The sequence below is a fragment of the Cyclopterus lumpus genome, chromosome 9, assembly GCF_009769545.1.
Source record: "Cyclopterus lumpus isolate fCycLum1 chromosome 9, fCycLum1.pri, whole genome shotgun sequence".
Classification (NCBI taxonomy): domain Eukaryota; kingdom Metazoa; phylum Chordata; class Actinopteri; order Perciformes; family Cyclopteridae; genus Cyclopterus; species Cyclopterus lumpus.
The window spans coordinates 21,030,961-21,142,304 of NC_046974.1; the positions used below are offsets into that span (position 1 = coordinate 21,030,961).

The following is a 111,344-nucleotide window of genomic DNA, read 5'->3' on the forward strand; positions in this document are numbered from 1 at the left end:
CTTTGATTTTCCATGAAGACACAGTCTCATTTAAATATGACTGTCTCTCTAGAACCTTCAGTTCATTCATGCTGCTGTCACGCACCCCTCCACCTCCCCATCTCCGCCCAGTCTTCATGGATCCATCAGCTTCATCAACTCATCATTCCATCAGCTCATCACCACCAGGTCTGGACTCCACGGGGGGATCTATCTCGTTGCTGATCGGGGGAGTCGGCCCTCAATTTTAAATCTCCCCGCAGAGTCCAAGCGCCAACGACTCTGAGACTTCATCATTTCATATCATCTGTTAACAATAAACATGCATCCTTTCTTTATCTAACCGGTCTCTCCCTGATTGAAATGATTCTGGATGCAGGAAAAATCGTGAAAAGGCAGGTTGGACACAGCATGCTAAAGTCTTTACCGTGAGGGCAAACAAAGATAGTTCAGAAGTCTAAAAGAGGTTTCAGTAATCCGACTCCTCAGCAGTTTGCCACCTCCTCTGTAAGCTCACCTACTTTCTTAACTAGCTCACTATTGTTGCGCATCGGGGTCACCACATGCAAAGTCTGCTCCATATCCTCTCACAGATTCAACAGTCAAAGGCTTCTCTGTTATAAGTTCATTACAGGTTTTTAGAAAGGTGTTAATGGTCTAACTGACTTTTTTTGCCACCTGCATTAGTGTCAAATTTCGAGGCAAATCAGACATACAAGATATGAGCCCGGTTTTTAGTTGAGCTCATGCTGTCAGGGAGTGTTTATGTAACTTCAGGCGAGAGATAAGCTTGTGACTGCGTACCAAAAGTTACTGGCAGCATACCGAGTGCTGAGGGTCTGACTTTGCTGCAAAGTGAGCAGTGCAAAAGCCTTCTGGCCATTCAGGATAATAATAATAAGGTTTGCTGCTTTGGACAGTTAGAGGGGACAATAAGAGTGATTTGCTCAGAGATACAGTGGGGGGGGGGGGGAGAGCAGTGTCAGAGACAGATATATAGTGAGAAAAAACATCCACACTGATTTTAACAAAAAGCACAGTGTAAGAAACAGATGACTGACACACACACACACACACATACGTGTGGCAGTGACACAAAATGGTTAAAAGCCTGAACCAGAATAGTCAAGTAGACCCAAGTAGCAAGTAATTGAGAGCAGTTTGAGGCACACAGCAACACATAAGAAACTCCACCCGGCTCCTCCACTCCAGGCTTGCCGACATAAGGGAAGCATGGCTTTCACAGCACACTAAGCCAACTGCTAGAAGCGACAGTCTGACGAAGCGGTCTGGCAGCACTTCAAAAACTATTATTGATCTGTCTCGTTGTAACAAGAAAGGTAAAAGCTTGACTAGTGAACTCTACATATGGCTACACTTATGTTACGACTATCCTCCCTTATTACTTGTGACGTAAGAGATCCAAAAAACAGTTGAGTCCTAAGACTGTATTCAGGCAGGGTTAAACAACCCCACAGGATATAAAGTCATTAAAATGAGCAAAGCCTCAAACATTAAGAGCTGTAAAAGGCATTAAATGCTTTTGAAAAGTAATAGTTTACATATCACTAGTTACCGTCTTAAAAATGTAATGAGTAATGCGACTATTTTAATTACACAGTCAAAGTAATGTAACTTAATACATGACATTTCTAACAAATGTTTTTAACTGGTCGACGAAGCTGCAAAGTCCTAGAAACAATGTCAAACTTCTAATAAATATTCCTCATTGTAAATTAGACTACATTTGGATTGTAACAGAGGAACAGATGTATGTTATATTTCACGGATAAACTTTTGGCCAAAAATCATATAATTATATTCACCAAAAATGTACTTTGTTATAGTCCACCAATGCCGATAGTCTTGTAACAAGGGTCTATATCCCCTCTTTAGATGAAAACAAAGTGGTAAAAATGAGTTATTAATAGCTAACATATACCGGTAGGTCCATTTCTATTCATGTACTGTGTTGTTTAATCCCACCCAAACCAAATAAATCATAATTTATAAACGCACAAATTTGATATTCAATCAATATTTGACCAGCTGAAACTGGCACGTGTCATTTTTACTTGTTAATTACATAAACATGTATCTTTAATACTTTAATAATATAGTGCATTTGTTTTAGCACCAGACCTTTTGGACAACACATAAAAAACAGTAATTTTAAAGCCAACTGAGGATCCGTCGTCAGCAGCATGAACACACGTACTGTGTATTTCTTGATCTCTTTGGACTTCAAAGCTCTGATAATCAGAAGCGTGTTTACTGACCTTCCTTCATATCAATTACAGCAAGTTTCAAATTGCTGTATTCTACATCCAGTGTGTGTGTGTGTGTGTGTGTGTGTGTGTGTGCGCGCTACTCAGCCAATCATAACCTCACCAACGCTAAATGAGTGAGTCCAGAAAGTGCACAGGGTCTCCCTCAGGGGTAAACAGTCAAAGCCTCCATCCCACACACACACACACACACACACACACACACGCACACACACACAATATAACAGAATTGATTGTCTAAACACTTCCCTCCTTTATGGTTACTGCCAAAAGAAAGCTCACGCAACTCGGTTGGAGGCTAATGTCAAATGAGGTAAAGTTGGATCCGTACACAACCTCTTAAATCACTCAAATGTTACAGCTGGATCCGTTTTCCTTGAGACACTTTAGTCTTTTCATTGTTGTAAGTTCTACTTCCACTCTTTTGATTGTACTCATATTTTTCTTGAGATTTGTACAGTGAAATCTACCTAGCCTGGGAGGCGGAGCCAGGCTGGGAGGCGGAGCCAGGCTGGGAGGCGCTCATAAACTCACTGCTCTGTTATTCCACTGCTCAGAACCCATCATTGTTTGTCTCTGCTTCAATGCGTCCCAGACATATTACAGACACACCCTATTTTATAATGAAAAGTCTGGTGATCAATAATTAAATAACAATCTGGAGCAAATGTTTTCATACATTTTATTTGTATTAAATATTAACAATAAGGAGACAGTGGACAAAAATACTCTGAAATGTCTTATGTGAACAACAACTGTGAGCGTGACAACACAGGGAAACTGAAGAGCAATACTTGTTGGGTAAACACACACTGCCAGGTTCTTTAGACCAGAGATAAGCCCATCAAACAGTTCTCGACAAATAGATACAATTTCTAAACCGTTTAGAAAGACCATGGAAAGTTAAAACGGACTCTGTGAAGAAGGATTTCTTTTATTTTCCTCCACGTTTTGGGCGGATTATCCCGAATGAATATATGGGCATACTGGTCAGAGGCTCACAGTATGAGTCCACCCAACAGTTTTATAAACTTAGAAACAGAAAGAGACCGAACAGCCACTTTTCTGACACAGTTAGCTTCCTTTTGAAAGTTACTTTAGCCTAACGCAGAAATAGTCTCAGTGCAAATGCTGGATTTCACCTATGAGTGAGTCAAAACGAGCATAGGGTCTAACTTTAACATGGACTTCCTTAAGTGTGTCAGAAACGTCTGTGTTCAACAGTTAATTATTATATGTACAAGTATACAGCTACATTTCATTATCACGTTAATTTGTAAGGAAAAGAAAAGCATAATTACAGTGAGCATAATAAAAAGCTAGGACAGTGTAATCTCTGTGATTCATTAAAGTTATCATAAAAACATCATGATTATTAAAGTTGCCATTTCATGACCACTATCTTCATTTATTAGTGCCAAGATGCTTTTAGGAAACAGATTATATGGCAATAAATAAGGCAGAAATACAATAAATAACTTCCCAACAAATGAAATCTCTTAAATGCACACAACATGTTGCGAAAATGAAGAATTGAGGTTTGTGACATGTGCCCACCTCGTGATTGACCCTTATTTCCCAGCAATGAAATTCAACATCCGTTCATTCTTCCAATTAAACAGGCTAAATATATATGTTTCTAAGAACCTCAATTCCACATTTAAACTACCAGCTTTTTCCTTTCATATGTCTCACATTCAGGAGCCCGCCTTGGTGGTTTCTCCATCCGAACACAAACACTCAGCACAGCTGTTTGAAAACACTGCGCAAAAGGAAAATGTATACGATATCCGACAGGGCAGTGCAAACACAGCCACATCCTCCCTTATGACATTTCGATTATTGCCATTATGATGCCCGCCCCCCCCCCCCCCCCCCTGGAGCCAGATTACCGCTGGCCCTCTCTACACTACCAGGTAGTTCATTGCATTCACCGGTTGTAAAATGAGTCCCTGATTAGACAGCTGGAATGGAAATCAGACCCCAATGCCCAGGACTGAGAGCCACTGCAAGAGAGTCTGTTATAGAGACGCTGTGTGACAATCCAAGCTCTGGGTGAGAAGCGCTAAGCAGGGTATAGAGGCAAGGAGGGCAGGAGAGACCCGGAACACGATAGTGGGGGGGGGGGGAGGAAGATAACCGACTGAAGAGGAGCACGGGAACAAAAGGAGCTACTTAGTTTGCATGCAGTAGAAAGGGATGCTGGGGGATAGAGGGGCGGGGGACGTGTAGGGAGAGATTAAGGGGGGAGTAAGGAATGAAAACAGAAAATAGGGTAGAGAAAGTGAAAAAGAATGAGGATCAAGAGAGAGGAAATAATGTGCAAGTGAAGCAGACCGGAGGGAAAACTGTAGTTTTCCACCAGTGGGAGCAGCGCTGTATTCCTCCAGGCTTTTCTTCACCTCTGGCAGGTCCTTTTTCTCATGAGGGGAACATTACAACAAACACAATTTATACAACCTCCCAACCTCCAGGTTCCGTTTAGAGACAGACAAGGTCAACAACTTCTCCAAGATCTAAAACATTCTCTGTAGACGCCGGGAGCGGTGAACTCCATGGCCTGTGCTTAGCAGCAGCGCAGGCTCCCGCGTCCCGGTCGACAGTGTACTATTTCTTTACCTGAAAATCCTGTTCGACAGTTCAACGGAGCAAATATATTCAACAGTGGCGGATTGAAGAGGCTGTCATGCAGTCCAGGCGTTTACAGGCCTTAAAAAGATGTTTTTTTAAAACTTATCACAATGTGAATAATGACTCAGAAGGTCCTGGCAGTGATGGCGTGTGTGAATCTATCAAAAGGTTCGAGTCCTACAGTCCAAACACAACATGGTCGTACGGTACCAATGCCATCTCGTTGGAAGGCGATCAAGGACTCGGGATCATAATCAGTGCTGATAAAATGGGTCGGTTATGGTTCTTTATTTCATCAAGTAAACAACTGTGTGTGCAGTATTACGTTCCCTCGACCAGAACCAGTCCACTGCAATGACATTATTTCAAACAGCGTTCCCTTTGAATCACAAAACTGGTTATTGGTTTTGTCATTTAGCAAAGCACAACGAGTTCCCTGATCGATACCCAGCCCTAAAGGAGATTTGAAGGGCTTCGTTCCAAAACCTGATACTTTGATCCTCAATAAATACATCGTGCAGGTTGTGCCAAATCCTAAAACTTGTGTGGTTGGTCTCATTTTCGGGTGTTTTGATAAAGTTCGCTCATAAAGCTTTAGTGGAGTCCACATATCTTATTTTAGAATGAAACTCTTCATGTCTGTACTGTAACTCATCTAATATTGCAGATACACATTGATTCTTGTGTATAATGCATCATTGTAGTTCTATGAAAACCAGTGGTCCAGTAATAAGCCAAACGTTATTGTAATGTCTTATTCATGTGAGCATAAGCACTCAAAAACAATCAAGAGGCTTCTTCGAGGTTTTGGCATGTTCGATTCCCTTCTTGAAACACTGAGATGAGGGTTGATACTGAAAACTTATTAAAAGACTGTAAAAGTTGCCCAGATCCCTATTGTGTCACCTGTGTTCTCCTTAATTTCTAAAAAGCATGCAGTAAAAGGTTCATGATTGTGGACGTTCATCTAAACATTTGTCTTTTCATCTGGACTTCTGTTAGTGGACATCAAGGAATGAGGAGATGATCTGATTGAAGGATTTTGGCAATGTGAAGATATTTCCTGAACGACGCAAATGATTCCCATATTTCATTAAGCAGCACATATTTCAACTTTTAAAAGATGATCAAATAAATATATATATATATTTTTAAAACATCACAAAACAAACCTCATCTCTGCGTTACCGTACTGTTTTTTGTGCAGACTGTGAGGCAGATATATCACAGGTGATGTCTCTGTGTGAGAGCGTGTGTGTGTGTGTGTGTGTGTGACTAGATCTGTGTATGTGTGCATGGATATGAGGCTGTGAGTCTCTGTGCACTGTGTGTGTCTGTGGGCGTAAGCACATCTAAACTGTCAGTGTGACACTACGTGGGAGTTCTGATCGACCGGTGAGTGCCTTTTTCATACTCAAAGACAGGTGAGTGTGTGTGTGTGTGTGTAACCTGGCATGTGAGTGTGTCAAAATGAGCAAAACTATGAATAATATGTCAGCAAACGGTTGGTCCGGATTGTAAAGAGGGACGAGCGTGATTGTAAGCGCGTGTGGTTGATGATTCGGGAGGAATCGGAGCAGCAGTTTAAATATAAAGTCACACTTTTTGTCGCTCAAGTCAATACGGATGGCGTGAATGTTTGTGGGCCCTCAGCTGTCTCTCTGCGTCAGCGCTTGCAGTTCGGCAGTCTGTAGGGAATGCTGGAGGAAGACATTTTTACGACTGTAGCTATGCAGAGACAGAGGGCCTCGAGGTGGTTGACCCAAACGACCTGTAAACGTGGAGGAAGAGGAGGAGGAGGAAGAGGACGCCGGGGAAGGAGTTGGAGGCGGAGGGGAGGTTTGGACGGGCGATGAGATGCTCGGGGAGGGGCTCTCTCTGCTTGCAAGACTGTGGAGGCTTGATGAGGCGCTGGCCCCGACTACACGAGGGATATGGCTCGGGGGATGGTGCTCTACTCCTCCTCCTCCTCTCCTCGCCCCACCTGATAGACTCACTCCACCTCCTGCCCCTGGAGTTAAGGACTCAGAAGAGGAGGACACCCCTTCAGGCCACCTGGAGGACAGAGATGGTATTGCGTTGTGTTTAGCGCCCGCCGAACCGGAGCCTGGGCATTGATTTGGACTGTGGCCCAGGTGTGAAACTGGAAGCTGGGCTGGAGTAGCGAGTGAGGTTTGGGCTGACGCGGCAGAAGTGGCACAGGACAAGTTGGAGGGGGCCGGAGCCAAATTGGGAGCCGGGTTACGGGCCGTGGAATGTGCCAAGACGCCCTGGCAGTGGCGCTCCTCCCTGGCAGCGTGTCGTTCAGAGGCTGGTGGGCGGCCGTGCAGAGATGGATAGTGGTGGGGGAGGTGCTGGTTACAGAGGTCCCCTCCGAGTGCTGCCCCCACTCCACGCACTACCCTTCGGTCCCTTGAAGCCAGGATGCTGCTGCCTAGTCCTGACCACCGGCCTGGATGACTGGTCTGAGGGAGAAGAAGAGAGACAGAAACAGGAAGAAACACATGTTAAAGAGACTGTACCATTTACCCTGCCTTCTGTCTGAGGAAAAGGGAAGTGTGTGTGCGACAGAGAGAGAGAGAGAGAGAGAGAGAGAGAGAGAGAGAGAGAGAGAGAGACAGGCGGCATGAGAGGAGAGCACTGTTGAGTGTTCACTATAGATTGTTAATTTGCTTGACATTTGGAGAACGATCTCTCTGGGCTCCTGCAGCTTGTTCTAATTGTTTCCAAACCAACCGGAACCCTGCTCACTAAAGAACAGACACACACACACATGCAGAAACAAACACACACACACACACACACAAAGGGGAAGATGGCACATGAAGCTAGATGGCAGAAACGGGAGCCACCTGTTCTCTTTCACACTCCACTGCACCCCCTTATGCAACATATCTCACCACTGTCCCCCTTCTCTCTCTCCCTCTCTCGCCCTCCCCCCTACCACACACACACGCACCCAAAATCACAACGGGACCAAGTGTGCAATGTTCAATAAAGTAGCACAATCTCATCCGACACCGAACCTCATGGAAGAGTGAGCTGAGTTGACGTTTGCCGACACGTTGGCTGTGTGTGTCTCCTTGCGTGTGCGCTGTGCCAACGTGTGAGCGCAGATGTATATCTGCACATACTGTGTGTGTGCACCATGGGTGTCAATATGCACACACACTTTCATGTGTATGAATGTGATCACGTTTCCATGTGCCTATGCATTAACATTTATTTAAAAAAAAAAGTCTTTTTAAATGTAATTACTGTGTCAAGGCTGCGAGAGGTAGAAATGTAATGAGCCAGAACACACAGATAACTTGAATAAGAACAGTAAAACAGTAGCAATGCTACGTTTTCTATTCATAAGACTTTCAACCTGGAATCACATGAGTGTGACAAAGAAACTGGAACACAGACTTCGTTACAAATGATGCTCACTGGACACAGAACAAATGAGGAGTTATTTGATTTAGCTCCAGACACATTATTGCTGATCCTTCATCCTCAACTCCTGTAATTGGACTCCTCCTTCCATCTGTACATGATGCAACGCTGCTCATATGTGTTGCACTTCATGAACCCTTTTGTGTTTTGTTTCATACTGGTGATTTTACTCATTAATCTCTATTAAAGGACAAATTAAGGTATCAGCTGTAATTTCAGGACGTGTTGGATCCAAACCCTTTTTGGACACACCTTTATTGAGTAATTGGACAGATATTATATTTAACTAGAACATTTCGCAATAAATTTAGATGGAGTGGCTACTAGTGTTTATATACATATATATATATATATTATATGTCACAGAAAACCATAACTCTGATCTCAAAAGTGTCGACGTTAGGAGAGGCTCAAGGCTTTTGTGAACGTTTACGTTTTAGGAAAGGAAAGGAAAGGGAAGGAAGGAAGGGAAGGACACTTTTGAGATCAGAGTTAGGTTTTTCTGTGAAATTCCACATTTTGACAGGTTCTTTTTCATGAAGTACCGAGCTTAGTCAGGGACACACAGCTGCTTCAAATGACCTAATCAGGGCAGCTTTACCAACACATGCCCTCTCACCATGGCAACCAGTGATACACATAGAGGCAGTGTGTGGCTCTGTCGCCCGTTCCCCTGCACTCTCTATGTCTCACACACACACACACACGCACACACACACACACACAGGCACGAGCAAACTGAACGAAGGAAGGAAGGAAGGCAAGGAGGCAAGGAAGGAAGGAAGCCAGTCAAGGAGGCAAGGAAGGAAGGAATGGAAACAAGGAAAGGAAGGAAGTAAGCCAGCAAAGGAGGCAATGAAGAAGGAAGGAAGAAAGGAAAGGAAATAAGGAAATAAGGAAAGGAAGGAAAGAAGGAAGCCAGGCAAGGAAGGAAGGAAGGCAGGACAACCTGTGCTCCCCTGGCAGGAGCAGACTGACCTCATTAACACATCTTACTCCCGGTAATGTAATATGTAATATATACATATACATACATATAAACATAAACACCTCTCGGTAGTAGCCACATCATCTAAATTTCTTGCGAAATTTTCTAGTATATTATGTGGTTGGAAAAAGTGAAAGTTTCCAGCCCCTGAACACCGCCAGACTTTTAATATCTTTTTTTTCCTGCATTTCAAAGTCTGAAAGGATTCTATGAGGATTTAGCTGCGACTGTGCTGGGCTCTAATTTAGTCTGAGGCGGTATGGAGTACAGGTTGGGCTAAATATGATAAGTAAACAACATTCCAAGAACAGCAGAAAAAAACAACAAGTGAACAAGATAAACCTCGCTTTGAACCATTCGGAAAAAAATGATGTATTGTTTTACTTTAAAGATACAGTCGAGGGAACGTCTTGTAGTTTATTTCAATTATTTATTTATTTTAATCTCTAATGGCATACACAATCGTGATAGCCAGTTCAAATGCTGACGACAAAAGACGGCTACATTTGTTTATTCAAATCTGTCCATCTCTGACGCTTGTATTTCCCCACCAACAATACACAGAAACAGTTCCTGCTCATTTCATTATTAAAAGAAAAATCTGAATTACAGCCAAACAATCTGCACTTTAAAAGCTCCGTCTCTCTGTCATTTTATGTCCAAAAAAAAAAAAAAAGAACGAACCACCACAGCGTTCTGCCAAAACATCAAACAGTGTGTCGTTGTCTATGCGGCTTACTTAAAGAGCTCGGGGAGTGTGTCTCTGCTTTCTAATGGGCACTAATGGGTGCATAAACACTACAAGACTTCCCGCAGATTGCTTGATCTAATTAAGAGGAGTGAGAATTTCCATTGCAGCCAAATTTCCTACATAGGGGCGCTGTGAAAAAAACACAAGGATATTGCCACGGCGTTGAATATCCACTGTGGTGGTGTAGGTTTATGTGGGACGGCTTAATTAGGGCTAAAGCTCTTCTGTAGTGTTTTTCCACCCTCAGACATTTGAGAAAACAACAGAAGGTAAGGCGAGAGCAGTAAGACACAAATTGGCAGACAACTTTGAAAGAAATAATTACCGGGCACAGTATAAAGAGTTGGTTGTAGAAACATATGCTCTGTATCAAAGGGCCATTGCTGATCCAAGTTTGGAGGGAGGAGATCAAAAAACGTAAAACAATCATCAAATGAATCAAGTGAAGGGGGGGGTGATGCAGAGGGGACATGGGAGACAGGGGAATGCCACTCGACTCACAGACGCAACAATGCCTCCGGCAAAGACGGGGCCGCGTGTAATCTCAAAAGCAACGTTTGCAATCTTCCGTAAAAAAAAAGAAAAAAAAAGCGGAAAACAAGCAGCGCTGTTGAGCCTCCACGTCGACAGTGCAGAAGTCCTGGGGGAGGACCGCAGTACACACGAGTTAACGCAAGAGCGGAACTCTAGTCTGTCAACTGCGACTGCACCCATCTGTCACTCAAACGCCCTTAATTATGCATAACTTAAAGCCTTAATATAATTTAAACGGTACATTTCAATATAATATCATAAGAATATTTCAATATCAGCGCCCGTCTTGTGAACGGGGATATTAGCTATAAAGACCAAAACTATTTCTATAATAGTAGATAATAACTTAATACACAGCAGACTTTAGGGCAGGTAGAATATTATTATTATTACTTTATCATCATCAAATCATGACTTTTATCCTCGTAATATCATGACTTCTTCTATGATTGTGACTTTATTAACCCCCCAGGGGCCCCCTAAACATACTTCTTGACTCAAATGCAAATGCAAAAAACTGACGCGGCATATAATATGTAAAGGGTGAGAAGACTGTGAAAAAAGAAGCTGGTGAGAATATGATTACATACAAAGAAACATTGTGTACATGTGTACAACATTAGAACAGACAACAAGCAGGTCTGATTTACAAACTCAGGTGTCCTTTCTCAAGTACACACTCTGCGGCAAGCAGGCTGCCTCTTCTCCAGTCACAGAACAGCCAGTGTGTGTGTGTGTGTGTGTGTGTGTGTGTGTGTGTGCAAACACTCTTTCTTCTCTCTCTCTCTCACACACACACACCTGGGTAACTCAGAGAGGTTTAAGAGTGCTTCTCCTGCAAACGTATTTGTTATTGGGCAGTGAAGAACACAGCAATGTGTTAATGGCTAAGTTTGCATAACAGAGCTCTGTAAAAAAACCTAAAACATCCCTCTACATAGATTGCTTTTGCCTGCCAATGAGAGAGGGTGGAGGATTTATTTCCAGATTTGTCCTCCCTAAAACAAACTACAACTAACTAATTAGAGAAAACGTAAAAACTGCATCAAGGTGTAAGACAGGCCCAAAGGTTTCTTCAGGGAGATTAGAGAGGTAATGGTTTGTAAATGTGGATTCTTTATTTTCTTTGACACCCACATACTTTGTGAACAAAGTAATCCTGTGGTTTCTTTAAACGTGTGAAGCACCGGGGTATTCACAGAGGATACAATAATAGCGCAATACGGCCACACAGTACTCTAAAATGCTATTGAGGCTGTAACCAGATACATTTCCCAATCGTGTGAGCCCAAACCAACTCATCCTGTCTACCTTTATCTTAACAGACAGCCATTCATATTAGTTTGCCCCCTGTATGTCCAGTGGCACAGAAGGGTAGAGTTGGCAAAGTGCAACAACTCAGGAAACCCAACAAATCGTTTTAAGTGAAAACGCAGCAGACTGTACCTCAAGCTCATTTTGAGAAACCTTGAAACTAAAAAAATGTGAATGTGCTTCAAGTGCCGTACATGGGTTTGCATTGGAATGATAGAAAGAGGCAAAACAAGCCCATAACGTCCACACTCAGGAATCCCACAAAGCTTCAACTATCGTTTCCTTTAGCCCTCGGCCCAATACGTATCATTAAATATTCACACACACGGTTTGTACAGCAGAGTCTCCCACATCAACTGAAGGCAATTTACGGGATACACCTGCAACAAACGAGGGGTAAAAGTCTGCAGTCTCAAGGACAAAGCATACCTTTACTTTGAACTGGAAGATTTTCATCAATACACAAACCCCTTAGGAAGGGAGTCTTTTGCACAGCCGGTAGCAGCAGCCCTCCCTCTTTCCATCTTGACTTTGTTGCAGTCTTCCATCTTTAGCTCCTTTCTATTACCTGCCTCTCGCCACTATTTCCCCAAACGGCTCTCCCACCTTTCTGACTGCTGTCTCACTGCCCACCTCACCAGCCTCTCTGATGTGGAACAGGAGAGCGCATTACAATTCAGGAAATACAGTCGCAATAAATCTGCTACCGACCGGGATAGTAATTTCACCAATTTAGGGAAAGGGGAGGACAGGACAAAACAAGTAAATAAATGAATGGTGTAAATTAATAGACTGGGCAGGAAGTGCAGGAAAGGAAACAAAAAAACAAGGCTGAGACAAAAGAGCATTGCATATTGGTATGCTTATTGTCATAATGGTCAACTACTTTGTAAGTAACATTGTCTCTCAGGTAAGCACAACGTGTTTGTGTACATTTGATAGGTGTTCTTTTTTTCTTTTCAGTGAATGCTGATAGGAAATTGCTTTTAACTGTGTGGATCTTTTAATTTTGCAGGTTGCCTATGTTAACAATACGCAGGTTGATCTCTTTTAGCCTAATCGGGAGCCTCGTCAAAACAATGCTGAATATGTGGGTTCAGAAAGTCCAGCAGGCACAGGACTGGTCTCACTCTCACTTTGTCCCCCTGACCTCCCTTCTCCTCCTTTCTCTCACCTTCTACAACACTCTGTCCCCATCTTCACTCATTCTTCGTTATGTAACTTGGTGCTTAAGGATGCCAGCGGCAGCACACACACACACACACACACACACACACACACACACACACACACACTGACAGCTGGAGGATTGATGGTCTGGAAGCCATATAGACCCAAAGAGAAAGAGGGGGAGGAACGGGAAGTGAAGTTTTCTTTCCTTAGATTTTTTGGTGGTGACAGTTGGGGTGGGGTTGAAGCTGAGCCGAGCTGATGAAAGATGACGGAGCGGACCAAAGTTGAGCTTACGTCACTCCAGTTGTCAATCCAGCCCACACTGCAGCAAACTCCCAAGCAGCTGGCTGGATGTCACATCCTGGACCTTCCTGCTGGAGGCACACACTGAGAGGCGGGACACTAATGTGATGCACTGCACAGCTAATGGGCTCACAAAGCTCCCAATCTTCAATCCTGTCACTGCACTACTGCAAAATTATCCACATTAGGCTGATAATATATTGAATAACTGCAGCCAAACACAATAACCTGCTGCAACCTACGAGGATCAAACAGGGTTGTGCGTGTCTTTAACTCAATAAATATTTAGACTTACAATACCTCAGACGGGGCATCTCCACTGCATATCAATGTGGCTGAAGGCCTGAATATATAACAATATCTGAGACTCTCATCTCTTGCCTATTTCACTACAAAGACATTCGGAAAGAAAACAAACTTATTTACAGCAGTAGCCTGGGGGCAGAGTTTCAAATATTATAAACATACACAACGTACATAAACCATCCCATGCACTCCCACATGTTTACACACACACACACTTGGGAGAGGAAAGAAGACTCTCATCTGGTGAAGGTCACTGTAAGATCTTGAGGGGCATTGTAATCATTGCGGCCTCTGTGATATTTAAGATCTCCCCACAGCTTTGAGACGATGTTGGTGCAAACAAACTATTTTGTGTAGCTGTCTGGTCCAAAGATTTTAGATTCAAACCCCTTATACACACACAGCACAGCCCCGTTCTCTGCTAAGCACCTGGGGGGAGCAGGACCGCTGTGGCAAATACTGTATAATCATAATGCAAATTAGTCCACCATGTCCTCTGATGACTTTTAATGACTTTTAGAGCAGCAAGTCATAACAGTCGCTGTTAAAACAACTAAACACTGAAATTACGCTTGAATGGACAAGAAGCATGGAACCACCTGGGGTCATGAGCTCACTTTTGGAGAACTAAACAAAGAAGAAAAGCCAAGTAGCTCTTGCTGGAGGTACTTGATGCCAACACAGACCGCTTAAAGCAACGCGACTAATGGGGCATTTGAAATTCCAGCTACATAGTGTTTGTTTGTAATAACTATTTTTGATTGCCTTCATGTAGCTGCTGTTGATAGTTACTGTGTGTATCTTGCTGGCACACAACTGATTGACAGATGATTACAAGTTGCCGAGCAACAGCAAGATGCCTCTGATTGATAAAACTCCTCAATAATAAAAGTCCTTAATGCCGCCCGCATCCGCTTCAAAACATTGGTACTTGCGTACCGTGCTGCGAACAGATCGGGTCCGGTCTACATCCAGGACATGGTCAAACCGTACACCCCACCTCGTTCACTTGGCTCGGCCAATTGGCTTGTAGCTCCTTCACTTCGAGCTAAACACTCAACAAAGTCACAACTGTTTGCTGTGCTGGCTCCTCATTGGTGGAACGAGCTCCCCTTTGACATCAAGACAGCAGAAAGTCTCTACATCTTTACCGACTATACTTTGAATAAAGAAAGTAGCGCTTTAGTAGCCCTTAGACGGCACTTACTTATAGCACTTTCTTGAAGAAATTGTTCTTTCTTGATTCTTGTTGTTCTGAGTTTGTACTCATCTGGTTGAATGCACTTATTGTAAGTCGCTTTGGATAAAAGCGTCAGCGAAATGACATGTAATGTAATGTAATGCAACCTGGACCACAGCTGCATGGTTCGGTAGCATCGCAGTTCACCTTAGTTTCAAGGCGTCCAATGTGATCGCCGCCCAAGACTGGAGTGGCTGAACTTGGGCCTCATCAGTGATTCTGAGTCACTACTTGTGATTGTCGATGTTGAGAAGTGTGTGGTCCCTGGACTTCCAATTGGCTGGCACGTATTAGACACTATGCCATGCTGTGGCCAGGAGGCCTAATGAGGTTTCTTGAGCAGCTCTGATGGCCATAGATGCTGGGAGTCTGGCATTGCTCATCAACCACCATCCCCAACAGGTCTACATGTGTGCCTGTGTGTGCGTGTGTGTAATCATGGCAAAATTCATCGACCACCGGCCTGTGCCAATATGCTTGGTGAACATTGCCCAGAACCACAAGCAAGAAAAGCGCGGTGAGAAAAAGAAGGCGAGTGAACGAGTAAAGATGAGGGAAGGTAATGAGAGAGGATGGAGGGAGGGAGGTGGAGATGGGAGACAGAGAGTGAAGTAAAAGAGAAGAGAGGAGGGTAGGGGGGAGGACACATATGTGAGAGGAGGAAAAGGTCAAAGAAAGTGGGATGAAAAAATACAAATAACATAACAAGGAGAAAAGAGTAGGCCAAAGAAATAAAAGGGAGGGGGTGACACATAGGTAATAGTGAGGTAAAAAGAGGAGGATGGGTGAGAGTAACAACGGGGGACAAAGTGAGAGTAAAAGGTGACAGCACAGACCCAACGTTACAGAAGATGAAAGAGAGAAATAATTAGAAAGCTAGAGTCGGGGATGAAGAAAAGTAAGAGACCTAGCATCAGTGAAGGGAAAGAAAGAGACTGTTAGAGTCCTTTTGATGGAAAGCTGCACGGTGCAGAGGCACAAGTCCTCTGGGTTGTAATGTATGCGTGTCAACAGCGTACACTTCAAGGGCCCCATTGGTATCCAAAGAAAGACACGGCTTTCTTTACCGGTAATAAAATCCTGTTACAAAAGCAGTCACAACTTGAAACATTGACCCCTACCAGAAAGTGTGGGATGTGTACGCCAACCTCTTTGTAGGTTTAACACAGGTTTTGTGTACCAACAGCACAACTCCTATTTTAAAGGATTGCTGGGAATTAAATGGCTGTCACGTGTCTACTGCTCATTCTGGCTCAATGGGATTGTCTGCCTGATTTAATGCCCAATTTAAGTAATAAAAAAACGCAATTATCCACAACACAATTACCCATTAAGCTTCTAACATCTATGTATCCATGTCACCCTGAACATAAAGAACACCTATTGCGATCCAGTATTTGTCTTTGCTGTTGAATCCCCGTGAATAAAATCCCTAATAGCCATGCTTGGATCTTTTATATACGTCTACTTATACCATATTTGCCTTTCTCCCCCATTTCTTTGTTTCATTCTGATTGTAGCTTTTTTTCCCCTTCTGATTCCTATCCAAAGACATGCAGGTCGGGTCAATTGGAAACTCTACATGGTCTGTAGGTGTGAATGTGTCTGTCCATGTGTGTTAGTCCTGTGATACCATGTGAGACCTACCTCTAACCCCATGTGTGCAGGGAGACTAGCCATACTGCCACATTGAGGAGGTTGGTGGTTTAATTCATGATTAGAGGGATGTTTTACCCGTTAAACCGCAAACAGAAACACCATCATGACTTTTGCTTCACACAAGCACACCAGGCTGACTTTCCCCTCCTTGTGCCCTTCAACTGTAACTGGATTGATTGCTGCACCTTGCTGCTCCCCCAGGTGTCGACATGGTCCCCACTGGTGCTGTCTAATTATTGCAGAACCTGTGATCTATGCTCAGCATTACTCGCGGCCAAATAAGTTCCTGTAAGCTGTCACTACTGCTCACCATGCGCATACAACCAGTAAGCAATTTGTTAACTTTTAACAGAGTGGACGGTTCACCCCCCCTCCTCTTGCTACTTCAGCAACACGGACAGCACAGTAGATTTATCAGTACATAGCGGCACAATTAAGAGAAATACTTTGTGATGTGCTTCGTTGTATCTGGTGGATTCACAAGCATTGTCTAGAGTGGCCATCAGCTCAAGGGGCCGCCTTGCTGGAACTCGTGAAAACCTCAGTCGGATAAATAATCAACAAGTGAGGTAGCCTAGACTAACATAAGTAATGACACTCTCTCTGATAGTAGAGGATAACATATATGGCAGGTTACCAAGGGGGAGACATTTTGGTCATTTTGCTAACAGGGGGGTTGGCATCCCACGTTGTATTGCCGACTGCATCAAAGTGACAAAGCAGACACATTGCTTGCAGTAGTCCAGCTTCCGCATTCTCTTCTCCTCTCTCGCAAACACAATCACAGCAAGCGGCGTGTCACTCAGCCCGGTCACTCAGCCCGGTCACTCAGCCCGGTCACTCAGCCCGGTCACTCAGCCCGACAACTGTGCTACTATAATGCGTAAAGTTTGTGGGTCGGGTTTGAGTGGCTGTTTAATGCATGTTTTTGAGGGATGGGCAGTGTGGCTATTACACCCTGACCGGCGCATCCCTTATGTAGTGCTCCATCAGTGCTTTCCTTCCACTCCTCTACCACATTTCAGAAATGTCCCCAACGTGCATTGGATACCCTTCACTATAACTTCTATCTAAACTTCCATTGGGTTGACAGTAGGGCTGGGAAGTATATTGATATATTAAATATGATTTTGTAATATTTTAATATGGCATAAGTGTTGACTTTTCTTTGTTTTAAAGGCTACATTACAGGTAAGTTTCTGAATTTACCAGACTTTTCTAGCTATTACTTGACTTTACCCACCTAATCATTATTACTGATAATTATCTATCAAAAATAGAATTTTCTAAATATTTTGTCAATGCACCAATGGTCAACCCTACAATACCGTCGCAATATTAATATTGAGGTATTTGGTCAAGAATACGGTAATATTTGCTTTCCTCCATATCGTCCAGCCCTAGTTGACTGTATTGGTTATGAGGGTTGTCCTCATAACAACCTTCCCTTGGCTTTACATTCATGGTCCAGCAGAGACCTGGCAGTATACCTGGGATTATTCCACCTTAATCAGGCTACCACTGTTGGCTGGCTGCCCCTCCCACCAGTCTCACCCTGCAGGCTGCGGGGGTGGGAAAGCTGTTCTGTCCCGCTCTATGCCCAAGGCTTCCACTGGAGCCCTTAAATTGCCAGCATGCATGCCCATTAATCCCTGACTTCTGCCCGTCCAAACACTTTATTGCACTTCTCTTAACTTTTAAACTCTCTGGTTATTCCATGTCTCTCCATCTGTTTCAAAACTGTGGTCATAAGTCTTGTTTGGGCTCACTGTCGATCCATGACAGAAAAATAACTAAAAATGTTATTTTGTTTAGACTTCCTGTCACCATCCAGCCATGCAGAATCTTTCCAGTTCCACATACTAATCATCTCAAGGACTGCAAGTTTCTACTCTCAAAATGTCTTCTGGCTGGAAGACTGCAAGTGTATATTCTCATGACTTCTGGCACATCTCACAAAGAAACGTCCAACTCGTCCAAAACTCAAGAATTTTTCATTTCTGTCTTTTTCCCTGTTCACAGCACCCATCCTCCTAAAACGTCTAGGATTTAAGGAGTTCTCTGCTTCTGCTTCTCACAAACCTCCTGCATGAAGTGCAGCTCTGTACTTCTGTCTTCCATGACTCCACCCTACTCAATGCTCTACCTCCTTTCTACCACCACAACCTACAAATCTGTCAGTTGGCCTTCATCCACCATGCAACACAATCCACAATTATACCCATTAAATAGTAATTGAATTGGAAGACTGCAATATCTATAATGCAGCTGAATTACATATGCTACCAAACTATTTTGCGAGGTCGTCACTCAGTTTTAGATTTATGAGAGGGACAGTTTTCTGACTCAGAGGCTGTGAGTTCGTGGAGTCCTCTCAGTGTGTCACATTTGAGCTATATAATATAGTTTTATTGGGATTAGCAGTGACATTTTGTGGACAAACAAATATGAGTCTTTAAGACAACAATAGAGTGAAGGGGCTTGACAGCTTGAGTTTGATAGGATAGACTGACGGTAAGGAATACAATGTCGATTGTGGTTACGACAGTGTGGTAAGGACTGTCAAGAGTGATACATCACGTGGGAGAGCTCAGGAAAAGTGGCGGTAGTGGTGCTTGTAAACATCTTCACACAGACACGTACATCTACATATACCGGCTGTGTGTGTTAATGTGTGTGTGTGGGTGTGTGTGTGACAGAGCAGTGGGGTCCCAAAGTATTTTTCTCTGTCTGTCTGTATCAAAGTCTCCCCCCAGACGCAGCAGCAGCACACACGCATGCAGCAACTGATTACCAATACTCATACAGACACCCATGCAATGATGTGCTCATAATGCAGCAAGTACACACAGAAGTGTGCATTGAAACCTCAGCGCCAACCCTTACAGTCTCATTAACACACAACTACCCTCCTGTCAGTTGGCCCAGCTGATAAGCCGCTTTCACGTTTTCTCATCTTGTTGTGTGTGACAGCCCAGGAGGGCTGAAACAATGCAGGACATATGAGATGTAGGGGGAAAAATGAAGGATAAAAAGGAAAGTAGAAGTGAAGAGAATGAAATAAGTAGATTTTCCCTCCGATATCTTGGAGGCCTGATATTAAAGTTGCCGACGCCAGCCAAGTGTGTCATCACACTGAAAACAACTGACTGCCCAGCTGCACCCACATTCCACTCAACAAGACGGAGAGAAGACCAGAGAGACATTGTTCACCCATGATGTATTTAAGCAGGATGTTTAACACCAGCTCTGGTGGATCCACCTGGTGACCAGGAGCACATGGTGATACTTCTGAAAATGTGTTTGATTGTAGGGGATCCCAACATTTCCTTTTCTTCTTTCCTCTTTGGGCTGAATGGTGAAGGTATTTATGATTTACCTGCAGTTAATACAACCACCAATCAAAACCTTGTAGCTATACAGTAGCATTAGTTTTTATATCTTTGTTACATACAAGTAAACAGGTTGTTTTTGGTCCCATTTGCAAGCAGCTATCTGTGGTGCTGAATTATTGAATCAACATACTAGAAGGCTATAAGTTACATTGAGTAGCCATAAATTGCCAAATTTAAATAAACAGTAGCCTCAATATAAGACTATGAGACACAATTTGAACATTTTGACCTCATGCTCCTGTTTGTTGTTCAGATGATCATTCACACCTGAGTCAATGGCTCTAAGAGCAACTGCCTTATCTTTAACTTGACCTCGTGCCTAAGGTAACCTCGCACTGGCAAACTGGTTCTTTCTTTGGTGAGGAAACCAACGTTTCTAAACGAAACGTTGGTTTCCTCTTGGGTGATGTTGGCCTGGATTCACCTCTCCAATGATGCATCCGTCAGTGTACCATGACAGGGAACACAATGCTTTTAACGAAAATAAGATTAGCTGATTGGCTATGACTGTAGCCAACTCCTAACACACCGACAATTAATTCTGTCCAATTCCACCATTTCACATCCACACCTCTGATGCATTAGCACCTTGGGTCATGACATTACAAAGTACCTGTTTGTCACAGCTGCGTGGGCATTGGTGAGCCTGCACCTTGATTCACAAAAACAAACACGCCCAGTTTGGTCAGTCAGCTCCAGACAAGTGACCATTGGCACAGGCAATAAATACAATAAAAGACAATGTCAACAGCTTGTATACTGATGATAAAAAACAATAGGAGACAATTGCTTCTGAAGAAAGTAGTTTCACGGAAAACTGTTCAAGGTAAGTTTTGTGGTGATTAACAGTTACGGGGACATTCTGGTCAGGAATATTTTAAATAGCATGTTAACGTGTTGTGAGTAACACAAATAACATTCCTTTCACCTCCATTGAAATGTGGGAGCAGAAACAGATGTCGTGAAACCTTTCACAAATAAAACCCAAAGCACCTGCATGGATACCAGAAGAGGAAGAGAGGATGGAAAAGTAATTCAGATTGCTTAATGCATCGGAATCCTTTATCGAATCTCTTTAGGTATTTTCTTTGGTGGGGAATTAAGAGATTTCGACGAGAACATTCATTAAATCCGCTGTGGGACATTCATTAACCCCGTCCTGACTCGTCTTCATTTTGCTGCAAGGGAAGACAGTGTTTGCTCCTCACTGGTGGGCTGTGCGACAGCTGCAGGAGCTAAAGCAAAAACAACACAGTAGAGACTATTTGAATTCTACTTTTATCTTCTTTGATTAAATACAAGAAAGAAGAAGGAGAACCTTTTACTACCTTCACGAGAGATGCAAAGACCACGTTACTATGAACAAATACACATACACCGGTCTTGTTTAACACAGCCAACAATGTATCCACTGAAGGAAGAGAGAATGTGCCCATCAGTTTAAATCATCAAATGCATCCATCTTTATGAACAAAGATTCATGGTAGAATTCTGGGTAACACTTTACAATAACTACACACTATTTAGCATTAGTTAAGTGTGAGTAAACACTTAATTTATCATTTATAAAGCATTGTTCCAACATTTGCCCTCGATGGACTGGCGGCCTGTCCAGGGTGTCCCCTGCCTTCGCCCTATGTCAGCTGGGATAGGCTCCAGCGCCCCCGCGACCCTAATGAGGATAAGCGGTATTGAAAATGGATGGATGGATGGATGTTCCAACATTAACACTCATTAGTTTCAATTCATAAACACAGTTATACATGTTTTATTCTTGATTAATAAGCTTGACTATTATGCGTTTCATGATTGGGTTTTCATACTTTATAAATGATGTATTCCCCATTTGTAAATTAAGTAATATATATTAAAAAGCAATTATTAAGGACTTATGATTAATGAGATCATTTATAAAGTGTTGGTAAACGATTGAAGTTTTTGAAATTCAAAATTTATTTTATTTGAAATTTATTCATGCAATGTTTTATACATACAATGATTTAGATATGTACTAATGGTTAGAGACTATGTTCACATGTGCTTGTTTTAATAAGGCAATTCCTGATTAATTCAGGTAGTTACTAGTGGTTAGTTAAGTATTTTGTGTGACCTCATCTAAAGTGAGGACTATCTATGCCTGAAACATACTTCAAAGAGTACACAGGATCATGACATTTATAAATGCTTTGTAAGGCATAGATAGTCCTCACTTTAGATGAGGTCACACAAAAAGTAACTACCTGAATTAATCATGAATTGCAGTATTAAAGCACATGTTAACATAGACCCTACCTAGTTAGTGCATATCTAAACCATTGTATGTATAAATAAATACATGAATAATTGACATGTAAATAATTTACTAACACTTTATAAATGATCTAATTAATCATCTATAAGTCCTTAATAATTGCTTTGTAATATATATTGCTTAATTTACTAATGGGGAATACATCATTTATAAAGTATGAAAACCCGATCATGAAACGCATAATAGTCAATCTTATTAATCAAGAATAAAACATGTATAACTGTATTTATGAATTGCATGCTGATGAGTGTTAATGTTGAAACAATGCTTTATAAATTATGAATTACCTATATACTCATACTTAACTAATGCTAAATAGCATGTAGTTATTATAAAGTGTTTCCGAATTCTGTGTTTATTAACACAAACTCTTCCACGATAAGCTGGACAGAATTGCCTTTGCACAGCTTCTGGAAAGAATCCAGAAATAAATCATTTTTCTAAATAAGACACATATTCCAAATGAGGTTGGACATGGAAAATGAGTTTGCAGAAGTTATTTTGTTCTAATTATGTTTTAATGAACTATTTCTGTTCTGAATAATTTAATCTTTTCTCATAAAAAAAGATCATTAGCCTACATTCTACATTGGTATTGTCATTGTTTCTGCACTGTGTCCCATTTTCAGCCGGCAGATACATTCAAAGGCAGTATTTAAATAACTGCTTATTGCGTAGCAGTTAGGGTGGCCACCGACCACCCAAGCTCAAAATTATCTGGAGAGAGCCACAGTCCAGCCGCTGTAAATACAAGTCTGAGCTAAACAAGAGCTGCATAATATTCCAATACCTGGAAAACACAAATTGTGCTCTATTCATCGAAATGTGAGAATAGAGAACAACAATTTAACTCGCTATTGGCTGTATCCAAAAGAGTCAATCCCACTTGGTTTGGAAATAGAACGCAACCTTATCTGAGCAGAAGTCAAGCAGTCAGAATATATTGTGACACTGGAAAGTCTATCATTAGTTTAAAAACATATATTTAAGACACACGTACAATTAAAAAAATGAACAATAAATGACCACTCGTGTTATTTACACTGGATGACTCACAAATAAAATGATTCAGCTAAATATCAAATCCCTTAGAGGGTCATGTAAACGTGCTAAAGGAGAGAGGAGACGACAGAGAGGGAAAAGATCAGCGTCCTTCATGGCCACATGGGGGGGGGGGGGGGGGGGGGGGGGGGGGGGGGGGGGGGGGGGGGGGGGGGGGGGGGGGGGGAGGTGTCTACCAACTGTCACTCCTGGTATGCGTGTGGAATGTGCTGCATATGAAGCTCTGTGAGCATCTGTCTATGTGTGCACACACGTGGGTCCGTGTGAGTGTGGCTACATTGTGTGTTATCAGTGAGAGCAGAAAGTGTCATGTCTCATATCTCCGAGTACCGGAGGGCCTTGAGAGTCCGGCACTGACTATCCATCTGCCTGTCTCTCTCTCCCTTAAACAGAGAGCATGGAATACAGAAAGAGGCAAAGGGACAGCACAAAGACTGGACATTAAAGGACATGAACGAGAATAGGTGTATGTCTTTGGAACAGTGAGAGAGAAAGAATGAGAAAAGGATGGAAAGAAAAGATGAATTCTATGATGAATTATCCTCATTGTATCCCTGAATAGCGCTGAGGAAAGAAAACTGTGGGAACTGGAGGAATACACAAAGACACCGACTGACACAAACAAGCAAAGCGGAGACACAAACGTTTATGAAGGTTTTGCGTATCGGCCTTCAGGAAAACTTCCCCTGAAGTTCTCACGACAGAGTAATAGAGAATCTTTCACAGCTATCTTTCCCCCTGAGGTCCACGGCCTCGCAGCTCATGAGGTCATTAAATAGAATAACACCTTTAGCACTTCAGGTATAAAACTATTCTTTAAACTAATTAAACAAGAATGAGCATAGACTGAAATAGAAGAAAACCATCGAGGGTTTTCGGACTTTCCAACATATTGCAGTTCAACTTTAATCTCCCACATGAACACACACGGGCAATATGAGACAACGTAAATCAGATGAGTACGATTCTACATCCACACTTCTTCTCTTGGACACCAAGAGAAAGAAAGAAACACCATAAAAGTGTGTGCGTGTGTGTCTGTGTGTGTGTGTTTAGGCATTGCCTTGCTGAGAGTGGGAAAAACCTGAAACACAGATTTTGTGTTGTCATTGAATATTAATTTGCAATATTTGTCAGAGATATATTCCATCTTTGTGTTGTATGTACATGCGTGCACATGCGTGTGCGTCTGCTTGTGTGTGTGTGTGTGTGTGTGCTACTAATATTTTGCCTCTAGGCCATCCGGAATGTGCAGATTCCAAAAGAATAGCTCATCAATATTCATATGAGTTTATGCTTGCATTATTGTTGCAGCAAATTGTCTCAGATCAAACTCACAGCTTGTATCTGCGTCCACACTAGTGTATCTCACAGACAGAGAGAGAGAGAACGAGTGGAAGAGATGGAGAGTCATGAGAGGGGGATAGAGAAGGAGAGAACAAAGTGAGGGCTAGAGCTGCTACAGATGGCCCTATGTTTCTCGGAGATGAAAAGGAGACTTTGAAAACAGAAGGGAAAAGATCATACAGATGAGAGGAGAAGGAGTGTGGGGGGGGGGGAATAAAAGACAGGAAGAGAGATGGAGTGGGAAGGAGGAGGAACAGAGGAGAAGAGAAGAAAGTCAACTTCTAAAGGTATCTGTCCTACTTTGGTTTGACTAATGAACCCAAAGTGTCCTGAATCTGTCCTGAATCACCGCAGGCCCAGATAGACCACCCTGCGCTCAGTATGCCTGTGTGTGTGTGTGTGTGTGTGTGTGTGTGTGTGTGTGTGTGTGTGTGTGTGAGTGTGTGTGCGTGTGAGCGTGTGTGACATCTTGGTGTGGGCTTGATTTAATATGCTCTCTACTGTATATTGAAGCTGTGTGTATGTGATCTCAATGCCCTGCATGTGTTTAATGAACCACTGTCCCTTCTAGTCGTCTGGCTTCATACCAACATATGCAAGTGACACACGCACACACGCACACACACACACACACACACACACACACACACACACACACACACACACACACACACACACACACACACACACACACACACACTGCCTGTGACATGAAATTGTTGTATACCCTACTCGGGTAAATGAATGCCCGGGGACCCAAACACGCACTAATTGCAACACAAATAGCAGCATCATGCAATGTCCTGGGAAAGAAGACACACGTACAAATCCACAGCACAAGTGATGACTTGTGGTTCTCGTTGCATGATGGAGATAACGCAACCACAGCTGCCAGCTTCCAAGTCAAAACCTCATACCGGCGTTTATGTGTCTGCGTGTGCTTTAATAAACAATACCCCAGCGCCTTGACATGTTTCTGCATGTGTGTGATCATGCTTCCTAATCTCTATCCTCCTTGGCACCCCGTGCATGATTAACCATGTTCAAAGGGGACGATTATGAGTTAATGAGAGTCATGTAATTGGTTTCCAAGTGCTAGATGGGGATATGTAGCTCAGAGAATTAGCAGAAGAAACAAATGGTACTATCCTGGTTTTCAAGTGTATGGAATGAATAAAGTATATATAATAAATACACCTTGTTGAAGACTTTTTTTATATTTTGGTTTTACTATACTCCTTAGTTTTTAAAAGGTCAATTATGTCTATGATTTGAAGAAAATGTTTTTTTTTAAGTGTTGACGAGGAAGTTTGAAAACAGAAAAATACATTTAAAAAATAAATAAATAATAATAACTGCACAGAGTGTATGCTCTGTGACAAAAGTTAATGTTTACTTGTCGGTTAAGCTTATCAAACTTACGTACTTTAAGCACTTAAGTGTAACAACATAATAGCTGTCTTTAGCTGGTTTAAGCAATAACAGGCAATTTGTCTCTTCTTCTGTGTCTGAAAGATGTATTTTTCATGTGGATTAAATTGATGTCTTGCGTCTCGATTTCCCTCCGCTGTTATCCCACCAGCTTTTCCCCCACCAACTCAAACACACCTGTTTCGATCATCTCTCTCTCTCTCTCCACACACGCACACACACGCACACACACACACGCCAGCACATTCTTATGCATTTGAATGCATGGAGCCTATATTGTTCTCCTCTCCATCATGCTTCCCTTTCTATGTAAATATATAACTCCCATGGCTTTTTCTCTGATTCTCAAAGATGAAGCTCCAGCTAATTGCTTTTTTCTAATGGCTTGGAACATGGTTTATGTTGTGTGAGTGTATGTTCTCATGTGTATTTGACTGTGTTGGTGTGCACATGTTAAGCTTTACAGTGACACGTTTACTGTAATGTGTGTAAACGTCTTCTCATTTTGTGTCGACATTCTATTTAATGTTGCTCTGAAGCCTCATTGGGACGTTTGATAGATTTATTTAGCTGCTTGCCAAAAGAGGGATGTGGGAAAATATTATTTTTATTTCCCGCTTCTAATTTCTACAAAACTATTGAATGTAACTCCTGGGGATGCCTGTGAGGTGGAGTGGAATGAAGAGGGTAATAATATGAATACTTTTTGTTGTTGTTTTTGATTTCTTTAAACTCTTTAGGGCAATTTCAAATCTTTTACTTGTCTTAATGGACCTGACTAACAGAAACAGGAACACCTCGGCATAAACACGTCAGACTGAGGAGTAAAGTATCCAAAAAATATCACCACGGAAGGAAAATGGGAGACAGACGCAACGTGTTGCAACAACAATGAAACGCGGCATCACGTCTCTCTGAAAAATAATGAAAACCATAAATAAAATAAAAGCAAGTTTCATTTTTTAAATGCCAACAAAAAAAAACAAAAAAAGGATTGGGGATTAAAGGAGTATGTAGAGCAGTGTGGAGCTCTGCTATGGGCCGTTCTTCAAAGGCAAATGGCCTTTCATCTCAGCCTGCACAATCTCACAAGCATTTGTGTGCACACACACACACACACACACACACACACACAAACACACACACACACACACACAGTGTCTATAAAAAGTATTCATCCCCTTTGGACCTTTCTGTACGTTCATGTTCACAAAACTTAAATCACAGAAGATGTAATTAGGCTTCTTTTCTTTATTTTTTTACACTGATCTTTAATAAAAAAGATGATTTACTTGTGGCGAAAACAAATCTATACAAATTCATCTAAATTAAGAACAAATAAAACACGCGATAGCTCGTTGCATAAGTATTTGCGTATTCTGTGCCGAAGTTGAGGGTGGAGCAATGCTGGGGAATACTCGGTAGAGAGAGTGCAATGCCAATCAAGCGCAGTCTGTACATACACACACATTCCTGAGAGAACATCTAATTAGCACAAATAATTGAAGGACCTTTAAATATGCTTATACAAATCCCAGTGACTGTGACAATAGGTTCCATGGATTGGAGGTCCATTCATACATTGTCATATTCATGTAATGTGTTTATGTAACTTTGTAAATGCTGTTCATTCTGTACACATGACATCTATTGCATCTGTCCATCCGGGGAGAGGGATCCTCCTCTGTTGCTCTCCTGAAGGTTTCTTCCCTTTTTTCCCTGTGAAAGGTTATTTTTGGGGAGTTTTTCCTGATCCGATGTGAGGTCAAAGGTCAGGGATGTCGTATGTGTACAGATTGTAAAGCCCTCTGAGGCAAATTTGTAATTTGTGATATTGGGCTATACAAAAATAAACTGAATTGAATTGAATGTTGATGCATAACCACTCTCTGTCAGTGTTTCCCGTCAGTCATCATTCCATCTATCACACATATATATATATTTTTTTTGATGATGACGACAACAACTCCCAGACTATTTGAACTTTTCTTTTCTTCTTCTCGATCGTGATCCAGGTAATTTAATATGACGTAACTGCCAGTACAAGTCTTGATCTGATATCTTCCCACATAATGCGGCTGCACAGGTTCAACGTTATCCGAGGTGATAAGAAAATGCATTCTACAGTACATCACAGCTTGTTTTCAAAGGGCTCAAAGTGTATCGTATAGAAACATTGACTTCCCCTGTTTCCTAACATACATTTACCCTTACTATTAGTGTTTGTGGTTGCTGGGTTTGTCTATAAAAGAGAAGAGTTATCCAAGTTGTTATTATTGTTGTCAGCACTGTAGATTGACAATAGCCACATGGGGTTAGTTTCATGACCTTGTTGGTGTGGTGTTCAATTTGCCAAGAAATTAAGAGCCCAAATGATTCTTCGAGTCTCTCGCGACACTTGGGTCCTAACTGCATTCTTACATATTTTAAGGCTACAAGTGAGGTCACAGTGGTACTGAAGCCCATCTCAGTATGAGGCAGAAGCCAGAAAAAAGCTCTTGACAGAACCTTTAATCCAACATGTGGAGAACACTCACGAAAGAAAACACTCACGCGTCCTTCGCTGGGTGATTTACGCTGTCAAATTCACATGGAAAGCATATCTTTGTACAATGATAATAAATAAATAAAATCTACACGTCCACGGAGTAAGTACCAGAGCCGACATTTTAAGTGCTATAACTACATTTAATTAACACTGAATTATTCAGGAACCTGTGAAGTCATGAAATAGTTCATTATGTAGCTTTTATGATGGTCTGTATTGTTGTAAAACCTTGGCTGGCCCGACTGGGGGGAGTATTTCTGAGGGCCTTTAGGTTATGTGCCCTGGAGAATATTACAAGCAGTGTATGCTTACACTAAAGGGACTCCGATTTTCCTTTCCGTTGGTGCCCATGGCAACTCTGAGATTTTATTCTGTCACTGTCCCAATTCTCCAGCTCCTTCTAAATATGTGTCCTAATTCTCTCCCATCCTGACAAAGTGTGTGCCCTGAATTACCGACGCCGTTCTTGTTGCATTTCCAACAAGCGCTGCTCGCGCTAATCTTTTTGTGTGTGTGGGAGTTAGTAAATGTGCCTGACAGGTGTAATCTTTCTGCAGCCTATCACAGCATCACAAAATAAACAAACTAAAACATGAAATGTATTTGAAATACATAACAAGTTGTCCACTTTACACATTACGACTTTTCTTTGATCGCTAAGATCGCTGCAATAAAACCTACAATTATGCCTCATTTTGGGGGCAAAGTGGTTAGCCGTTATTCATTTGGACGGAGAATGATGCTTGCATATGCCGGTTTTTTGCCGGTCATGTTTTGTTCTAAAAATATCAGCGTTGATCTGACCTTTTGAATAATTTTTCAAATATTATCTAACAATGAAAAACTCATTAAAGTAGCCCATTTAGTAGAGAAATGAATTGAAATTGAATTGAAAGACCCACAGCAGCCAATGCAAACCAAAAAGGACTGCACTCATTGTATTGTGTAAATTGTATCACTTTAGAGTCACATGAAACAAAGCAAGGACACATATATTTTAAAATAGTCACACAGTAAGTGGGCAATCATTCATACTCCCCCATGCCAGAGATAATGCAGATGGGTGTATAGTACTGACAGATTTTAAGTATTTCAGGGCAGTTATTTATTTCTCCTGGTGATCATTTTAGGAATTTGAATGAGATGGATTGAGGCTGCATTATACCAGATTAGGCTTAGTCATTGACACAGATGTGTCTCATCCCCTGCGTCGAAGAGGGTGTACATTTTCCACAAATTCCCAATGTAAATTTAGTGTTGTATAGTCAGAGGCTGGAGATCGTCTCTGCACCACGGAAGGTGACAAATTGCAAAACAAAAGATAAAAACACAAAAAGTGTTCCCAAATGAGAAACCTTTGAGGGAAAGGTGCCGCCAGCAGACTCCAAATCGTTGGTCTCTTGTTGCTTTAGATACCTCAAAGTCGTTGCATCAAAAAGAACAAGGACTCCCAGATTACTGAGGTGAGTCGGGGTCACACACACACACACACACACACACACACACACCAGAATGACTCTGAGCAAACTGAGATTCAGGCAGATCAACACGACTCCTGGCAAAGCCAACAGGCGTCCAGATGCTTGGACAGGCCTGTAATTGAACAACCGTGGAGAGATGAAGTAATAGGACTAAGTGCAGTTGTCCTGAGTTATTGATTACTCAAACATTCATTTTGCCCCAGCCGTACTTAACATTTGACTTGAACCAAAAAAGAAGTAAATGAGGAAAGAGAAGAAAGGGGTCTAATGGCATCCTGCTTTACAGTGTGTTACCAGAACCAGTGCTGCATGCCTGCCTCAATAGTCTTTAACAGAGTTGGACCCCCCCCCCATCAAAGCCTCCCCTTCAAACTGACAGAGAGAGTTAAAAAGGAGTAGGACAGGATTACCAACAGACCTCGTGTATGAGTGAGATTGATGCAAAGCAGCTTGACATCAGTTCTTTAACTGGAGCAACTGTTCCAGGATCACTCATCGACTGAGTTTTACCCTCTTTTTAGATTTCCACAAGGGGAAGAAAAGACAATACATCCATTTGATCCAAAGGCGTTCACGTCTTGAAATATATACACAAGCCTGTACGTATATACTCTATTTAATGTTCTACATACTCCTGTGGAAAGGAATATACCAAATATGTCTGTCCATGTTTCACTCTTGCACTCTATTTCCCAATTATTTCTTCTCCCCAGTGTGTGTGTGTGTGTGTCACAGGCTTTCACTCAAATGTCAGTCTTTCATGACCTTACTTCTAAGGCATTTCATTCTGTATATATTCTACAAATGAGTGACTGTGTGGGTGAATATGTTGGTTAAGTGGGTGAATAGGTGGCTTATTGAGCTAACACATATAGATGTAATAATGTTGCACGTTTGTGGTTTGTTTTTTTAGTTTGTTTATAGGCAGACTTGTGTCTTGAATGCTTCAATGTAGTTGTCTAGGAGAGTGGTCTAGTATACTGTAATCGTAAAGCAAATAAAACGGTGTTGATTGTGAAGGTTTTTTAGGTCTCTTAAAATAGATTTTCATGCGATATATTGAAAACAAATTGTAAAAATGTGTAATTTATACAAAATAGGGTGGCAACTAATGATAATTTTCTTCTTTGATATATATATATATATATATATATACTATATTTACTATATCAACAGATTGATTGCATGTTCAGAATAAAATCAGAGAAGAGTTAAAAATTCTGAGTGAAGTTGACGTCTTCAAATATCTGACCAATTTATTATTTTGTATTGGAGAAGCTGGAACTAATTAGTTCATATGTGTTATTGTGTGTATAAGCTCGAACCAGGGTCAAAAAGCTGAGCTGTCGGTGTCTCGTATCCACACCTCCATCCCTCATCTCCTTGTGACCCCGCTCATCAATGACAGCTTGACTGTCTTTTCCTTTCTCCAACTCTCACACTGATCTATCCATCCATCATTCCCCTTAGCCTTCCCCTAATTAGTACCCTTCCCCTACCTGCTTCGCTCTCACTCTTCTCTCATCCATCTATCCATCACCTTTGCTGGCCCGCCCAGGTCATTACCCACTGTGATGATGGTTGTGTTGCTCTAATTAGCCTAATTATAGTTGTCAGTTATAACCTGGTCCTCTGCAGGGACCTTGTGATCCTACTGTGACTCTATCTGACCTTGGCCATTGAGTGTGCGCATGTGAGAGATACCTCTGTGCCCATCGCTGACCTCAACACTGCACTGCACTCATATTGAATAGTTCACGTCGTTGATACTATTTCTTTCTTTGTCTTTTCATTTATTTTCGTCTTCTCTTCTAACCATTCATTTTCATCACTGCTCCTTTTCCCCCCTACTTTCACCTTGGCCTTGAATCACACAGTTGTGGTTAAAACACATAACAAGAGTACTTTTTTCGGCCGAGCCCATTCAGTTCAGCTTTGTTCCAAGTTGCTGTTGTTGCTTCACATTTGATGTGCTCCCTAACCTGATTTGTGATATTCTTTCTATTGTAAGCACTGTAGTGAATGTAAGTTGTGAATGTCAAGTTCAGTTTCATTGCATTGTATTTAATGACGGGCTTTCGGGAAAAGTAACACGCCCACTGCAAGCTATAGCGGAGGCAACCAGCTCTTCAGCCACGATAACCGTGAACAGCTGATTGCATTCACAAATTGGCTGCCTCATTCAATTGTTCTGTAATTGTTCATACATCAGCTTTGGACACATGCTAACATATCAGCACGTGTGTGTGGCGAGAGAGGAGTTTGTGAAAATAAGATAGCGTTGGAAATGTTGTGCACCTGGATTACTCTGTGACAGGAAGGTGCCGCACTTACATAATAATGCTGAATGAGAATAAATACGTTGGTTAAACTCCCTCTCCAACCAGCAGATGTAATTAAATCAAATTAAAGCTAAATGCAGTTATAGCAAGAATGACAGTGATTCGGCAGGCCACACACGTGCGTTGCGTAGGACGCAATCTGACAACTGTTGTGGTTACATCGGTTATATCGTACACAACAAACACGGCGTGAACAAAAACAACAACCTTCACGGCCCTCTTGCAAGTGACCCAGAGGTTTGCGCTGCTCTTTAAATAGAGCCTCTAATTAACACCACCATTCACTACATTCAACAGTGTTGAACAAATCAGTCTTTTCTTTCCTGCCTGTACGTTAAACCCTGAACTCTCCCAAGTCCTGCCAGTCAAACCGGTCGTCCATGACGGCCTATTCTATTCCATGTGCTTTAAAAGTGGCTCCTAGCTGGCAGTTGCTTCACTAATCCTTCATGCTACATGCCATAATTATGATTAATGAAATGTTTACCACTTCACATTGGCTCGGAGCGGTGTGTGTTTGTGAGGGGATTCATGTCCACATTAGCTTTTTGATGATGATATATACAAGATGTGTTTGTGTGATTTGTGCACGTAAACGTTTGGGCGAGCGAGACGGGGCCCCCGTATCTACGCTCTATCAATCTTTATGAGAAGATTCCTGTCTCTTTTTGCATTTCTGTTCTTTCATTTTGCCTCTGATTTTATTTTACTTGGTCTCAAACCCGCTGCACCCCTCCCCCCACCACCATCTCTCTATGTCTGGCCCTCCCTCTCTCTCTCTCTCCGAGGCATCTTTCTGCTCTCATGAAACAGATGTCCCTTCATTAATAAAGACCTGCTCTACCACAGCAACGAGGGAATGAGCAGGCGGGCACACATGAGAAGGATTATATTATGCGTGTGTTAAGATACAAACCAGAACACATTGTACTACATCACTAACCCACTCCCCTTTCTCTCCCAAATAGACCCACATGCAGCCCCATTGTTGGATGGCCCGCGACAAACGAGTCACTTCATTACTGTCTATTATTAGTGTTATTCTTATTTAGCATTGAGCGCTTGGCTGCTACCGAATTTTAGCAAAGCATTTCCAAACCCCTGTAAGCGAAAGCCGAAACCAAACAAAAACTAGGGAATTATTAGTCTAAATTTGGAATATTGGGCTGAACAAGAATGTCCAGGACTGGAATAAATAACCAACTAGAGCGTACACCTGAGGCTGCAGCACAGCATGAATCCCTCATGCCCATGCAGGGAAGTGTACTGTAGCTAAAGGAAGTTCTCGGTTATTTCCAAGGAGAGTTTAAGTAGCTTCCTGTTGTGCTTTAAAGATAATCTCATGCCTTTTCCCCTTGAGATCCACACACACACACACACACACACACATCAGCTGCTCTGGCGCACCAACACAAACTCTTCTTGCATACGGACACCCATACACATCTTCTCTCTGGAAAACGCACACATGTTGGAAAACACACGCACACCTCTCAATAACTGCCCATGAAATGATCTGCATGCGCTGTCTATAAATAGAGAAGGATCAATCAATCTGAAAGCACTCACAGTATATGATGTATCTTCATATGACCAGAGCCAATCAATCAGCCTGTGAACTGAGAAGAGGGGTGTGTGATGATGGGGAGTCGGGGAAAAGTGAGGGCTTCAAGGCCCACTACACGCTCAACTTGTATCTCCCCCTGATCCACTCTAAGGAGAAAATCGAAAAGCCTAATTTCAAAGAGCGATTTACTGGCTTTGTTTGTTGTTGTTGTTGTTGTTGTCTGAAAGCTGAGTACCATTGTCTATGTGTTTGGTGCCAGACTGTTTTGTTGTTTTCTCTTGATTTGTCACATTTAATCGGCAAAACGATCTTTTATATAATCATCAGTGGTGCAAAAACATGCCACATAATTCGCAAAGGGACAATAAAATGTTGCCAAATGCACTAGAGGCGAGAGTGACATGGCTTTGCTCTCAGTGGCAAAATACTTCCATCAGAGGCAGCTCCAAACCGCTTACGCTGACAATCCTCCATGCTTTCTTCACAAGATCTTTTGCGCAGCACTCTCTCGGACAATTTCCTCCAATATAGGCTAATGTACAGATAGGACACTGTAATCCGCCGGAGCTCATTGTCAAAAAGTATTGTTCAGCTGACGGGAAAATGGTAAGAAATGGCTCCAAAAACTTTCCTAGATGACACCAAATATTGAACTCCGGCTGCCATTTCGTGAGCTGCCTTTTAGTGAACTGCCATTGTTGCTTTAAACAAAAGTGACACAATGACCTTTTACATTGTGCTTCTGTTAAGAGTGTGATCCTCTTTACAAACACAGTGTCGTCATCCTAAGCATTATTAAATATATGGTGCAATAGCTAACTGGGAGGAAAAACAAAGATGATGCAGTAAATAACACCGCACTATATTAACTTATCGAGGAACCAAACATAATGCTTTTGACTGTTTGATGTGTTCAGGTACATTGCGTACACATAGGAGAAATGTGGCAGGATGTGAAAAGTGCAGTTCAACACATTTTGATTTAGATACAGTGACACATTTGATTTGAGATGAGATATGGCACCTAATACTTCCAACAGGGCAATGCAATCACAGCAATGCAAATCACCGGCCATCACTCAAACCCAGCAACCTGAGGCTTCACTCAGCATGAATTACCTGTCGACAGGTAGTTAGGGCACTGCTGAGTCACACTGATTCATGTCCGTGAATCAAAAGAGTACGACGGACTACAAATAATAAATGAAGATTAGGAATGAACAAGAAATTATGAATGCTGATTATTCTGGTTATTTTGAGTGCATTAGAACTTAACGTAATCGGATTAGCAAAATATAATTCTCATTATGAGAGACAGCCGATGAAGTTAGTGTCTTAGTCAATACATCTATCTGGGACTCTTTTGAGCCATTAAAAAAGACAATTTTCAACTGACATTTATTAGTATGGAGCCTGTCAAAGACAAGAGTCAGACTAGAAATCAGCATATGAAAAGCATTGCATCTTTTATTCTGTTACAGTTTGAACCTACCCACTTAAATCATTGCTCCCGTGAATGAATATTTAAAAAAAAATGTCTCAATAGTCTTAAGTGGCTGTCTTGCTGTCATCCATCATAGTCTTCTTTATTTTAATTTAATTGTTCTGTATTCTCACACATGTGGTTAGACTATATACAGTATATGTATATATATATATATATATATATATGGAATTTGATTTCCATCTTTGAGAGGAGTGAAGAGGAGAGACTTGGCAGGCATTGAGAGAGCCACTTGAGAGCACTGAGACCTACATAGAATTAGATTGCTTTGGAATACACCCATGAGATCACATTTACCATAACGAAGGTAAATCAAATGTTCAGCTGTCTTGATTGGACAGAGAAACAGGCTGAGCAATGACTGGTTAGATAAATGATGGATAGATGGCAGATGGCACATACAAACCTGGGCCAGTTGTGAGCTTATCCCTGCCTAGAGGGCGAATAGACCATTATATAGTTTATGGCCTGCCAGACTAGATCAATCAATTAGAAAAAATAATGGAAAGCTAAAAAAAATAAAAGAAGATATTCATATGAATTTTCATTCCTTGTTTCTATGGCTATGCCTTTCACAACATATCTGATATACAATATTTAATATATAACTGGCATGCAATAACCCCCCCAAAAAAACTAATAACAGGGGGAGAAAGCAATTTTCAGACTCATTTTTGATGTTTGACCCAACACAGACACCCATACCTGTTTCATTCCTTCGTCATACCATGCTGGTTACTGCTTCCGGACAAATGGAGGGAGACGTATGGATGGAAAAACATAAGAGAAGACACAAGAGAGATGGCGTGGTGATATGAGTACGGTGGAACATGAGCATGGAGTACACACATTAGGCTACGAGGACACAGAACAACACAGACTAGGGATGCACACCGAGGATAAGTGGATATAGGCAAGTATGATCACAAACATACAAGAAAAAGAGGACTAGTCAGAGAGAGCTCTTAGAGGTCTGTTTGTGCTTGTGTGTGTGTGTGTGTGTGCATGTGGCAAATGAATATAGAGCAGCCGGTTTGTACACGTGTAAGCAGCAGTGAAGTCTGCCTCAGTTAGAGCGAATGTATATCTTTACCTTCAAGCCTACCATAATAAAACATCCATCCAGCAACATGCACACATAAAGCACTTTCTTTGCAAAAAGAAAAAGAAAAGAAAGAAAAACAATGCATTAGTAGTATTTTGCAAAAGGGGAATTGGACAAGCATACTGTGTCAAGTGTAATGGTGAAGTGAAAAGGGAATGGAGAGTGAAGACAGAGGGAGAGAAGAGCTGTGGAAGGCAGCAGCACTTGGAGAGGACGCCAAGACAGTGGGAGGTCTGGAAAAGGGACGGAGCGTGGTGGCAGACGAGTCGAGGATCAAAGAGCGGGCCGGCAGGATAACCAGCGGAGATGCCAGTTCAATTTAGGCTTTTTGAAAATCGGCAATCTAGAGGTGATGAGACATAACCCTGGGCTTTAATAGCAATAATTATCAATAATGTTACGCTCAGACACAAATGAAACAATGACAAAGCATACCGCCGTTTATAATGTTCAAAACGTGTGAAAAACCGTACGCTTCAAAGTGAATGGAGAATAAAAAGAGTAAACCGCTGTGAATGGAACTGTTGTGTGCAGTTGTAACCCGCCTCCACAAAAAGGAGCACGCGACAGGCAGTGATTGTTCGATCCTTAAAACTCAGGTTTCCGTCGGACGAGTTTACATCCTGTGACATTTGAAGTTTGCGAGAAATGTTCATTCTGGGACGACCTGGATCATATTTGTTGTTCTCGCTGCTCAAGTTCAACCGTTCAACCTTTCAGCCTCACGCCGCCGATTGCAAATTGATTTACGCTCTCTCTCTTTTCATTGGTTTAGGAAATGAAAAAAGCCCGATACAATGTAACGATTTCCTTTTTCCGTCGTTGCACCTTGCACCTTACGTTATTAATTTGATCAAAAATTGTACGCGGTAATCTAGAATCAACCTCTTCATAAATGCTGCTTCTATCTAAGTCTCGGCAGCGTAGGCTCATAAAGGCGCATGAATAATATAAATATTCGGATTAGAAAGAATACTCACGACAAGAGAGGCTATTTCATTGTTGCCCTCACCTTTTTGATAGAGCTGTAGAATATCCAATGAGGACGGGAGCCTTTATGAATTAATCATTCAAGGTGAATGCAGGGAGGGTGACACAGAGGGCAGCATACTAAAGAGAAAATATCGCAGACAATTAAGTTACGAGTTCGGGGATATTATGAGCGAAGTGGAAACAAAATGGAAACAAAACACAGACTGAAAATGAGCGAGGAAGTGAGAGAGGGATGCCTCTTGACGCCCGAGTTAAAATGTTAATCTGGTCTCGACCTTTTGGAACATATCTAAAAGGGGCTGAGAGCCAGCAGGCGCGCACACACACACACACTCACACGCAGACACACACACACACACACACACACACACACACCTGTGGCAGTCATACTCTGGGCCCCTAATTATGTTATCTCGCTACTCAAATAAATGAATATGTGACCACAGATATGGTGTTTGGGACTGAACGCTGGGGAGCCAGGAGCAGCAGGAGGGAGAGAGGAAATGATGGCGAGGAGAATCGACAGAAGGAAAAGAGAAACAGGTGGCGGATTATAACAGAGGGGAAGATTTTGAAGAAGGAGAGGAGAAGGAGTCGAGAGGCAGAAAGAACCCCTCTTCATTCATTACTGATTAGGGCAGTTATAGGTCAGCGACGAGACACGCACTTTAGCAGGAAGGCATGTGTGGCATGTTTTCATGTCCTGTTTATCACACACACACACACACACACACACACACACACACTGGATGCTTCATCCTCTTAACGACTTCACGACTTTGTCATTGAACAAACTTTCACTTTCATTTGTCTTTCACCTCTCCTTTCTATGTACAGTATCTGACTTCACCCCGTCTTGTCTGCTCTTGAGTCCCTTCCCTCTGCTTTTTTTACCCTCCCATTCCTTTTCACACTTTTCTGTTGTGTTTGTTAGCCATCTTAAACCCTGCCCAATCCTTTTAACTCCCTTGTAGAGCTCCACACATACAGCTATACGAGATCGAGCCTTTGAGGTCAGTCAGGAACGTTGGTCCTCAAACCGCTACTGGGCTTTTGGATCTGTGGACTCTGAAGTCTGTAAAATAGCCGCTAAAGATTCGCCTGCTTAGTCTTCGTTAAGTGTCATATGGTGTCTGTATGGTCAACAGCTATTTATTGGAGCTCAGACACTTTATTCTCGTCCACAGAATGCTTTGTTATATTTTACATGTCCTTCATTTGCTTTGTCCTTGACTTGACTGCTTCTCTGAGTTTTCTTTACTTCCTTTCTCCCCTCCCCTCTCCCTTCCTCCCATCCTGTTCTGTTCCTTTTACCCTCTCTGTCACTCTCTCTCCTGGCCCTCTCAAATCCTCTCCTCATCGTTTCCTCACGCCACCCCCGTCCCCTCTCCTTCTCCTTCTGTTCCCCCTCCCGCCCACGCCGGTGTACCCAGTGTCATTGTTCGGATAATTATTTATTAACGTGTTTATGTCGCCACCGTCCCTGTCTGTTGCTGCCATCTGTGCCCAGTGAGGTGCCCGCCTCCCTGTGCCGTTCTGCCCTGCCCGTGGGGGAGAGAGCCATAGATGGGGGCACAGATCAGAGACACACACACACACACACACTCTGTCTCTCTCTCTCTCTCTCTCTCTCTCTTCCTCGGCAGTTCGTTCATTGACACGCAAACCCACGCACGCACACCTTCTGCTGACAACCCTCCCCCACCCCGTGCTGCCCCTGGGGCTAGGTGGGGTGAGCCGGGATGAGAGGCACGCAGCAGTAGCCACCACATCCCTTCTGTCCGGTTCAGTTCTGTTTGCTTTGTTCTCTTCTGTCAGCACTACCTATCGATGAAGGCGATGGCAGCAGGAGCAGCGTTACCTTGATAAAGTTATTTAGAGGACACTGGAAGAGGCACATATAGACAACTAATTATGGATTGACTGGGGAATGTTTCGGCAAGCGTTGAGGGCCATATAAGGTAACTTAAATACACTGTATTTATTATTATTACTTTTTGTGCATTTGAAAATATATTTCCCCCCCCCCCTGTAAAAACAAGGTGTGCTGGGAAGCTCTAAATAGCTTGTTAAGGCTTGGGCTATCCGCACACATGAGAGGAAATGTTGACTCCAACAAAACAAATCCAGATTTGGGCTTCTGCTTCAATATCTTTATGGGATAGAACATATTGCGCAGTGATGTATCACACGCTAATGCCACCTGAGCCCAATCCTGAAGGATTTAAGCGTCTGACTGAGTGCCATCTTCATCGTGTCGTGATATGACAGAGGGGTGAGGGGGAAGAGAGAGGAACGGAAACACAAAACAAGGAAAAAATAATGAAACAAGGAGAAGGAGAGAGACAGAGGGAAAGAGGGAGTCAGAGAAAACCTGTGGGAATGCAGCAATGGGGGGGGGGTTGTGTCATGCATCCTGGATCTCAATAAATAAACAGAACAAACATTCTCCATCTCTTCTCCTCCTTCTCTGCTCTTCTCACAAGCCATTCCAAGTACCCTGTTGTCCATTTTCTCGTCATGATCTCTATCCGTTGGGTTCTTGGCAGCCTGTCTCTCTCATCTCCTCTGCTCCCCACGGCAGCTGTCTTTCATCCCCGCTTTTTTTTTGCTCCATTTCTCGCTGCATTTCTTCAGCTCTCACACGTCTCTCAGCATCAGTTTTTTCTTTTTCTTTACATTCCTACTTCTATCTAACTGAGCTCCCTCTCCGTCTCATCGTGTCTGTCTGTGCGCATGCATGAGTCTAACTTTCTCTCTCCGAGTAGAGGAATCAGAGGGATGCTGGCAGAGGAGGTGGTCCTGGTTGCTTCGATCGAGGAGTGTTGGTACTTCCTCGGGGATTGAGCCTCATTAGTGTGAATCGTACACGGGAGAGCATGTAGAGACTGTGTGTATATGTGTCTGTTTGAGTGCCTCTGTCTATAATTAGGAGTCACAGCGAGTAGCGCTGTGGATCAGAGTTAGATAAGTGCTCTGGCAGCTAGCCAGCACTGAAGCTTGCCTCATGTGTGCACACAGACAAACAATCACACACACACACACACACACACACACACACACACACACACACACACACACATACACACAGCTCCCACCTCTGAGGTTCTTGCATGGCAGTGCAGTGCGGCTGTTGGGAATGATTTTGCTCCCACCTCCTCTCAAAAGTACCACCCGCAGATGGCAGAGGCCAGTTGGATGTATCCAGTTTTACCTTGACAACATCCGGCTCTAGTTGGAAACCACATCCACAGTTGCGCGCACACACCCACACACACCTGTACTTTATCATCTCCAGTCGGAGGTAGGCAACAAGGGAACCACAACGGGTACCCGGAACAGAGGATCAAAGACGTGATATGGCCACAGATGCATGCACACACTGAAACACTCAAAATAGGGAATCGCTTTTGCCCTCATTCAACCCCAGAAGGGAAAACTCTCTCTCTCACACACACACACACACTTCCTTCTGAACGTGTCCACCTGGGTAAAGGAATCTTTCATCTCTCCGTGACTGACACTGGGCAGGCTTAGATACCCACGCACAAAGACACAAAAACACTGTCTCCACCACACCCTGCAAACTCATACACAAACACAAGCACTGACTTTGCTTGGCAACCAACACATGTAGATGTATGTTTACAAGTCACATAATCACAAAGAGACAATGCATTTACGATCCAAATGAATTCATCAAAGTTCAGAGCGCTCTGTTCCACCTAGAGCCTCCTCCGTCAGTCCTTTATGGGGCCCTGCAACACACGTCAGCCTAATGTAATGGTTTGCGGCTTAAATCAGAGTTGTAGGACTAGATAATAGATGTGGTGTCTGTGTGGCTTACGATGCATTAGGTTTACCACTCAGTGCCACTTTGCTATTTGTTTGGAGGACAACAATCTAAATTCGGTGGAGCCTGAGGGAGGCTCAGCCTTGAGCAGGAACCATCACACGTTTTCTCACTACCTGAGAGGCAAATTGGGCAGCAGAAATACGCCTCTTTAACTCAAATGACTTAATGAGCAAATGTACCACCAGTACACACATACAAAGAAGTGGAATTCGCCATTGATATAGAGAGAAATACTGGCGTTGTATTTCTAAAGAGAAGTCAGGAGTCTTTGTCTTCTTTGGCACGAGCATCTAGTGGACATTATAGGAACTTCATCACGAGGCTATTCTGGCTTCAGCACTCAACCAGCACTCGGACATGGTGGTTGCCACTTGGTTTCACCTTGCTGAATAAATGGGGTTTGGCTCATTACTGTTGTTTGTCCTGCAACAGGTCCAGAAGTTCAACAGCACAGCATTACTGTCAGTCCTTGAGTAGTTTAATGAGCAGAAAGAATAGCCAATACACACACACACACATGCACACAAAGACCATGAGGGACTTCTTGCAGCAAATCTGGATGTTTGTGTAAAAATAACTCAACAACACACAGACATATAGACAAACATACACAAAGATGGAAGTCTGTAGGTGCCCTTGCACAAATGGAGCAAACAAATGAGGCTCTAATGACTCTTACTGTCGCTTTTTGCATTGACCTTCAAACACAGCGGTTATATATCCCTGAGCACACACACACACACACACATAGTTAACAATAGATTTGTCCTGATTGAGCGTGTGCGTGTGGAGTCTGGTCTTTGTGTGCATGTGTGAATGCTTGGTGTGTTTCGGTTGTGTGGTTGAGTGGAGGTTGGCCAAAGCCTGTCTGCAGAAGGTCAAACAGGTCAATAAGAGGGTCCGTCGTGGGGTTACAGATCATGCAATCAGTGCAATAGCAGACAGGGTTAAAGTCCACACATGAACAGGAAGAGGAAGGCTGGGACACTGCATTCACACACCGGGGCTCTTAATCCTAAAGCATGCTCAGTGTGGGTAGGTAGGCAGGAATCAGGGGATAGACATGAGAAAAAAGTACACTTTGTTTAGCTTTCCTCCCCAGAGGCATTTTCACTTTGGGAAATTCCTGAACTTCCCTGCAACATAATATTTTCTGTGCAGTTTCACACGACAGCATTTCAAATGCAAACCCGATATCGTGAGCTCTACCTTATTCTCACTGTAGGTTACAAAAAGCTACGGTCTGAAGGCCATCTCTATGTTGGAAGATGAGGAATTTACATAAGTGAGAATATTCCCACAAATGGAGGAGAAAAATAAAGTGCACCTTTTATAACCATGGTGACTGAATACTGAAATTTGCAAATTGCTGAGTTGGGTAGTTGTTAGGATACTATTAGTCAGTGTCATGTATAGAACTGGACAGTGCAAATAGCATCTTATAAATACATGACGTATGAATACCATTAACTATTGGAGCCAAATACACATGTCGGTCCTTTCCAATGAGCGAGAATCTTTCAGCTATGCTCGAGTTGGCTTTTTAGGCACTTGAATGCCCTGAGACCGGAGTGTTTCTCACACTGTTCAATATTTGAGACCACGTCATTTGTCAAGATCATTGGCTTGTAACAGAAATGATCTGCACCATTGAATTGCAATAAAAGAGAATTTATCTGTATCACTGACTTAGACTAGAACATAGATTCCCCCCCACCCTCCTCGACTTAAACCACAGAAAATATACATTGATTTCACATTGACTTCCAACCGACAGAGCTGTTCTGTTGCATCGACTTAAAACACTAAAGAAATGATCTTGCTGCCAAGATCCTTCAGGGTCACCATCACGTTGGGGAGGATTATTCAAGAGAGGTACAATAGGCAGCATTCTTGTCTACATTACATGACAAGGCAGTGCAGGTGGCATTCTTAACTCAGAGGGTCTCCATACCAGGGTTGATTAATACATAAACGGGCTCGCCTTAACCCATCCATCATCATTTTACTTCACATAACCAGCAGTGGATTATGTGATCGGTTTTAATGTAAGCCAGTCAGGCTTGTCAGGGCATGACATATCTTTTGTTGCCATAACCATAGCCACTTACGCTCCACTTAAACTAGTCATTAATTAGTATTGAACTCAGTGTAGCACTAATGTGTTTTTACACACTTAATACACTTGGGAAAATTTGATTGTGGAAAAAAAGTGGGCACACAGTACATGCTGATTTGTGAAGTAAAACAATTGCAGATCAGAGTTCAATCAGCCTGTCGAGCCTTGAAGATTAATCAAGCTTCAGTACCAAGACCCCCTGTTCTTCCATCTAGTACGGTACATTAAGGTAGACCACTACAAGACACGGTCACGTCCAGTCAGGTGATATCAGAACAGAGACACTCACTTAGTGGTCTCCTTGACGACAAAGTGGCGCTCCCATGTGCCTTGATGCCCTGGAAACAGAAGACATGTTCACACAAAGAGCAACCAATAACAAAAAAAACAAGAAAGAGAGGGAGCGGAGACAAAGAGGGATTGTTGTTGGATCAGAGGAGAAAGCAATACCATATTTTGGTATATTTCACAGCAACCATAAATCAAGCTCCAACACTGCCTGCCACATAATGTGAGTTCATCAGTGGCAGATTGTCATTTCTCATTATGTGTAAATAACTGCAAACAGGTCTTTTCAAAGATAAGACATATATATATATATATATATATATATATATATATATATATATATATATATATATATATATATAGTGACATTGGTGCAAAGCAGCCTACAAAGTAGAGTGATGGTACGATTTCCATGTGACTCACCCACATGCTTAGCTCGTTCATTCATTCATTCACTCCCTCACACACAGCTACAGTACATAGTGTCTAATAAAAGACCTGGCTGTGTGCGCTGGCTACACACTGACCAAGGACTCACTTGCCTCCTTTCTCTAATATTTAGGGAGAAGTGTGAGGTGCGTTGCGTCACCGGCACCAGTTTTGATGAACAGAAGAAAAAATAGAGCTGGTGGGTGACGGCGCAGCAAATACGGGGTTTAAAAATACTGGTGGTTTGTTGTTCATGTTCCCACACAGGGTTGTTCTTCTTGTACCCACACGGCCATTTCCTTGCCAAAAACTACAAACGTTATACCGATTCCACAACATTGTGCTGAGAAGCCATGAGACAAGGACACTATTCTTTTTTGTACGCACGATGCCCAAAGAACAGCATTCCCATGGTATTTTCCTCCACATACTCGGCTATGTTATCCATATTAATGTTGTCCAAGCAGTTAATGCTCTGTTCCTGTTACTAATTACTTTTGAATAACAAAGCAGTGAAACAAACTGCATGAAGAAATATGATTAGTAAACCCTGCATCTTCTTTTAATTTATATGCCAGAGAAAACACAGTTGGTCTATAAACTTGCATTTAAATGCTCATTTGTAATCATCCTGCTACTGTTATAGCCATTTATTTTGAGAAGTCCAATATGGCGACCGCATTTAACTGACTTATTAATGGTTCTGAAGTATTTGTCCTTCAGCCTCAATATGAAGGTCTGCTCAGGAGCTTAGCTTTAAGTGGATATTTAAGCCCACTGTAGTGTTAATCATACTGCGTTAATGAGTGGATGCTTTGTTATCGTAATACAGTTAAATAAACTTGCGTTAACAATACTTTGGACTGCTAACAGGAAGGGCCATACTGGAGCCAGCAATGTGTTAGACTTGTAAGCTTTATTACTTAAACTATAAATATTGTCATGCTAAAAATGTACAGTACACAATAATACATGAAAAGTACAATAAGCTGGTTGTGGTCGCGTCATAGCAACACAAGTGTGAATGAAGACTTCTATCTATCTACAGATCTATCTATATATAGATATATATATATATCTATATATAGATATATATATAGATATATATATATTGTGGCATCACAAGGGGACAGGTAGTGGAGGGGCGCTACAGAGTGGCCACCAGTGCAAAAACTACATCTCCCAGCCTGCCTCACCGCTCACCCAGCTGCAGCTGCTTAAGGCACCTGATTGAGGCAGGGCTGGGAGACATAAGGGAGAGCACCTGGGAAGGAGAAAGGAGAGCGGAAGGTGAACCCACGAGCACCTGGAAGAGGACAACAAGGGAGAGGACCTCGTAGCCTGGATTCACCAGGATTGAGTTTTTGTTTGGTTAATTAACCACTTTCTCCTCCGGGATGTTTTGTGTTATCTAACTGGACCTTTTTTTTGATACTTTGTTGTTTTTGGATGTTACCTTGCTGGTGGGATGGGAAATAAACCTGGACTTTTTGTTAAATACCCTCGGACGTGCCTGTGTTCATCTCTCTCTTTGCACCGCCCCAGGCTAGCCTGTCCTAGCGACAGCCCGTGACACTACAATATATATATATCTATCTATCTATCTATCTATCCATCTATCTATCTACAGATATATCTATCTATCTACAGATCTATCCATCTATATATCTATATATCTATCTATCTATGTATCTACAGATCTATCTATCTATCTATCTACATATCTATCTATCTATCTACAGATCTATCCATCTATCTATCTATCTATCTATCTATATATCTACAGATCTATCTATCTATCTACAGATCTATATATATATATATATATTTATATATATATCTACAGATCTATCTATATATATCTCTATCTAGCTATATATCTATCTATCTATCTATCCATCTATCTATCTACAGATCTATCTATCTATCTATCTATATACAGATATATCTATCTATATATCTATCTACAGATCTATCCATCTATATATCTATCTATCTACAGATCTATCTATCTATCTATCTATCTACAGATCTATCTATCTATCTATCTATCTACAGATCTATCTATCTATCTATCTATCTACAGATCTATCTATCTATCTATCTACAGATCTATCTATCTATCTATCTATCTATCTACAGATCTATCTATCTATCTATCTACAGATCTATCTATCTATCTATCTACAGATCTATCTATCTATCTACAGATCTATCTATCTATCTACAGATCTATCCATCCTTGTCCACAGGACCAGCATTGTCTACAAACAACTCCAGGAAAATAGGTCAACAACCCTGCAGTGATAGAAACCACCTCATCTCCTGCATGGCCCCCGAGCCAACACCCTGCCACATTTGATCTCGAACCTCCTTCACAGTCAAGAGCCGTCACACTTTAATGACCATCACCAACACGTTTGCTATCGCAACTCCCCACAGAGACCAACTGGATTACACTTTTAGCCTCGCAGTAAACATGAACAACAGCACAAGAACTGAAGTTGACACAAACCAACAGTGAATAAGAGGGGAGGAGCGGGTTAACAATAGTTGGAGGAAAACTGTAATAGAGGATGAGCAATGCACAGCAGGGGCAAAAGATTAACGGTAATAAAAGAAAGGAATGAGAGGAGGGAGGGAATGTGAACAGAGAGATATACAGGTTAGAGGCCGACCATGAAGATGAGAATGTAGGAAGGCAGAGCGAGAGGATATCAAGGAATTAATGGATGAGAAACGTGCCAAAGAGACAGACGTCGGAGGGAAATAGAAGACTGATGGGAAAAGAAAGAAGGCAAAGGTTCGAGAAGAATGACATACAGTCTAAAAGCCAGAAGAATAATATGATGGAAAGAGGGGAGATGAAGATGGGGGTCGGAGCGGAAAGGTAGTAAGGGGCCAGAGACGGAGAAAGGAGAAGCAATATGAAGATAGAGAGAGATCAGAGAAAAAGAAAGGCAAATTCAGGGGGCATTTTTATGGAGGGAGGAAGAGCGAGGAAGAAAAGAAGGATTAGGGAAATCATAAATTTATAGAAGAAAGATGGAAGGGCCAGAAGACTGACAGACAGACATAAAAAGAATGTATAAAAACTAAGTAGGGCAGGAAACTGCCTCTCTGGTGCTCAGCCTCCATCTCCTCCTCTTTCTCTCTATCTGTCTTTCTTATTTCTATCCTTAGCAGCACCATTACTCAGTCAGGACTACCACCGTACAAAATGATCTAGTTTACAGGAATAGGAAATGGAGACCTACATAGTCACAATGCACTGGACACTCCGTCCTCCTGCACAGACGTGGTGACGCAGATCCATGTGATCTCCGTCATCACACACACCGATTCAGGGTTCCCCGGCCCCGGGACGATCCGTAAAGACCAACCGATGGTGTTCATTAATAGAGCTCTCTCAGCAGGGGGTCTGCTGAGCACAATCCGTGTCTCCACCGCCAGCAATTATAATTGGGACACGAGTACAAGCCGAGCTAGACCAAAGCCTTCTTTTTCTGCTGACCCTCTGGATCAGCAACTCCGGACAAAAACATCCCCCAGAAAGAAAGGCCGGGAAAAGCAATCGACGGCCGTTCTGCTTCAGTTGGTATAAGTGATCATGTTCATACACAGCTGGAAGGAGGCAACAGTCAGATTAGCGTCAGACATACGCAGGTAAAGGTGGACTTTTGGGAAAAAGATTGTTAATGCTTGAACTCAACTCCCCAACAAATACCCCCTTCAGCTTTACCGTTCCCCTCGCTCCCACTGACTTCTTCTTGATACATACTGTACGTGGCCTTTTCCCTATATATATATATAATACTTGCTTCATCCCTTAATGCTGCACAGTTTCAAGATAATAGACCACCGGGATGAAGAACAGATAAGGCTCAGATGGTGATCTAACCAGAAAAACAGTCTGGAAAGATGCAAGTGCAAGAACAAATGTCCAAACAACCAAAGTACAAAGCTAGTGCTCTCAGATGAAAAATGAACAGCGGTTTATTTTGTTTTACACATTGTTAAACACTCAGTCCATTGTACATTGGAAGGAAGACAAGTGTTTCTTTTCTTGATCATTTGTCTTTTGTCCTGCACACAGATTCTGTATAAGCAGAGTAAACACGTCCTTTGTTCAGAGGATCCCATCTCATCCCATCTGAGGTCCCACAGGGACGTGTCTGATTAGCCCTTCTCTATTTGTATTGCCTTGTCTTGGCATTGGCTGTCAGTTACTTTTGGCTAATAAGTTCTAATAAGTTATGTCAGCAGTCTTGGAAATCATTGAAACTGATCTATCTGCTATTTAGATGGAATAGTGTTGGCATAACTCATACAAATAAAGTTGGCTATATTTTACGTTAGCAAGTATAGTAATATTTGTTGAATTACTTGGTTTTTTTTTCAAAATAGTAGCAGCAACAAAACATTTCAAATGTTCATCATATCGCTCTTTTTCTCTTCCATCCATCAACAATATGATGTCCTATCCACAAAATATAAATATGAAATCACTTAACCATGATATCTGGCTTTTCACATCTTGAGTTATATGTACATGTGGAATGACTTATCTGATTCCTCTGCACGTAAAAAAAAGGTCGCTCCATACCTCAGTATACTTCTCTTTTGAGATGGATAAGAGAAAAAAAGCAGAATGAGAGACAAGGAGGGAACAATATGCATGATGTACTTCAATGTTTCTCCATTCAAATGTAATCACCCATGAACAGGCGATAAGCGATTCTCAACTATCTCTCAGCTCCTCTCAGTCTTTTCAGAAGCGACTAAAGAGAAATTGAGGGGTGTTTGTGAAGGTAGAAAAAGAGAGTAACAAGCTCCAATTCACTATAGCTGCGATGGTGTATGCGCATGGCTCTATGCGTGCGTTAAGATGCATTCACACACACAGCCTCACAAACACTCTATCACAAATGTCAGTGGCCCGGAGTAAAAAACTTTTTGAAGTCCTTTTTTCGTGGAACCGACCGCATGACGGACAGAGCGAGCCATAGAGCTGCTTGTTGCGGCGGAAAAAAAAGGAGGAAAGAAAGTAAAGTTGCACAAATCTAGGGAGAATAAAAAATGACAGAGAGGAGAGTGAAAAAGACAGAGGGTGAGTGAGCTAACCATCAAGAGCTTTTGATTCCTCCCCCCATAACATTTTCCTTTTAACAATGCCCATGAAATTAGCTTGCCGAAAGAAAGCAATCTCAATCGATTCAATCCCCTTTAAAAAAAAAACTTTCAAACAGTCCCCATATCTCCAGCTCTAAAGAGTCTCTGCGGGACATTAAATAGATTCCCCCCCCCCTCTCTCTATCTTACTCTTTCCCTAGGACCTTACCTGCACACTGACAGAAAGAGGAGGAATCTTTCAATGTGCATATGTAGAGCCCCCTGTTGTCCACTTATCAAAAGACTGTTTTAATTTGCGAGCCTAGGCAGAGTCAAAATTATGACAAAATAGTCTGTATGTACTATGCGGAAACTAGTAATGGCAATACGATGCATCTGCCGATGGATGCCTTATTTATATTTTAAGGATTGAACCTAAAAAAGGTTTTTCATCACATTCCTAAAGCGTTATCATGCATTCACCTTTTCAGCAACTGTAATTTGCCATCATTGTATACGAAAAAGTAATAGCGGGTTTGGCTTTATTAAACAGATGAAGAAGATCATGATGGTAGATTGTGAGGCCCCCTCAGTTTTTCACTATCCTGCAACTTTAATTGGTTTAACAGAGATTGAGAAAATAAATCACTGTATGAGGAAGGGATAATTGAGGTGTGTTATGAATGCAAAATTGTCTATTATTACTTATAGCTTTGACAACACAGTGAATTTACACTTACTAACTACAGTCGTGAGAGGTAAGCATCCCAGCTGTCATTTGTCTGAACTCCAATTCATGTAAACATTCATTTGCAAGCCCAATGTGACATGCCAGTGAGGAGCGAGGCATGCACTGCTACCACCGATACAACGTTTACTTTTCTAGACCCTCCCAGAACACAGTCGAGTCTGGTGGGGAAACCAGGGCAGGAGAATCCCTGATGGGATTCCTGGAAAAACCCCGAAAACCTTGGTGAGGAGAGCAGAGGAATTTCTAAAAGCAAACTTCTGCGCTTTTGGGGATCAGCGAACAAACACAGGTAGGAGAAAAGGAGGAGGACAAGTGAGTGAGGAACAGTGGGAGGACGTTCCAGAAAAAGCAGGAGGGTGAGGGAGAGAGGATGAGCGCGATGGTCGACCTCGTGAAGTGGCATAAGCAGTAGAAATAGCTGCCCCACTTGTGGGCACACTTTCTGTTGCTCGCCGATTGTCCTCGATGCACTGGGGTAGCTAACCTACATAGGCCTGCTGCACGCTGCGGCATCTCCCACACACTCACCAACACACATGAACGCGCACTCTGTGTGTGTGTGTGTGTGTGTGTGTGTGTGTGTGTCTCTCTCTCACTCACTCTCTCTCTCTGCCTAACACACACAGATATGCACACATGAGGTAGGAGGGGGGGGGAGGCTAAAATCAGGCCACACATGCTGTAGCTACTGCTGAGTTAAGTCACCTGTGCTGCTAGCCTAGCTCGCTAGCGGGCAGCCAGCTGCTCCTCTAATTAAGAGCCCATCTAGTCAAGGGGCCTGAGCATATGGAGGCCTCCATAGGAACTGGTTTTATAATAGATAGCGATGCCATACGCTTGAGTACCGGCCAGAATTCCCAAAGTTGGACGTGCTGCATTAGGACGATAAGGTTGTTGTGGTCGGGACCCGACACTGTGCAGTGAAGGAGTCACTACGATTCCTCCAACACACGCTCTGAGACAGCGATGAGCTTGTCCAATTGATGTTCAAGTATTGCCCTATACTACTTTAGAACGGACCGATGCCGAATCATCTAGAGCAGGGGTGTCCAACTCATTTTCACCATGGTGCCACATCAGCATCATGGCTGCCCTCAAAAGGGACGGTTGTAACTGTATAAATGTAACTACCGAGCATATTATTAAATAACTGTCTTTGCATTTGATTATTGTTTATTCGAGTGTAAAAATATTGTACATGCATTTATATAAATGTGAAAATATATATAAGCAAGTTTCTCTAATATTGTAAAATAAATCCATTTAATTATTATAATATTTATTATAACCCACATTACTGTATCAAAGATCAAACCCACATTATTACATTAACTTTGTTCAAAGCTTTTTTCTCACAGTTGAGAAGGACATAACTCTGGTCCAACAAACATTGAGCTGCTAAGAACATGTGTGACAGATGTGGTCTGGACCTGGGGCAGTGGCTCTCAACTGGTCTGGGGCAGTGGTTCTACGCTGTTCTGGCTGGGACCCCCCATCACCCACGAATGACAAGCCAAGACCCAAATCGAGGAACATTTTCAACTTCTCAAATTGATTTGATGAAAAGATGATGCAGTTTGAACCTGAGATAGAACAACTAGTTAGAAATATTCCCTTTACAGTCAATTATAAACCCAAAAGTGCATCTTAAGGACACGAGGTAATACATGCATAACTATTCAGTAACTTCAGACTTTAAAAGAATACTCAACAGTGCTTTCATGCACAAACATGAAATAAAAAAGTCTAGTGAGAAGTAGTTTTAAAAAGCCTCGAAAGATGTAATTTATGGCTCACTCACATAACCTTCGACTACCAACGCTGCACTATGGAAACAAGTCAGTGTCTTGAGGAGCAGCTTTTATCCACAAAAGTGCAATTAAAAAAGATTCAAGTATACAACATTAACCTTTCTTCTGATTACATTATTATATAAAAGCTGAAAAACATGAAGCAGCACTCACTTCAACCTCAGTGTAACACTGACATAGACCTGAGTCTGGAGGGATTAATAATGGGAGAACTGGGGAAGTCAATGCACAGATGTGTATGGATGCGATTAACGCGTCATTTCCGCCGGGCGCACACACTGAATTTTTTAACTCGGGCGAAACGTGTGTGAGTCTGTGTCGTTACAGCCAATCAGAGTTGAGATGCTCCGCCTGACATCACTGACATCATGCAGTTGTTGAATCAGAAACTATGGAGGATAAGTTGTTGGCTTCTATTTTGGTGTGAACGCAGCATGAAGGAGAGTGAACAGACGGCACTCCGCTGCAGAACAAATTACCTTCAAAATAAAAGCACAGGATTTTTTTCTTCAGAAAAGGTGATCGTATGTCTTTCAAGCCGTCGCGGGCCACATAAAATGACGTGGCGGGCCGAAGCCCGCGGGCCTTGTGTTTGACATCTGTGATCTAGAGTGCCATATCGTGCTGTTTTCCACCTGCAGAGCAGATGAGACAGTTAGTGGCACTACTTGAGGTTGAATGATTAACTGCAAATTAATCAAAGCACTTCACCTCAGAGAGGTGATATAATTGAGTGTATCTTCAAAGACTAAATCTCCCCTCATACACACTGTACTGTAGGAGCAAAGACATACATATCTTTCTCACTGCCCTCCCGATGAGGCAAATCAAGGTGTCTGAAATGACTTTTAATTAAATTAATTGAAATAAATCAGTCAGGGAAAAAATGACCAGAACTAATAACATCATAAAAAGGCCTTTCCATTTTTTTTTGTCGTAAAACAAAGTACTTCAACTAAATGCTGTCTTTGTTATTGTCATCACCATAGTAATCTGCGAATTATGCCATGTGAGGCATGACAACACAAACGAGCAGAATATTGAATTAATTACAACGTCTGAGGTATGAATGCAATCTGTTAGACTGAAGTTTTCTTTGTAGTTTTATTGACTTTGCTGTCGAAGACCAGGACTAATGGCTGCTTCACAAAACAAGCAAACACACACACACACACACACTTGCATGTAAAGACACATTGAATGACAAACACACGGGCAGGTGGACAGATTTGCACACTAACACACACCCTTGCTCGCCTCCAGTACTGACAAATATACAATTATGTGCGGCCATTTCAGGCTACATTATGAGAAATACATTAGTCAGTGATGGCAAATGGAGCACGGTGCAGACATATCTAAAGGTGTGTGAGTGTGTGTGTGTGTGCGTGTGCGTGTGTGCATGTGTGTGTGTGTGTGTGTGTGTGTGTGTGTGTGTGTGTGTGTGTGTGTGTGTGTGTGTGTGTGTGTGTGTGCATTTGTGAGAAAGTGATAGAACGAAAGATACAAAAGACCTGATGCCTGAGACGTAAGAAAATTTAAAAAACTGAAGAATGGAAGAACGATGACAGTTATCATGAAATAATAGGATAGAAGGCTGTAACTTCATGCAGACTCAGTTCTTCTGAGGCCCAATGAGGCATTGGCCTGCACAGAAGAAACACAGTCAATGTGGGTGGAGTGTCACGAGCAATCCAGCGCTGCACAGCAATTTTGGTGTCAAGATTCACCATTTACCTGGTGGCTGCTGGTCAATAGTGCACAAAAGAAAGTGCTTTTTACAACAACAACAACAACATTACATAAACCTCTAAAATAAGTTAGTTATCCTCTTTTGTTTTACACTAGTACAAATAATAGACACATTTCCTGCATTAATACACACTATATATATATATATATATATATATATATATATATATATATATATATATATATATATATATATATATATATACATATACATATACATATACACATATATACACAAACACAGTATATATATATATATTTTTTTTTATTACAATAATTCCAGTGAGTGAAGATTCTGCTGATAGAAGACGTATGACGTCATCCACAGCTGTAACGACCTATCCATTCCCCTGTGAGGGGGGCAGGTAGCTGTTCCATCTGCCGTCTCTAATTTGAGTGGCACACTTTATTTCAGCACAGACAAAGCAAATTCACTGTGAATTACTTAATTGGATATTGTTCCGCCATCAAAAGCATTTAGCAAAATAAGCGAAGTCCACATATCAAAGTAGTCTGTTGTGGTTCAATGTTCTACAAAAGCTGCAAGACAGTGGCACAAAAGTCATGACTGACATACAATGGTCAAAGAATATTAATATTGTCAAGATGAACTGCACGAAAGAAGTTCTCTTAGCAAATCTGAAGACAATAAAACCCTCTTGCCTTCTCTTAGAAAACACATTATGGACCATTTGCTTGTTTCCAATGGGGTCATATGTAGCACCTGAAGCTTAGCAGGCTAATGGTCGTGGCTGCAGTGAATAACATGATGTTTATGAGCCCAATCATTACTGGGCTTTTCACTCTTTGTTTTATAGTTCCAGGACGTGACTTTCCTCAGGATTCACTTCTCCACTGTGAAACTGTGAGTACGCCGTAGGGAAGAGCAGCTCTTTGAAGGGTGTGATTCGCCATGATTGTAACACATCTTCTGATCATACGTGCAGTTCTCTGAGGGGATTACATTACTTTGTTTCAATCTCCGCATCCAAGGACAAGCATATAAAGTAAGTGCTCTGCGAAGCCAATAACTAAAGCACAGTTATTGTGCAGCACAAACATACATAGCTTAATTTCTGTTATGTGCATTCATTTTGACACTGTATGAGTAACGTCAAACATTATCTGTGTGCATGTGTGTAAGTCCCTGTATGTTAATGTGGGTATTGTGCACCCACTGGTTCACATGATGAAACAGCCCCCCCGCCGCACCCATTGAACAATGTTTCTAACCAACTTTATACGCAGCAGGATTAAAAGGTATAAAGAAACTTTTTTTTTTTTAAAGGAAGGAGACGAGAAACAAAGAAACAGACCCCAAACTTTGCTCCTGTTTCCATTACAGGCAGCCATTTTTAGACAGTCATCCATTAAGTCTGCTGCGTTCCCATACTGTCAGCCCCTAGTAAAGCCAAAGAGGCCATGTCAAGGGCCTAGGTAGGAAGCAGCACAGCACCCCCTCTCAGCACTGTGGGAATTGGAGGAAGGGGGAGGAGAGCAGGTAGTAGACTATAATATGAATGTCACCGCAGTACAACATCTTTCGAATGAGTAAGATGGATTATTGCTTGAGCTCAATGTGAGAATGCTCTTAAAGAAAGAAAGAAAAGAAGAAAGAAAGGGGAGGGGGGGGGGCTGTGGCTCAGCTTAAAATACATTGCCACAGATAGGATGACAAAGACAGAGAAGGAGGAAAGAGGCTTGCAGTAAAGATTTTTTGTGAGAATTGATTTTCGTTTAGTTATTTGTAATCTTATAGATTCAGGCGTTCTTACATAAAGCACATTGCCCGTGCTTGAAAGGCAGCACAGAGTGCATTGTTTGCGTCAGAGAGAGAGATAGAGAGTGTGTGTGTGTGTGTGTGTGTGTGTGTGTGTGTGTGTGTGTGTGTGTGTGTGTGTGTGTGTGTGTGTGTGTGTGTGTGAGTGTGTGTGTGTGTGTGTGTGTGTGTGGTGTGTGTGGTCTTTGTGCATCTCACCTCTGGTCCCATGTGTTCTGTCTGTGTTGCGCGGTCAGTCATTTGGCAGTCTTTCATCTTCTGGGCAGCTTTGGCACTCTCCTGCATACAAAACAAACACACACACACATCAGCTGTGTCCAAAATCGTCCGGAGAAAAAAAAAGAGCATCAAATATGAATAAATCAGAAAACAATAAGCAGACTTCTGCCGCCTTAGTATAGCGGGCTTCTCTGCATAACTAGTTAGAGAGAGAAAAGAGAAAACCTCTGCACCCATTCAGAACATTAGAGCCAAATCCGTTTTATCCCCTTAGATTCCTGGAAATCCAGGAGGTCATAAAACGGTGCTGAATTGCAGGGGAACTTTTCTACAGCAATATTGGAGCAGGGACCCTCCTCAAAGTGCACCAGTAGAGAAGAATTCATAAAAAGTGACAGGTTAGCACTGGCCCGCCTAGCAGATAATTAATAGGTTTCCTCTGGCAGATTTACAGACGGATGTGTAGAGAGGAAAGTGTTTGCCCCGTCCTTCAGAGTACAGCCCTTCTAACATGACCAGGAACCTGCCGCCTCCTTGTGGTACCTCTGGGATTATTTAGAAAGGCAGGTTGCCGGCCGTCTATTTTCCACCGTGGCTAATCACTCCGTCACGCTCGCCCCACGCCGCTCATGGGCTGGGGGAACAGAACGGGGATGCAAGTTGCACTGGATATGAAATATTGCTAAATTCATTACCCTTGACTTAAATTAAATCGCCAGGACTAAGACACGGTGCAAGGATGGGTTAATGGTAAGGATAATAAAATAAAGTTAATTTATGATATGGCTCTCAACCCAATTCACTGTCCTGTTCAAATCCAACAGAGGCCAGTTGACAGATACCTTCCAAATCAGTTTTCATTGGTCCTGCCCACATAAAAAGCAAAAGGGGCTTTCCGCGGCTAAATGTTGCAGTTGGAGCACAGCCCTTCAACAAAATGCAGCAGCAGCGAGAGTGGAGAACAGTCATAAATAGTGACGGCTAGTGATAGCCAGCCATCTAGCAGGTCCTTCTAGGAGATAATTAATAGGTTCTCACTGGCAGATTTACAGACGGAGGCCGAGCGAATAGAGCGTTGGCTATGAGCTGCCCTTTCCTTCCTAATGCTGCACTTTATCTTGGCTGTGTCAGGCAAGGTATCCCTTTCCTACTTCCGCGGAGACACATATAGAACCTCACAAATGGGCACAAGGACAACATGGACCCACAAATGCACAACTTCATGAATTTGAAACATTGACAGAATGGACTTTGTTCCAAGGAAGAACGTGGATTTAAAAATAAGGTGAGGCTGCGGCTGCATTAAGGACACCGGCTGGACTTGACAATATGCACCAAGAGATACAGGCACACTTTAAAAACACACAAGCAGTACATGTGTGGAAATCAAATTGAGCTGGTAGCGGGAGCCAGAACATCCCTGTTAAAGAGAAGTGCCATTCAAGGCTGATCAGCATCTGTGTGCGTGGCCTAAAGACTGATGGATGAGTCCAGAGAGAGTAAGACAACACCTCTACAATACACAAGGGCTGTCGGCGGGTAATGAGAAAAAGAAGAAGTTAACCCTGTGTGAATAGAAAAGGGTGATCAGACTGCATACAGACTTGGAGGCTTACAAAACAAGGCAGGTGATATTCTATATTTTTTCTTATCATCAACAGATCCTGAACAATGATTTGATTGCAGCAAACGCCTGATGAGGTGTAGCTTAAACCTCTGTCACAGACTTCTATTGTTGTCCAAAAGCCATTAAAAAACACATCGAGGAGCCACACTGGAGCAATGGCTGACATGTTCCTTTATAACCACGAACACTTCATGTTTACTTTTGATTAAATCCCACATGCTGCTGCTGTGAATAGTCCCTAATACAGATGCACTATTCACTCCTGCTTTGTTGTTTTAGGAAACTTCTCATCCTCTTTAAAAAAAGGTGACCTGTTTTGAAAAATGTACATCTTTAATAGGCATACAAATGAAATTTATTCTGGTTAATAAGCTCTTGACAACGGCACTATAATCTTGTGATCATCTTAAATCTTTATTTATTTAATTCTTATCAACTATAATATAACACCAACTGTCGCAGCCTCCAGACAAATGAATCATCCTGAGTTACGAAGGACTGCACGAAGGAAATACTGTCACAAAAAAAAAAAAGGATAACATTTCTTCTGTGACTTCTAATCAGCTAATTTGGAGTAGTCTAATGTTTTAGTCATTTAACTCACATTGCCTGTCAGGGAGAGAAATGATAGTGAAACAGTCGTAATGCAGCTCAGAGGAGAAGTAGCTCCAGAAGCAGCTGTGTTGTGGGGAAACCGTACCTGTGCATGTAGCCGTCTGAGTGGCCATTTAGGGAAAAAGGATGTTTGGCTGTCCAGTCGTTTCATGAAAGCAGAACAAAATCATTTTAGGGGCTTATTACAGGCCTGCTGCGACAGCCCCATGCACATACCATATTTTCGTCTCTTATTTTTGTCAGAGCATTTGATTTACCAATTACTGTCGGGATGCAATAATAAGTTGCCTATTACAGCTTCACCTCCAAATGAAGCGCACACAGTGCTGACACAGCTCGTATAGGAAGAGGAGATGGAGGTGCTGCCGGGGGAGAAAAATGAGATACGACTGCCAGAAAGTCATCAAACAAACAGATGCCAAATGAGACTCAAGTCGGTGGGTTGGACTGGCATCTCTCTCTACAGCGCCATAACGCCGGCACGTTATCCTGCCAAGGCTTGGCATAATGTCTGCATTACATTGCTTTGATGGAACAGGTGACAAATTAAGGATGTGCAAATGACAAATGATGAAACACGCTGCCGTGTGGAGAGTTTTCGCAGATGATCCAACATGGAGCTTCCAAAAAGGGTGCAGAGAAACATATATTTTGCGTTTAAATCCCCATTATTCTCACGAGTATGATTTGGTATTATCACATATCCCAACATGGAAATGAATCAACGCTTGCCAACCTCGTCTCCAGCGGCAGATTTGTGAAAACATTATCGTTCTCTCTCGGCTGGACTGAAGTCCCAATCATAATTCTGCTATTACATAAAATTGGTGGGAACAAGCAGTTTACATTAACAAAGATGGAAAAGATGGTCTCTCTGGTTCCACACCGTGTGATATGGATGCTATGACTTCAAGCCAACTATGAAACCCATTCCCACATTAATTTCCTCTCTTTCTCCGCCCTCTGCTGTATGTAGTCTAATGCAGTGGTTCTCAAACGGGGGTACGTGAAGGCCCTCTAGTGAGATGTGTTTGAAATATATTTAAAATGAGCAGCCATTAAAAATTCCTTTGAAAATAGTTATTTAATAAATATTCAATAAAATATAAGTGTAAGTCCCTAAACTGAATTGTATATATTATACATTAAATCTGACACTGATGGCAAAATGCTGCGTATTACATCTTTTTTTCAACCCAAAATGCTTTGCACTGGTCAGGGTGTACTCGGCTGAAAATAATATTTCACAGGGAGTACATCACTGAAAAAAGATTGAGAACCACTGGACTAACATCATGAGAAGAAGGAAAACTGACAACGCTGTTTGGCAAATCCAAAAGTAAAACTTTCCAGTTCTTTGAAATGTTTGAAAGGGAATGAAAAATGGTACTTCAAAGGCAATTAGTCTTTAATTCATACCCGTAAAACAAATAATTTAAAAACATTCAAGCTACTTCAATTATTAATTTCAAAGTTTAGAAAAACAGGGACCCAGAGAAAGAAGCTGAGATAGAGATGAAATTAGATGAGCAAACCCTCCATATATCAATGTCGGATGCTATATATATATAATGCTTTTCTTATTAGTTTCACGACTCTACCGTATTATAAATAAACATGTTGATTTATTGGATTCGTTAATACATGTCATTACTGCACAACATGTGTACCTATTGCTTAACGACCGTCGTCTGAACAACCTTCTGGCTGGCAGCTGCGATCTAACACCATGTTTTTATGTGAGGAAGTCAAAGCGGAGCTGTCCCTTTGTGAGAAATCTTTATTTTATATTACAGAACTATGAACTTTAAAACTACCGACGATAAACTAAACGCTTTGTATGTCTTCTGCAGCCTTCGTTGGACTCCAAAATGAACACACAATCATTTCATTTTGTCCGGTCGACTAGTTCTCTCATGCAAGATGCTGAATACTTTTCATAACGACCGTCGCTAAAAAAACATTTTGAACATTATTTGGTGGTCAGGCATCAAGAAAATTGCCGTCTCGCATTGCATTCCCATTTAAACACATTTGCATTCCCATTTAAACACAAACCTCACCAGTTCATTGAGGAGTCTGAGAATCAGTTCGTCCTTCTCTCTCAGCTGTTGCAGCACGGCCTCCTCTCTGCCGGGCTCCTGAACACAAGCAACAAGACACCACATGACTTAGGACACTGCAGACAGCAATGATTTATCTGGGGGGCCATATTCCCGCAAAAGCAATACATAGAGCCTAAGAGGATGACGACATTCAAAAGGTGTGTGCGCGAGCGAGTGTGTGCGCGAGCGAGTGTGTGCGCGAGCGAGTGTGTGCGCGAGCGAGTGTGTGCGCGAGCGTGTGTGTGTGTGTGTGTGTGTGTGTGTGTGTGTGTGTGCGAGTGTGAATTTCTGACTGTGTTCATAAAAGTTTACGTGTGTTTGCAAGTGTTTTATGGGCATTTATGAGCGGGGTTTTTTGCTGGTCTCGCTAGTGTGCGTGTGTGTGTCATAAAGTTGTCATGCATGCAGCAGGCATTGTGATCCCCTCTGCTCTGTGTGATACTCTTGGCGTGTCCTATGGCGGCCCCTCAGAGCACAGAGCACTTTGATTTGACCTTGTGTTGTCAGGGGACATCGCAGTGGGGAAGATGGAGAGCAGTAACCCGGGACAGAAGACCAGAGAGGGCGGAGAGTAATAACACGAATAAAAAAAACTTTATTCTTATGGCAGCTTTCACAACAGTTACAAAGTGGTTCACAGCAACAACAACAACAAAAAGAGATGGTTATAAATATTCCTGAAAATGTCACATTAAAATGTGTTTGTTTATGATGCGTCGTCTTTATAACTGCAATTGTTATTCGAGTCTCGTTTGTCGGAATTCCCCAAAGTAAGATGATGTGACACGGCCTGTGTTTTAAGTTACTGAAGGGAAAACCGCTAAATGTAAAGTAAAGTCTGCCGACCTGGTTTTCAACAGCAGGGTTTTCTAAAGTCTAGTTATTTGACTGTCAAACAGCCAGGAGGGAGCTGCCAGAAGATCTCGGGCTACACAATGACCCACGGGGAGGTCCAAAATCAGGCTCCAGACTAAGCAGTTGTGATTAACGATATTCTGAAAGTGACAGGCAGCGAAGATGTGGAGAGAGAGAGAGAGAAGAACAGAGGGAGTAAGAGGAGAGCAATAACAGAGACGGAGCAGATGACAGTCAGACGGTCATTACCTCTTCAAGGACATAAAAAGAGGGGCAAGATATAAGGAGGAAAAGTAGGCAGAGACGGGAGGAAAGGGGGGACAGTGATAGAGAGAAGGAGAGGACAGAGAGGGCCTGAGGCTGATCATGATGGTCTGAGGCCGTGGGGAGCCATCTAGCTAAAGGACGGACTGAGAGTCAAAGGGAGACCACAGGGAACCATACAGCTACAACAACGTCCTTTAAATGACCTCTGTGGTGCGAACACCGCCTGCTAGTCTGATACTCAAGTCACGTCAATAATGGGAAATGTACTAATTTAACTTGTGTGTTAAATTGTGATTGCTATCATGACCCTAAAGGGATAAATAGCTGTGTGAGGAAATTACAAAAAAGGAGCTTGACCGAAAAGTTGAAACAGGGTTTCTGCAGGGTTTATTATACTAAATTCAATTTGAGACTTTTTTAAACACATTTTAATACCACATAGATTGCCATTTCGCCAGCAGCATGTCATAATAAGTTGCAAGGGTTAAATTAAATTGCTTAAAAACACCTGGGCATCGTAAAGCAGATGAAATGGATTGATGGATTAACCAATTAGAAATGATTAATTCATTAAAAAAGGTATATATGCAGGAACTGTCTTAAAAAAACATTAGACTTACCCGTCATTTTATGTTAAATTTTTTAATCTATAATAAAATATAATAAGATAAAGGCATATTTAAAGTCGGAGTCCATCATTCAAAATACAAATTCTGAGGCTCTATCCTCACGGTCCACTAGCTATCCGTTTTGTGAGTGGTGTTCATACACAGTCCTGGCTCTGTAAAAGGGAAATAATCAAAGTGGATCAGACTCAGCCACCGGTACCACTCCGGAGGCGTTCCTCGGCCTCCAGTCCATCAAAATGATGGACGGCCTTCAGATTCTTCATTCATTGTTAAAAAGGGAATTCAGACCATGAAGGAAAATATTCGGTGAGTATACTGTATATGGTAACTGAAACTCAAAAAAAAAGAGACTGAACAGCCTCCGGCAGGCAAAAACCACTGTCACAACAATCCCACGTTTAGGTTATTGGGGTATAATGTCTCCTACCGGCCCACAATCTAATACAAAACATTTTAGAACTAACGTTAATGAACGTACATTTAAAACTTTAGAATACCTTCTAAGGCCTTTGACTTTCAATGCATTTCAAGACTTTTGTTGTTGTTTTATGTAACGCACTTAGGAGTCCCTCGCCGTGGAAAGGTGCTAAACAGATAAACTTGCCCTTTCAAGACCTGCACTACCCTGTAAAACCCATAATACTTTCTCACCTCAGCACACTTAGCCAAAAACAGCGTGAAGTGGGCTTTAGTGAACTCAGATTGCCTGTTTCAGAGAGTAGAAGAAACAGAAGCAGCACCAGTGTATCAGATTGTGTTGGAGGGTGTGTGGGTGTGTGTGGGGGGGGGAGAGACAAGTGTCTCAAAAAGTGTTGATGGGTATTTGTTTTACTGGCTCCCCTAATTTTACAGGTCTAATTGATGTTGAGGTCTGTGTGGGGGCTTCACGTAGACAAAAGATAATGGTCAAGGAAGACAAAGTAAAAGCTTCGCTAAGTGCTTCCACAGTGATAAAACATAAAAGAGAAAACCTTTTCCCTCTCGGAAATAGAAAATCAATTAACAAAAAACAAAACCCAGCGGTAGTGAATCTGAATGGATACTGCGTACCTGGCTTTACAGGAGAGATACCGGGATTTATAGACAATAAGTATATGTTTTTTTTCCTCCTGCCAAAGCACAGCGCCAGAATTACTAACATGAGATTTGGATGGGACTGAAAAACCACTAACATGCTGTGACAATTACTATATTAGTCAGTCTCCTAAATTAATCTCACCGGAATAGGACTAAAGGCTGTTCTAAATGAGCTGTCTGGCTACAACCGCACAGTGTGCTCCTGTGCCCTGTGTGTGTGTGTGTGTGTGTGTGTGTGTGTGTGTGTGTGTGTGTGTGTGTGTGTGTGTTTGTGTGTGTGTTTGTGCGTGTGTTGTGTGTGCATGTAGTTGTGTCTCAAATGTTCAAAACAGGCTTATGAATAAATCCATGTCGACTTAAATGACTTGCACGAGACCTTAAGAGTATAAACAGAAAGTAAGAGAAGGAGATGGGTATAACCTGTGAGAGGAACACAGAGGGATGATAGAGAGAGAGAGAGAAAGAGAGACAATGTACCTCAACTAAATGCCAATGGACTCATGCTCATATGACCTCAATGGGATGACATACAATTAAAAAGAAAGTGTAATGGCCTTACTTTGTTGTCGCTCAAATACCCATTGCTGAGCAAACCTACCATGTCCTATCCTACAAAATTCATTGACAAAAGAAAGACATTAACAAACATGGAACAAAAAATGAGAAGCGTTACCCTGCTTGCTAAAAGAAGCACCACAATGTGCATTTAGTCACCATCAGGTGGCGTTCCAACCAATTGTTCAAGGGCTTGAATTGAATGGAAAAAAGGCTGTGGAGGAAAAGCGGGGCATGCAAATGTATTTCTAATGTGATTGGAATAGCCTCAGTGGGGATAAATCTGATCAAAATCACTGGAGTGCATCCACTTTATGTGATTTTGTATAAAGGGTTGAGGACACTCTATAGTTGCAATCAGCAGCAAGTTGAAGAGGGTGTGGAGATGAATTGCATTCTCCTTGTTAGCAGAAATCATTCAATTTGTAAACTTTGTTTTTTGAGAAAATGTGTATATTTATTATTATAACAGCCCTCTTCATCCAGTTTTTTTAACAAATCGCCCAATTCTTTTTACATTTGGGAAAAGAGGTGTGAGAAATAACAGCATGATCAAATGCAATCTCTTTGTTCTCTTTACACCTATCCATAACTTTCCACTTCTTAATTCAAAAGTGTTACATTAAGTTGTAAATGCAGCCTGACTAAGTGACAAGAGTTCTTAGTCGGAAGTCCTAAAAGAAAACCCATTCAACTAGTGGTACAGAGTCCAAGAAAATCTCACATGAACTGTAGGTATACATAAATATATACATTGTTTGACCATATTTTGAGTATATAATATGGTCGCACGTGTAGAAGTCTTTTGAGAAATGCCAGCATGCAGACTAAAAGTGCTCGATTTTGGTGTTGATGGACCTCATTGTCCCCGAATGCAGAAGAGAATAAACTGATGGACAAAATAAACTGTGGGAACATGGGGGTTTGATCCAGAAACCACTAAACCAAATAAAAGTAATGACTGTGAATTGTGTGTACTGGCCTGTTGGTACAGATAAAACATGTTCTATACTTCGTGGCAAAATAGTGCACAACATGGAGTTTAAATATCTTGTATGGAACTGGAGCACAACAAGTGAGTACAGAAAGGGCCACAATTTTAAAAACAAGGATCATGCACTAACCTGTGCACACTGGCATTAAGTAGCCATGGAAATATCTGTCCATGTCTACTTGATGTCCGTGCATATATACAGACTGACTATAATTATAACTTTAATAACATACTATTCATGCTAACGCTGACAGACGAGGGAAAGCGAAGTGTCAAAAAAAAAAAAAAAAAAAAAAGGTGTGGAGGTGATAAAAAAAAAAAAAAAAGTGTCATTTTCACATACAGATACAGTTTCAAGCCTTCAATGTACAATTAAAAACGGTGACCTTTGTCAGCTGTCTTTATAAGTAGACTACAGGGGTCTCATTTTGAACCATTTTGGCCTTGGGAGGCAGACGGCAGCGCCCACGCTATAAAAAATACTAAACTGGACGGAAACTCTGACCCGTGCGTACGAACATCGTGAAGACGCAGATGGTGAGCCGGTGAACTGAAGACAGACTGTATGTTCAATTTCACGTTGTACCACACGCTACTTTGCACTTCCTCTTTCATCATGAGAAGTGAAACCAGCAGCGTTATTTGTGCTTGTACTAGTCAGCCATCACTATAAGCACATTTCTATTGTGACATATATATAAACCAACTCAAATCCAATTTGCTTAATATTTCATTTGCGCCGTCTGCTCTCGTCACCGCAGAAGAGAGGGGGCCAAACTAGCAGCTGATGAAATTATCATTGTCTGTAAGATAACGTCAAACAGTGTTAAAGAACCACAGAAAAGAGAGTCAATATGTTTTCATTCATCTTCTAATCTGTTATTATATATCACGATCTTATTGACTAATTTGTGGTTCATTCCAACGGGACTGACACCGTTTACAGACAAACCGAAAACAGCTATTCTATATATCAATGTATCGGCGTATCAGAGCGCACTTGAGTCGCTCACTCTGCCTTCTCCAGTCACCTCACCTGCACACAAAGTCTGTCTACTTAACATTTAGTGTTTTATAAATGAGACCCCGTTAGTAGACTATGGTTGGTAAATCATATTTTATATCACTTGTACATTCACACCCATTCCTACACCGCCAGGCGCAGGGTACCGGAGAAGTGTGGGGTTAAGTGTCTTGCCCGAGGACACATCAACATGGACTGGCATGGCCGGGGGATCGACCCGCCGACCCCGTGATTGGAGGACGACCCGCTCTCACACGGCAGCTGGTGAACGTGGCGCTATAGGTTCTCTATCTGTCCCCAACACCTCAAGAGGCTGACACCTCACACAGACGCAGTTAGGCAACCTGTCAAACCAGTTACGCAACCTAAAGCTGTCTGAGTTAGAAGAGAGATGTCAGCTGCTAAACTATAGCCATCACGGAGCTGGAATTATCACAGAGACACATTCAATATAGCATAAATGTTATAAATAAGTAGCCTAATTAAATGCTAATTAAATACTCTATTTCTACTGTATTACATGTTGGCGAGACGGGAACCCACAGACGCATCAATGATGATAAAATATGAAACTTTAGAGGACCAGAAGCACAAAGACGGGCTTTAGCTACTGTGGCTTAGATCGAACAAAGAGTCACACTTCAGATATAATTCGTGAGTGTTTTAACTCTCATTACGTGTCTATTTGTTCTGATTGAATTAAGACTCTTTTGAAACTGAAACACAGCCTTTTAAGCTGCTCTGCTCAACTTAAGCCATTTAAACTGCCGTAAAGACGTCTTATAAACCTCTTTCTGTAGTCTTTGCTTCTCCATAATTCAGGTTGAGCTCTTATCAGCAGGTGTCATAGATTGTTACTTTAAAAAACAGCTGTTTAGTATTGACATAGCCTGGGGTACGGTAGATAACCTTCCTTCTTAAACAACTGTTGCAAAGTAGCAGTGGATCAGTTGAACTAGTGTGGGACGTGTGACCGGCCCCACACTGAAGTGACTTTTTTGGGATATTGGTGTCGTTAAAGACCGTCCTCGCGAAGAATTGGCCAAAGTAATCACAGCAGGAGCAAAGGCAGACGCCATAGTATTAAAAGTGAAATAAAATACACAATGTGACCTAAAATTATCTCTTTTGTCGTTGTTGTTGTTGTGTTGTGCATAATGAATCATTTGAAATGTCACTACTAATGTGAAAGAATGTGAATTTAACAGAAAAATATGAAAGTCAGGAAATCCTGAGAAGCTCTCTTTCACACATTAATACGCTTCAGTTTGCGGCAGTGTGTGTGAGAAACTCGCAGTCCTCACCATTAGTATGAAAGTCCGGCCATATCTTATTTAGTTTAATACATGCGTGTTTTCCTGCACACACACGTGTATCTTTTTAACCTTCTCATGCTGTGGCCTTGGTGTGAGGAACGGTGTATAATTATAAACTTGAAGTTGTTATAGTAATACATTATTAATTTCTAATTATGCAGCCTGTGACACAATGATAAATGTTTGACTAAAAAAAGAAGCTCCTCATGTCTGCTGACACAAAAGGTGAATGTACACAAACGTCAATTAACTACGGCGAGACAAATCCTGCTCTGAATACACCTCTTCAACCTCAACAACACTTCAGTCTCCTAAAATACAGTCGAACACTTTAACTGGGACAAAATCTGGTAAAAACCATGTTGTATGCATCGGGTCTAAATTAAACTGGGGCGCACTGTGACACTGCAGCCTCTCAGGTGGCTACCGTAGATTATTTTTACACCTGCAGAGTCGCTTTCTGGAGTGCCAGGACAAAATTCTCCTCTTCTCGTACCCTCCCTCAAAACCCTCTTTTTCTTCTCCCCCTCCCTGTCCCTCTCTTTCTCCACCACACTCTTCCTCATTCCCTTCCCTCGGTTTTCCTCTCTCACCGCCATCTCCTGCACTCCCGTATTCATTTCCTCCTATTTTACCCAGTTATCTAACTTAATGTCTTCGAATTGAATACATTCCCTTTGTATGCAACTCACAGATAGCTCCCCCTCCACCCCGCCCCCAAAGCCTTTCTCCCTCATCCCCTCAATCTATCTTATAGTCAAGTAGAACAATGTCCTATTCTCAGCATTGCAACCATCTCCTCATATACTCCTCGTGCAATATGCCCTCTCCAAGGTTTTGTTGTTTATTTTCTATGCCTCCAGCTCCGTTTACAGGGTTAGCTTTTACCTTCTCTCTCTCTCTCTCTCTCTCTCTCTCTCTCTCTCTCTCTCTCTATATATATATATATATATATATATATATATATATATATATATATATATATATATATATACACACACACACATACATATACACACCCTGCCTGTTTTGATATCCTGCCTAACCTCAATTCCTTTAGCTCTAGTTGTTTTCTCCATGCCGCTGTCACTCCCTCAGTCTCTCTCCTCTTGAAAAACCAGTCAACTCCCAAAGTCAGGGAAGGAGACGCTCAGGGTATTTAAGATGAATGCTCCATTGTTAATCAAAAGAGGGAAGAAAAAAGAAAAAAAATCACTGTTCATGACAAGACTATTGTCACGTTCTTCTTAACACTTGGTCGCCAGCTGGTGCTTTTTCTTCAACAAACGTTTGGCACACAAACACGTTAATCATCTGGTGCAAATCTTTCTTAATAGGCAACAATAAAGTGAAGAATCTTTAAAGAAATCCCCCCTCAAAAAAAAATTGTTCTTCACCACAACCAAGTTTCGGTTACGGCCGAAAGCTCCAGATGAAGCTAACTAAGTGATCCGTGCTCTTAGAACATCTTTATTCCAGACACTCAATTGTATGTGTGTGAACATCAATAATGCATCGTCATGCTCCTTTTAAAACAGTTAGTATGACTGCAATACCTTTAACACAACGTCTGTCAGCCTTCAAAACCTCCTGTAGATTTGTGATGGATCTCCACACAGCAACTCGGTCAGCCTTCTCCACAGACAGAGCAATGTACAGCTATAGTGTTTGCTAATGATTAATGATTATAAGTCTTTATATTTGTGTTTTGGACTATTTAATCAGACATTTGGCCTATTTTTCCGTTCTTCCATCTATCTGTCTGTCTGTCTGTCTGTCTGTCTGTCCGCCTGTCTGTCTGTCTGCCTGTCTGTCTGCGTGTCTGTCTGTCTGTCTGTCTGTCTGTCTGTCTGCCTGTCTGCCTGTCTGCCTGCCTGTCTGTCTGTCTGTCTGTCTGCCTGCCTGTCTGCCTGTCCATTCCTTCATGTGGGAGTTTGAGACAGAGCTGCTGTCTTCATGCTGCGTCCCATCCTTATTTTTCCTTCCTCATCCAGCTGCCACTGATACTCCATGTAGGTCAATAAAGAGGGCATGCATTCACACAGGCCTTAGTTTGTGGTTGTGTTTTGCTCCACCACATTTTAAGGGGCTTTTACTGTACCTCCCCATGTATGTGAAGGTGGGGGGGGCTCGTCTCTCCTTTAACGGTTTAACGGGAACTCTGCTGCCACCCAAGTAAATCCCAGAGAAGAGCTTGACCAAAAGTCCTCCCTTGGTATACTTAAACCTTGCGTGCGCCCACACGTGCACACACACACACACACACAGACGTGCACACACACATTCACACACACACACACACACACTTGAGCACTCCACTGCCAGTCCCTGCATTAATAAATCTTATCGGGGCGCACAGCTCTGATGGACTAGGTTGACAGAGGGTGTCTGGGGCCTGTCAAGGCAAGCAAAGCACTTTGCCCCTCTCTCGTTCCATTTATCCCCACCTCTCTTTTTGCTACTCTCTTCTTTATGTTTCCCTCTCCTTGTCCCCTCCTGCCTTGCTCCTATTTGATCTTTGATCATGAGTTCATTGTTGTGATGAGGGTAAAACTGAAAGGAGACACATGAATCAAAAGAGGATGTAGTTATAGCTTCTTTTTTTCCACCGCAGATGGACTGCTGTATTCTGATGGTTGAACTAGCTGGCTCCACGTATTACACTGTTGAGTAAAGGTTGCCCAATCTATAGTGACTAGTAGCAACCTAGAAACATATGAACAGAGCTCCACGAAAACACATTGATGGCATAAACTGAATTTTGCTGTAAGATTTCAAGCTGGGCCAATTTCATCAGACACTTTAATGAGCACCTACGCACAAATCAGAACCTGCAACCGTTACACTCACACTGTACACATCTATCGACCTGCCACCATGCGGCTCCTCACACTGAATCCACAGGACCCCCGGACACTTTTGTCCATTGACGATTACATTTAGGTTTATACAAACAACCACAACAATGTTGACAACAATGTTGACAAAAGGGGAGAAAGGCTGCGCTCCTTTGTGCAATTCTATATATAAGATATGAAGACAATATGGTGTCTCTCCTGCAGCTAAATTCACTTTGTGTTAGTTAGTTCGTAGCTATTATTGAGCAAGTCTCAAGACTACAGTTTGTGCCAATAAACCAATATATATAATACCAAAATTATTCAGGGGGGACAATTCCGGGCAAAGATTGAGCTGAATCCGTACAATGCCTGCTGGCTTTGGGAGACACCAAGGTTAAGTGTGGGTGTTGCTTACATTCAAATGTGTTAACAGAAGTCAATGATATTTGGTTGAAAGTTAGCTCAAGCCACTCACTGAACACAGCAAACATATCTCTATTCCTCTCAAACACAAACATACAAATTCAGTATCATTCATACGCACGAAGCAACATAAAATGGTCTGCTTCAGGTTACCTTAAATGGAAGGGATTTTTCACTGCAGGGGCTGATGGGTAGAGACTGGAGGCTGCTGGCAGGACTCGTCTCTGTGCTCTGCAGAAGACAAAAATATAAAAACAACATCTAGATGAGGTGTGTGATTTACAGTGCTGCTTGTGGTGTGCACAGAATTATGTTTACAACTTCAGCCTCAGTTAATACTCGTCTGCCTGTAACAAAATGCAGGCAGCTGCAAGTATTGTCGCTTTTAATTATTTCTATTTGATTTGGCAACAAACATAACACATAAAAAGTATGGCTACTAATTCAATAAGAAAATAAAGAGGGGGATAAAATAGACTAATTCTATCCAGATAGGTACTCATTTGCGCTGCAGTGTTTTAAAACTTAGTGTTAGTCATTTTCTACAGAATATCTGCAGGACATCATTACATCTAGTCTGTTGATCTCGGGTTGAAGCACCTGTGGTTCTTAAAAATGTCGGACAATTGCCCGCATAAATACAACTTTATGTTGTAACTTTTCACCTGGTTTCTCACATAATGTCTGTGTTTTCTAACGCCAGCTGTGATCAGACACATTTTGGCTCTGCTCCTTGATACAGGTGTCTAGTGGGCAAAGAGAGCAAGGGCAGCTAGGGGGTGCTCCAAAAAACACACACACACACACACACACACACTCCTTAAAGAGAGCAGGCGCTGGTCTAAATGTCACCTGTGAGGCCTTATGATAGGACAGATGGTAAACCTGGAGAGGATAAAGTCATGTCTTCAGGCAGGACTGCTGATAATGATGTAATGCTGCATGCAGTGCGATACGACAAGATACATGAAGAGGAACACGGTCAGGGGAAGTGAAGTTTGAGCTGACTCCATGTTGCACAAAATTTGTTTTCTGACCAGGTAGATTTCTTTTTCCTTCTTTCTTTCTTTCTTCTGCTCACTTGAAGATTGATATGCAAGCCAACCCCTCTGTTGTTTGAGAGAGACGGCGATACTCGAGATGACCGTAAAAAAAAATATATATATCTTGATTTTGTTTGTGCATATTTGTGTCCTAGTTCCAGGTTTCGAAGGTAACTCTGAGAAACATCAGAGCCCACATCTTTGCACAGCATAAACTTGATGGTTTATTGGTTTGGCTGACCTTTTAAAGAAGCATACCTCCCTATCAGAATTATAGGTGCGCTATGGCGTCAGGCCCTCAATGTGTCACCGGTGATCAATGCCGTTCCCTATGTGGAGAGACAGGCACACACTCACTGACACCAAAACACCTTCTCTTTTCCCTCTAACACACACACACACATTCTCTTTAAGGTCACCCCTGTCCCACAGGCCTTAACACACAACTGTCCCAACAATTAGATGTGGTTCAGTAAAAAGCCTTTTTAGATTTGAAAATGTGGGAAACTGCCTGCGAGCTCTGGATTTAATGACTTGCACTACCCAGAAGCTAAATGTCCAAAGATGATGAATGGCCCAAGAAAGGAAAACAGGTTTTGTAGTTTCATACACGCCTTTAATCACATTCCCACATCAGTTAAATCAAGAAATGAAAACCTTCAAATAACTCAAGGTGCATTCATGCCCACTCTTTGGAAAACACAGGCTGAATGCTTTACATTTGAAATACCAACTCGGCTTTTTCTTCCCCTTGTGCTTTTAACCCTGGGCCGCAGGCGTTCTCATATAATCTGCATTTCTTAAATAGCTGGTGTAATGCCAGTGCCTTAAATGACAATATAATGAACAACGGCACTTTCGACGACGCTTTATCATACTGACAGCGTTCCCCGCAACAACACTACGCAGGCACGCTGCAGAAAAAGATTTGGTGGAGGCAGCAAGAATTGTCTGCCGCCACAAGGCGAGCAGCTGCCTCGGGGGTAAGAGTCACTGGGACGGACGGAGGGGCTGCAGGGACACCAACCGGGCCGGGCGGTGCATGCGTGGCTATTGCAAAATCAGGCCCACAAAGACTGTGAACAAAATAGGGCCGTCACAGATTCGCTAGAATCCATGTCTGACATTGACAAATGGGGACCATTGTGCTCGGCAACATTAATGCGCATATGGACAGTGGCATTTTAGAATCTTTTCCTCCGTGCAGCCAAAAGGATAAACCGCCGAGAGAGGAATACATCGAAGATGGATGGGGTCTCGGCAGCTGCCTTAAATATGCTAATCTGACTATTATGATGCACAACAAACACAGGAAATGATATGGTGTGATGTATTTGCTGGCCTGTCGGTCATGAGTGTCTTGTGTAATGATATGCACTCGTTAATGCTTTGTGTACACTCACAGGTAGGCCACGGTGGGAGGGAGAGATGCAACAGAGTTCCCCAGTCCAACATTAACTGGTGATATCGAGGCAACTGAGAAACTTGCCTGTTTTGCTCCTTTTTATCATCGTGCTCACTGCTTCCAGGTCTCCTTGCAAACAACTGTTGAGCTGCATTTCACTTCTGTTTTCCATACAGCTGGCTGAACCTTTAAGCATTCACAAATATGCTCTTGTTCGCCGTCTCAGATGGCAACAACATTAATCAAAAAGTGTAATGCTAAGTGTAGCTTAAGGCATGATACATTATGTATATCATGTAAATATCCACTTTAGTCCACACAGAGCAAGGTAATGAGATAAATATTGGACGTTTGGACTTGAGCGGTGGTTTCATAACTACAGTCATTATTGTTATGTTTGCCTCTTTGTGATTATCCCTTTGCCTTTCAGTTGGTTTGAGGATGACCCGCCGAGCAGTGTTCTGGATGACATGAGAGTGAGAAGACAAGTTATATAAAGGAAAATAACAGAGGATTGAGGCTCAATACTAAAAGGTCAAGCAAAGCATCCAGACATGCAGTCACCCTCCCATTGCTGGAGAATGGATTACATCCATTGATGGCGGGTAACAACATTTGCAAGCTAATGACACAATAGAGCAAGCAAAGAGGGCAATTCCCTCTTTCTCTTTCATATTCTCCTCTCTCTCTCTGACCGTGAGCACGGAGGTTGTGAGCTGAGAGCGTTGTTTTGTGAGTAGATGGTGGTTTTTGTGTGTTTTTCTTGGTGAAAGTAGCTGACAGAGAGTAGTGTATGTTGTAGCGTATATTGTGGTGTCACGGGGGTGTTGTGTGGTGTTACTGTGTGCACGAGGCGGTTTTCTGTGTGCGTGTTGGCGCAGTCGGACGGCGAGTGCTGGCGGCGTGCTACCGCAGCGTGCTAGCGCGGCGCTATGGACCTTAGTTGGCTGACGCAGAGACATGGTGTACGGGTCGCGCCGTGTTTCGCGTGCTCGGTGGAGGACTGCAGTCTGGTGGTGGGTCAGTGTGAAGTCCGCCGCCCGCATGAACAGCGCGGTCGTGATTTTTCTCGACAGTGTGGACAAGGTGAGCCTAGTGGGGGGAGCACAGCAGGGTGAGGAGGGGATTCAGGTGGGGCTAGGTGGGGCCCAGCAGGGTGAAGAGGGGATTCAAGAGGGGCTGGGTGGGGCCTAGCAGGGTGAAGGGGGGGTGCAGGAGGGGCAGGGAGGACAGGGAGGGATGGGTGGGGTCCAGCAGGTGGATCAGGTCGACAAGGGAGGTCAGGGAGAGATGGGTGGGGCTCAACAGGGCGGTCGGGTGGGTGCTGGAGGGAAAGAAAATTGTGGGTGCAGGAAGCGGCTGTCGTGTTGACAAACATGACTAACAGTGAGGTTGGCATGGAGGAGGGTGAGGAGGAGCTTCAGGCTCACCGTCTGAAGAGGAAGAGCAGGGAGGAAGGGGAAAGCTCACAAGCGAAGAAGGGAGTCTGAATCTAGTATGGAGGAGGACTATGATTATGAATGTGGATCCTCTGAGGGCAGTGATTCCCCAAGAGGGTACAGTCTTGGCAGAGTAAAGTGGTTTCTTCATGATAAGAGGACTCGGAAGGGAGTGAGGACAGAAGAAACATTTTTCCGATATAGTGAAGCTCTCTAGCTCTATTCAGCGACACATGGCCGGTAAAGGCAGGAAAGGCTTTACATCTCAGGAGCGCCTCGGACTGAAAAAGGTAGTGCAGGAAATTGAGGAAGAGCTAAAGAAGGGCGGTGTATGTGAAGCACACAAGGCCGGAGACCCAGTGGAGCGACCCTGAGGAGACTGATGTAGGTAGCCGGTTCTGGACTGGGAGGCGTGTCGGCGGTGGCTTCCCTGCTCTGGAGGACGAGGACGAGATGCTGCAGGAGAGTGAAGGAAGAGCAAGCTCCCGACTCCGCAGAGACTTAAAACTGAATGGGGTTTCAGGACCACCACTCGGGGACACAGATGGTGTTGGAAGTGCTCAGAAACGCCCGCGAGCCGACACTGTTAAGGCTAAAGCCTTCAGTTGTTGTTTTTTGATTTATTTGTTGTTTTATTTAGTTAATTTGAATACAATGAGTCTGTTTGTTCGTATTGTGTAAAATAAAGGTTTTGTAAAAATCAATCTTTCTCTCTCTCTCTCTCTACTTTTTGTCTCTCCATCACCATTCTAGTTAATGTCTCTGTCCACTAATTATTATCTTATCATTTTATGTCTCATGTCTCTTTCACAGTTGTCCTGGGAGGAAAAAAAACGAGAAATGAAAAGTGACGAGAGAGGGAGAAAGTCATACATATGCCTCTGTGGACTGTAATTCACAGAGAGGTCCTTACAGCTAGCTTTGATCTTAGTTCAGATGTACTAATAGTGGGATATTAGGGAAGGTCTGGTCACCCTTTTATATGTCTTTTCGTGTGTGTGTGTGTGTGTGTGTGTGTGTGTATCTGTGTATCTGTGTGTCTGTATAATATTGCTGTATTTGGTAAGGGTCAGTCCCCCATGTAGATTACAAGGAAACAGCAGCCAGACATTGCTAATGGATGTTCTCTCAGCTCAACTTCCAAAGCAGGAAGGGTATTACTAACACCCCTCTTTGGTGTGTAAATGTTTTAAAACATAGTAGTATTAGTATGAATATGACCACTTTCATGCCAAAACAACACATACACAACACAATATAGTCAGTATCACCCGACATGAACTTCCAAATAACTTGTGCAATTGAAGCTACGCTTGTACAACTTTGAAAAGCTTGAAAAAAGGTTGTTAAGGCCTCAGCCACTTTCTAAACGAGTGTTATCATCATTCGGTTTTGATGTCAACTCTAATTACGACTGGATTATGAAATCAGCGGTTGATTGTATGTGTTACCATTATGACTGAGAATCTGCCCCCGGAGTCAAGGTCTGTGCAAATTGCAATGGCCCCAAAATAAAACTTGTGAATCACATTGAGAGCAATTGGATGTCTTTCAAAGAATCTCAATACATGTTTAAATATACATTTTACCTCAAGTTTAAAAGCGAGATTAGTATTTCTGTTCCATTTACATTCTGATGTAAAGTAGGGCCACAGTTAAAACGATTCCACGACTGCACAGGGCCATCAATATGTGTTCATGGCTTTTACAGTTAAACCTTGTGCAGCTATTGCAACGTGTCAGTGCTTTACTAAGTGACCATTACAGCTAATCACGTCTATTATGGTGTGGATGCAATTTTGCTGGTTTCCCTGCTATCACACAGAGATGGCCTCATAGCCTGAAGTGAAACCTTAGTTTTAAGCAGGCTAAAACATTTGAAGCGCAGAGTGATACTCTGAAACAGGAGGATTAATGTGTGGAGCGTGTGTGTGTGTGTGTGTGTGTCTGTGTGTGTAGATGAAGAATATGATGGCAAACACTCAAATATGCCTTCCAGTTTCATCCACCAAATGTAGAATCTGATTAAATTTGCAAAACAAAGTGATTACAAAGACCTTTTAAAAGGCGGAAAAGCCTCCACTTTGAGATGATTTCATGGAGCTGAAATAAAGCCTAATAAAACAGGGATTGAAGAATCTGTCAGTGGGGCACTGCACTGTTTTGGTTCGAAAACCATATTATGTATTATTATTATTTGCTAACCCCTTAAAACTATTTAATGCTTGAATAACTTGATCAAAGAAGGGTCTGTCAGTGTGGTACAAGAGGAATAACATTTAATTCTGGCCGCAAGTTGTGTTATTCTTGTGCTTTGTGGCACACAGTGTCTTAATCTGCGTATAAACCCATGGTAAAAAGATTCTGTCGGCTTGTGTCTGTGTGTGCATGTGCATATCTCACCTCCTGCAGTGTCCGTCTCAGTCTTAAGAGCAGGGTTTTGACAGCGGTGCAGTCCTGCTGCATCAGCCGGAGTGGAAAGGTCTCCAGCCCCGGCGGTAAGGGCTCATCCTCCCTCCCCAAAGCCAGCCCTGAGCTCCAGTCAGCAGGCAGCAGGCTGGTCGGACGACTGGGCTCCCTGGAGGAAAAGGTAAAGTGAAGGGAGAGAAATAAAGAGATGAAACGTTAGCATGAGTCAGTGTGGAAAACTTGAGCATTGACCCGTCTTCACCGCTCCCCACGGGCAACGAGTGGAATCTCATACATGGCTTTCATCGTTCCTGACGATGTGGGTGTGTCCCAATAGTTCCCAGAATCCTACCTGATATCTTGGGTGTACAAACACGCTCCTACTTTCTACAGAGCAAGAATACAAATCTCACTGCATCTCATTGCAGACATTAAAATCAACGTGGCTTTTAAATAATAGGAGATATTTCTACGGAGGCAGAATAAAAGAAGGTGTAACAAAAGGTCAAATGGAGGTCAAGACCTGCAACACGTCAGCAGATGGTACACACACAGGCCTCCCTTAGGTCTCCATTTTAATGAGCGCTGATTTCTATAATAAGTCTGTTTTACTGTAAGATGATTGAAAACGGTGATAATTACTTACCAACTCCCACACAAACAAAACAAAATGCCGGCATCTGAAGACGCACGTTCACACTAATGCATTCAGAGATCAAAGGAGCCAAAGCACAAAAGTCCATCTTGTAATCCTGCGTCTCGCTGCCATTATCAACTCACAAAGACACTTCATTGTCAAGAGCTCTGATTCATTGTGGCCCACCGCAGCTGTGTGATCTTGTCTGTGTGTGTTTTTTTAACGATCCCTAATGTAGTGTTTTGTATTATTTTGGGGTCCACAGTGATTCTTCTGCCGAAAACAACCCTGTGTATGTCTTTGCACATGCAGCTGATTGTGTGTGCGTGACTGTGCGTGTGCTTGCGTGTGTGTGTGTGTGTGTGTGTGTGTGAGCTGCATACCAAACACCTTTCTAATCAACAAAGCTTTTGGCGTTAATCGCAGCAGACCTCCTGGCTGTTTGACAGATAGAAGAGGCGCAATCTCTCCAAAAAGGGACACGCTCATAAGTTACTGTTTAACGCCTGATCATCAGCAAGCCTCCAAACCAATGCGACTCTCAGCTCCTCTCCGCACGCGATTGTGTGGCCGTGGGTCTGAACTCAGACACACGTGCACACAGGCAACAGGGGGAGATCAAACACGGCTCTGTTTTAATTAACTGTCCCATTTGAGAGCACAGTCCATTAAGCAGTAAACAGGCCTCGGCAGTGTGTCTTTGGTCTTCTTCTCACCTTCGGTACAGCAGAGGACAGGCATTGGGAGGAACTTTCAACAGCAGTCGCAGTTGCTCAATGTCACAACATTGCTCATCTTTCTTTGGCCTCCAGCCAACACTAAAACTCAATTGAAGCCCCACAACTGAAAAACACTGACCTTATCAATAAAAACGGTATCTTTATAGTCATTCATTGCTTGGGGCCCACTTTACATGTTCCGTCAGTTTTACAGTCAAAATATAACCCAAAGCATATTTTTTAACTGCTCAAGACAAACGATTATATTCCACCAGACATGAACACAGACTTAAAGTAAAGATCGAGGTCTCCTTTTGTTTCAAAATAATTATGTGTTTAATTCTGGCCTCTCAAACATATGAAATGGAGCCACTTGCGTCATGGAATTTCAAGTCTGTATGGCTGCTGTTGGTGTATAATGTTGATATATACTACAGTATTTGCGTCTTTAGGGAATAGTAAAAGCAATTTTAATTTTCTACATTACCATTTGAACATTTCCCCTGGGTTAATAGTTCAGGCACTCTTTTAAAGCAGCAATAGTTAGATAAAAACAAGTCTAAGCTGTTGAATTATGCTTAACCTTTTAGATTCTGGTCTGGCTATGCTCATGGGTCCAAGTACTCAAGTAAAGAAACAAGTTACTTGACATGAACAAATGTCTGGTCAGCTGGGGATTAAAGTGGTAAGAGTACAATGAAAGTCAAATGTGTCAATGAGCAAATTATCTGTGGCATTTGGTTTTAAAAGGACAGTTTGGAGAAACAGACCGGGGGACTAACTAACCCTTCAGTGGCGAATCGTGCCAATGAGAACGGGACCTTCTATACCTTCCTAGACACTTTTCTGCTATAGGCAAAATCAAATTTTAGTGCTCCATCTTCCAGAATGTGGTTGTTCTAGTTATGCACACGGAGGCAGTCAACTTTATGAACAACAATCATTCAACAAGTGTGTAGGAACTAAATGCAACCAGTCCAACGAGATGCAGCACTGAAGAAAAAGCAGCAGTAACATTTTCCAAAGTTTCGCGAACCAAAGACGTTCACTTCAAGACGAAATCCATCCTCCTGTCCTGTTGGATGAATCTTTCATTAACCCGGCCATAAAGCTGATGTGCAGCCTTAATTAACCTGCTAAGATTCTCGTAGCCTTTCCAATTCCACCTCAACCTCAAGTCCTGTTAATGCTGAAAAGTAAAACTTTTAAAAAAGCTGTCTGCATCCTGTATCCAATTGCAGTCCGGCTTTCTATCAATAACAATGCGGAGACGACCCTTACTTGGCCCAAAGAGAATGACCAAATTAAAAGATTGGGGATGTAACAAAAGCCTTTTGAATGTTAAACTTCAAGGTCATTCAGTACAACTATTAACAACAAATATACTACATTACAAACAGGGAAAAAGCAAGAATATCTTGTGGAATTAACTAAACGTCATAGAATGCTATAATAAATGCAATATAAAAGTAACGTGTGCCGACATGGTTGTGAACCGTTTCATCATTGCAGGAAAGCTGCCGTCAAGAAACTGAAAAAAATAAGACTAAAATTAACCAACAGATGAATCAAATGTGTGAGTAAACTTCTACATTTCTCTGCAAAGGCGTGATATTTTAACAAGGAAAGGAAAGACGGGGGATGTGGGGGACAATCGGCTGTCGTAAAAACAACAAAGACGAGGAGCAAGTTCAGTTCACAGTCTGCATATCAAGGAAAGGAGGACGGGGGAGGGACGGCAGTAAAGAGAGGCAGGCAAGAGACGAGGAGCTCTTCATCATCAAGAGGCCGTGTTTACTTTGACTGATAGCTATTTAGAGGGGAGGTGGGAGCAAATTAGACGCCGCTGGTCCCGTTCTCCCGGAAAAGTAAAATCACCAAGTAATTGCGACATCAAACTCTCCAGGAACATTCTTTTTTTTAAATGCTCTCTGACCATGACATGACTAAAATCAACATGAGCCACTCCAAAGTCTTGTCAGTTTTGCTCCCGCGTTTGCCCCCATTGCCTTTCTTCTCCCCCCCCCCCCCCTTCACACTCTCTCCTTCCGACTGTCTTTCCACTCAACAGTCATCAACCCTCGACTGCTCTGTCCAAGCTCCCCTTTCTGTTCTTTGTTCACCTGCCTTTCCCTTGTCCCCCCCCCCTCCTCCGCCCCCTCCTCCCCATCACTCTGACAACCACAACACTAAACCGATGCAGTATCAAAGCCTAACGTCCCCCCCCGGGGATAATGCTTAGTGCCTTAAACAAATGTCGATGAATCCTGCCGTCTTTTAAAGACAAGTGAGCTCTGTCTGTCAGGAAGTCACTGCCCCCCCCCCCCCCCCCCCCCCCCCCCTCCCGCCCCCCTCCCTCTTGAACTGTCATTGTAGCTTTTGTTGCTGCCTGGCATCTCAGGTGAGAGTAAACTTTCTCCATTTATTTTTCTGTTGCTCAAACCTGCTATCTAGGCTGGATGGATGGAGTGTAAATAAATGGCATATGATAAATTGAGCACTCTTCCCACTGACAGCTTGTGTCAGGAGGCGCAGTGCAGTGCCACAACAAAGTTGTTGTTTTTGTTTTGTTTTCCTACGTCTGTGTGTTGCTCTGAGCCTGACACTTTTGCCCCTTTTCTAACCTGAAACACCAGGGTTTCAGGTTTGGATTGTTGTTTTTACCCCTGTGGTGCAAATCAAATCCACAGAGTGACGGGAAAACGAGTGGGAGAAGGGTTCAAACAACAGTCACCTGCCCTTGAAACAATGACCGTTGCAGTGCCCTTATGCAAGGCATTTACTGTTTCAGGAAGTGGAATATTCCTGGTTGGACTGTAACTGTCTTTTGTTTATGGCAAAACCACTAAATCTCACCTATAGAACAATGTGTCATGATGTCAATTTTGTGATTGATGATTTTATTTTGCTTCTATCTAAAAGAAAATGATATATCTCCTATATTATCTTCATCTATCTTCAACTAATTTGCAATATATATTTATTGTATGTTCTGGCAATATTTAGTGTGTGAAGTAGTTCATCGAGTCAGATGAGATTGACAGTTTCTAGCCCAATCACAACATAATTCAATAAAAAACAGCCCAAATAATTTCCTCGCCAGAAAACCGTGTACAACCGTAACATTTTAACATGCGCAATAGAAAACACATCAGAAGCATACAAAGCATCATATATACATCAAACAACCAAAAATAAAATATCTCAAACCAAAACGAGTCAGACAACCACGCCGTCAAATTGTCTCATTACATTACATGCTGTACAACATCAGGAGAATACGACCTCTTCTCACTCAGAAGGCGGCACAGGTTCTGGTCCAGGCTCTGGTCATCTCACGGCTAGACTACTGTAACTCCCTCCTGGCAGGTCTACCTGCTAATGTCATTCGACCTCTACAGCTCATCCAGAATGCAGCTGCTCGACTGGTCTTCAACCTCCCGAAATTTACCCACACTACTCCGCTCCTCCGCGACCTTCACTGGTTACCGGTGGCCGCCCGCATCCGCTTCAAAACATTGGTACTTGCGTACCGTGCTGCGAACAGATCGGGTCCGGTCTACATCCAGGACATGGTCAAACCGTACACCCCATCTCGTTCACTTCGCTCGGCTTCTGCCATTCGGCTTGTAGCTCCTTCACTTCGAGCTAAACACTCAACAAAATCACGACTGTTTGCTGTGCTGGCTCCTCATTGGTGGAACGAGCTCCCCATTGACATCAGGACAGCAGAAAGTCTCTACATCTTCCGTCGCAAACTAAAAACACATCTTTTTCGACTATACCTTGAATAGGTAGCACTTAAATGCCGTAGTAGCACTTAAATGTCCCTTACCGATAGCACTTTGTTGTTTAGCACTTTAGTAGCACTTAAATGGCACTTACGGATAGTACTCTGTAGTTTAACGTTATTGAAGAAATTGTACTTGCTTGATTCTTGTTGTTCTGAGTTTGGACTCATGGTTTAATGCACTTATTGTAAGTCGCTTTGGATAAAAGCGTCAGCTAAATGACATGTAATGTAAAAATTGTCTCATCAGTGATGAAGACGTCAAGGCAAGAAGGTTCTACTTCATCCCAAATGATAACGTTTTAAATATTGTTTTCAGATGACATTACTATTGTATACGACTATAAAAAACTACAAAATATTAAAAGCTACTCAAAAGTGTTTATGCAAAAGTATTTAAGTGTCAATATTTCTTACTGTAACGGCAATATTTTCTCATTTGTCATTTATTAATTAAAATGTTTACATCTGAATGTTGCAATAATGTCATTCAGGTATCACTAAAAAGACAATATCCAGGATTTAGCAGGAACACTGGTCTGTGCGAGAAGAAGAAGAAGAAGAAGAAGAAGAAGATATTCTTCTTCTTCTCAAATGTGTTCTAAATACCTAATGTTGGTTAACAACCTGTTTCTCCAGCATGTATATTGTGATACAAGCGTCCAAGAGAGAGTCGCCATGACTACCCAACAGTGGAGAGAGAGAGAGAAGCTGCATCCGGTCTGCTCATGTGTGCAGCCTGGTGGTTGTTGGTGCGCACTGCAGCTACTGCTGAAGACAGGATGCCAACGCAGCATGAATGTCACGTTAGTAGAAACAAGTCAGGTCGCATCTGTCAGGTCAGTGATAGTTACACAGGAGGGTTTGAAATGTTGCTTATTGTCATCATGAACACGGTTTACCAAATTGGGCAAAATGTCCACCCAGCAAGAGGATGTAGAGTCTTGACACTTGCTCTCCCACTGCAATACAAATCCACTGCACCAAACTGTGACTCCTAAACCGGGAGTGAACCGGACCGCGTGACTTGTGTGTAGCGTCACAAGTCGTTTTCCAGCTCGGCTCTAGTCTCTTTTGCAGGTAATTAACCCATACATATGTGGAGGAGCACCCCCCCACACACACACACACGCACACACACACACACACACACAAAACACCAGGAAGTGCAGTCGAAGACAAGTCTCTTCAGTGATGATAGATGTTATACAGGCAGGGAGGCCGTTCCTCTACTCAGGGTCATCTGTCTTTTCACTGTCATGAGCCGATAGCCCGACACGCTCTTTTTTTACAACTCTCTCTCTCTCTCTCTCTCTCTCTCTCACACGCACACACACACACTGCACCTCTGAACAGGTTATATGAGTGCGAGTGCCGGCAACAGGACTTTGTGATACGAGTCAATTAGAAGATAACGCAAATGGACAAAGTCCTAATTTGAATTTATATAGATGTAGGATTACACCAGCCGGTGGATGAAACTGGTGCAGCGTGGCCTGTCAGTGTGACGCTACAGTAATTACAACTGAATACGGGGATTAGAGCGCAATTAAATGTTTTCACAGCAATGTTTCTCTTTTAAGTCTTTAAGTCAGTAATTAAGCAAAGGAAAGAAAAAGAAAAAGTATATAGGGAAGAATTGTGAACAATGTCCCCTTCTTTACCTCTTTGTACTCTCCTCATGACCTTTTCTTTCTCTCCTGTCTATCCGCTCTCCTTTCAATATGTAATTCTGCTTTTATTGTCCTCCTCTCCTTCAAACTCTCCTCTCCATCCTTCTGACTCACCCCTCGCCCCTCAAGAAACATTTCTCAGAGGCAGCGTTAGCAGTGATCCATTACACCGACCTGAAAAAGCCAATTATCTGCCTTTTTATGACTTTCATTATTTTACCCCTCCCACAGTGTTTTATTACTGGGCTGCTGGCTTCCAGCAGTGACACATACCTGTGCATCCACACAAGCAATAAACAACACACACACACACACACACACACACACACACACACACACATACACACAGGCAACAGCGAAGAGACACACGTTTCTATACGCACACTTAAGATGTGTATATTTACATAATGTTCAGTTAGCATATGAAGTGACAAATAATGACTGCTAGTCAAATGCATAATGGTTGATTGAAGTGCATTATCTTCAGCAGCAGTGAAGAGCGGTGGGCTGCAACCTTGTCAACCAGCAATATTAAAAACTGCATTGTCTCAGGAATAATAGCGCTAAATGACAATTTAACAATGAGCCATGGCTCGGGAAGACGGTCCGTCTCCTGTGCCCACTTTTACCTCATTACATGTTTTACCGACAAAAAGAAAAACACATTTACGGGGACAATCTGGTACGTGTGCGTATGTAATGTGGACATCTGTGTGCACTCGGGTGCATGCACGAGCGAGGCAGAAGTACGATAAGTAACCGCTTTTTTTGCCGCGGCGATTGGAGAACGATGTGTCACTCCTTCCCATCTGACAGACACGGCGTGCTCATCTGCATTCAACACCCGAGGCTGCGGGGATGTTTAATGCCGCCATTAAACTCATCTCCGTACATAAAGTGCATCTGTGACTAAAGCGCGAGCGCAAGCCAAGCTGCGGGCTGTGAATCTAATGGTGAATTTGAGTCTTCCGACGGAGAAAAGGGGGCGAATATAAAACAAATTTAATATGGCAGGGGCAACTTTCTGATTAAGCTAATTGTCCTTTTCGGTTTTACCTTGCACTCTGAATCGGCACTTGTTTTTGCAAAGGAATTATGTGCCGTCTGCCTCATTTCTTTCTCTAACCTTTACTCTCCTCCTGCCTCTCACTCTATTCTTCCCTCTCTCGCTTGTTATCTGACCTTCTGACGCCGTCCGTTCGCGTCCATGAGTGTAATATTGTTAATCTCCTGCAAAAAGAGCCACCACGCGAGCTGTTTGTTGAGAGCGACACACTGTGCACTAATTACTATCAAAACTTCTTGTCACATTACAGTTTCCTCTTTCAGAGAATACGGCCGAGCGCTGAAGTAGAACGTGCTCACTTTTTAAGCACAAAAACACTGCTACGAGTTCAAAAACTCAGAGTGACCAGGAGATCTAACACGTCACTTTGGAGTGTATGTATGCGAGCGTTATAGGATTTAATTTACCCTTTAATGTTTATTCAAAAGTATTCCTACCTGTTTGCAATCTCAATAATGATAGCTGATTATAAAAGCATGAATGCCAAAGGTGACAATAGAGCAGAAAGGCAACCACTGGTTGACTGAGGCTGAATTTTGTTTTTTATAAATCTCAAATCTACAACTCCGTATTAAAAAAATGCCAATACCCCCACCCAAAGGGAATTATTATTTTGAGGGCCCATTAACATGTATTCTATTCATCACGACATGATAATGTTACGCTATTTACTCGAACGCTGTGATAATAAAAGGACCGGAATTTCAATAATCGTATAGGTTTTCTGGAGCAAACAGTGAAGAGAAAACCCGGGGCGTAAGGGCTTTGCAAATTCCCGTTCTAGGATATGTATTTCGGTAAGCGGGCCAAACTCAGCGTGGTGCTAATGTTTTTACGATGACGGTCTGTAGCAACATCAACAACATTAAAATAAATTCGAAATGCGTCTCTCTCCTGTCCTCACCTCATTTCCTCTCATCACTTTCAGCCCGCCTAATCTCAGAGATATTGTTTGTCGTAATTCAGATTTGTAATCTTGGAGGGCCACTCTTTAGCCACCACTCAAGGTCATATCACCTCTCAGCAGAGGTTTTCATACTGAATCACAGCGCACGGCGTTTAGAGGACGGGCATCGTATCCACTGACCTCACTGACCTCACTGACCTCACTGACTGCAGGTATGCAAGCAGCTACCCAGACAGGCAGGTAGACCATCCTGAAGGAGATTGGCAGGCTTTTTACAGGCTTTTTACAGGCCTGCGTCAGGGCGTTTGCTTTATTAATTGCAACAAATAGAACAAAAATGCTTTTAAAAGGAAATTGCCAACCCGAGCTTTAAATGAAAAAGGAAAGGTGCCACGGTACCAGGAATAAACTCAAATAATGCAAGATATTAAAAAGGCATGTATGCTCCTCGTGTTCTGAATACTGAAATATGCTGTATATTTATGTTCAGGGGGGACATTTGTGAGCAGCATATGAATATGACCAAATCTTACAACATCACTGTGACGACAATACCTCAGGTATTCTGTGCACTGAATCTAGCTGCTGTTTGCCAAGAAATAGTTCCAGCACGTTACTCCCCATGAAGCACAAGTTATTGTTTTTAGATCTGTTCTGAGCCAGACATGCGGTCTGGACAAGTGTGGAAATAATAAAAAAGGAAAATAATAATTTTGACTAGACACTTACTTCTAACTTATTTAATTGGAGGGCTCTGATCAAAAGGGCAAGGTTTCGTAATGACTTCTCTCCAGAAGCTTTCTTTTTCAGAGCCACGTTTTCTTTTTGGTGCCACAGACAGCTACGATGAATAAGGGCACTTAAATCAGCAACATATTCTCATGGGAAATATTCAGTATTCACCAAGTATGTTTTGTTTTTTTTAGCAATAGTAGAAGGAATGTGTTTGAGAATGCAACAAACAGGGATGGATACATCTTAATGTTTCACTGCAGAAGGAAAATGTTAAGATTTTCAGTACACTTCATTACAACCGCGCTCTAATCTCAGCATGCTGTATCAAAAAATATGTTCAAAATCAACAAACAGCACGCTGTGGTCCACAAAAAACAAAAGACCAGTTAAAAAAGACAAGAGGCAGATAATTCTGTAAGAGCCAAAAACAAAAGAGGACCCCCCTGTCTTTGTTATTCAAAAAACCTCCATACGAGACAAAATGATATGACAGCTCAGGAAAACACAACACACACACACACGCCCACACACACACACACCTCACCCATGTCATGTCTTACAATCTGGTAACAAAAGAGTGATTCTTTCATATCTGGAAGAGACCACTAAGTAATGGAAATCAAAGGAATAATAATTATTCATTGCCAATGTGATGTTTTTCTTTTCTGCGATACAAATTAGAACAACAAGTTCCCACTCGAAACAGGAGGGAAAGCATGGCAGCCAACTCTAATTAGTCTCCCAGTGTTGAACATTTAATAAACCCAATAGAGGGACGGAAATCAGCAACACACGCAGGCTACAGGACTTTTAACATGTTTGACCGGGGGGGTGCAAAGTCCAACTAACCCGTCACTACACCCCCGAAAATTATACTGCAAAGCATGTACAACACATGTCATGTGTGTTCTACATGCTTTGCGGGGTCATTTTCATGTATGTTTCAAACATTAATTATTAAGCGGACGTACAACTGCGTATTATCTTAATCACTCAAAATATTAGGTGACTAAAAATGGCGACCATATATTCAGTTTGGAGTGAGTGTTGAGCCCTGGATGTATAATGTAAAACAGTTCAAAACCCCACAGATTAAAACAAGATAAAAGAGTAAATTTTGTCACCACTTGTTGGATTAATACATTCTGCATCATTATATTCCAGCAAGTTGAACAGAGGGAGGGAAATCAACTCCCTCATACTCCTCCTGTGTGTGTGTGTGTGTGTGTGTGTGTGTGTGTGTGTGTGTGTGTGTGTGTGTGTGTGTTTGTGTGAAAATCATGCTGCAGTGCATTTTATCTGTCCCCAACTCTTCTCCAAGGCTCAGCTGGATTCTTTATGCTTGTCTATTTTTATAAATGTGCATTTGTGCATGTGAGTGAGTGTTTGAAAGTGTGTGACTCGATGGATTTTTGAGGATTTTTGCTGACTATATTAAGTCAGGTGGGATTAGACCACAATGTGGCTGATATATAAATCATATTAACATTAAACACATTTGTTCCCCTGTTCATGTGTGTATGTGAGCAAATGTTGTATAATCACAGATTATCTGTCTCGGTGGGAGACGATGCGCCATATCTACGTCTCTTTGCTGTTTAACTCCCAAACTAACTCAAGTGTGAGAGAATTATCTGTCTGATTCTCTCCGTCTCCCTTTCCATCTATGACGCCTTTAAATTACAAGACGCAGTTGATTCTGTTACAACTACAAAGTAGAAGTCACCTTGTATAGCTCGAGGCATGTGGCAGCCAGGGTGTTCGTTGTATTTTGTTAGTGTACTTTGAACGACCTGTTGAGAGAGGATTCTCACTTCTGGGATTATTAATAGGAAACAACATATTAACCTAAATAAAGTCATCTTTAATTAACTTTCACTCGGGCAAAATTGTGATCTGTCCATCCACATACTGTATGTTTTGTTTTCTAATGAGTGTTATTATACCGATGCATGCACATGTGAATGTTATGGCTGCAGATGAATCCTTAAATCAGAATTGGAGATGTGGAGACTTTCATCCACTGGACATTAACAGAGAAGGACACCTATGAGCCCGTGCATGTCGTCTCCTCTGATTACCAGGGATGAAAAAGAAAAAAAAAGGGAAAGAAAAGAAAAGAAGAAGGGAAGAGGGAAAACTCAACAGGCAGACTGCCGTTACCATAGCAACAGGCAAGCTGTACTTCAACTGTCAAAATTGCATTTCTTCAGCGTCTTTCTCTATAGGAGAGACGAGGGACGAGTCGATGTTTTAACACAAGACATTAAGATATACCACGCATACTAATATTCAGTATTCACCTCCAACTAACAGGCTCTGAGGCACCCATCATCGTCACGCAGTGAAGATGGGCAACATTATCGAGAGGAAGTGCACCGGCGAGGGCTTTATGTAACAAAGCACACAGGCTGATGTATAATGTATTCTTGGCCCACCTACAGTCTGTCAATAAGGAGCCTATGACACTTCGATACATTGCATGCATTTGGTGTTATCAGCAATGTAATATAAACGTAGACATGTATAAGGAACAGCAAACAAAGCTGCTGTGTTAAAAGTTAATGAGAAAGCAACGCTGCAGTACTTTTAGAGGAAATGAATTCAACCTCTATCTGAATTCTAAAAACATTGTTTTACTACAAATCTACGGCGAAGCCATCAGAGTGGAAACATCTGGAGCTGCAACGATCAGTCAATTAATCAATTAATCAATTAATCGAATGAGAGAAAAAGTAACATTTACTCCCCCTATATTCTCACCCTGTTAATTTTATCCAAAGCTGTCGAGGATTTCATAGCAAATAACTATTGTAGAGCATACCGGTGACGGATCCCTGCTCACCAGCCAGGTGGATATAGTGATTCTATAGTGATACAGTGGCTGGTGAGCAGGGATCCGTCATCTCCCCCTCTCCAAACCGACTATATGCCACGTCAAAGAAATGGAAACTAATATTTAACACGTGGCACTTACTGCTATAGCTTTGTTATTGAGGCATTACTGTTTACTGAGTAACACACACACATAATTAAATACTTGCCTTCAAAATCATCCAACTGTCACACATCAAAGGGGAGGTGTGCGTGCAAGACTGTGTGTGTGTGTGTGTGTGTGTGTGTGTGTGTGTGTGTGTGTGTGTGTGTGTGTGTGTGTGTGTGTGTGTGTGTGTGTGTGTGTGTGTGTGTGTGTGTGTGTGTGTGTGTGTTCAGCAGATGTTATGTGCAGCCTGTCAGACAGCCAGCAGCTGATACTCTCTCTGGACAGGCTGACTGACTGACAGGTGTAAACTTGTGTGTACGTGTGCTTGTGTGTGTGTGTGTGTGTGTGTGTGCGTGCGTGTGTATGTGTGTGTGTTTGTGTTTTCTTGTGTGTGAATAGTTGGGAGCTAGCTTTGCCGCCAGCAAATCAATGTCCCCTGAAGGGAATGTGGAACCTGAGAAAGAGCGAGAGAGACCGAGAAAGAAAGAGCAAGCCCAGGGCGAACACATTTTGCTCCCTTTCCCCTCTCCAATCCCTTCACTCACACACTGCACACTGCCCAGTAAAGTATGTGTGAACCGTTCTCCAAGAAGAAATCAGTGCAGATGTTGATTTATCACTGTGGGACATTAACCCGCGCCTGGTCTTGATCTGGGTAAGAAACAAATCAGATTTGTTTGTCAAATCAGATCTTTGAGACGGACTGTCGTCTGCACTGCTGTGATCCGATTGGATTTGTTTGTCTAGACGTCACAAACATATCTGCACGAGTTGCTGTGGTAACAACGTTTGTTATGTCGCTACTGTATACGAGATGCTGACTGGTGGCAACACGTATGTATTTATGTATCGATATGTGACGCAAGAGACAATTTGAGCATCCTGAATGGCTGAGACCCAAATGTAAATATCCAATTTGTTTGTAGATTTCCAGACTTTCCAATCTGGATATGCCAACGCAGTCTGAACAACGCCTTGGATCGGGCTCCATTTTGGGAACTGTCAGAGCGTGTTTTACTGGCATGGATTCCCATTCTTATTGAAATCAAAAGAAAGAGAAGTCTGAAACTCTATCTAAGTCTCAAGGTTGTGATTTGTTATGGAAGTGTAGCCGCTCTTTCCATCCAGACATTTTTCTTATGATTTCTGAGGATGCTCTGCTGCTCTGCACTTCAGCTACAAAAACTGCTCCCTTGCTGTGGTGAAGTTAACTGAACATAAACTTCTCCCTAAGCCCACTATATCTTATCACTGTCTCACTGTCAGTAACACACACATACTGTTAAATTGTGTGATGTGTCTCCAGTTGTGTAGGCCGGAGTCATTCTGGAGTTAAAGGATCAAGACTTTAGTGCAGCCTGCTGGCTTGTTGCAGGTGGCATATAAAAGAGGAACTTATTAGGTCCTCACTCAGGCATACCATGATTCAAATGGGAATTTGCTGCATACCTTTTTAGCCACGTGAGCAGCTTAGCTCTGGGGATGGTCAGTCTGGACTGAAATACTGTATCTCTATGCGGTGGAGTGCCCTGAAAATTGGTTCCCACATTAATTCCCCCATCAGGATGAATAATAAGTCTGGCGATGCACTGACATCTTATCCAGCTCCACCATCGGGTCAAAATCTGTACTTGTCCAGTACTTTGGTTTAAAGCCAGTATCTGCAAAACAAACCACATTTCCAACAGACTCATCTGTACTTGGGTAATTAACATATGTTAGCATGCTAACACACACAACTAAATGGGAAATATCATACCATAAACATAATGCTAGGTTGGCATTGTTGTTAGCTGAACGTGTGCGTGCAAGTGGGACTTGACAGTATAAATGAAACAACCAATGAGCTGTCTGACAAAAACCTTGGCTGGGTTGAAAAGGTTGATTCCCAACGTGATGCATGATTCACTGACAGTCTAGACAGAGCAAATGGATCTCTTTTCAGTGCAATATTTAAAGAGTGCTTGATAAAAAAAACTCTTCTCAAAAAGAAAAGAAGCGAAGGCTAAGTCCAATGTCTCAATGGTGTAATATCAATCCTTCAACACTCGTTGCATAAGTTTGACCTGCACTATTTCTGCAAACAGAGACGCTCATAGTCAGTTTAATTAGGGCAAAATATGGAGAGACAGATGCATATGGGTGCGAGCAGAAATGAAATACGTTCAAACCAGAGAGGAGAGGAGCCATGAGAGAATAATCATCTGCCTGCTCGTCAGACATGTCAGACAATAATGCTGGTCATACAACCCTCTTATTACATGCTGGCTCCATAAAACTCCATAAAACTGTCCTCACCAGTGGTGCACACACACACACACACACACACACACACACACACACACACACACACGCACGCACGCACACACCTTTAACATTTTGTCTTCATTTGCTTTGTTACATTGCAAGGCGAGAACACTGACAGCTCTTTTGCATTTTTTGCATTTTCATTTTCTGCCCATAGCTGTACAGAACACAGTATATTGATACAGATATCCATATTTACCTTTGATTGTTTTCTCTCCCTGGGATGCGCTCTCCTGATGGGTCCATGGGGGAGGGGAGCAGGTTGAGACAAGAGGCCAGGGACTGGCTCGAGTCTTCTCTGGACACTGTGCGCACACCCAAACACACATATCGTCATTATATGACATTGATTTTTCTCATTTTTCTCATCTCAGCTAAAATGTGTAGTAGAAGTACCTCACCTGACCACAACATAGATTACTCATCAAAAATGTAAAAATGTCTACTTAAGTTTTCTCCCAAATGATATATTCGAGCTATAAAAACACCAGTAATGTCACAAAGTAGCTTATTAAAATCACAAGTCTACTTTAAATGGCACATTTGACAGAGCAGTTTGAAAGTCTGGAATAGAAACTGGTGGACAAAGCCAAGACGTGGCATTTCTTCATGTCTTTGAAAAGGTCTCGTTGTCTTTCTGTCCTCGTCTGATTCCACGGGGCATGAGTCACGGTTGGAGAGGAAACACAGCGCCCTGCAGCTGAACACTACTGGCCATAAATTGCTGTGAAACTGCTTCTTTTTAATAAAGGCTTCAACCAGCCACCTGGGAGAGGTAAAACTAAGGAGTACCAATGAGAGTGTGTGGGATGGGTGAGTGGGTGTGTGTGGGTGTCTAGTCCTATGTGTTCGTCTGTGTATATCTTGTTATGAATGTGTGCATGCATCTGGTCTGTGTGCTGGTTGTGTATACTGCCTGAAGAAGTGTGTTCAGGTGTGTGCGAGTACTTAAATTAGTCCCTTTAATTTGGGGGTGTGAAGGACCTTCTTTTCCCGTCGCCAGCACAAAGTCTCTTGACTTCATGAGAACAATTCATCAAACCTTTAATTTCATGCTACAGTCTGCAAACCGTGAGCTCTAATGACTAAGCATGCGCACTTGTGTGTTAGTGTGTGTATAATAATGATGGTGCCTCTTTTTGCTCTGCACCAGCCGGTGCCTTAAGAGGGGTTTTGAATCCGTGTGTGTGGTTGTGTGAGTGCAAACCCACCCTCCCTACCGAAACGCTCAAACCCCCATGAGCACAGGAAATTCAGTTTATTAGGGCTGGCGCTTCTGTTGTAATCTCTACTCCACAGTGCGGCTGAGCATTTTACTTCATTTGATTGCAACTGTAATATTCTGCATGTCCACCTGGGACTTGTAGCCTCGAGTATAAATAGGTTTAATATAGCTTCACACTTCTATATAGTTTGACTGCGTGATCTGTGAGATAAGAGTCAAAGCTTGACGCGCTCACGCACGATGAGAGAGTCAACGTGTCCATTTACAAGAGAGTAGATTAACACCGTCTCCATATTTACAGTCAAACACGTAGTTCCCCGAGTCTGAGAAGCACAGGAATGAAAGGTAATCACATTTCAAGCTCATGTTAACCCAGGTGACTCATCATATTCACGGGAGCACCAACTCTCCAAGTCGAAGCAGTTCGATGCGTCTCATCTGAGGAAAGCATTTGCAATCTGAAATATAATCAATGCTACCAGTATTTGGAAGAGCTTGTAATTCTGCTAAATTACCATAATGCTCCTGCAAGGAATGATTAAAATAACAATAGTGCTTGCAAATGCGATCAATCACTTCACTTCACGACGTCTCCTCACAGCAGTCAAATAGTGGATTCCCTCTTAAGACACAAATAAGTTTAAAAAATGTGCACATGAATGTGTGGTTGTTGTGTGCTTACAGCCAACCACCACACTGTGTTTGGCCCTCCATGCTGCACACGAGCAATAAGTCTCCTCTGACAGTCATGTGTCAACCATGAGGCATGTCAGGAGGAGTGTGACTCAAATGCCAAAACAACAAACGGAGATGAATTGCTGTAAATGAGGCAGCTACTCCAAAGCCGCGGCATATGTTAAAATAACCAGGGAGAGTGCTGGTGTCATGTTTTAAGGGGAGGGAGTAGAGGTGGCATTATGGGGGCAAAGACAAAGAGAGAGAAAGGGAGCAAGGAAGAGAGAAGGAAGGAAAAGTGAATGGGGGGTGTGTGAGGAAATGTTCACTTGAAGGATTGGGAGATAAAATATCTGTATGCGACTCTCTTGATTGTAATGGTTTCTTTCCAAGAACCTTAAACTTCTTTCCAGAGGAACAGCTACACAATGATTGGACATTGTGCATGTTGCTTTAACCTAACACCTACAGTATTGTAGTAATTGTAAAGTAAGTACCGACACATAAACATGTAAATGGTCGTATGCTTCCCCCGCCATGAAGGCCTTTGTGTAAAGATCCTTAAGTGGAGAAATAAGAATTACCGTGTCGATGTCGCTGATCGTCAGAAAGGTCCAGGTCCAACATGAGGTCATCTTCATCCAGCTCTGATGAACCCAGGTAGTTTAAAACATCCTGCAGAGACAAAGAAAAACACCAACGCTTAAACTAAACAATTTAGAAACAATCGCAGCAGTGATATTATAATCATATTACTATGATTATGTTGTTTATTTGCTAAATTCCTAATATAGATATGATGATCAGTTTTAATGAAAAATGTTTTTTAAAAAAAAGTTATCCAGGTTTTAATGACATTTTCTTTTTTAAAGTAATCCAGGTGGATCAATTCAGAAAAAGATTCTCCAAATAGAAAACAACACTACAGTAGCAATCAACATTAGTCATAACATTTGTGTGTGTGTGTGTGTGTGTGTGTGTTTTCTCTAATGAATCAAATAGAGGTTTAATTAAATGCAGACGTCAGTAGTTCTCGGGAATCCAGCAATAGTAAATCCAGTTTCCACATGTTTTACAAACCTCCGTGAATTATAAACAGTATTCCGACTCACATTATAGTTTTGTTATACCTTCAAAAGTCTGAAGACAGAAACAGAAATTACAAACAACTTTTGACTATAGTAAGTCACGACTTAATGCTCCCCACAAAATCTGTATTTGCAACCTTTCAGTAAATGCTCCCATGTTCTTGGTATTATTAGTATTATTATGAGGTTACAATGACGCCTGATGCTTCCTTTGGTTCAGCTGTATTTCAAAAGTCAATGCTGCCATCTGATGGTCATCAGAAGGAAACCCACTGCAGAGTAAATCTCTCTGTCATATAAGATATATATCAAGTCGGTGATGCTTACAGAGCACTTAAGATTGGTTAAAAGGACCTTGTCTGAAGTGCTCAAATTAAACCCTGAAACCAAAGCAAATATCAGGAGCCCCAAACTACTATCCGCCAGTCTCATGGAGTACCAGCAGATGCAGCCGGATCTGAAAATCCATTCACCAACTCTGTTGAGCTCTCATCACTGTTGTCTGGACAAACACAACCTCAGAGCCACACGCTTGTATTGATCTGTATTCAACCAAAGTGCTCAGTGTCATGCCGAACTATTGAAAAAAAAAAAACGAATTTCCACACAACTAAATCAATGTTCTTTAAAGCCATACCTATATGAAGCCATTGCGGTCTATGTACTGTGTGAGTGCGTGACACAATATTACTGCTTTTTCACCAGATGCTCGGCGCAGTTACCATCGGAAGAAAAAAAAAAGACCAGGATACTTTTCAGTGTCATGCAATTGAACAGAAGAAGTCATTTCAGGCATAAAAGCTAATAGCTAAAAAGAGGTATTGGAAAAGAAATGAAGACCCATACCGTGCAGTACTATTGCACACAGAGTTCATTTGAAGCTAAATTACCCATTTTAATGGGCCCCTCTAACCATAGAAATGTATTAATATGATTTTACAACCCAGAGATGTCACCTTTTTACCTCGCTTATGTGACTTGAGTGAGTTGATAGAGATAATATCAGATGCAGGTCTCGTTAACAGATGGCTCCATCTCTTAACTGCCTAGCAGAATGACATCCAAAACAGGGAGAAGAGGAAGCAGGAGGTTCTTCTCCGTCCATTAAAATCTGCTGGTTTCTGTTCACACTCTGCGGATCCGGGGGCTCCGGGGTGATAATTGCATTCAGCTTATAATAGAGAGATTTTGCTTTGCAGCCAGGTATTACGGCTTCTAGCGATGGGAAATATGCGGAGGTACAAATGACTCTCATTCTGTACGAGCAGACGCTTCACAGCGAGGTGTGTTTACGATGCGCCAAAGGGAGCGAAGGATTGAATGTCCAGTGAGATTGAATATCTGTTGTTAAACGAAAAGACAGAACAGGTTTGTACCCACACTGCCTCCCCTACATGTGTTATTTACTCAAACTATGTCCTCCTATCAACACGGAAGAATCACTCATCCCAAAGCAAAACTAAATTTCACACTCAAAATTGAAGCGAGACAAATATTACATCCCGGTGCTTTATACTGTTGACTTTGTTAGCAACATAATCCATAATGCCACTATGGCTGTACATTTGTGGTACATACTTAAATTCAGGATTTTTTTATTACATTTGTATAGTCGACAACTTTATGAGGGCATGTCATCACTGAGGCTGTTGAAGCGGAAAATATCACTGCAGTCATAAATTAGAGTGAGCTATCTACATTTCCTACTTCTGCAATTTGTAGTCTGGTCATGAAGAGGATTTCTAGAAGATTAAGTACTTAATAAGGACATATTCTTCCGCATGTCTATTGACCTTTTTATGACATTTTGACATACAGTAGGAAAAGCACAGGTGTGATTGATAACGTGAAATAATGTCATCCTATTTGGGCATTGTGCAAGCTAGAGGAATGGTTCACGGTGCGGTTCACACTTGATTTAGAGCCCTATTTATTCATATGCAGAGAGACGCGTTTGCCTCTGTTGCTTCTTGGAGCGTTCAATTTGCTTGATCTTTGACCTGCGGAATGGTGTAACAACCAGTGAAAGAGAGGGTGCGGGATTGACCTCTCATTTGGGAAATGTTGTCTCTTCATATTCTTGTTTTATAACTGCAGAACGAGAAATATTGCAGTGAATGCAAGGACAGTCAGAGATGAAAGGGAAGTGGTTGAGAAGAAACTGTGGGGAGTGCTGTTGTTTGCCCACCAGCCATTCTCCCTCGTGAATGCCTCGCCCTACCAACGCCACCTCCTATCCGGCCTGCTTTTCACCACACTGGCGCACATTCACTGGGACCCACCATCATTTGTTACATCTGTGCTTCATCTGCAACGACTGGTCCAAATGAAAATGGTATACTGTTGTCTAGGAGAGTCACAGAAGATGGTATGCAGTTGTGAGCCCTAAAGCTGATGAATCTTGAGCACTATAAAGTATATTTAACTAAATAGAACCGTACATTTGGAAGTGAACATTCGAACAAGGCATTGGATTAAGTTATGACTGCACATTAGCACCGTGCAATTACATTGAATGAACACCCGACTGCTCCGACATGATCAAAAAGCGTTTAAAAGGATCGTCTATGAGCTCTTTAGCCACATTGCTTCGGATGATCAGAAGTTTCAGTGAATTAAAAGAAACATCCGTTGCTACAGCAGAGGTAGTCAATTCCAGTCCTCGAGGGATGGAGTCCTGCAGACTCTTGTTCCTCTCTAAAAGCTAATGAGCCCCTAATTGACTATCAACTCCAGGTACACTTACATTTGATTAGCCTCGACACTGTTCAATGATTTCAAAAAGAACACATTTAGAATATGAACAAGAACGTATCTTGATATAATCACCATGATGTATGAAACATACCCAGTTATAATGAGAGCGTTAACCATTGGATGCAATATTAGAAGCTATTTCTAAGTGTGTGTGAGCATGCTGGTATTTTCCGAACAGAAGTGGTGTGAACATGAAGTCCATATCTTATAATAAGGTTGTTTTGTTTACTGATTTCATTAGAAATATGCTAAATGAATGCAGATTATTGTTGATAAGGATATGCAGCACATAGACTGTTGAGAACCACATTAATTGCGCAATTACCTTAATTCCCATAAAATGAAATCAGGATTTAATCATGTGATAATTATAATATATAATAGCAAATGGTTATGTATTAGTCTCGATATATGGCTTATGGAGCTCTACTGTGTGACCAGTTGGCATTAAGAGACCCGGCATCCGAGAAAATGATGTGAAATTTGATTTGATTTATTGTGTGTGAAATATCTGTGGCTGCCATGATGCCGTTGTGCAAAGTCAGCATTCAACCCCAATATCATACAAACATCCTCATTATTTCTAGATTCGAAAGCCAAATTCTGTCTGTGAGAGGAAGTGAATCGTTGTCTGTTCTATGATTAATACAAGTGTCGTTTATGATATCTGGCCTTTTTCCGAGGAGGCAATCAGCCTCGAGGATGTGAGAAACCAGAGGCAGCCTCGTTACAACGCCACCGAGCTGCCGAGCAACTGTTGATGAGCACGAGTATCGCAGTCAAAGTGAAGTGGATTACAGTTGAACTGTGTCGCCGTGCACGTCGATCCAATTACAAACAAAAGTGCATGTTCACAGTTCAGCTTCTGTCTGAGATGAGAAAGAAGTTCCTGTAAAGTTGTTCTTTGTTCTGCAATTGAATGTAATCACCGTCGGTCTGCCAAAACAGTGTCACAGCTGTCACTCAGAAACTTATGAGCAACTGACAAAAAGTATATGCTGGTAAAAAATAAAATATCTCGCGGTGTCCCAAAGGGATATCCAAAGAACAATAACTACTGGAATGAGATCAGCGAACAGCTCAAGCAAACACAGCCTTACTTTAGCTTCACAGAGCTAGCGCCTCGCAGTCGATATCCGGGAATTCAACAGAATATGTATTTTTATTGCAAACCTAATCTTTTTTTTTTTTTTTTGCTTTATGATAGTTAGATTGTGTCTGGGCTGTAATGAAACAGCGATCCACTTTGCATACTGTTTGGTACGGTGTGCTCTGGTTGGCTCTGAACTGGTGCGACGTCCATCGGCCACATTGCCGATGTCACTAACTTTGAACCGCGTTTTAGATTCCTTTTATTCTGGTTTAAGTTGTTTATTTACTTATAATCAAATAATTCTGCTTGTTGTTGCCTGTTATTCGATCATTTCTCAGACCGCGCTGTAACCTTTATTCATGCATTTGCTTCCCCTCTTATTCTACTGTAGCTTGTTTTTATATTCTAGGCTCTTGGAATTGAATGACTGCTTTAATTTTATTTGTAATGTCTTTTTTTTTTTTACGATGTGTTTCTATGGCACTTTGTCTCAATGCTTTTGATGTTTTATGTAAATCGTTTAAATTGCCTTGTTGCTGAAATATGCTCTATAAATAAACTGCCTCAAAGCAGAAGTCTCAGGTGTGTCGGTCAAGACTTTGGAGGTGCCCTCTGCTAACCAACAACATGTTGTCAAGCTAAAAGAAAGAGGAGAAGTTGTGCTACCTAATTTGAAATTCCAACGCTTTCTGCACAACTTCAGCCCCTGAAGGGCCCTTCAAGGGGCCGAGGAAGGAAAGGAAGAGATTACTCCACGTTTGGTGAAGTGTGAGCCAAGAAGAAGGTGCAGTCTGTAAAGTACATAGCACAGTAATAGTGTGTGTCCCTGCCCTTTTCTAATCTCTTTGTTGACACCTATAGTCCCTGGCAAAATGAATGGGATTGACTTAAACGAGCTTTCCTCCCACAGAGCTTGTGTGTGTGTTGTAAGAAAACCAACCAATACACAATAGTAGCTATAACCGTTCCCCAGAAACAAATGTGGGTATGTAGCGCGCATCAACAAAGACGGGAGCAATGTCGGTTTGACAGCCGCAGCAACAAAAGAAAAGAAGCAAAAACAGGGCGTACTTCTTAAATCATACAGATGACTGAAGAAGTTTTTTAAAGTACTTCATCCGTTCACAGTCCCACTGAACTAGATTTCAGGGCTTCGCCTTCGATTTAGCTTTCAATGTTCACTGTGTGTTTTTCACATTCATGCGAACACACTTACAGTATAACTTATTTACAGATTCTCCCGTTTCCCTCGAGCTGTTGAATATCTGAACTGAGTGACACATTAAGATGTGAGGTGGAAGCTTGTTATGGTTGAGTCAATACGGCGCTGCAGATCACCGGCACTTCTCGCTTAGCTCCATTTGAACATCTCAAAATGAGTTTAAGTGAAGTCAGTGTCTGAGATTAACAGAATCTTCAATTAAATTGCTCTAAATGTACACTGGCACAATTCATTTAAAATCAAACCGGATTGAACAAATACGTGTTTGTTTGGGGTTTTTTTTATATTCAAAGTGAGTGAAAATGAAAAGCGTTATTTTAGTGGATCAAAGCTGCAAAGTATGGCAAAGTGCACTCTGCCTGGTTTTTCCCAGGGTCTGGTCAGAGGCATGGGCACTGGTTGAGATTAGACACAATCTCCTATCATACAGTATATGTATGTATGTGTGTGTGTGTGTGTGTGTGTGTGTGTGTGTGTGTGTGTGTGTGTGTGTGTGTGTGTGTGTGTGCTAGCAGCTGGTTACAATTGTGGTCAATTACAGTCACTCTTTTCATCCCCAGGGCTCTTCCTGGAACGATGCACTGGCAATTTGGTAATCCAGTACGGAGGTTTCCGGTTATATACTGTATATGCAGAGTTGTAAGTGTGACTACAAAGCAACCTAAATAAACTGCTAAGATGGTGGTGAAGTTGGATTTAAGTCTGTGGACATATTACATATCTGTTTGTACAATTCCCACATGTACAGATGCTCTATAACTACCACTATACACTCAGTGCATTATTTGTGTCACTATTCAAAAAATGTGTAAAGATAGATGTATTTTTTCCTTCTTCTGCGTCTGGGACATATAACTTGTATTTCCTTCATTAAATCTGGGCAAATGTATTACTGCCCTGTAACTGCACAACCATGTATTCCTATTTGATCATGTTGTGTCTCTTTACATTAGATCTTATTTTCTACTCTAGTTGATTTTAATCTTTTTCGTCCTTGTTTTTTAAATGTTGTTCAAGTGCCTCTCTGTGTGTGTGTGTGTGTGTGTGTGTGTGTGTGTATGTGTGTGTGTGTGTGTGTGTGTGTGTGTGTGTGTGTGTGTGTGTGTAGTTGTGTTTTCATGGTATAATCTAGGGGCTCATTTATCAAATCACACACACAGCTCAAGACCTACCAGACTTCCCAGTTTGGAGGATGAGGAGTTGTTTCTCTGTTTGAGCAGACCACATCCCTCCATGCCCGGGGCATCTCTTTGGTTTCCATGGATACGAGGCCCACCTGCCCCCTCAGACGAGGAGCGAAGACGCCTCTCCATCCGCATCACCTCGTGATAGGGGCTGACACTGCTACACAGAGAGGCTGGAGAAAAGGAATAAATAACGAGAGGAAGAGAGTCAAATAGATGGAAGAATCAAGGAGAAACAAGTCAACAGTGATCCCACAGAAAAAAGACATAATCATATTTGTATTACATTTCCAAATAGCTTTTTTTATGAAAATTATAGGGCATTTCAAATTGAGTCAACTCTTCCCTTTGCTTCACAAAGGGAAGAGTTGACTCTTCAGCCGTATTGCTTTTGGTAAAATGATTTTATTACCTGCTTTGTAATAATAAAGTTGTATAAACAAGCGTGCTGTGTAACAATACAATTAGAGAATGAATGTGAGATTTCACAGGCAATAAATACTGTTCACAAACAGACCATTGCTCTTTTGCTCTATTGAGATAATGAATAAATAAGACAGACAATCCCACGTTGTCTCATGAGGCAAAAGGTTATAGGACATTATTTAAAAACAGCACTTCATGCCAACCTTTTTCTCTCTTCCTCTTTTGCTCGCTCACACACACACACACACACACACGCGCGCGCACACACAGCTTCCCTTATATGTTTGTGTCTGTCTCCTTGTCTTTGTTCTTGTGAACTCACTCTGAACAAAACTAATGGTTATTTGCACTTTTTTGGCTTCGCACTGAGCAAAACCGAACATTGAGAAAGCCCAGTCATTACCACGTCTCCTTGTGTATTCAACCATTTTACTAGCGGCTCCGTCCTTTTCAACAAGACGCGGGGCCTCACATACCAGAGGCTTGTGACGCTGATCGCAAACATGGAAATATTCAAATTCTGTCTTTGTGGAGTCAAGACAAGCTCTGCCTGTTTTAAAACTCTAATAATAATAATAATAATAATTGTATTCATACATGGCACTTTTCAAGCTTAAGCACAAAGTTATTTACAGATTAAAAGATTTACAGAAGAATAGTATGGAGATGGAGGGAAAAGTGCAAAATAAAGCAAGTGAAATAACTTTAAATAACAAATAAGATGCAAATATGAAGATATGATCTTGTATAAAACAGCTAATGGTCTAAAGTAGATAGAATGCACATAAAAATAATAAACTCTTACATTTAACAAATGAATAAAGTATCTATCTATCTATCAGTTTAAAACAGATAAATGTGCCAAATACATGGTGAGTGCCTATGAAAAGAAAAAAAATGACGATACTAAAACAAGCACAATGTAACTATGTAATGAAAATATATTTGAAATAAAACACCATCAAACAGTAATATAAAGACAAAACATGAATTATATGATAATGGAAAAAGAAAACATTGTTAATTTTAGGCCATCTTGTAAAAGTGAGTGTGAAGGAGGCACTTACAGGCTGGGCTGTGAGGGGTTAAAACATATTTAATATGATCTGGAGCCAGACAATGAATGGCCTTGTGGGCAATTAACAAAATCAGAAATGTATTAAACGTAATGCGATGCTAAGATTGAAATGACGAGACCTCCAAGATGTACTTAATAATCTGGCTGCAGAGTTGTGGATAAATTGCAACTGTGTGACTGAGGTGGAGTGTACGCAGGTAGCAATAGAGTGACAGTCGTCCAGGCATGATGATATGAAACCATGTCCTAATGTTTTCGGTGACATACAAATTGAGCTAATTATGTGTGTTATGAATGATGTCAAAGGGAAACGCGTACAGTGAGAATTAAATCGGTCTCTTGAAGTGATGCTAATTAAATTCCTGTTTTCCAGGTAAGAGGAGCTCTTAAGTGGAAATTGTTTTCCACTTAAGGTTTTCCACTTAAGGTTGTCCGGAGTCTACAGCCAGTAATAAGTCATGTGGCGCAAGAATTCAAAATATTAAATTATATATATTAAAATAAATGATCACTTAGAAATTGGCTGTAGGTTTTTAGCCCTTTCAGAAGTGGCTGAAAGCAACGCCATCTTAAAAGGAGGCACACATTCAGCGGAGAGGGAACCTTCTATAATATTGAGCAGATGAGGTGTGACGGCGTCCATTATCCCGTTCAGTATTGTCACTCTGTATTCATTGATTTGTTGGCATCTTTTTTCAGATGAACTCTCAGAGTTACTGCTAGAAGTGACAGACACAAATACATTTCTCATTTTTATTTCCTTGTAATATTTGTAACATTTGGAAATATCCTCAACTTTTATCAGAATGTTCCATTTACTTATTTCACAATGAATTTTGGAATTTGTAAAAAAAAAAAAGGTGATGTGGTCCAAAGTAGTCATCATCAAGTGGAAACAAGCGGAGTAAGGCAAGAGTATAAGAATACTTTGATTATGATTAGCCCAGTTTGCACCACCTCCACTTACCCGTTTCCTGTGGGAATCTCCTCGAGAGGCTCCGTAATGAACGCTCAACTCTCTTTATTGGATATGCTGTTGTTCACACTTGTTCAGTGTTGAGGAGGTAATAAAACTCAGCAGCGGTGAAGGAGCCTCGAGCGTGGCATCGCTTCAAGCGCCTTTGAAAAAGTTTTTACCATCAAACTCGTTTTAGATAGAAATCATTATGAATGTTTTTGAAGAAAACATCACCAACACTTTAACTGGTAAACTAAATCGTGGTAAATGTAATTCATATCTGAAATGTTTAAGTTAGGAAATAAGTAGAGCGAAATAAAACACAGTATACATATTAAGCCACCAAACAAGTATAGAGGCCAAGTTTGTGTCTCTCTGCGTGTCAAAGTTATCATGCGGGAGCATAAATCCTTTTACTTTGTTTTTGGTAAAACACACAATTCGAATGATTAAGTTATTCTATTTTTATTTAAATACTTGCTTTAATTTAAAAAAAAATTCTAGTTAGATTTTATAAGCCGCTTAGAGCTAGTGTTAGGGAGTTAAAGATGCATAATAGGAGATTGGGAGCATCTCTCAACATGCGGACGCGACACCAAATAGTCCTTTCTTTTGATTTCTATTTTTTTTTTTTTTTTTTTTTTTAAAGGTGTTTTTTTTTTTTTTTCTGTGCATGTAAATCTGTGTTTGGACGAGTTTCATACCTGCATGTGGTTTCCTCAAATGAGAGGACCTCGGTTCGTGGCAGCCACAGAAGCTTCCTCGTTCTTGAATGGAGCGCACGTTTCTCGCCCTTCGTTCCGATTGCTCTGGATTAGAGTGACAACCCTCGCTGCGTGCCACACAGGCCTCGCTCTCACTTGTGGTCTCTTTGCGGCAACTGGCCTTCCTCTCCTCCACCAGCTCCATCCTCTCCTTTGCTGACACCTCATCCTGCGCTTCCTTTCTCTCCTCCTCTCTTTCCTGCCTCTCTTCCAGTGATTGTTCCCGCAGAGGCAGACAGGGGACAGCTGTCTCGGGCTCTGAGAGGGAAATGGCGGTCTCGTAGTCGGTGTTGTTTGCGGTGCTGGTGTCAGGGAGTAAAGGTTTCTCAGTGCTGGACTGGGCCGCAGTGAAGAAAACCTGAACAGAGCACATTTTGTTGAGAATTTGTATTAAAAAAAAAATTACAATGTTACCGTGAAATACAAGAACATTTGTGGACTCCAACCAGGCAAAGCGTTTACACACGAGAGAACCCACTGGAGCAGGCATTTAGTAGGGGGACATGTGTGTCCTCGTCCAGCAACGTGTGCATGTTTGCCCGGCAAGCCAGAGCACCAACCAATCAGCAGGCAGCTGGGGACGAGGCCTAGGTGTGTGTGAGCCGACACGCAGAGTTCTAAACCACCATGGCAGCTCCTGAAGAGGTTAGTGTAGATGCTTCAATGGCATCAGTTATATCAGAACTAGACAATATCATTTCGTCATTGGACCGCAGAGCAATAACAGAACTGAAGAGTTTGATTGACAGATGATTCATCCAATCACATTTTTTGTGCCTGCCCTTTTCAAAACATTTACAATGACCACTTCTCAGATGGTCCTTTGTAAAAAACATATTTAAAGAATGGTCGGGTCTGGTTCCACTCCCCGAAATAGAAAAGTCTTTGAAGGAGGAAATGTTGTGAGCACAAAGGTGTGAAATGTGGAGGGCAGTTCAGACAAGTGAGGGTTTTATTTTTCATGCCGCAGCTCTTTCAATAAACGGACTTTTCATGCGTGGCGCTCCATTTTCATGCTGCATTTCACAGACACGGTGGTCGTAAAAATATTCCTCTTTTATGTTTTTTGTGTTCTTTACTTCCATTATGTCAAGAACAACTTGACATAATGTCCAACTTGTGGTGGAATTGCCTATTCGTGAAGCACTAATGGCGCAATAAATAAATGTATTGTTCAGATATTGTTTCTCAAAATGTTGCTTTTTATCATGAAATTCATTCAGTTGCACTGGGATCACAAGCAACATTTTAACATGACGCATACCGTTTGTCTGTACTGATTAACCCAATCGATTCCAAAGCGCCGTAGATGATTAAGAACGTTTTTTAATAAAGAGTGTAAAACAAGAACACTACCTGGGAGGTGGAGACAGCCAAGCTGAAGTTCTCGGGAGCAGGCGGAGGTTCAGGTGGAGGTGTGTCAATAGGCAGCCCGGGCACAGAGGTGGACCCTGGGGCGAAACCAGGTCCGGGGCTGGGAGTTGGCAGGGCGTCCACCTCGGATGCAGAATCCTCTGTGATAGGGATGAACTCTGAAGGGGTGATGGCTGTGGTCTGGTCTTCTGATATCATAGGGGACTGGAGTGAGCTTTCACCCCCGGCACCAGGCAACTCTCCTGACCCCGACCCTGGGGAGAGCCCTCCTGCCCCCGGAGGAGCTATATTGGTGGAGCTCGGGGGTTCCAGATTCACTTCAGGAGGTCTGTGGTGATCCGAGGTCCGGGAGAAGCGGTGGTGAGCTGAGAATGACTTGGGCAGCAGCTGTTTCTTCCGTGACGACCGTTTGGTGTTATTACTCCCCCCGACGCTGTAGTCGTCGAGGAACCCAGAGTCGTCGCCCTCGTTGGCCCCCGAGCCGCTGATGCACTTTATAAACACATTTCGATTGGCTGTGGAGGAGGAAGAGGACACTTTTTCAAAATCCTCGGTCTGAGAGCGCGTGATCTTCTTTTGCTTGTGGCTGCCGAACCCAAACGAGTGCCGTGACTTGGGTCGCCCGGCACCCTCGCTGACTCCTGGCGTCGTCTGCTGGTTATTCCCATTCGCGTCGGTGCTCTGCGTCAGCGGGGGGGTGAGGTTCAGGTTGATAGGCTGGACACGTGGATCACTGTTCCGTTTCGCTGAGAAACTGAGGGAGGGGGCTCGGAAAAGGCTCCGGCGTTTCCCGGTACTGCCGGAACTGGAGTTGGTGCTGGAGGGCGAAGAGGTGTGGACGCCATTGCTCTGTCCGCCTGAAGATGGAGAGGAGGGGAGAGACTCCTGCCTCTTACTGCTGCTGCGGCGGAAGATCGGCAGGCGGGACACGAGCGTGGACCGGCGTGACCCTGATTCACCCATTTAGAAGCCGAGGCAGCGGGGCACTCTGAGGGAACAAACAAACACAACAGCACATCCACGTTAATTCACATTCAACATGGAGGGAAGAAGAAAAAAAAAAACCTGGCCAAAAAGATTAGATTTGTTTTTGGAAGTGATGAGGCACATAAATGTTGCACCGGTACAGGCAACCAAACTCCTTTTACAATAATATAAATAAGAGGAGCTTCAGCGTACAGACTGTTTAAGGTGAGAAATCTCACATTAACAGACCACATTCCCCACGCCGAATGAGTCAGAACAAATTGTTGCATCTGTTGCAAATGATGGTGTCGTGAGTAAACAAAAACAGTGTTGTTCACCCCGTTTCTCCTAGACTCTCAAATCTATTTTTCCCTGTGAAGTTTGTGTGATGAAAACAGTTTAACTGCCTGAAACCTTTTAGTTTTGCATAGCGCTCACGTGGTTACCTACTAAAATACTGAGCATAGTAGAGGTTCCGAAGGTGGAGTTTGGTTTGGTTTGGTACGTCCGTGCATGTCGAGAACCTTTTTTTCTTCTTCATTTTTAAGCCTAAACCTCCCTGCCATCTAAACAAAAAGGGACAACACAGTTCTTTTTTATATATATATTTGTGCTGAGGTAAAAAACAACATTCAGCACACAGATCTTAAGCCCCAAAGATTGTACATCCTAGTTCAGTCTGAGGATGAAAAGCAAGTCTGTACACGCTTAATGATTACATATTACAATTAACATTTATCTGACAGCTAAATCATTAAGAGACAGGACTGACCCAGAAGGAGAGGAAGAGAGACAAAATCCAAAAGGCAAACCATACAGTACTTTCTACAATGATGTAAGTGTTTGCAGACGTGCTCATAACTCAAACACAAAAAGTGCTGATTCTGATACAACGTGTTGTGTATGTATTGCTTAATAAATCAGTTACTGATGTAAAACATGTCAAAGAAGAAACAAAATCAGACTGGGAGCCCAATTTAAAGATTACCATCTTAAAAAGAGCCACGATAGAATAGAAAACAGAACTGAGAAAAGTTATAACGAGCATTAATTTCCTGGCCTAAGGCTCAGACACATTTGGAATAGTGACAATCAACTTGCATTAACTGCCTCTGAGAGTGAAACCTGAGATTGTACGACTCCAACACTGTGCCTCAAGGAATCCCCGCTTACAAAGGTCTTTATACATTTCACAATTAGCGAGCTCTTGAATATCAATTGAAATTAGAGCTTATTGTCTCACTGCTTCTAAGCGTTGAGTCACAGATGAAAAAGGAGACGTTCATTTCGGTAAATACTCACGTTTTCATTATTTTTCCTCTAATGAATTAGCCAAACAGTGACTACGTAGTCCTTGTAATGTTGACGAAGCTGCCTCTGTGAGAGCCGCTGGAGCATGTTGTCTTCGATCGCTGTGTAATAAGCTTACATTAACACCCTTTACTGAAGTGGCTTATGAGTGTGTCACCTCCTTCAAAGTAAAGTTGATCTAGTTGTAAATGAGCGGTGATGCAGTTTCTATTTTTACACAAAAGGTATCCCAGCTAAAAAAAACAAAACATAAAAAGCGTCAATGAATATTGCCACGGACCGAGGAAGCCAGAAAAACCTTTACAGTAATGACAATAACAACAATAAAATGTGTATACAGTCATCACAAAATGCAGTCATACTCTGGGCTGTCCTGTAGTTAAAAAATACACTGCAGGTAACTTTGTCAAACATTTGAGAATTCCTTCTTTTTTTTTTGACGAGTCAGCAGTTCAGCAGCGCTCAGATTAGTGGCTTATAGCACCACACAGACATTTGACCAGGCCGTGGCACTCTGACCTGCCTCATGAAGACGAGGTTAACAGATTAACATAGATTGAGAACACCTCTAACCAATCGGGTAATAAGAAAAGTCTCGTAAAGGGATGGCGTGTGGGTGTCCAGCATAATACAAACTCATGATGAGATGACGGGCGAAGCTAACTCACGTGAAGTGAATGTCCACGTTTAAGCTCACACAAATAATAATATAAGAGGAGCAAGAGAGGAAGGCCTGCACTTAAGCAGATGCTTATTTCCTCACTGGTCTGCCTCTGCACAAGAAGTGAGTCCACCTGTGTTGGAGAAGCAAATCATCTCACTTCCTCTTCCCTTTGCTTCACACTGCAGTTGAATGACAAAGCGCAGAGCAAACACAGTTTGATTTGCCGTGTCTCGGACTTCCACTTGTGGACTCACGAAATAAATGAAACACAATCAGAGTGGACTAACACTAAACTACCGTTTTGTTATTATCACTTCTGAACGTTTAATTTCCGTACAAGCAATGTTATAGTCCTACGCTAACCTCAGCCGTCTCTGGGATGTGGGAGGAAGCTGGAGAAAACCCGCGTTGACATGGGGGAGAACAAGCAAACTCAACACAGCCCGGCATCGAACCTCTTGCTGCGAGGCCAAAGTCCACTATACCACCATATGACCCCCCCTCCTATTATATATATACGGCTCCTTATATTATATATATATATATATATATATATATATATATATATATATATATATATATATATATATATATATATATATATGTGTATGTGTGTTCACAGATAGCTTCTGACAGCTTGCAGGACTTCTCTGAAACAACTGAGTTGTGGTGTCTGCACCATTTTTATTTGATTGCGGCGCCGTCGTTCCATTTCAAAACACAGAGTGTTGTGATGTAAGTTTTCACAAACAATACACAAAGTATGTTGGTAATGCATTGTTTGGAAATAAATGTATCTGGGAGAGCAGCCCCCTGCCATGCTCCTAATGATCACAGCATGTGCCAAAAACAAGTCGTTAATCCTGCTGGTTAGTTTGCATTGTCTTATCCCCCCACTCTCCAGTACGCCAGTTACATGATGAATCAGGAGGCTAATGTGTGGGTCCAGATTTTAGTGCATGATTACACATCTTTTCCGACTATACCTTGAATAAGACCGATTAGCACTTCAGTGGCACTTACTTATGGTATTTCTGTAGTTTGGGCTTTCTTGAATAAATGTTTCTTTCTTGATTCTTGTTGTTCTGACTTTGTTGAATGCACTTATTGTAAGTCGCTTTGGATAAAAGCGTCAGTTAAATGACATGAAATGTCATTACACTGCTTATCTGTCGGTTTGAAAGAATAAAAAGGTGTGCATGGGGTGTAACTGGGCGTTTCCTATAAAACAGGTTCTCCATTAGAGATTTTTTTCACAACAACTACAAACTAACTACAAAAACAATCTTCTAATACATGTTAAACAATTTCGTAGTTTCCTGGTGACTAATGTGGTATTTTGAGATTACTTTAAACAAATGTAACGCAGTGGCTTGACAAAAGTGAGGTATTCGTTTTAGCCTGGGAGGGGGATTGATTTTAGAAGGTGTGTTTCTTTGTTTTTTTATAGGAGGGTGTTAGCTGGCTTCACAGATGAGAGATCTCGAAAATCAAAATATCAACCAAAATGAACACAAAGATTTTGAGGAACACAATGTTAATGTGAATATGATGACCAGACAGATACATACGGTATTCACTGTTCATTTAACTCAGGTATAACATTATTGCGAAATTAAAATACCAGGAAACACAAATATACACTTAAGTCATCTTACAATAAGCAGATTATCAGAAGATGACGAATCTATCATCACTTCATCTATGTTCAATTAACATGTGTATGGCATAGCATATGTTCTCTGAACATGTGACAACCAGCTTGTTTGGCCTCACTAAAGAAACTATAATGTGTCACTTGTTTGTTAAAAATAAAAACACATGACACTTTGATACCGCATGGGTTACCAATGGACGCCATAGTGGCGGATAGAAACCCACGGTACGTTAAAGAAAACACATGCAAAACACAAGAAACACACAATCAAGGACTTTGACAGCACGTGCATCGCATTAAGAGAACATGGTGCAGACAATTAAAAAAAGAAACCCAAGCAAACAATACACACATGCCACAGAGACACACTGCACATTGGGAGAGAAAAAAACTAAAATATACAGAAGTGGTAGGGAAGACGCTGCTGGGATGGAGATTTAAAAGTATAACACAAATCTACACATAATGAGAATATTGTAATTCATATAAAACACACAGATGTGTGTCTAAGATGTGTAAGAGATGGTGAACACACTCTTTTCCCTGTTGTGTTAAACTAACAAGTCATAGTATATGAATACGATGTGATGATATGGCAGTGTCATGGCACACGCTAGAATAATGGCTTCTCCGTTTGCAATATGTTTTTTTAATATTTACACCAGCTGATGGTGTAGTGGCCCCGGGTAAGGATCAGGGATCCGGGTTCAGTACTGAAGCATCAATAAGTCACTGAATGGGCCTCAGCATGCTGGTTGGTGCTTACACTACAGTTGTTACAACTCTTCAACGGGCTCGGTTGCTTTTTTTATAATATTATTATTATTATTATTATTATTATTATTATTATTATTATGTCCAAGCTGAAGCCAGTTGTCAGAGAGACGCGGAGAGGTGACTGCACGTCGGCAGCAGCGGGACACCAACAACTGTCAACAGCGCCCGGGAGCCGTCGACCTGAAGCCAGCCTTAGCTAGCTGGTCAACCCGCTGACGCTCAACCGTCGCGAGGAGGCTAATGGCGATAATATATCGATACAGTGATGGCGTGTCGCTTCCTCCGAGCTGTAAAGGTCACCCGGTGTTCAGCGGGCACCGGCCGGTGGTTTCAGCCGTACTGGCTAAGCCGGGCAGCGGGGAGGACGGTCCGCGGCGGTACGTTACCTTCTGCGGGGGGTTCCCGGTGCCTCGACCGACGCCGCTCGGTGCGGAAAACGGCGGAATATATCTTCGCTTTTTTGTGGGTCATGCGAGTTATCGCCACCGAGGCGAGGACGTCTCGACGTGTACAGCGGCACCGGAATGGCACTGGAGGTGGCACTGCGCGTTGCACTGACGCCGATATTACACCTCAGTGACGTGGAGTCTCTCTTCCTCCTTCCGTCTCTTCCGCGTTGCGACGACAGGCCGCGAGCGTGCTCGGCGTGACGTCCTCCTCCGTCCTCCTCCGTCCTCCTCCTCCTCCTCCCTCTCCTCCCTCTACTCCTCCTTCTCCTCAGCATCCTGCAGCAGGTGGATGCACAAGTCCATCTTTCTGTGGCGAATACCCTTAATGAGTCGATCTTTAATCGATTCCTCTCATACATGTCTTAAGAAATAGCATATATACACATCTGCGTTACACTGCAACCTTCTAGAGAATGATTTGGTATTCAC

General features: G+C 42.2%; 1 protein-coding gene across 2 annotated transcripts; it reads right to left on the bottom strand.

The window, feature by feature from the left end:
• Positions 1–5,156: 5,156 nt before the first annotated feature.
• Positions 5,157–111,057, bottom strand: ccser1 (coiled-coil serine-rich protein 1). 2 transcript variants are annotated; one of them, XM_034541587.1, is made up of 11 exons: positions 110,853–111,057; positions 105,074–106,079; positions 103,658–104,075; positions 100,480–100,664; positions 93,732–93,822; positions 91,447–91,552; positions 76,425–76,599; positions 70,288–70,365; positions 60,113–60,190; positions 55,787–55,867; positions 5,157–7,363 (listed from the first exon to the last, which is right to left on the bottom strand). In XM_034541587.1, the coding sequence occupies exons 2-11, from the start codon at positions 106,052–106,054 to the stop codon at positions 6,548–6,550; spliced, it is 3,009 nt and encodes a 1,002-aa protein (XP_034397478.1). In that variant the 5' UTR covers positions 106,055–106,079; positions 110,853–111,057; the 3' UTR covers positions 5,157–6,547. The 2 variants fall into 2 exon arrangements, with proteins under 2 accessions (XP_034397478.1, XP_034397479.1); XM_034541588.1 differs by lacking the exon at positions 110,853–111,057 and adding an exon at positions 107,360–107,456.
• Positions 111,058–111,344: the final 287 nt, after the last annotated feature.

Bases quoted from the DNA above. Each gene is read 5' to 3' on its own strand.
- ccser1 (XM_034541587.1), bottom strand. From the start codon at position 106,054: ATGGGTGAATCAGGGTCACGCCGGTCCACGCTCGTGTCCCGCCTGCCG. The intron at 91,553-93,731 runs GTAATTCTTATT...GTGTGCGCACAG, and splicing joins CGATCAGCGACATCGACACG to TGTCCAGAGAAGACTCGAGC. The intron at 60,191-70,287 runs GTAACCTGAAGC...GCTTGTGTTCAG, and splicing joins AAAAATCCCTTCCATTTAAG to GAGCCCGGCAGAGAGGAGGC.